This window comes from Papilio polytes, unplaced genomic scaffold (genome assembly GCF_000836215.1).
Source record: "Papilio polytes unplaced genomic scaffold, Ppol_1.0 DF822067.1, whole genome shotgun sequence".
Taxonomy (NCBI): Eukaryota; Metazoa; Arthropoda; class Insecta; order Lepidoptera; family Papilionidae; genus Papilio; species Papilio polytes.
This window is the reverse complement of record NW_013527137.1, coordinates 8,854,212-8,998,390: the sequence shown is the minus strand read 5'-3', so window position 1 is coordinate 8,998,390 and position 144,179 is coordinate 8,854,212. Positions and strand designations below refer to the sequence as shown.

The 144,179-nt window shown below is 32.5% G+C and overlaps 11 protein-coding genes across 16 annotated transcripts in view; 7 read left to right on the top strand and 4 right to left on the bottom strand.

The window, feature by feature from the left end:
• LOC106107289 (lysosome membrane protein 2-like) overlaps positions 1-10,370 on the bottom strand; it is a 23,443-nt gene extending 13,073 nt beyond the window's left edge. Inside the window, exon 1 of the mRNA XM_013288084.1 lies at positions 10,028-10,370. Coding sequence (XP_013143538.1) covers positions 10,028-10,283 — 256 coding nt within the window. The 5' untranslated portion in view covers positions 10,284-10,370. The remainder of the gene's footprint in view (positions 1-10,027) is intronic.
• A 2,307-nt stretch (positions 10,371-12,677) lies between these two features.
• On the top strand, positions 12,678-13,940 carry LOC106106934 (gastric triacylglycerol lipase-like). Its single transcript, XM_013287593.1, has one exon. It carries the CDS (start codon positions 12,678-12,680, stop codon positions 13,938-13,940), a length of 1,263 nt encoding a protein of 420 aa, XP_013143047.1.
• A 2,408-nt stretch (positions 13,941-16,348) lies between these two features.
• Positions 16,349-36,702, bottom strand: LOC106107466 (anoctamin-9-like). 3 transcript variants are annotated; one of them, XM_013288330.1, is made up of 25 exons: positions 36,522-36,702; positions 25,961-26,258; positions 25,482-25,606; positions 24,850-25,002; positions 23,701-23,868; positions 23,521-23,631; positions 23,252-23,386; positions 22,994-23,170; positions 22,603-22,754; positions 22,365-22,467; positions 22,171-22,278; positions 21,724-21,929; positions 21,383-21,549; positions 21,184-21,260; positions 20,725-20,865; positions 20,314-20,478; positions 19,806-19,949; positions 19,553-19,722; positions 19,010-19,149; positions 18,759-18,918; positions 18,576-18,621; positions 18,335-18,440; positions 17,843-18,018; positions 17,257-17,434; positions 16,349-16,540 (listed from the first exon to the last, which is right to left on the bottom strand). In XM_013288330.1, the coding sequence occupies exons 2-25, from the start codon at positions 26,247-26,249 to the stop codon at positions 16,434-16,436; spliced, it is 3,504 nt and encodes a 1,167-aa protein (XP_013143784.1). In that variant the 5' UTR covers positions 26,250-26,258; positions 36,522-36,702; the 3' UTR covers positions 16,349-16,433. The 3 variants fall into 3 exon arrangements, with proteins under 3 accessions (XP_013143784.1, XP_013143785.1, XP_013143786.1); XM_013288331.1 differs by having other exon boundaries at positions 23,006-23,170; XM_013288332.1 differs by having other exon boundaries at positions 16,353-16,540; positions 17,333-17,434.
• A 4,657-nt stretch (positions 36,703-41,359) lies between these two features.
• LOC106106933 (fatty acyl-CoA reductase 1-like) lies at positions 41,360-43,755 on the top strand. The gene is made up of 8 exons (XM_013287592.1): positions 41,360-41,529; positions 41,622-41,712; positions 41,779-42,185; positions 42,311-42,420; positions 42,488-42,555; positions 42,740-42,935; positions 43,139-43,319; positions 43,389-43,755. Exons 1-8 carry the CDS (start codon positions 41,360-41,362, stop codon positions 43,741-43,743), a joined length of 1,578 nt encoding a protein of 525 aa, XP_013143046.1. The 3' UTR covers positions 43,744-43,755.
• Positions 43,756-53,600: 9,845 nt separating this feature from the next.
• Positions 53,601-82,728, top strand: LOC106107149 (fatty acyl-CoA reductase 1-like). The gene is made up of 11 exons (XM_013287863.1): positions 53,601-53,697; positions 64,717-64,906; positions 77,915-78,008; positions 78,580-78,702; positions 79,203-79,357; positions 79,538-79,654; positions 79,742-79,851; positions 79,930-79,991; positions 80,279-80,498; positions 80,796-80,976; positions 81,158-82,728. The coding sequence occupies exons 2-11, from the start codon at positions 64,719-64,721 to the stop codon at positions 81,507-81,509; spliced, it is 1,602 nt and encodes a 533-aa protein (XP_013143317.1). The 5' UTR covers positions 53,601-53,697; positions 64,717-64,718; the 3' UTR covers positions 81,510-82,728.
• Positions 82,729-83,105: 377 nt separating this feature from the next.
• LOC106107148 lies at positions 83,106-85,544 on the top strand. 3 transcript variants are annotated; one of them, XM_013287862.1, is made up of 3 exons: positions 83,106-83,414; positions 83,731-84,326; positions 84,506-84,598. In XM_013287862.1, exons 1-3 carry the CDS (start codon positions 83,141-83,143, stop codon positions 84,506-84,508), a joined length of 873 nt encoding a protein of 290 aa, XP_013143316.1. In that variant the 5' UTR covers positions 83,106-83,140; the 3' UTR covers positions 84,509-84,598. The 3 variants fall into 3 exon arrangements, with proteins under 3 accessions (XP_013143316.1, XP_013143314.1, XP_013143315.1); XM_013287860.1 differs by having other exon boundaries at positions 83,107-83,414; positions 83,731-85,544; XM_013287861.1 differs by lacking the exon at positions 83,106-83,414 and having other exon boundaries at positions 84,241-84,326; positions 84,506-85,544.
• Positions 85,545-93,138: 7,594 nt separating this feature from the next.
• Positions 93,139-94,766, bottom strand: LOC106107156 (ubiquitin-fold modifier-conjugating enzyme 1). Its single transcript, XM_013287870.1, has 4 exons — positions 94,551-94,766; positions 94,270-94,401; positions 93,881-94,048; positions 93,139-93,289 (listed from the first exon to the last, which is right to left on the bottom strand). Exons 1-4 carry the CDS (start codon positions 94,671-94,673, stop codon positions 93,203-93,205), a joined length of 510 nt encoding a protein of 169 aa, XP_013143324.1. The 5' UTR covers positions 94,674-94,766; the 3' UTR covers positions 93,139-93,202.
• A 243-nt stretch (positions 94,767-95,009) lies between these two features.
• LOC106107155 (loss of heterozygosity 12 chromosomal region 1 protein homolog) lies at positions 95,010-98,320 on the top strand. 2 transcript variants are annotated; one of them, XM_013287868.1, is made up of 8 exons: positions 95,010-95,120; positions 95,311-95,414; positions 95,699-95,809; positions 95,947-96,116; positions 96,359-96,434; positions 97,018-97,130; positions 97,658-97,792; positions 98,087-98,320. In XM_013287868.1, the coding sequence occupies exons 2-8, from the start codon at positions 95,321-95,323 to the stop codon at positions 98,174-98,176; spliced, it is 789 nt and encodes a 262-aa protein (XP_013143322.1). In that variant the 5' UTR covers positions 95,010-95,120; positions 95,311-95,320; the 3' UTR covers positions 98,177-98,320. The 2 variants fall into 2 exon arrangements, with proteins under 2 accessions (XP_013143322.1, XP_013143323.1); XM_013287869.1 differs by having other exon boundaries at positions 95,010-95,125.
• Positions 98,321-99,668: 1,348 nt separating this feature from the next.
• Positions 99,669-111,727, top strand: LOC106107150 (fatty acyl-CoA reductase 1). The gene is made up of 14 exons (XM_013287864.1): positions 99,669-99,767; positions 102,538-102,682; positions 103,122-103,215; positions 105,765-105,931; positions 106,218-106,308; positions 106,505-106,650; positions 106,951-107,060; positions 107,137-107,208; positions 108,429-108,549; positions 108,822-108,944; positions 109,246-109,365; positions 109,940-110,091; positions 110,504-110,609; positions 111,137-111,727. The coding sequence occupies exons 2-14, from the start codon at positions 102,546-102,548 to the stop codon at positions 111,273-111,275; spliced, it is 1,578 nt and encodes a 525-aa protein (XP_013143318.1). The 5' UTR covers positions 99,669-99,767; positions 102,538-102,545; the 3' UTR covers positions 111,276-111,727.
• A 150-nt stretch (positions 111,728-111,877) lies between these two features.
• On the bottom strand, positions 111,878-121,141 carry LOC106107151 (fatty acyl-CoA reductase 1-like). The gene is made up of 12 exons (XM_013287865.1): positions 121,027-121,141; positions 119,209-119,290; positions 118,755-119,028; positions 118,093-118,338; positions 117,870-118,022; positions 117,478-117,577; positions 116,586-116,645; positions 115,284-115,416; positions 114,713-114,820; positions 114,339-114,470; positions 113,751-114,011; positions 111,878-113,246 (listed from the first exon to the last, which is right to left on the bottom strand). Exons 2-12 carry the CDS (start codon positions 119,220-119,222, stop codon positions 113,168-113,170), a joined length of 1,560 nt encoding a protein of 519 aa, XP_013143319.1. The 5' UTR covers positions 119,223-119,290; positions 121,027-121,141; the 3' UTR covers positions 111,878-113,167.
• Positions 121,142-137,527: 16,386 nt separating this feature from the next.
• LOC106107154 (fatty acyl-CoA reductase 1) overlaps positions 137,528-144,179 on the top strand; it is a 15,990-nt gene continuing 9,338 nt past the window's right edge. Inside the window, exon 1 of the mRNA XM_013287867.1 lies at positions 137,528-137,642. The gene's annotated coding sequence lies outside the window, so the exon portion shown is untranslated. The remainder of the gene's footprint in view (positions 137,643-144,179) is intronic.

Below are 144,179 nucleotides of genomic sequence, written 5' to 3'. Positions count from 1 at the left end.
TCTTACTGGTATAGATTTTCCGTACTAAAACATTACTGAAGGGTACACTTAGCGACTATTTAACAATGCTGTATTAGTTCGTTTATTAGTACGTAGCTTTTCTTATTCAATAATTATTAATACTGGCAAAAAATGTTTGTAAACAACAGATAAAAATAACTGATAACTTGAACATACGATGTGGCTTTAAAATTGTTTTATAGAATAAAAGTTATCGCTCTACGAATGTTCATGATTTGAATGTGTGATAAAAATATGGTAACATGCAATTTAATTGTTTCGATCTAAAAACAATGTTTACTTGACACTGGCCCAATCCGCTGTGGCAGAGCCATAAACAAGAAATAGAATAGAATAAAACAATGTGTCAACTACGAACTTGACTAACAAATTGTATAGAAAAGGATACGAAAAAGGGCTTTATCATATGAACTGTAAAAAAGCGAGTACGAAAATACATTGCAGTATCACTTTATACTAGCCGTTGCTTGCGTCTTCGTCCACGCGGTAATAAAAATTGTAAAGACTTATGATACTCGGTGACGTAGCCATTTATTGTGAAAGATTTTTTTGACATTGCTCAAGTAATTTTCAATTTCAATACATACAATAATACAAATCTTTCCTCGTTATAATATTAGAATAGAAATATAGATATAGAAGTTCATACATATATGTAGTTGTGTATCATCATCATCATCATCATCATCATAATCATCCTATTTATCCTACTCCCGTAGGGTCGGCGCAACAGGTTTTTGTCCTTCGAATAACTCTATCATACGTCATCTCAGTCATCAGTCTTTTTTTGATGATGTCACCTTTTATGCAATCCATCCATCACTTTCTAGGTCTACCTCTACCGATGTACCCTTCCACACTCATAACTAACGTTATCTTTGTAACATGCGATTCATCTCTCCTAATAACATGCCCATACCATGCTAACCTTTTACTCCTTACTTTCTCTACCACTGGGGCTAAACATATAGTTGTGAATGCAAGTTCCTATAATTTTATTTTCATTAGCAATCATTGGTTTGCTGAGATGTTTGTTTTTTCTTGTATTTCCTCATCTCCTTACGACTAATTAAGGGATGATAAAATAGTTGTAGTCAACGCAAAAGAGTAAAAATCTCAGAGGTTCAATCAATACTTTAGAGCCATGTCCGACATTAAGTGACTAATATAAGTTACAAGGTTTTCGGTACTGATGATGTATTACTCCATGTATCTTAAACTAGTTGTTTCCATGTGGCTTCATTCGCATAGAATTAAAAACATTATTTTATTGTTTACATTGGTTATATGTCAAAATTGCCGTTACCATAATAACATTGCTTCCTAAATGTTGGCAGCTTGTAGTTTATGGTTCCTCTCCCACATGAAGGTTTTTTCCAATTCATTTACCCCCTAAGTTTAATAGGGTGAAAATATATAGCCTAAAGCGTGTCGTAAGTGTAGGGCTTTTTATTAAAGATAGGATTATTCAAATCATGCTGTGTTTGATATCCTACGCCACGAAATAGTGTGTGTTTACACTTTATTACATTACTAGCTGTTCCCGTGCGGCTTTATCCGTATGACTTAACGTTTTATTTTATTGTTTACATTTGTCAAATTAGGAATTGCAAATGTCAAAATATCTTGATGGCAAACCGTGGTAATCTTACTTCTTTTATGTTGGCAGCTTATAGCCTATAATCCCTTTCCACATTAGGGTTTTTATTCAATTTATTTACCCACTAAGTTTAATGGCGTTAAATATATAGCATAAAGCCTGACGTAAGTGTAGGGCTTTTTATTAAAAAAAGAATTATTCAAAAATATGCTGTAATTGCTGAGATCTTGGGCAACAAAGAAGTGTATGTTTATGCTTTATTATAATAGTACAGACAAGAGAAGAAGAAAACATAAGAAAATATAGATTTCTAATATCTTACTAAATATTTAACATACGAGAGTTAAAGATTACTTAGTAACGCAAGCCAAAGAGCTTCGTAGAACCTTCGAAAAAGTTTACCTTATTATTTTACGACCTAATCTTGTACTTCGTTAACTACATTTTTAATCAACCGCCTTGTTAATATACAGTCGTAAACAAAAAAAATTAGTAGCTTATTGAAAGTTCTGATGAGGCTTTTATTTTATCTATGGTCTTAAGTTCTTATAATTGAATGAAGATGAAAAGCAATCAAAATCGAAATAATATATTGTAATATTATCACAAAAAATTATTGATTTTCACTTTTGTTTATTATAATATTATGAATTGTTTACCAGTTGTTATTTATGTCTTTCTTAAAACACAGTTATGTTAAGGTAAATATTTGTCATAAATAAATAACAAAGCTATTTAGTAATAATTCTGAATATGCGCAGGATTAACTTGAAAAATAAAAAAATAACTTAAAGCATACTAATCAAGTGCAGTAAAACACGCAATTAATTGTTTGTTACCTTAAGCGGCGTTGGTGAAGTTATTAAGAACTAGATGTGGTATAAATTAAATTAGTTCAGAATCATTAAAACAATTATAAATTGTAATGCAAGATTTCAAAATCTAATGACAGAATGATTTCACAGATTACTTGATTTTTTCCTTGTAGAATGATCATTATATGTTAATATGCCATTTCCATTTTGTCCGTTTTTATTTGCAAATATTTTGTCTAAAAACCATGTGGGAAAGAGACCATAAGTTGTTGCCAACATCAAGGTTGCCATGGTATGACATCATGTCATGGCATTTTGACATTTGCAATTGATAATTTGACAAATTTAATCAATAAAATGATATATTTATAATTTTAAGCGGATAAAGTCGCATGGGAACAGCTAGTTTGAAATAAATTAACAGCCTTACAAATAAACGCGGTATAAAGTTAAACTTAGTAATTAATTGAGTATAAGCAAATATTAGTAAAAATGTTGCTTATACTCAGTTTCTTCTTAAGTTTAACTTTATGCCGCGTTTATTTGTAAGGCTGTTAGTGTTTTAAATAATTTCTGAGTACAGTACTTACTTTCTTTTCCCATTAAAAATGAACCAAGAATTAAATTTAAACCAATGGTCAAATCAATCTGTGTGACTGCAAATATTATAAAACACTTCATAACGACTACAATGTATTAAAAAAAAACATGCAGGCATTGAGTATCTCCTTCTTTTGGGAAGTCGGTCAAATAATGTAAATCAAATGCATTTTCTTACAGTATTTTTAATTCCATGTCGGTGTTACATATTGAATGTCTATGATAGACACTTAGGGTGAGTTGCATCAAATCGCTGGTTATCGTAAAAGTTATAATAGGGTTACAAGTGCAAAAACATATTCTCACAGAGGTTTTATGTGTTTTTCGTTTTTACAATGGAAACATTTAAACCTGAATGTCACTAAAGTGTCAAGTTGATGTCAAGAATGACATTTACGTAAATTAAAATGTTTGGAAATTCATGTTTCGCCGATTATATTTATGTATCATACGCATGGTATTTTATAGTGAAATAAACTTTTTGCCCACGAAGATGGAGAAAATGGCAAACTCTTGTGAAAATAAACTAGTTTGGGCCATTATTGAAACTGTATTTACTTTACTACTCAAATATGTAGCAAAAATGAAGCAATAAAATTATACAAATATAAATGCATCTTATTTATTTTCCATATTATAAATTGTCCTGTCAATGCATATTATAAATTGACCTTTTATAGAGGACATTTTTTTAAATAAGAGAAAAGGGACAAGCGCTGTTGCTATGGCCTTAGACACTCGAAATTTGTCCAAACTGAATGTTTGGCCAAATTTCGAGTTCCATCTTGGAAATCCATTATTTCCGAGCACGCAAGACTTTATTCTTCTGGATTACGTATAGGATAATAGTAGATATTTTCTTTTTCCATTACTTTTTCCATTATTTGTGCTTTTGAAGATAAGAGCTTGTGACAGTTGACACTACCGATCTGACACTAACCGTAACGCTAACTATAACCGCCCAAAATCGGGCGGTTATGATTAGTGTCAAATATGACGTCATTTTGACCAGCGCAAAACTGGTGTAGCGAATATCATGAACATCCGAAGACGTAACCATCGGGAATGTGCTGGTTAAGGTTTATAGTTAGTTAATGTAACTCATCCTTAGTAAATTTTAAGATTATTCCAAATATTACCATTTCAAATAATTTTAACTTTAACGGTAACCGGCGATATGGTGCAACTCACCCTTAACGGCCTAAATAATTTAATCACTGTTTATTTATTTATTTAACACTTATTGCACGAATGTTACAAAAGGTAACCTAAAATAAAGATTATCAACTACAAAATGTGTGCGGTAGGTTGCATTCGCACAAATTTTGTAATTGTTACTACCCTACTACCCAAATTACAATTTGTTGTCGATATTTCATTGTAAATGAAAAAAATATTAGTTCTTTAACTACCCACGTTTCTATCACACACGAACAAAGTCGTTGACATTGAGTAGTATAACTTTGTTAAGTGGTAATCTAAAGAGGCAATAGTTATCGAAGTTCATTGAACAGAGTCTTAGCCTTGACAAAGTTGGGTTTAATTTTAACAAATACGTGATAATATATGTTTGACGTGTACGGAGATAAGAAATTTAATGATGTTATTAGTTAAATATTAGTCAATTTTAAGTTTAAATAATTTATTTCATTCTATAGGTAAGTTTTTAATCTTACTAATATTATAAATGCGAAAATTTAGATGGATGCATGTTTGTTAGGGTTTGTAGCCTAAACGTCTGAATGGATGTTAATGTATTTTAAATGTACAATACTAACTTAGACTAAGTCAAATTTTACAAACAAAATAATGGATGTATATCTGTAAAATTATAATAAATAAATAAAAAATAAATAATGAAATCTGATATGGACGTAGAGGATAGTCTGGAAGAACATATAGACTACTCACTTTTGTTTTTTTAACTCCACTCGGATGAAATCGCGGGCGAAAGCCAGTATTCTTATAATAGCAAACCGATATGCTAGTAAGTTACCCGTGTGTTAATTATAAACAAATGTTCAGTACAAGAAGAACAATCTTTCAAAATTTCATTCCGACTGTAGGCTATGAGTCGTGTTATTTTGTCCCTATTTGATTTTCGCCATTTTGGCGCTGATTATTGCGGTAAGGATAGGAACTAATAGTAGAAATAGAAATAACTGTTAACATCTAAGGCGATTTTATGTCAGAACGAAACATCTACGTGTTATATCCAATAATTAAGTAACATTTTAAGTTACCTTCAGCTGAAATATTACATCATGTAAACTACGTCACTTCGCTTACGAAGATAACATCTAAGTGTGGGCTTACATTGACACTTTCATGCAACACTATTTATGAAAATAGTGTCTTCCCTCTCAGCCCTCATTGAAAGATCTGAGATAACAATAAATACGTTGAAGGCAATAGAAACCCACGGTTAATGTCAACCTTGACCATGTGATCACCAAGCATGTCGGACAAATGTGTTTCGTTAATAAATAATATATCACCAAGTCCTAGACGAATGAATACTTACAGGAAAATAAAAGACAGATAAATACTAAGGATTAGTAAGTATTTAATAGTATTTCAATAATGTTTTCTTTTAACCGACTTCCCAAAAGAAGGAGGTACTCAATTCGTCTGTATGTTTTTTATGTGTTTTACAGCATAACTCCGCCGCTAGACCGTTTTTGATTATTTCTTTTTTTATCCGAAAGGTTATGCTGGCAGGTGGGTCCCATTTTTTGTTTTATTTTTTTTTAATTAAACCTCCTCTTCAGTTGTTTATACGCATGAGAGGTTATTTTATATTAGAGGGAAATTGCTTTTTCCATTCTGTTCGTGACAAATAATAATTTTAATATCACAAAATTATCTAAATAAAATTACAAGGTGTTCTTTATAAGACATCAATAAATTTTATAGAATGTTTCGCTACAGATGTATTGAAATATTTTCATAAACCTTACAATTACGAGTTAATTAAGCAATGTGTAATTTATTGCTTATATATTTTAGAAATAATCCATTAACTAAAGCTAATTGGTCAATTGACACTGAGTAAACGGTTACCAGAATTTATCGTCGGTTATTTATAAAGCATTTAAATAAAATTTACATGAAGCGTCATGAATCTATAAAACACGTGCGTAGAATTGATGATCTGTAGTTGATTGAATTATCCGAGTTTGCAAACTTTTAGTTATCCAATAGACTTTCAGGTCAAAATTAAATAAATTAAAAGTGAATTTCGAAACAAAACCTCTTCAGGTGTTGAAGTTGCGTCAATTCTTTACATTTTTAGTTCACTTTGGTAATCAAAAAAGTAACCCAGTTGATTTGAAGTAGGCATAGTACAACTTAATATAAGGTCTTAATTATAATCTTTGTTAATACTCATTATTGTAACATATTTTATTTATTTTTATATAAGTGTTTTCTACTTTTAGTGATACTTCATATCAGTTCTTATTTGACTTCTGTACTTACTCTTATGTCTGAATCGTCTACATCTTAAAACACCCTGAGGGATAGTATACCGAAAGCGATCCCTCCCGGTGGAAGAAAGTGAGGAGGAAAAAAAAAAAAAAAAAAAAAAAAAAAAAAAAAAAAAAAAAAAAAAAAAAAAAAAATAGATACTATAAGAAATGTCTCTGCAAAACTTATAACATCTTAAAATTTTTACTTACGTTAAAAAGCGTGTACAATATTGTGAATTTATCACTTACGTAACATTACATAGTGAATACCAAATCGACGCGTGCGCACGAAAACCTGTCTTACGATAAATATTGAGTGAACGATTTTATGTTTGAGCGAAAAATCAATTAAAATGCAAGATGTACACCCGCATAATACGAAGAATAGATCACGAATCTAATGAATTTGTGATGTTTCGAAGGTCAATGAATCTTGTCATATCACTATGCCTAATTTTAGCAGTTTGAACCTAATAAAGACGTTTTTTACAACGTATTGATAGTAAAAGCGAATTAACTGCATGATCACAGCAATATACAGAATTTATTACAAATATAACCACTTGTTTCTAACGCAGGATTCTTATTTATATTTAATACTAACTGTTCCAGTGCTGCTTCATCCGCATGAAATTATGAAAATTTTATTTTTTTGCTTACATTTGTCAAATTATCAATTGCAAATGTCAAAATGACATGACATTGTGACAACCTTGCTTCCTTGATGGTGGCAGCAACTTATCGTCTCTTTCCCACATCAGGCTTTTTGTCCAAAATATTTACCTCCTAAGTTTAATGACATGAAAACATATAGCCTAAATCGTGACGTAAGTGTAGGGCTTTTTATTAAAAAAATAATTATTGTGTTTACGCTTTATTATAATAGTATAGATTTGTTGCGATTCAAGAATTGTTAATCACGTACTTTTAACGTTTTGGTTACACAGATGTCAGTTTAGTTTATAAATTAAAGGAAATGGGAAGATTTTCTAAAACTACGTTATACGAGTAATTATCGTTAATAAGAGATGATTTTAAGGCGTGTTGATCACTCAAGTTCTGTGATATGCAAACGTAATTATTTTCCAGTCAATGGGCGCTGTAAATAGAGAAATATCAGAGCTACTAGACGTGCTATATCATGTTTCTCAAGGTGACCATGAATTATTCTATGTTTTGTGTTAACTCCTTGTCACCTCATTGTTACAACCCTAGAGAATGTATTAAAATAGGACTGGATATTGAAACGTCAATAGCCTAATAATAAACGGACATCCGATCACGTCATTGTAAATTTGAACGTAGCATTTGTCAATCATAAACAATATCCTAGTTTAGAGCGGGCGCATACTTGACTAAACTATCCCACAACTGTCCATCGTCGATTGTTTCGCAGCTAATTCAACTGTTTAGTTGCACAAAATCGAGTAGTGTGCGCACTCCCATATAAGCTCATAGGAATCAAAGCGCAACTACGTTGTAAGATAGTTTAGTCAACGGTGCGCGCGCTCTTAGTATTTAAATGGAGTGGTTACAAGAAACTGCTATTATGAAAATTTCGCGCCTATTCGAATTTTCTAACTATAAAATGTTCTGGTCTACTTGTTGAGTAATTTTGTCTTAAGTAAAGTAATAATTATTTAATCAATTTGAAACTTGTACATTCTATAGTAGACATGATTTGGTCATTAATCCAAAAATGTAAAACAAACATGTTTTTACACGTTAAGGTTTAATAAAGCGAGGTAAGTCATTCGACCTCCATTCGATCGCTTTAGATACCCAAGCATTGCACCTCATACATTTTAAAACAGTTATCGTTACTTGATGTTTTACATAGTTTTGTTTTCGTAACATTTCAAAGAAAAATCACAGCACTATAAAAGAAATTACACGTATGTTCTTTGGCATTTTAAGACCGCTACAGACGCGGAGTTCGACACTTCAGTTAAAACTAAGCGAATGTCGGGCTTTAGATGTTGGAGGTGGTTTAAACTTTGAAACGATACTATTTAGTTTATTCAAGAATTTTAATAAACCATCTGTACACTAATGTCAATCCATTGAAGATGTATTAAATAACACAATAATCCTTAACATGTTTTCAAAGGAATCTTTTTATACTTCTATGTGTGAAAACTTTTTAAGAATACTGTGTGTTAAGAAGGAAGACCGAAGAAAGTATGGATGGATTGTGTGAAAGAGGATATGCTTGAAGGGAGTGGATTCAGAAATGACGGCTGATAGAAATGTACGGAAGACCACATACTGTGCTAACCATCCGTAGGGAAAAGGGCAAGTTGATGACAATGTGTGAAAACTTTTTTGTATACTTATCTGGGATATGTTGCCATGTCATAGATACATCTTCCATAATTGGCAACAAGTAGCTATTAAGAGCAGAGTTTGTGGAATGAACCCCAGTACTAGTAAAATTAAGTAATTAAACTAAATATAGACAGAATTGCCGTTAAGTTGAGTAAAAGGCGTTAAGAGTTTGTTAAAAAAAATAGTTATTTGGTTGCATTAGCGGTTTTATATAATTAATTAAATAAAGAAAAAGATAGTATTTAGAAAGATTAAACTTTAAGATAATGGGTGTAGATGGAAAGACAGGATACTAGACAGTAATGCTATTTCTAGTTTATTTCACCTATTGCAATCAGCTTGTACGCCTTTAACACAAAAACACAAACACTATGTAACATAAAAAGGATAGATTTGTATTTTTGTATGTAATGAATGAAAGAAAAAAACTACTCGAACGCGCGAATGAAGTCGCTGACAAAAGCTAGTTTGTATTCATAATTAAGAAAGAAAATTACACATTGACCAACCACTAGAAACTCTACCTTCTTATAGTCGTTAAGAATTACAAACCCTAAAGCTTTATTAACCTTTAACCTCGTGCATCTCGAGCGACCTTTCATAAATGTTTTTTGCAAGTATTTTTTTGGAAAAAACATCTAATTTTGGATAAAGTTCTTAAATCTAAAACTTGTATATTACATGAAACAGATGTTTTTAATTTTTAATAGAACTCACCTCTGTAGTTAAGTTACCTGATGGTCAGGGGTTCGAAGCCGTATTATAAAGTGTGTTACGATCATTTGAACATAGTATCTCCATATTTACTTATAATATCTCTATATTACGTACTATTAATTTTTTACATTCTATGCTCTACGAGTGTAGGGTTATCTGCCCCATTATGATAAGGGGAAAAACGATCTCTTATAGAAAGTTCGAGGAACAAGAGCATTAGCTTAAATGATATAATCATCAGAGTTACTGCGATGATGGCTTGAATTTTTAAAAAATAACAAGTTAGATCAGAACATGTTTTTATACAAGTGTTTCAACAGTGGAAACTCAGGGGAGTTTAAAAGTTAGATACATTTTAAATTATTTAATAAAAATAGTAACCAAAAATTTGACCCTGTATATAGTTGTAACAGCAACATCCAGGTAGTTTTACAAAATTAAATGTTCTAAATGCGTTGTAGGTAGTAGATACTTACAGAAGTAATATCTTTTGTCTGACTGTTGACCCCAGCATAACACCGACCACTGTTTTTTAACACCGGAGCAGTTGAAATGCGCACGCGACCATCCTGAACATCCCGGCAAGTTGCCTAGAGCTGTGTCCTCTCTGATCAGTATCTTCCCCACGCCATTGTTTGGAGTAATAATAACTATCTTCTCCCCCTTCTCCCCATTCTCTCTCGGCAGCATTAGACTGGTTGACGTCATTTTCTCCAAATTCTGATGTTCCATTTTTTTTAATCTTACACTAGTTTCATGTTACACTAATATCTGAACGTGTCTGGTAACAGACGTCCGCCCGCGTCAATGCCCAGTTGTCAACTGATCTTTCGCTCTGGGTCAACTCGTCTTATCACTGACTTATTTTTTTCCAGAGTATTGGTTTAAATGGGTTATCATTGTTTTACGATTTATGTATTTCGTGATATTAAGTGTTTTTTTTTCTTACGTTTATTCGTAATTACAATCCACAATTAACATCTTTATAACAAACAAACGGCAAAAAATCGTTTAACAAATTATTAGCATTTCCGCACTTTGAGAAATAACCATTCAACAAACTAGTACATAAAAGCCTACTGCCGAAGAAACGTGTATATAATTTTAGTAATAAAAAAGGAAGAAATTTTATTTGACAAATTAACGGTTACTAAAGTTTTTTTAGTAGCTTCATGTATACGAAACTATGGAGGGAATAGAGGAGGGTCTATGTTGAACATGTTGCAGACAAAGGCGTACAAGACTGTCGCAAAGCGATTTACAGCGCTTTTTAATTTATGGTAAAGTATTCTTAGATAGATTACTCACCTATTTATCTCAATTTTGAAGAAAATTATGGTATAAAGACTCTAAATATAAGAAATGGTTATTTTTTTTTCGTAAGCCATGCCATGCCGCCTAAGTCTGCCAAAAAGGCGAAGCGACCGCTGCTAATAGACATCCGAAATTTCAGGTGCATTTCCTACCCTTAATCGATGGTGGAAGAGACGTACATAAAGGGGATATTTCCCCTTGATATGCGTCTCCCCTGCCGTCAATTCCATTTCCTTTTCCCATCGTTTTCTTACAAGAAATGTATGGAAAGAAAAAGCATTGTAAATATTCTTTAGGTTTTACCATTGTGGAAATCACCGGTTATTTTCTACATTGACACAACAAACTGCAATTTGATAAACGAATAGAGTTCATGAACGATTCAATAACGGTGGGATGTTTATTCTGTTACTGACTGATGGCCAATCATCACAAGTGTTCACACTTTGTTGCTGTGACCGTGAGATACAACTGCTATATATGTTTAAGAGGCAGTTGTAATGATAAAAATATTTTTATGTTAGTATAAACGAGAAGAAAAAGAAACAGTAGAATTTATTACAATACAAAAAGAGTATTTAAGTGCATATTGTATTTAAAAATTTCAGTTTTCTCGATATTCCTACAGACATCGAAAATTTATTTATGAAATAGTATTGATAAAAGATTGTGTTTAGACATATACTTACATATGCATGTTTACAAGATTGATTTCATATGACGTATATCTGATTCATACATTTATATGAGCGATATATTTTGTATATAATAGGGGGCTACAAACAATGGAAATTATATTCAAGAGATTGTCGTAGTTCTCGGGTCGTTGTTCTACTTACGAAATTAAATGGAATAATGAATCGGTGGTCGGGACAAATTGCCCCTTCCTGTAACAATTGCGATGCATCTTGACACGCTTACTTGATGATATAACTTTGGGTTTACACTGTCGCAACACCTTCGACAGCCAACGATGATACAAGTATAAACTGTGTAATTTCACGGAAACTATGTAATTGGTCAATTAACTTTTTGCTTATTGAAAATGCTGCTAAATTCTGACAATTCCACTTCAAATGCTGTAGCTTCTACTTAATTTAAAGGCGTATAAAGTGCTATGAAACTTATAGACAATGCTTGTGCTAGATATAAATGTAAAATTGAAGGAAAGCTTCTGCCATTAAAGCGTAAAAGCTCAGTTATTTTGTTGGGATAATTGCGTTCTGTTCTGTACTTCTTATTGCTACACAAGATTAACATTGAGTGACAGTTAGAATATTATTTCTCATAAATACTTTTGTTATCTACTTATTGCGTTTGTTACTTATAACAAAGTATTGCCGCTGCGACAATATTAATCGGAATCAACTTGACCTCATCCAGATAAGGTTGCGAAATGGGGCTTGTTTGGGAAATCTGACACTACCAAATAAATAGGAAATATATATAGTAGTCATCGAAAGATTGTTAACGGAAATCTATATAATTAACCTGAACGGTTGAAGTTCAACAATATGAACAGGGGCTTCGAGGAAACAAACATCTAAAAATGTAATCATAATGGGTTGTAATAAAATGATTACGTGGTGCGCATGTCACCTGTTGTAATTACCGTAGACCGTAAAGTGTTGCGATCAGTCAGTCAAAATCTATTTAAATGAATGTATTGATGTAATTAATAATTCTAGTTTATCAGTAAAACAACTGGATAACGAACGTAAATAGTTATTTAGTATAGACAGTGCAATAAAACAATTAGATAATTGAATTCCTTTAAAATGGCATTCACCGGTATCATTAGAGCTCGGAAAAATGTTTTCGAAGAAGGACGTGTTCCTCTTTTATACGTTCTCACTTTTCTATTTGTTCAATGCAAATCTGATTTCCGCTAAATTGGATATTGTGAGACAATTTAAAGTATTAAATGGATATCCATTGGATTCTCAGTTAAATTTCACCGAATTGGCAACAGAATATGGATATACCGCGGAAGAACACACGGTAACTACTGAAGATGGATATATTCTAACAATATTTAGGATAATCCATGGCAGAAATTGTCAAGGACCATTACGGAAGCCTCCAGTTCTATTGATGCATGGTCTGTTCATGAGTTCAGATCTCTGGATGGATTCAGGGCCTGGCGCAGGATTGGCGTATCTCATTTCGGACGAATGTTACGATTTATGGGTAGGAAATGTTCGAGGAAATTATTATGGTAAAAGACATACATATTTAAATCCTAATTCGATCGAATTTTGGAATTTCACAATTGACGAAATGGGTCGCCATGATGTTCCAGCTATGATTGACTACATAACGAACTATACATCGAGCGATACAATTAACTACGTCGGATACTCTCAAGGTAGTTCTATCTATTTCATAATGTGTTCAGAACAGCAGAGCTACTGTGGAAGAGTACAAGTTGTTATCTTTTTAGCGCCCGGTTCAAGATTAACTTACACAAAGTCCATTCCTTTTAGGTTATTAACTTCAATTTATCAGGTAGGTGCATCTTTCTTAATTGAAGTAGGTATTTATGAAGCTATACCATGGGGTGGTATCATTCAACAACTTGGTTCATTTATATGCAAGGACAATATCACAGCTGATACGACTTGCAGAGACTTTTTGAGCAAATTTGACTCTCCTCATCCTGATTCAATCGAAACGGAGACAATTCGAGTTCTTTTTGGACATTTTCCAGCTGGTACTTCAGTTAAAAATATGCTATGGTACAATCAAGCGCAGAACGTTGATGATTTTCAAAAGTTTGATTATGGCCAGGATATTAACGAAGAAGTATACAATTCGAGTACACCTCCTGCTTACAATCTTAGCGCGACGACGAATCCAACTGTTGTTATAAGTGGAAGAAATGATTTCTTATCTGTACCTCCGGATAATGAATGGTTAGTGAATCAATTGCCGAATGTAATAGAGCATGTTGTGGTGGAAGATCCGCTTTGGAACCATTTCGATGTACCGTGGAGTAAACTCACGAGTAAAGATATTTTTCCAAAGATCACCGATTACTTGTATAGATACAGCAAAGTTGGACGTGGAAATTAAAATTAAACAAAAGTATAATGCTTAACTTAATTAAAATGTTTTACAAGTCTATCTAGATTTTTGTCACATTATCCAAGTCTGCGGTACAATATTAATTTTATTTTAAACTAGCTGTTCCCGTGCGGCTTCATCCGCGTGAAATTATGAAAATTTTATTTTTACATTTGTCAAAATATCAATAGCAAATGTCAAAATCACATTACATGACAAACTTTGGCAATCTTGCTTCCTTGATGTTGCAACAACTTATAGTCTCTTTCCCGCATTAGGGTTTGTATTCAAAACATTTACCCCCTAAGTTTAATGGCCTAAAGCGTGACGTAAGTGTAGGGCTTTTTATTAAAAAAAGAATTATTCAAAAATGTGCTGCAATCGCTGACATCTTAGGCAACAAAGAAATGTGTGTTTACGCTTTTTTTAATAGTATAGATTATCCATGTTTATCAAATTATTTGATAATATACGGTTAAGTAGAGTCTTCTATAAGTACTCTTGTTCTTATCTTAGCTTTATCCAACAATTTGTTCTCCAAAAATGGTTTGTAAATGGATTTCTTAAATCTCATAAACTCATTTGTATAAATCATGATTGAAGCAAAGTATTCGTTTTATTATCAACTCGATGTCTGGTAATTTTTCATGATAAAAACGAGTAAAACATAGGCCGTTTAAACTAACAAATTTGTATGTTTTTATAGCGAGGTCTGTAGGTTATCTATAGTGGTTTTACATACAACTAATAAACTTATTTTATCATTGTGTAAAGGAATGAAATACATAAATTGGTTATTGAATATGATACAAGGAAATTATTTCGTAGTCTTATGATTATTAAAAAAAACTTTACAGTAATGGATAAGAAAAATGTACTATTTATGCCTCTACGTTTAACTAAAAAAGTGAAAAACAATTGAAAACGAATAAAAATATTTTCATTCATTTATTTCAAGAACATCGAGTATGTATGAATAATTAGAACTATAATCAAGAAATACTTATTAATAACCGAGATTCCTCATTCTGACTTTCTTTTTTTTATAAATAATAATACAAGTAACTAGTATCACATTTATATTTGGACAAACACGTTTCTTATTTTAAATTTACGTAATTAAGTGCATAAGTAACTATTGAACAGTAGAGCTAAAAGAGAGATAGATTATATAAATAAAGATAGAGCAAATATTAAAAAAAAAGTCTCTTAACTTATAGTAATAATATATAATTCAAATTCAATTTAGACAAGTAGTTTTATTCAATCAATTTTATGTGACTATTTAATAATTTTTTGAATTATTAAAATTTTGGACCCATCGGATTCAACAATATCACTTACTAAAATACTTTTCTTTATGGAGGTATAGATAGTTCAGTTAATTTTGGTTGTTAATAAAATCACAAAAAATCGCTTAACGTATCATAATTTTTAATAGACGTTACGAAAAATACCAAAATCTTTACTTTAATTTATCTATTAATCAAACTAAAATTTTCACGTCGTGTACGTTCTCATAAATTTTCCTAGTTCATCGTAAAAATTGTTATGGCTTTGGATTTACCATTGCCAAAATAATTTAAACTACCTATATAATACCAATAATAAAATGTCTCTGTGCCTTATCACTGGTTTTGCGTTAATTATTTACATTATAGTGAAATTATTCACCCCATTATATCTACGTGTTGTGGCAATCTACTAAAAACAAAAAGATAACGTGCATGCAAATGCTGTAAAAAATTATAGGTTGGCACCACTGCGTTGAAATTTTAAAATAATTAAACAACTACTGAAGGAAATTAATATTTAAAGAATCAAATAAATTATGAATACAATTAACTTAAATAAATCCTTTACGTAAATATTAAAAGCCTCTTTAAAGAAATGCAATCTTATAGGAAAATATAATTAAACAACACGCTACACATCTAACAAAAAAGCAATCAAACAGAAAGGAACATTTATTCTAAACTTTTGGTATGCATAACTGTTGTTTTCCACTGACGTGACATGTGATTGCATACTGTCTCTGTTTTCATCATGAAGAATGTAAGGGATAGCAATATATGTGTAAATGAAGAATTCCATTTTACTGAAGAGCTAGTATTTTTTTTTACATTATAAGGTAGCAAACGAGCAATCGGCCACCTGAATCTGTCAAAATCGCGAAGCGATCGCTGCCCATAAACATTCGCGATAGCGGATGAGTTGCCTACCCTTAATCGACGAAGGAGGAGACGCACATAAAGAGGATATTTCCTCCTTCTATGCGTCTTCCCTTTCCATCCTATTCTTATGAGAAAAAGGGTGGGAAGAGGGTCTTATGAGAAAACGAATTACAGTTGGGCCTCCGGCACCGCACACATCAGACGAAACGCGGAATTGCACCCACTTCACGGCTGTCTTCTGTGTGGTCACGGTATTACACCGGGCGAGCCGGTACATTCGTGCGAAGATGTTAAAGCGGGCTCTACCACTGTTAAAATTACTGTGACATCAATGCGTTATTGTCGGCGAGGAGGGTCTTTGAACAACTGCCACGTGTGCGTCAAGGCCGTCCGATGCTCTTGATGTTCGACGCAACCAACTCCCACTAGGCCTATCTGAAATGGTAAAGAAAGTTATATTTGTCTATTAATAAGTTCGGGAAACATTTTTTTCTCAGGTTCTAGATGGACATGCATTGCCAAAAGATTATTAAATGACGGTCACTTCATACTGACTACATCACGCCCTCTATTATCATATTTTAAGTTAAACTTTATGCCTTACGAATTGTACATTACAGTAGAAAGAAAAAATGGATTGAAAAAGATGTCTCCCTAGAAGTTATACTAAAGACAGTCAGTTTTTCAGATTGTAAATATGGTATCTAGTTCATATCTGTATGCAATAACGTCTAATCTCCATTGGTGGTTAAGTACATCTATGCTAATATAATAAAGCGTAAACACACACTACTTAGTCATGTAGGATGTTAGCAATCACGGTATATTTTTAATTAATTCATTTTTTAATAATTAGGCCTACTTACGACAGGCTTTGGGCTATATATTTTCACGCTATAAAACTTAGGAAGTAAGTAATTAGGAAAAAAACCGTCAAACGGGAAAGGGATAAAAACTACAAGCTGTCATCTAAAAGCAAGGTCTTCATGGTTACCGTAATTGTTAACCAATGTCAAAGAACTTTGTTGTTATTTGTGCATTTGAATTTTGACATTTGCAATTGAAAATGTCACAAATGTAAGCAATAAAATATAGTTTTTATAATTTCATGCGGATGAAGCCGCACGGGACAGGTCGTTGTTAATCCTCACCACCAATGTCACTCTTCTGGGCGATCAGTTGCCTGTATTCAGTGGAGAGACGTCGTCTGCCATGTTCATATTTAACCTCTTTAGCCAGCAATGCCTCGCGTTGCATCTGCGTGCGCAGCTCCGTCGGCACGTCGGGTATGAATAGTTGCATCAGACCGGTCAGACCGAACACCACGTGCTGTAAACGAAGATTTATTGAAAAGATTTGCATCTCTTAGTGATGTCATAGAAGATACAGCTTTTTTGTCGCAATGTTTGTCTAATGTAACCATACTCTTTGTCTTGTATAACGATAACAATTGAATGTCTCTTTTCCTTTCGCAGTTTCTCTGTTTAGTGTATAATTAACGTTTATCCGGTGACCGGATAACTCAATTTAGAATCTTGGTTAATCTGTTCCTTGGATGTGTTGACTCACAAAATAGATCAGGGAAGGAAAATTAGCATCATCCTGGTTAGTAATTAGGAGTCAGCAAATATTCACACAAAAATGTTATCGTTCTAAAATAAATGAGATCACATGTTTCTGTGCATGCAACAAGTAATTGTTTACCGTGAATAACAATAGGAATTTCTGTTTTCTTACCTCGAAGACGACAACGAAGGCAAGCCTGGCTGCGAACACATGCCAGTAGTGCGGCGAGAGGCCGTAGGGCTCCGCGTGCTGCGGCGGGTTGCGGTAGCCGCGGTAGGCGCACGTCGCAGGGTCCACTTCGTTCTCGTCCGCGCCCCAGTCCTCGCGGTAGTCCGATGTGTTGAATACTGATATACATACAAATATACTTTCAGTTCTTGTAAACTTGTGAAGAGATGTTTAGTTACTGAGATACTAGGGAAAGCGAATGTTTAGCAGAAAACTGAACGAGATTGATGATGATGTAGTGATGATCAGTGTTACGTTTGTTTTATGGAATAACCTACTCAATAAACTATTTAATAGAAGAGTTACAAATATTTGAGAGAAAAAATCTTTTATAAAACTTGTAAATCGATGGTGATAAGGAACCTCCCCATCTCTACTTCCTGCTGGTTAGCGTAAGGTTCAAAAAGTGGGATCTTAGAAAAAAAATATTCTTACATGATAATGAATGATCGATGTAACCAGCCAATGTATAGTCCGGCGAGTAGACGTACTTGTAGACCATGCGAGGGATGAAGTCACTTGTGTATGCTATGACGAATGCCTGCACAAAACACAATTATAAAAAAAATAGAATTTAGAATAAATCAGTTAAATACACATAATATGATTGCCATTTGAAAAAATTAAGATACGGAGCTAGCAAGGAAATGAACTGGGAATGTAGTAAAGTACTTACATTAGAAACAACCGCTGCATACGTTATTCCTCTTAGTATTCCATACCTGAAATGAAAAAGCGCTAAGTTTTAGGAGGTAACAATGCTATTTTGTACTACAAAACCGAGGAAATAACAAATGCTTGCAGAAAAAAGTGTAGATAATTCATTTTGCCATTCATTTCTTTGTTTTACGATACTTACCAAGCTCCGATATCCTCTACTCTTTCAGCGAGAGGTCTTCTTGCTTGTGTGACCATTTTGTACGCGTCCAGACGGATCTCTGCGATGTTGTTGAGCAATGCGAACAGCGGCGCCAGGGGGAATGCCGCCACGAATAATGTTACGAAGCCGTACTGGAGAACTGAAACAATAGACCAGTTTGTGATACTGACAAAAAATATTTTCCTAGAAGCGATTTAAATGTATTTCTTTATAATTTCACTAAAGCGTACTCATTTCAAGGTACTCGTCGAAGAGCGCGAGTCGTCCTGGGTCCTGCAAGTGGTAGTCTTGCTCCCATGCCATGTGTGGCTTGCTGGGGTCTCTTGTTACCGCGCGGTGGGACCTCTGGCGCCACCAGTTGTGGAGCTTGCTGGAATAAACAAGGACTGATATTAAAGTAAGTTTTTTTTATTACTTAAAGTAGATGGTGTCAGTTGGAGTTTGCCTTAAGTTTAATAAGTAAGCATGGATAGTGCAAACCATTATAGGGAACAGTTGTCACATAAAATCATAATAAATAATCTATACTAATATTATAATACAAAGAGGAAAGTTTGTGTTGTTGGACTTTTGTATGTATTGAAATAACCTTAAAACTACTGGACCAATTTCAAAAATTCTTTCTTCATTAGAAAGCTACATTATCATTGAGTAACATAGGCTATATGTTTTTACAATTTTTATTTCCACGAGGGCGGAGTCGCGAGCAACAACTAGTCTTAAATTAAAAAAAAATCCAATATTTAGAATGTCGATAAAAAGTAAATACTCACGGAAAACCAAGTTCTAAGAAATTGTTGAAGCACTGCTTCCCAACCATGATGATAGCCAGTTGTATGCACAACTCCGACAAGCAGCCCGCGGGGTCGCAAATGTCGCCTTTTAACTTCAAAAATTCCGACTTGCGAGCTTGATCGTCGCCGGGGTAGTCGTAAAAACGACCCTTTAATAGTTAGAACATCAATTATTAAGCAATCTTAAACTAAATGCAATTTTTAAACAGATTCAGTAACGTTTGATGATTACCTTGAAGAATGCAATGTAGATAAGCGATGAATAGTAATTCATAAATTCGATAAAGAATATTTTAAAGGTATAAGAGTCTTCATATTCAGTCTGCGTTCGAGGATTCTCCATATTTGTTAAATAAACAGCAACCCTCGAATATAACTAAAAATAGAAAAAATAATTCAAAAACTCAATTATAGCACGTTACTTTACGTTACAGTACAAGGAATTCAAGGATTATTCCCAACCGTCACCCCGCTCTGTCCCCATGTTGAGACAGTTGAGAATAAAAAGTTCCATCCATAGCACCTTTTGGGACGAGGGTGCGGTTGGAACTTATTTTATTTCATAACGGTTCCATCTGTCACTTTATTAGTGTTAGTGGGACTAATAGTTGGGACATTAAACTTTTTATTCTGACTTTGGGACATAGCGGGGTGACAGTTGGGAATAATACGAATTTAAGCATCTTAGTATGGACATAAATACCTATTAAAAGTCTAGCAGTAAGTAGTTTAGTACATACCCTTGTGAGAATCATAATAATTATTAAATTAATAACAGCAGCAGTCATGGTTGTGAATATTTTTGCGTGCTTTTTAATGAAAAATCCACTTCCTCCGTAAATAACGGATACCATTGAGATCCGGTATATGATGGTACCCAATACTGCTCCCATTACTATCGTGATCTGTGAACAAAAACCTTATAAAAAGCATCCATTATTTATATGGCCATAATCTCTCTAACTTATGCTCATCTATTTCTGAAGTTGGTCATTTTACCTACTGGTCCTTACTTATAACAGCTAACTACGATTACATTTTTATAGTGTATTTTCATCACCTTTAATCAACTTATTGTATTAAATTAAAGAATTAAAGGATTAAAAAAGTAGTATAGGCGGTAAATAAATATTTTTCTGTCATTGTCTTACCATAAATAAGACAGCGGAGCTTGTAGCGACGTATCTCATGGTCTTCTGCCAGCCTGGCAAGTACGGCTCCTTCTCGCGCGTCACCGGGTTGGTTCGGAATGTCTTCACTGATGTCTCGAACTCAGGACGTGGCTCTTCATCCTAGAAGTAATCAAATGAGATATTTTATTTCACGTAAAATATCCTGTCTATTGCATTTCCGACAGTAGTATCAGGCAAATCTATTAAAAACTTTTCCTTTCACACTTATATCCACATAATAGTAAAACGGTAAATATAAACCATCTTTCTTAAGTTTTCTCAAAACTAGCTCAAGCTACTCGTAAAATTACACGAAGAGTCTCTACAACTTATCGTTTTGAGAACTTCGGGACCCCTGTGCGATAGTAATTTACGTACACGAGTACCTATATTTTAATTTTTAGTTTTTACTTATGATAATAAAGGTAAGTTCCTTACTTGATCGACACCCCCTAAGTCCCATTCCCAACGCAATACTGATTGCTTTCTCTTCCATAGCTCTAGGAATGTTGTTGCTGAAAAATATAAATAAAACCTTTGAAGAATAAAACAGATTTATGTCCAATAAATGTTAATTTTCAAGTTTACACAATAAGCAAGTTATAAAAAGAAAAGTTATATTAAAATTACAACTTACCCCAAAAAGACATAAATATAGCGAAGAACACTGTAGCTGGGTTATCAAATAAATATGATAATTTGGCAAAAAGACAGGAGTCCGACAGCCTTTGGTACTGGCACGCTTTATCGCAGAGCGGGCATAGTGTTATGTTGCCTGGCCCACTGGCATCGCATATCTCCTTGCTGAAAGTATACTTCTATTTAAATTTTGTTATAATCTTCTTAAAAGAAGATAAGTATGCCTAATATAAGTGTGACGGCTGATTCAAGAATGATCTTAATCGCCGTAAAATTACCATATTACTGTTCGATGAGAACGTCTTAGAAATTAAAAAGAAACAAAATTATAAACAATACCTAGGAATGTTATCGTCCGATTCCATGCTGGCTAACCCGTACAAGAAGCACAAAGTGCCAACGATGGCGGGTGCGTACAACATCTTGGTGTAGAAGCCGAGCCAGCAGAAGTAGAGACCGATCTTGTCGCCGAAGTATCGCCGGACGAGCCACAGCGGCTGCTTCTTGTACCACTTGCAAGGTCGAGCCCATTCCAGATAGAGTAACTGAAGGATACAACATTAACTTTAAACTGTAGTTCTATACGTATAGAATAATAGAATAAAATTGGTTTACGAGTATAAAATACTAGTGTTAAAAATTATTACTTCTTAATTTCAGTTCGATGAGTGTTTTTGAGTAAGTCTTCTATATACTCTTTTCAACGAGAAGTCTTTCAATGCTTGCAAGACTACTCCATTTTTTGTGGAAAGTAGTAGTAATAATTTATACAAATTTAATTATTACCCGTCTATCTGTAGTACTTCCATCTGGACTGTCGAGGTCATAGCGTCCCTCGTGGAGAGGAAAGCAAGCGAGGTAAGTGCCATCGTTAAGTAATCTGCGAATACCCATCTAGAAGCAGTAAAATAAATTGTTAATGCAAAATGTAAGGCTTATCATTTTTAATAGCAAGAAAACAAGAAAGATAATTTGAATACCTTAGTTTCAATACTGTCATATCTTGCTCTAAGTAATATCTGCATAACTAACATACTTCTTTGCGCAGGAGAGAATTGCGTGTGGCGATCTTTGACTAGGAACCTATGAAAGAGTAAACCTACAATTACATCGCTTAGTAACTAGTGCCAGTAACAATCGAACCCACGACTCGCAACAATTACTCACGACTACTTGTAACTACTACAATTATTGCAGGACATGGAAGTAGATACTTACTGTTCTTCTCTTCGGACTCCTTTTTGTTCGGTTGCAGCATAAAATGAGGGTTCCGGCTCTATTCGACTATGTTCATATTCGTAGAGTTGCTTCCATTTTCTTCGCCATTTTGAGTACCATTTTCTTTCCTTTTCTGTTATTTTCTCTTCAGACTAAAATGACAGAGTTTACATAATTTCAATCATAATACATAATTTTCTCTATATCAATTTATTTTACGTAATAAATAAATATTAGTACAGAAAACTATTACGTAGAAATTATTGAAATAAAGAAATATGCCCATTATTAAATCATATAATCAACTCTTTTGTTAAAATAGAATATCTGAGAAATAAAAGTTGTTTTTGGAAAATTAGAAGAAAGATAGAACAGAGATTATTAAATTTACCCAAGCTCTTACGGAAATTGTTATAAATCTTTTGGTTGGTAATTTCATTCCCATAACTTCTGCTAGTCTTATTTCAGTCTTCCAAGGTATGTGTATCTTTAGAAACCACGTTTTCTCATCAAAAGATAGACATTTATTTTCTAATTCTAACTCCAGACCTTCTTTTATCAGATTCTCCTGAAACAAATTATAGTAATTCAAACTTATGTAAGAATTCTCCAGTTGATTTTCTCATTGAAATTGCTATTTTAATCTCACTTGAAATATTTTTCTATGATCTCTCTTTTTGGCTTCAGCTTCCGTCATAACTCCATAATCTTCCTCCTCATAAGCCAGAACCATGTCAATCCTGCGTCTCCCGTCTCTAAACATCAAGGAGTCAGGATCAAGTCCCTGGAATAATTTAACGGGTTTTTTAACACTTATTTTATTTTCTATCTTCAGGTTTTATTTTTATGGTTAAATGTTGTTAAAATAGATTGCATTTACTGTATTATATGATTAAATAAAGTCGTCGAGTATCTTACTTCTGGATTTGTTTCTCCTACGTTATCATCTTTTTCGTTGAAATATTTTGGCACCGAGTCTTTTCTGTCATCTGTATTTGCATAATCCGAACTCTTACTGTCTGACTTGGACTGAAAAAGATGCATTTTAATTTACAACCAAAAAAATCAAGGATTTTTTATTTGAAAGAGATATAATACCTGAAAACTAGGCATTGGAGTGGCAGGTTGTGTGGATAGACCTTGCTTGAATTTAGGCGAGAAGGCTCCGGCGGCTGACGTCACGTTTTTCACGAGCCTCCAGCCTCGGTAGCGACGCTCTTCGGAACTGTCTCGCGAACTTGTTCTTAGGTCATCTCGGAGATATATCTAAACACAGACAAATAGGTACTTCGCACTAATAACGCATCCCGATTTTTTCATCTGAATACGAAATATTACATTATATTCTATGTAGACCAAAGGTTACTCGATTATAGAGATGTCTTTACTACAGCCGAATGTCTTCCCCTTTGCTATCAAAGACAAAAGCTTTTAGAAAACAGTGTAGAATGTTAACATCAAAAATTCGAAGATCAGAAAATCACAACACGTACAAATACAGAAGCCGCACAAAATTTTACTTCACAACAAAACATTGGCGAAACTAAAAAATAATACACGAAACACAAAGACGTTGTTAACCTTAAATTCATTTCGAGACAAACATTTGCATTAATAAACGTAATAATTACATCAAACGAACACTTGTACGTAACGAATACATTTTAATACCTTTTTATCACCTGGCTCCACAAAGGGTATAGTCTGAAATATCAAATCTCCGATGTATATTTCAACTAGCTATCACCCGCGACTCGGTCCGCGCGGATTTAAAAAAAAAACTTAATTAGTAGCCTATGTGTTCTTCTAGATAATGTTCTACATCTATGCCAAATTTCAACGAGATCCGTTCATCCGTTTAGGCTGTAAACTATAAAACATCATCCATTGATACTTCTAACTAAACCTTCATTAATAAATTTAGTAAGAAGAACATTTATAATATTAGTAAGAAATAAGATCACCAATTAATTGTAATGTATGCAGCATTGTATTGAAAATTTTTGTTCACTGTGCTTGCGTTTCTCTCGTTATTCGTATTTTTTGCATAGAAAAAGCTATTTTGAACTTCGTGATGCAATAATTGAAATCATACATCAAGAAAATTGCAAAATGTGTAACGCAAATATTTCAGATTTCCAACTCTTTAAATCTGTTTTAATAATGCTATTTTTAAATGTATTCCAAGTACATTATTTCTTGATATCCAAATCCTTAATATACTTATGAATAAAAAACTTCAAATACCTTGTTTCCAGGACTCTCCATGATGTCGGCTAGTGATGTTCCGAATGCTGATTCCGGGGCGAGATTGTCGGATGACCGCCAAGGAGGTTGGAGGTGTAGTGGAGTGCCTGGCAGTGATGTCTCATGGCTTCGACGGTGAAGTCTATTGTGATGCTAGTGGAAGGTAAGTAAAGTTATTCACATGTGTGGTAGCAAGCGAAAAAACAAACGTTTCCTTAAATCTTATGCATTTCACTGATTTGATAATACAAAAAGTTAGGTTGACATTGGTAAATCCTATCATTAAACATACCGTTAAGATTCTATTTATAAAACTAACTTTTTTTGGACTGTCATCCTTGTTTCTTTAGTGCGATTTTTTCTTTTTTTTAAATAATGCCAAACAATCACATTATTAGTCGTGACCAGTGTTAGGGCCTATTTATTACTACATTTGAGTTACTTCGTCTAATTGTGATGAACGACACGACGTTCCCACGTGTAATTTATGTATGTATCACAAGATCTAAACTTGATGTAAAGCCACTAAGACTTTAACCTTCGTTTTAAAAATGTTCTAATATATAAAGATTTCTTTTTATTCTATTTGTTTCTTTTATTGCAAGTTTAGTTTCACTACAGTGAACTCTAACCTGATCATCGTTCCCATTTTCAGATACACTGAGTTCTGTTCTTGTTGTTGATGTTGAACTATTTAGATTGTCCCAAGCGTTATGATTTCTTGTATTAGCTGTTGGTGGCTCCGAAACTGTCCCATCTATAAAAGTACAAAACGGTAAGAAGAAAGGTATTTTAAAATCTAAAATTATTATAATGGACTTTGTTTTACATTATGAATGATGTAAGAGCAATTTGTAGTAAGATAATTTATAGTTACTAAGTATCGTTTATAAAGATAATCTTCTTTAACCAGAATTATCAAGGTGAGTTACAAATGAGTATGGTTTTTTTTACTGTTCTTGTTCCATTCTTTCACGCAATTCACCTATGGATAAGTCTAGAATTATATTTCTTCTTTATCGTACCCTTACAATGTAGCCCTTCATATTCATATTCACTATCACTAGATAAAATTATAACACCATTTTTCTACATAGTTGAAATGTCATACCATCACGAATAACTTCTTTTTTAGCTCTACCTCCGTCGTCGCTATTCCTTCTAGAAGATGCTTCGCTATGGCTTCCGGTAACTCTTTCACTTTCAAATGTTATCCTATCGAGTACAGCTTGATCGTCCAGTCTCTGCCCTGGGATTTGATTGACTTTTCCTAATCCCCGACCAAATTTGTCCAACTGTTCCAAAGCTCTGCGCGGTGCACGCTGGTTTAGTTTCGTTATAACTTTTCTGACGCTGTTCTCTTCAACTTCGAACGGTTCGTGATCACGACCATTTTCCATTGTAATTTGCTGTTAGAAATAAAAAAAAAATATTGTAAATGCAATACTGTTAGAATCTGGTAAAATTGTAGTTACAATGAAAAATAAATTGATCTAATAACACAAAAGAGATTTAAATAAATCAGTTATTGTTTGGATTACATTGGATCATGGTTTGGTTCGTGTTGTCTTATCGTTTCATACATAATATTAAATGTATTTTAATACTAATCAAGATAAAATTTAATCTCAATTTATAGTGTAAAAACGTGGGAACAACACAGTCTGTGCTATTGATTTACTATCAACAATGCCACTATAACGACACCCATGATTACATCAAGCGTATGATTCGCATCTTCAGCTCTATTACGATAGTTTCACACGAGGACAGCACAATCCAGAACAGTTAGATATAACAGTATTGCTATTGTTAGAACACGTCGCATTGATTGTATACGGACGAACTTTGTTGCACGGCGCTGCTATGGTTGGTAGTTTTGTCAGAAAATATGTAATACTTACTGAGGCATGGGAAAGGACAACAAATTACCTGACAAGATAGTCGACAAGAAACTTGTGACAATTTTATGATATTGTTAGGAGAGTTAATGAATTATTGTGATTTACTTTCACTTATAGCCAGGACAGATGACAGCGACTTTCTGGATACGACGTTAACCTTCCTAGTCGCCAAACCTCGTGCCCAACTTGGCGACTTAACTGACACAAACTTCCTGATACGACACAGAATGCCACGGCCCCCGGTACGCAAATCTTTGAGTGTGCGTTTAAACGTTTGCAGTACTGCATTGCTATGTCTCACTGTCTTCGTGTGAAGCATAATGCTCTGACATTGATGACATGTCATATTGACGACGTGTGGACGTGTCCGTAGAAACATTTACCTAAATATAGCTCTATATGATACTATCGATTTGTGTACCGTAATGTAGGGAAGGCCAATGTGGGTCAATCAGCTGTATGGGGATGGTTTGAGTTAGTGTTGTCAATATTTTATTTGTTTTAGGTAATTGATTTTTATGCCGTGACGTATTCAATTTTATAACTGATGGTTAGTGTCATCACCTTGATTACTGCTATTTAATACCTCGGAGGAAAATGTTTTAGGAATTAATTGTTAACACTATAAGATAGGATATGTTTTTGCTTTATAACGTCAATATTTGTACGTAAATCGGGAATTTTTTAAGTTATTAAATTAGAATTATAATTTTTAGAATTTCAATAGTAGCTTATGTATAACTAGCTTTCGCCCGCGACTCCGTCCGCGTGGTATTAAAAAAAAGTGAGTAGCCTTTGTGTTCTTCAAGACTATTCTCTACATGCCAAAATTCATCAATATCGGTTCAGCCGTTTAGGCTACAAACTCTAACAAACATCCATCAATCTAAACTTTCGCATTAATAATAGAGAAGTGTATAAGTGTATAAGCTAATGTAATAATAGTACATTTAATATCATTATCCACTTGCCCTTATCCCTTACGGAGGGTCGGCACAGTATGTGCTGCTCTTCCATACATCTCTATCAGCCGTCATATCTGAATCCACTCCTTTCTTAAGCATATCCTCTTTCACACAATCCATCCATACCTTCTTCGGTCTTCCTCTTCCTTTGTAGCCATCCACATTTAATCTTAACACTTTCTGGTTTATGTCCCCATCATTTCGTCGCATAACATAGTAATAGTACATTTAACAGAAATATTTAAATAACAAACATTTGCTTATCAATTGTAATTTAGTTAAAAGCGAAAGTCCGGAACTTGTAATACCTATGATTATTTGAAAATAACGGTTTAACTGTTATTCTCCGTATAAGCAATTACTTAATGGTTTATTTCAATTTAATACAGTTGCGTCATTTTTTTTTAATTTCAAGCTATTCTTGTGATCCACCTAGATTTTATATTATTAGCTTTCGCTCGCGACTCTGTAGCGTGGAATTAAAAAAAAAAAATTAAGTCGCTTATGTATTCTTCCAGACTATGCTCTATATATATGCCAAATATCATCGAGATCCGTTCCGCGGTTTAATCTACAAACTCTAACATTCCATCCTCCATTTAAACTTTACTGTTTATAACATGAGTAAGAATCAATATAGTTAGTAAGATTTCAATTTAATACCAAAAGTTACTTCAAAAAGACCCAGCAATAGCACTTTTAATACTTACAAATTGTATCATTTAATTATTCTTCATCCTTCTCTTATACCGCGATTAATAGTTAATTTTCACAAAACTATCGACCGTAGTCAATCGTGTTGAGTAGTGAATTAAATGTGTTAGAGAATCACCTGAACTGAAGTGAACTCGCACATCAATCACCATTACACCCACGCCTGACAAGTCTGCCACTACTCTAGTTAGTTTCATTCGACAGTGGTACTGATACGTTTTTCTGCACGAATTCATGTATGGTGCGATTTATAGCGAGGATATCGCTTATGAATTATATTTACTAATCATACTAATATTATAAATGCGAAAGTTTTGATGGATGACTGTTTGTTAGAATTTGTAGTCTAAACGGTTGAACGGATTTCGATGAAATTTGATATATAGATGTAGTGGGTAGTCTGGAAGAACACATGGATTACTTGGTTTTGTTTTTTTTTCAATACCACGCGTACGGAGTCACAGGCGAAAGCTAATTATAAATAAATGCATTGAACTTTTGCCACTAAAATACATATACATACTGTACAACAACTTTCTTCATTTATTGATCACAAAAGAGCATAGACCACCTATCCATTAACTTCATATTACTTCCCATCTCTCCTTATTAAGTAAATAAGGACTTCGGGTATCCGAACTACTTTCAACGGTTACCTTGAGGTCAGAATTTTCACATATTGTGCTGCTTTAGATCTAATCGTGTAACGTGTTTAGCAAACAGATGATTTTGGGATCTACTTCAATTAAGGGTAGAATCTATTTTAAAAACCTTTAATCGCTTTCACTTGGACCCCACCTTAGTGTTTCGCGTAGGTGTAAAGACGATTGTTGGTAAATTATTCTGTAACGCTGAAGACAACCTCGATGCTATGAATTATAAATTGAAATGGCATTTAGCTTCGTGTGGAATAGTGACCGTATTGAAAAAAATGGATTTTATTAGATCGGTTTAAATAAATTATAACTTAGAATTGTAAAAATTTAATTAAATTTATGAATAACTTATTATTTTGACTACGGAATCGGGAGAGAACAATTTAATTTATATGAATAAACAATTAAAAAATGAATGAATAAATAAACTTGTTATTTAAAATAAAAATTTGTTTAGTGAAAAAACAAACATTACTCTTACATGAGTGTGGTGCCGGAGGCCCAACTTTAGTCCTATTGCCTTCCCATGCTTTTCTTAGAAGGAAAAGGATGGGAAGGGAACGTGAATTTGACGCTAGAGAAGATGTATAGGAACGGGAAATATCCTCTTTATGTGCGTTTCCTCCGTCAATTAAAGGTAAGCAACGCATCCGCTATTGCGAATGTCTATCTAGCGGCCGCTTCGCTATTTTGGCGGATTCAGGTGGCCGCTTGATCCTTTGCCACTTTATGATATAAAAAATATTTACTTACCTAAATAAATAGCATTGCATCAAACAAAACTATCCACTACGGAAGTTCGCGAAAGAAAAGATTTTACTTTTACCGAACAGCTTTATTATAATGTAAGAAATCACGAATAATAAATCAATTTAATTCCTTATCACCAATTTGAAGTTTTATTACTTATAAATAGCAATTGCAGGCATATTATTACGTACTTTAAAGGTATTTTTTATTAGTATAATAATGTAGTCACGTCCCATATACTATTGTCACGATTTTTAAAAACGTTTCGTCTAGTATTTCTACCGTCTACAAAATCTATTGACAATTTTATATATTACATATTTATAATAATAGGTTAATCATGAATATTCGTTACATACAATTGACATTGGAGCAAATACATTTGATTTATATATTTAGAGCCCAATTCAAAACTAATTTTCATCGTTATATCTCATGTATTTGTTGGGTTGAAAACTAAATAAAAGACTGATTCAGGTGATAAATTGACGTTAGTAATACACGCAGTCATTAAATTGCAGTTGGCAAACTCCATCAATCGCTTAAAGCACTTTGTACCATATTTTGAAAGTAAGGTGTTAAAACATTCCAATTTATGTTTTCGTGTATTTTTGTTAAACAATGGCGTACGGTTGCTATAAACAAATGATTTTAATGTCGTTCGTCTGCTTTTCATCGAGATCTCAATAAAATTGCCATTAAATTCTATACTTTTAACAAACAAAAATCGGTCGTTATCCGTGTGTTACAGTTAACTCAGCTCTAGTGAAGATGACAAATCTCCAAACACACAATTCTTTTTTCAAAAACTAGTTATTTAAAAAACAATAATTCCAGATGACTTCATCCATATTACAAGGAAAGAATAAGAGTTGGTTGTCATTTGTTTCTTATTTCTCACTCTTCAAGATTAATTCAATTAAAATAAACAATCGAGTGTTTATATTTAGTAACAGATTCGTGAACATAAAGTCACTACGGTAAATATTGGCCAGTAAAAATCACCACTTCTTTCGTTATTTACGAATAACTGGATCTTTATTTAACCTACTTACTGATTGAAACAAACTAATTTAAGATATATTTGCACAACATTGACATCTTTCATATGGAGATCCACTGAAGAAAACGCGAATAAATCTCTCACGATATCGAGTTAATCTATACAATATTATAAAGAGGAAAGATTTGTATTTTTGTATGTATTGTAACAAAAAACTACTGGCCCGAATTAAAAATTCTTTCGACATTAAAAAAATACGTTAGTAGAGAGTAACATAGGCTACATCTTTTTATTATTTTTAATTTTATGTGCGTAATCGAGAGCAACAGCTAGTTTCAATTATAAATAGGATCTTACGTCTCAGAAACCTGAATCCAAATGAAAATTATATAATATCAGTATCATATATCTTTCACCACAAAGGCGACATCCAACCTTGGCACAATGAGCTATATTGAATGTGGGTTAAAATAATTTCCACCGTTTCAAATTAATTGATTGAATAAGATATGCTTGAAGTTGCAGTAAGCATAACCTCAAAACAATAGTACTCACTCCCTCAACTGACAAACGAAGGCAGAGGTTCCGTACTTACATTTGGGTAGGCCCTTAATAAACCTCTTATCTAATAAAAAATACTTTAGATTATTAAGAAAATTAAAAGATTTTTCAGTATATTTTTTAAAACATTCATTTAACGAAACAATAGAAAGACTAAAGTATTTTTTTTTCATTAAATTGTCTCATGCATTTTTTAATGTGATGTGCACCGTGTAAGTTAATAATAACTCTGAAAGCCTTGCGTGACTAAAGTCAAAATCATGGCCAGTGTAAACGGAACCGTGTATAGACGGACCGCAATAGAGAATTTGTATCAAAACCGATTACAAAACGAACATGAAAGGTTCAGAAAAACATGGCTGCGCGGACTAATTAGTCGAAATGTATCGAACCTTGATCAAGTTGCATTAAAATGTTAATGTATTTTATTGATTAATTTGGATTCTTTTATTTACACATTACTAAGTTTGCTTTTATTAACTCTCGTGAAGAAGCTGTAGTCTAGTGTGTATTTGATATTAGCTTACGCCCGCGATTCCGTCGGCGTGGTATTAAAAAAAACAAAAGCTAGTAGCCTATGATTTTCCAGACTATGCTGATACAGATTTCATCCAGATTCGTTTAGCCGTTTAGGCTACAAACCCTAACAAACACCCATCCATCCATTTAAACATTCGCATTTATAGCATTAGTAAAATAAACGGAATCTAATAAAATTGGTAGTCTATGAGTCTTTATCTAAACTCATCATCACCATATCCCTGTCCTTATGCCACTATGTGTGTCGGCAGACCAAGTTTTCTTGTTTAAAATTGATCTATCAGTCTTCCATCAATTCATCTCTTTTTAGATCTACTTATGCTGGGTTGTTTCTTTCCATTTATTTTTTCTGATAAAATCTGTCACTAGCTGTCTTTCGCGTCTGATTGTTCCGGTGTGTTCCTTGGAGATTCCAGAAGTCACTAAAGGATAGCCACCGAGGGGATTTTAATGGGCCAAATTTTACATAACCCTGCATTCCCCCTGAGCTCAAGGTATGTTTGAAAGATTTCCCCTGGCACCAAAAAAAAAGCTGTCGCTCGCGTTTAATTAAAAGAAATAAATAATAATATAGCCTATGTCACTTAGTGATAATGTAGCTTTTTAACTGTGTAAGATTTGTTGAAATCCGCCAAGTAGTTTTTGATTTATTAAACTACATACAAAAATCCAAAAATATAAATCTTTCCTCTTCATAATATTAGTATAGATATAGGTTACCTAGTGATCCATTAGTGTTAGGTTGACCTAATTTTCAACGGAATAAAACTCTAGTTACGTAGTTAGGAAACGCAATTTATGAAGTTATCAAACCAAAAACAAACGAATGGTTAAATGTAGCTGGCTAGGCAATTAGTCTTTTTAAAAACTTTTTTGTTCTTAGAATATTAAACTAAAAAAAGTCAATTTTACAAATCCACTTATAAAACTAGTTCTGGATATGTCATTTGTATCATGAAGCTATAATTTTCCGCGTCACCTGCTCACTTTCACAGAACAATGCATTTGCCCCACTCCGGTTTATTTCATCGGCTCGTCAATTATTCATTATGCGAAAGATAACAATTGTGGCTCATATACGTGGCCGGAAGAATTTTAATATAAAACATACTTTATTTATTGATTTATTTTTATTATGGACTAGCTGTTTCCGTGCAGCTTCATGCCCATAAATTATAAAAACTTTATTTTATTGTCTACATTTGTCATATTGTCAATTGCAAGTGTCAAAATTACTGTTACAATAATAACCTTCCTTCCTTAATGTTGGCAGCTTGTAGTTTATGGTATTTAACAGCGTAAAATTTATAGCCTAAAGCGTGTCGTAAGTGTAGGGCTTTTTTTTTTAAAAAAAAAAAGAAAATATTCAAAAGTATGCTGTGATTGCTGACATGCATTAGATGGCAAATAGATTAAAGTAAACAATGTTTGAAAATTAAAAACAAATCATTTTACGAAACCTGGTCATTCTCCTGCAATTAAATATATGACATGTTTCAAGTTTTATCTAGATCGCTAATCTGTTTGGAATTACCTGGTTACAAACGTCCAGACGTTACCAACGTTAAGCACGCATAGCTTAAAAAAAACTATCGCACAACTGTTTAGTCGTTCTTTGATTCCTATGAGCTTATATGGTATGCGTACTCTACTCGATTTTTAGTTGTGCAACTAAACAGTTGAATAGGCTGCGAAACAATCGACTATCGCACAACAGTTTTGCGATAGTTGAGCCAAAGGTTCGTCCGCTTTAGTAAGATTGTACGTAACTGTATGAAGTAAAGGAATAAAATATTTTTGTACATTTATAATAACATTACCAGTTATTACTCACAGTTTACTTGGCATATTTTAAGCATAACGTGTTACGTATTGTCTCCATTGTGACGTAACATAAACATATGTTCATTGAATAGAACTGGTTGGTAATTAAAAAAATCAATAACGACTAACTATAGTATACATGGGGAAGAATACGAATCGAATGACAATCAAGTGCAGTCTGAAGCAGATTAAGCTACAGACTGCAATTGAGCGGTTTTTTTTGTAATAAAAGGGGGCAAACGAGCGGCGAGAACACCGAGGTGGTTAATGACGCCCATGGAGGTCCGTAACACCAGAGGAACTACAGATGTGTTGCAAGGCTTTAAGGAAATGATAGGCTCGCTTCTTGAAGGACCCTAAGTCGTATTGGTTTGGAAATACCGCTGAGGACAGACCGTACCACACGCGGCTGTGCGGGGCAGAAAGTTCCGCTGAAAACGAGTGTTGACGAGACAGACTACCTACGTGTAAACGTAAAAAGAAAGTCGGGAAAAATATATTTAAATGAATCTCATGAATGAATTTTAAACACTAATAAACTAGCACTAACATCGGTTTAAACTTTAAGCTACTGGTTCCAATAGTCTTTCGATTAGCAACAACTTAAAAATTCCAATATATTCTGAAAATTTTTCATTTCCTGATCTATTTGCATTGATTTATGACGATTGGAGCGGGTCCATACCTTTGAATAAACTATCGCACAACTTTCGTGCGATTGTCGATTGTTTAGCAGCCAATTCAACTTAGTTGCAAATCTAAAGGTCGAATAATGTGCGCACTTCTATAAATCGAAGCGCTACTAAACAGTCGTGCGATAGTTTAGTCAAAGGTGTGCGTGCGCGATTAGTAAGCCGATGGTTCATATGCATTCTTATTTGAACTGTACAATACGTTTTATGGATCTCATTCCATATTTGAATACAAATAAAAAGTGAAAGTCACATACTTGTGACGACCCATCAATTACATTCGGTTATCCTGAATTATTAACCTCCACTATTGAGTTCGTTCTATTTTCGAATACAAACACATATGAATTTCTTATAACAACCCAAATACCAAACGTTGTTAGTACCATTTTCATTAAAAAAATCCATTCGCATGACTTCCGAGTAAAATAACTTTCGATTATAATTACTCTACATTCTAGAACTTAGGCAAGTACACCTTATACGTTTGTGGCTAGGAAGTTGTGGTTTGAAAAAACATGTGAGAATAACATCCGATGTATGTCAACATAATATTTATAAGCTGTTCCCGTGCGAATTCATCTGCATAAAACTATAAAAAATTAATTTTATTGCTTACATTTGTCAAATTATCAATAGCAAATGTCAAAATGACATGGCATGACAACTTTGGCAATCTTGCTTTCTTGATGTTGGCAGCAATTTATGGTCCCTTTCCCACAATAGGGTTTTCATCCAATATGTTTACCCCCTAAGTTTAATCTTGTTAAAATATATAGCCTAAAGCGTGACGTAAGTGTAAGGCTTTTTATTGAAGTAATAATTATTCAAGAATATGCCGTAATTGCTGACATCTTACGCAACAAAGTGTGTATTTAGGCTTTATTATAATAGTATAGAATTATAGATATAAGCCTTTTTAATGTTTTTGTTACGAGAATGTAAATTTCTACGACGTTCATTTTCTACAATTCGAATCTTAAAAAGTAAAACTTGGCCTAGAAACCAGTGTCATTCTTTTGAAGTACGACGTTTTTTTGTCATTTCCAGGTATTCAATTATTTACAGTTTTTGCTTACGAAGATGTTGTATTGAAACCTTATGATATCAATTAGAACGAAATTAATTACTTAAAGATAAAATTGAAATGGAAATAAACGTCAATAACGTAAATATAAAACAAAAAAAAAGGAAAACAACTCACATATTGTTTCCTCTTAGTGTGCGGCGTACGAAAAGACTATCAAATCGATTTTCATGCGATTTTCGTCCGTTAACACGTGACTCAATCCAAAACAATGCCACGTGTCCTATTAAAAGACTGAGATTGACGAGAATGCGAAGGAAATGTAAAAAGTGTATAACCCAATTCAGTAATTATCATAAACGTTTTTTTAAAATACCAATAACATTAATAAGTAACTTTTCCTTCAAATAGCTCATTTAACTACATGATAGATATACATATTATAAAATTTAAAATTAACAAAGATCATTCGCACCAAAACAGTTTTATTTTAGTTTAAGATATTTAAAGGGGGTGTTTTTAAAAGTTTTATTATTAACACTTTTTAAGGTGTTCCTCCGTAGTTCTTGGAAGTTAAAGGATTATTATGATTTATTAAAGAAAGATATAACAAAAAAGTAAATACGATTTTTTTGTTACCTATTTCTTGAGTATTGTACCCTGACCTTTAGGTTTAACGAGATAGTCTAAACCACTGAGCCACATTACTTATTGGGATCTTATATTATCTTTAATAAATAATTATTCGATTAAGAGAAAATAGATTGATTACTCAATAACTACTGAAACATTTAAATTTAACCATATTACTCTATTTTAACTATTTTAAAAAACGAAGAAAATATATAATTTTGTATATTTTCACAAAAACTCTGATCTACAACACAAAAATAGCAATTTTACCACAAACCAAACACTAACAAGATTATACGAACACAGTCCAAAAACAACTGGCCAAAATTTACGCTCGAAATCAAATGAATGCATAACAAAATAATCTAAACAAAGCGTAAAAGAAATCTTCAAAATTACTCACCTGAATAAATTTGTAGACTAATCAATTATTCTCAAAAACACATTCGATGTGAGAAACTGAACACATTGGAGAGAAAAAAATCAGTTCAAGTTTATTGTGTGATGTACTTTTCTCGCAGATATTTCCCACATCGTAATTACGCGCGCGTTTCCGCCGGCTTCCGATTTTCAAATAAACTAACCAAGATGGCCGACACCGGCTGACATTGTTATAAATAGTGATGGCGCTTGATCGAAACGCGTGTATCGATATCGACATAGTTCGTATATTGCTTACCTTACATTTCGATTCAGTAAAGCTCCGAGTTACTGAGGGCATGTAGAGCAGATTTTAGACGGTTTCTTGAGTTTTGTATTCGACATTAAAATATTGGTATGTTTTTATTATAACTTTAAATCACAGAAGAAAAAGAAATATAATCAGTTGAGTCGTGACTGCATGCGGTTTCGAAATTCAGCTGATCAATGTCAAATACTTTAACGTAAGATATTTTACATAATTGTAAGATCTTTTACGTTATACGACTTTTAATTGAAAATTAGTATTCTTACAAGTTATAAATGATGAAGCAAGTAGCAGATAAGCAGACACCAGTTTACAAAAATACAAGTTAGCGCGATAAAGAAATCACTAGATAATTTTCTCATAATTGAAATAAAGAAAAGAAATACATATTCCAAGTAAAGGTTATTCACGTTAGTTTGTCAACTTATTGTCGATGACAATAATTTATCGACATATGTATCCCATAACTAGTAAGTTGGTAAAACGTAACATTATTGTCATATTGTTTGTTCAGATTACAAAGTTACGAATACATAAAATTTTTCAGCAATTATGTTGACAATTTTAAACATTTTCTCACTGACGAATATTTTGCAAGTGGAAGCCGTCTGCTACATTATTTAAATACTTGATCTTGTAATACCACCTTTAATAATAAATTCCCACCTGTAGTACCCACTGTAGTAGAAATAGCGAAGCGACAGTTTAAAGAAAGTGCACGAAACCATTAATATATGTTCTGTTTACACTATTCCAATCCAGGAATCGAAGTCAGCGCTGGATTACAACCTGAAATATTATAACCCACACTGAAACCCATACCGAGCAATTTTTCCAGTTGTAATCCAGTGCTGATTTGGATAGCTGGACTGGCATAATGTAAACAGGATATAACATCTCGTTCCACTCATGTTGGGTCACTAGTTTATTTAAGCAATTTCCGTGCATTGGTCACACGTACAAGTTCTAAAAATGTTATGATATAATGCCAACAAATGGGCAAAGACAAAACTTTTGGCTTTCAGCCAAATACTACAAATACATCTATTAGGGGGTACTCTGTCAAGTTTAATAATGGCTTGAAGGAATTATGCAACTGTTCACAATTATCTGCTGCAATAACTTCACACATTTGAACTCAAATGTATGGACGATGAAACGAAAGACATATCCTACTATGTGTCGTAAATCGTCATGTCAGAAACTAAATAAATGAAAACGAAAATGAGAATTATACTATCACTGTTGCCATGGATTTCCACAGCCGAAGCAGAAAAACTCAGTATATTCAGAGAAAATGTGTTTTTGTACAATTGTTTCGTCAATGGAAACTTACGGTTACTAATATGTGTCAAGCGCTGGGTTTACTAATATTATAAATGCGAAAGTTTGGATGGATGGAGTTTGTTAGAGTTTGTAGCCTAAACTACTGAACGCATTTGAATGAAATTTGGCCTACGCCAATATCTATATAACTACATTTCAATCATAGTTTGTAAGAACACATAGGCTACTTGCTTTTGGTTTTTGATACCACGCGAACGGATTCGCGGGCGAAAGCTAGCATCTTTAAAATTATAAACTTGTGATATAGTGGAAAAATCCCTAACTAATCTTATCATACATCAAACATCTTGCTGAATTTGTTAGATTGTAAAAAATTTGTTTTAATACAAAGTAACAAAATTGCATGTGAATCGAAAAGCAAGACCAGATGTATTAATATCATGACAACACAGATAAAATTCACTTTTATCACAAGAATTGCGAATGTTTTTTTATTTCACATCCATCATAATAATATTCTGATAAACAAATCTCTGAACTAGGATTTCATTTGATATCTTCAGTATCTACGTTAGTTTTAGGCGCGATGGGCGCCCGAACAGGGCGTTGGACATAAAGTGGCGCCACAGGTCTGGGAATTACAGTCTTACTTAATCCAGTTAACCCCCCTCCTCCACTTTCCAAACATGGTAAAGAGAGCGTTGTAGAAATCTTGACCAAGGCGCTGGTAGCACTAAAATTGACACTGCATCATGTTTCATACAGCATAATTTGTCTGTTAAATAATGCTCTATACAAAACTTCAAGAAGCAAAAACTAGGTTATTCACGTGTTCGATATCAGAACAGATTGTAGTTATTTTTAGCTTATGTTATAAAATATTCAAGAATGTGCCACACACATTCGTAAATCAATATTTGATTTGCGATATTAAATAAATAACATTATGTACTTAAATATCAAGTAGTTTTTTAGTTAAGTTTTTCTTAAATGCATATTTATTATCTGTCAAAGTTTTAAAAACGTACTTTGTAATTTAAATTGCTGAAAGTCTTGATTAGTATAGATTTGTGAAGTTAATAAAAAAAAGATTTAATAAACAACCTGTTGCTCGCGACTTTCTCGGCGTCATATTAAAAAAAAACATACAGATGAATTGAGTACCTCCTTCTTTTGGGAAGTCGGTCAAAAATAAGTAACATACTTACTGATAACGTAGCTTTTTAACGGTGAAAGAAGTTTGGAAATCAGTCTAGTAGTCTTTGAGTTATTTCAATACATACAAAAATACAAATCTAGCCTCTTTATAATATTAGTATAGATGGAGGAAACTGGAAAACTTTTGCCAATATATATACACAAACCTGCGAGGTTCGGCTAGTGCGTATTTAGTTTACGCTATCCAAATGCAACGTCAGCCGTCGGAACAATCATTCATCGAGTTTTTCTTTCAAATCTCATCTGCTATTTTCGGCAAAATTAACGTTATTTTTCTCGCGCAAAAGCAATATTTATGACTTTCTTTATTCAACCACGTTTTGTTTATGTTTCGATATTTTGCTTATATTCTTTGAAAAGAATCGGTAACAATTAAAACTCGAACTCGAATTGTGAATAGAAATGTTTATTCTGAATGAAACGAGGGTAATTTTTTGCGCAGGCGTATGAAAATGTCAGTAGTGTGGGTTTGTAAGCATCCTTAAATCCATTTCTTGAGTCATACATAAAATCATTATACAAAAAACTCGCCAGTATAACATGTATCTCCAACAAAATTAAGGAAACCAGTTTGTTAAAAGGAGTATGTAGATTGGGAATATGAAATTAACTTGAGCAATTTTAATGATTTTAATCCATAAGCATCAAAAATATTATAATGAATCAATTAAAACAGGATTTGCACCCGCTAGTCTCTCAATGATCTTGTCACATGAGTTTATTCTTAATTTGTAATGTCTGTCATCTTAAATATCTGATGTGAATGCTGGCCTTTTTTTCTTGCTGATTTAATATTCCTTGGCGCAGGCGATGACGTCTGCGGTGACCTAATTTTTTCTTTTATTCACGATGTCCGTCACAGGCTTGCTTTAAAATTTATGATTTGATTTATTAATTGAAGAATTTATAGTGATAATACTGTATATCAATATTTTATAATCTTTTTAAAAGCGCCTGTGTGTATTTTATAGTGATGTGAAATGATTCAGGTTTACTATGAAATTCTCACAGGCGTTAAAACCCGTCTCTACGTCGATGATGAATTTTTAATTTTGTAATAACTAGTAAACAGTTACGAAAACAAACTCATGCAACATGGGCGTAGAGTTTGACGAATACATGATATTTATCTTTATTTTGACGGCAAAGCTAAGCAAAAATAATTTCACTTGATATAGTCCTTACATGTATATATTTGGAACAGGCCACATTAGCTGAAATAGGCCGTTGATTACAGCCGGCCTCAATTTACTGCATTGATTCATTGAAATATTGAAAATCTAATAAGAGTTTTGTAACATGTTTCAATGTAAACGTGCTAATTTTAAGTGATGTGTAACAGTTTAGAACATGAATTCCAAAATAACGGTCCGCAAGTTATTGAAATATTTTTCTCAAAAGAGTTAATTTAAATCAGTATTTACATTAAATTGTCCATTTATAAGATTATTTCCTACGTAAAAGTATTTGTTTTGAAGGTTACTTTCAAATTATGGTTGAGTAGGAAATTTAACAATAAATTGGAAATATTTAGATAACTTTTAAAAAGTTTCGCACCCCTGACTTAGACAATTGGATCTATATAATTGAGCAATGGTATAATTTGTAGGGCGTGCTATTAGCACATTTATATTACTTTTAGAGCTCTGTCTTCTTCGACTCTAGTCATTGTCAAGTCGATATCTTTCAGAGACTTACGGCTGGGTTTAGAAACTTACCAGGTAAGATTTTAATTATCGCTATTTGCTGCTTAATACATCTTTACAACGAGATATGGGATATTCATGACAACCAAAATTATTTTTTTATAAAGACTGTTGTTGTTATGAATATCTTTTTCTGTTCCTTTGATAACTTTACAACTGGTTCTGGGTATATTTTAGTTCATTTAATATGTTAAACTATATGGCTGTAGAGAGGCTGTGATCACATAACTAATTCGTTTCATCTGCAGCTTATTAAAATAATTTATGACATTTTCTCGAGATATCAAAATTATCTATTGTAGTAGATGTTTAATTGATAATCTGTTATCTTTATTTTTAGTCATGGATCCAGCATTAGAATTCGAACAATCGTTAATTTCACGAAACCCATCTTTGTTTGAGCCTGCACATCGCGAAAACTCCGCGATACAACGTTTCTATGACGGTCGAGTTGTATTTATTACGGGTGGATCTGGTTTTATGGGGAAATTGCTTATCGAAAAATTATTCAGGTCAGTAACATTTAATAATACATAGGTGATATTGGAGTAAATTATTATTACATGAAACATAATATAATTTAAATCAATTACTTTTTTTTCAGAACATGCGAAATAAAAAAAATGTATGTGATGATTCGACCCAAGAAAGAAACGATGCCAAGTCAAAGGCTTGCGAAGACATTTGGAGATCCTGTAAGATTCTACAATGTGAAATAGTTTGTGTGGTAATTTGAAACTAAGTGCAATATCTGCTTTTAGGTGTTTGATGGCTTGAAAAAAATGCAACCGAACTTCATTGATAAAATAGAAGCAATCGAAGGAGATATTGCTGACATACGATTGGGTATAAGTGAAAGCAACTGGAAGAAATTAACCGAAGAAGTAGATGTTATTTTCCATATGGCAGCCGTAGTTAGATTTGATGCACCGTTGAAGTCGACTGTATTGTCCAACGTTCGCGGTACTCGTGAGGCACTTCGTTTGGGAAAATCTTGTAGATCCCTACGTAGTTTTGTGTACGTCTCGACTGCTTACAGTCATGCAACTCGAAGCCGCATCGGAACTGAGATATCTGATGATTTTCATGAAAGTCCAGCATCCCCTGATGCGCTTATACAACTTGTTGAAAATCTTGACGAAGACAATCTTAAAGAAGTAACACCAGCGTAAGTTTTTTTTTTACAAAATATTGTTTTATTCTGTGATTGTTAAGGCCTGTACAAGACCATTAAAGATGTAAATAAAATTGAGAATTGGATAATTTACAACATCGAATTCTTTGTTTTCACAGTTTGTTAAAGGATTGGCCTAATACATATTCATTTTCAAAAGCTGTCGCTGAAGAAATGATACGTATAACTGATGGAGACTTACCGATTTGCGTCGTCAAACCAGCTATAGGTAATGGAATCTGTTCTATCTATACTTAATCTATATTTTTCATAAATAACTAAAATGAAATTTACAGTCATTCCAACCAACCGTGAGCCGGTTCCAGGGTGGATTGATATGAATTGTGTCTTTGGCCCAAGTGGAGTAAGTTATTTTTCACATAAAAGTAGAAACTAGTCTTTGCATTGCTTCTTTAAATTCTTATAATCTTGATTATGTTATTCGAGTCAATAAACGCTAGTGATATAGATTTATAATTGTCTTGTCTACCAATTATATAGTTTCTTTTTTAATGATTATTAGCTAAACTTTTTCGTTTTCTCACCAGCTACTCATTGGAATGGGTTTGGGATTCTTGCACGTATTCTTTGCGGATGTCAATATTAGAGTTAATATTGTACCTGGTGACATCGCCACCAATGCGGTGATAGCGACGGGTTGGGAAACAGCGAGGCGGCATGCTGCCGGCGACAAGGAGACCAAAGTGTACGCGGTTAGCAACGTAAGGAATCCAGTTAAATGGGGTAAGATATAGAATTTTACTTTACATGATTCGATGTTAATGAAATGTACTAGCATCTAAATTTACAATTTTTATCAGGATTTCTAGTTAAAGAATGTATCTTCGACTAACATGAAGACGGTGACAAAAATGTTTGAAGGGTTGGTTAACTTATATGGTTTTTACCATTTTTGTCACTATTTGAATTGAAATTTATAATTTCAGGTACGATTGGGGACTTTTTCCGTGGCGATTCTAAGAAATTTATGTCTCCTTTAGTCACTTACTACCCGTGGGGCGTCGAGACTAAATCGAAACTGATGTTCTTTATTTACTCATGGCTCTTCCATTTCATACCTGCTTACATTATCGACGGAGTTTGTATGTTGGCTGGAAAACCTAAAAGGTAGTTATTCAAAATTTTAGGTCTACATTTGTTTGATTTAGACTTGGACTTTGTTCTCATTGTTTACAGATTCGTAAAACTCTACGAAAAAGTATACAAAATGACTACAGTATTCAGTTACTTCAATTGCAATGAATGGACATTCAATGACGATAATCTACGTGATTTACATTTAGAAATGACTGATGATGATAAGGAAATCTTTAACGTTGACTTAACTGATATCAATTGGTTGGATCAAATGAATATATGGATAATTGGCTTGCGTAAATATATCGTTAAGGACGGTCTTACTGGAACAAACTACGCCTTGAAGAAATATTTCTGGTTAAGATTGGGTCATTATATTTTAACTGCTCTTTGTCTATATTCCTTATGGGAAGCTTCTACTTGGTTATATTCTTTATTTAGCTCATTTTTCTAGATTAAATTTATGTTACCTTATCTTAATATTGTTGCTGTACTTTTGTTACTTTTTGTAATAAATATTTTTCAATTTTTAAATCTATGTTTATTGTATCAAAGAATAAAGATTGTCTAATTTGTTAGTTAATTGCAGGGCTATTCATTTGAAATAGACAAATTTCATACTTTAGTTCTTCACGAGCTGTTGCCCGCGACATCGTCCACGTGGTATTAGAAAACATACGAACTATATAAATTACAAAAAGCTACGTATCCCTCGGGAATTGGACATTTCTCGGGGTTGAAGCTTATCCCATGTGTACTCCAGACTTTGTTTTATATCTGGGCCAAATTTCAATAAGATATGTTGATCCGTTGCAGAATGATCGAGTAAACATTAAAAAACTAAATTAGTGAATCCCACGGGAACCGTAACTATTCCCGGGATAAAAAGTAGCCTATGTGTTCTTCCAGACTATGCTCTAAACCTGTGCCAAATTTTGTGGAGATCCGTTCAGCAGTTTAGACTACAAACGCTAACAAACATCCATCTATCCATCCATCCATCCATCCATCTAACTTTCGCATTTATAACATTAGTAAGATTAAAATTAAACAAAAAGTTGCTGCAAAGGTGTCGTTGTGAACAATTGCTTTTATTTTTTTAAAGGTCTTTTTTTACCAATTAATTTATTACTATCATCAACACTGTCAATATTTTTTAATGTTAGTTTTTGTTTTTTTTCCAATTTTAAATCATGTCTTTAATATGGAGTGTATATATGAGTGTAAAATTGATTATTCCGTTCTTAAAATTACTCAAATAAAATGTGACAATAATTCCCATCCATCAAATAACAATATAAATGCACAATAGATCGTAAAGCTTCTGGTGTTGGCTATATGTTTTCATAGCAAACCGGTAACAACTACAATACTGCATTTTAATTCCGACTACCTACATTTTGCCTATAAAACTTACAACCTATCGTTACAACACAACGAGGGAATTATCGGAGTTACTTTACATAAATTAAATTTGTAATTGTATAATAGTACTTAAATGTTTGAACTTGTAATTAAAAAAGTGCTTTGTAATGTTGTGGATGGTATACTAAATATGTAAAGCGAAGGTAACTTTCAATTGTTCTTTTTACAACGTATTTATACTGTTTTAATAAATTACCATGAGGTTGGATTTTTGGTACCTTATGTAAATCTATACATATTCTCCTATTCTGTATATCTATACTAATATTATAAACAGGGAGTATTTGTATTTTTGTATGTAATGAAACATCTCAAAAAGTACGGTTTTCAAAAATTCTTTCGCCACTAAAAAGTTATCTGTGAGTAACATGCATTATATTTATTAATTTTACGCGGACAAAGTCGCGAGGAACAGCTAGTCTTTTATATTGTGTTTTTGAAATTCCTCGGAGTAAGGAATTATTTCGGAATTATTATTTTTGTTTTTTGAAAAGTAAAAATTTTCGTATTTCAGTTTTTAGTGTATGAGCCACAAAAGTAGAATCTGGGCAGAACAAAATTTTATCAACAAAGTCATGATATCTATAATGTATCTTTTTGGAAATAAACATATAAAAACATCGATATTAGCATTGAGCTGGTCTTATTTTTTAACTTCGCGCGGACGGAGTCACGGTCAAAATTTAGTTTTACTATATTTAAATAAACTTGCAATAAAGTGCAACAGCGCACGAACTTTCACTTTGTACTTTCATGTCTTAATTTCAATAACATTAATCGGTTAATATTTAAAAAAAACATTACTAGCTAGCTGTAAAAAAATTATTACTTAATTAAATACAATGTCCTCACAAGATGAAGGTTATTTTCGTGAATGTCAAGATCACTTTCCGGTTGGTTTCGGAAGTTAATGATTGCAGTGGAAAATTTACGCGCGAATTTAAATCTCTTGTTTTTTATTAAATGTGTGCTTGTGTAAAGCGTAAAGTTAAACCGTTTTGTAGAATTTTAATCTGCAGTTAATTCTGTAAAGTTTAATCTGACAACTTTTATTTAATTAAGAAGAGATATAAAACTTATTTTTTACGAATGTCGAATACGCAACATTGGTTGTTCACTAATACATTTCTCCGGAACAGCTCAACGGATCTCATTGAAATTGGCATAAATATAGACTAGATATATTGTATTCTATTGGTCACTAACTACTAATACTAATACTGTGTGAAACGTGACACGTGAAATTAAACTAAACTCGTGTATGATTGTCATCGACCTTACAAAAAACCCAAATCATAGAAACTCAAGTCATCTTGTTTGAATATTGTCAAATAATGACTCGAATAATCACAGCCAAAATTACACTTTAATTTACATTTTGCTAATACATCATGTATTGTATATATCTAAACAACTGTCGTTCAGCGTAGATTGGTCAATAAGAGATATTCTTAGTGTTACCAAATGTCCGCTTTAACATCTTTGCACCAATTGTCGCCCAGTAAAATACCACGACCACGCAGAAGACAGCTGTGAAGCAATTCTGCGTTTCTTCTGATTAGAGTGGTGCCGGAGGCCCAACTTTAGTCCCTTTGCTTACCCACCCTTTTTGTTATACGCAAAAGGATGGGAAAGGAACGTGGATTTGACGGTGTAGGAGATGCACAGGAGGGGTAATGTTCTCTTTACGTGCGTCTTCTTCTTCGTCGGTCTAGGGTAGGCAACGCATCCGCTATTCCTAGTGTCTACGGGCAGCGGTCGCTTTGCCATTTTGGCGGATTCAGGTGGCCGCTTGCTCGTTTACCACCTTATGGTATAGTTATAAAAAAAACAAGTATAGACCACTCACTAAGGAACTCTGAAATGGATATTAAACGATTTTGAGTGCGGGATTTATAATTATAAGTTTTTCTGAATCGTGATATTTGTTTTAATTATATTTTTACAATGCAATTAAATATGTTGTAATGTTATGTATTACATGAGCCGTTATTCGCGTTTATGTACGGAAAGTTTATTGACCCTGTTAAATTGTAAATTGCAGTTGTAAAAATATATACAGCTAGTATTGATCACTTTACTATCATCGACTAAAGTTTCTTACATGTAAAGTATCGTGGTATTTAATGTTTTAAATGTCAACAAGCTTTAAGCTCACTTTTAGCCAAATCTATACTCTATACTTATTATAATAAAGCGTGAACACACACTTCTTTGTTGCCTAAGATTTCAGAAATTACAGCATATTTTTGCATAATACTTGTTTTAATAAAAAGCACTACACTTACGTCACGCTTTAGGCTTTATATTTTCACACTAAACTTAGAGGTAAATATTTTGGATAAAAACCCAAATGTGGGAAAGAGACCATAAGTTGCTGCCAACATCAAGAAAGCAAGATTGCTAAAGTTTGTCATGTCATGTCATTTTGACATTCGCCATTAAAAATATGACAAATGTAAACAATAAAATAAAATTTTCATAATTTCGTGCGGATGAAGCCGCACGGGAATAGCTAGTTTGGAAGAAAAGTGAAATAAAACACTTGGAATAAAATTGAAATAAAACACTTAACATTAGAGAGTAACATTAGTTATTCTTTCAACCTTAATTGTGTTATTTTTATTTGTTTGGCAAATTTATAAAATAAAATTTCATATTAATAGGGTTGTTTATTTGAATTTAAAAATGTTAGTTTAGTTTTAATAAAATGAGTCATTGTATATTTAACCTACGCAACATTAAAACAAAGTTTAAAAGAGTAAAAAAAATGTAATTCAATTTAATTCTGTTATTAACCGTCGGAACATATGGGGTATTCAACTAGTGTTCATTGACATAAAGTTTTGCACATTACTTGCTAAGTAAATATCAAGTAAGACGTTCTCGAGACTAAAGATGTTTGAACCAGTGGCCGTGCAAATTATTTACATGATTTATATGGTTTTAGGACATCCTTTTGTTATGATTTTTTAAATTTATCAAAGCTGACAGTACTTTTCATCTGATCTCTAGGTTACATAGAGAAGTAAGTACTTCGTGTCCATGAGCTTCTAATTAGAGCGCACGCACCTATGACTAAACTATCGCACAACTGTTTAGTCGCTCTTTGATTCCTATGAGCTTATATAGAAGTGCGTACACTACTTGCTTTTTAGTTGGGCAACTAAACAGTTGAATTTGCTGCGAAACAATTGAAGTCGACAGTCGCAGAATAGTTGCGCGGTATGTTAGTCAAAGATTAGTTGCTAAACCACAGCTGAACGACGTAATCTTTAATCTTTTGAACCGAACAGTGATTTACGTCTAATCTTTTTTTTTTATATAATACAAGGTGGCAAACGAGCAAGCGGATATCGTCCAATAAGTCTTCTCAAAACGTTTGGGAAGATTTATGAACGCCTAATACTAGCCCGCTTACGTACTTTTATGACCACGAAAGGTATGCCTATCGCCGAACAGTTTGGATTTCGCGCCAAACATTCTTGCACTCATCAAGTGCACCGCATCACGGAACATATACTAGCTAAAGGTCAATTAATAAAAAGAGCAAAATGTCCCTTCGGAATAAGGTGACACTCTATAAATCTGTAGTGCGTCCCGTCATGACGTATGCTAGCCCGGTATTCGCGCACATCTCGCCGAAACAAATACACCGACTTCAGGTGATTCAAAATAGATTCATGCGCAGAGCCACGGGGGCCCCGTGGTACATGCGCAATAGTGATCTTCACATCGACTTGGACTTACCCACCATAGCCCAACACCTGAAGCAGGCGTCGCGTCGTTATTTTGACTCTGCCGTCGGTCATCCTAATTCGTTAGTTGTAGGTGCCGCCACCTACAACCCAATCGCGCTCGGTAAATTTCGACGTGATCATCGCAGATCTAGGCACGTTCTTGACTTTCAAGACGATGCAACAACAATCGCTCAGGCTAGGATTAAACAACTACGACAGAGAAAACGCCGTAGTCGCTGTCGACTACGGCAATCATTCCCGCGATACGGCCTCATAGCAGGCAGGTTCTCTCCTATCAATGATAGAAGCGTTGCTGGAGTTTCTTCCGCCACTTCTTCTCCCAGCGCTAACGCTTTCCGGAGTGGTAGTAATGTTAGATGTATTAATAATTATAATAATGATCAGATAGCAGCAACCGATCAAGTCGAGGTTCGGCCCTCTCGGGCGCCCATGAATCGGAATGCTAAACGCGTATTGAGTGACAGCCCAAGCCGAGGTCCCCTCTCGGGGACCCTTGTGCTAAGTCACTCCATGGAGCGACCACAAAAGCGATCTAAGAGCTCGGTGGCCTCCCAATCCGGTAATAATAACGAAGTAACGGCCCGAGCCGAGGCTTCTAAGGGAGCCCTCGAGCCTAGTTACTCATAAAAGAGGTTTAGGCTAAGCGCCATCTGCGCTGGGCCACCTCAAGCCCGGTGAATCTGTAAATGCCCCTTCAAGGCAAACAGTGACAAATCAAAAAAAAAAAACGAGCAAGCGGCAACCCGAATCCACCGAAATGGAAAGCGACCGCTGCCCATAAACATCCGCAATTGCAGACGCGTTGCCTACCCTTTATTGACGGAGGAGGAGACGCACGTAAAGAGGACATTTCCCCTTCCTATGCCTCTCCTCCACCGTAAAATGAGACGAAACGTGGAATTGCATCCACTTCACTCCTGTCTTCTGTGTGGCCATGGTATTACATCGGGCGAGCCGATCTATTTGTGCGAAGATGTTAAAGCGGGCTCTACCACTGTTAAGTGCAAGTTTGACTTAATTCGCACTTAGCTTACCATGTATGCATTTTCTTCACATTCAAAATGCATTTAATCCTCCGTTTACCTTTGCCATGCCTTTTTGATAGACAAAAAAGCCATTACTTCAAGTTAAGTGTCATATAAACCTTGTCGTTGACAATGTTAATTTGTATTGTAATGTCAAAGGAAACGTTTTGTTCGAGTAATAAAGCTAATATATTTTTTTTACCGATGATGTCAATTTATTAAAGGTATTTGAACTCGCAATTACACTTTAAAGGACAGAACTGTATGAACAAACAGAACTCGGAAATTACATTAATTTTGTAGTAGAATAGAAAGAAAAATATAAAGTAAATGCAAAAGCAAAATTAAAGGGTTCGTTTAAAAGTTGTTTCCAGAACTGTTCAACGCTTTATTTGGCTCAAATGTTGAAATTATTTTAAAAGAGTAATTAGGCTACTTACCAAGTTTTTTTTTATTCTTGCAGACTTGCGTAACACAATTAAGAGAACTAAAAAAAATATTTTATACAAAACAAAAGATAAATTCGAGTTTAATGAAACTTTTTGCTTGCTTATTTTATGTTTTTAGTTTTTTTTTTGTTTTAATTTAACTTACTATAACAAGTAATGTTATGTGTTACGCTTGTTTGGATGTGACAAAAAAATAGGGAAGCATGTAGTAAACCTGTTTTTTGTATACTCTACCGTGGGTTTTCACTGAAATAGACATATTCAAAAACATACGGTTTTCTGTATTTTTTATAAATAAGGAGAGGGATGAAAATGTGTGTTTTTAGAATGAAACAAGGCCTTAAACCCTAATTTTCTAGTTCGTCGCTTTTCAACATATACATTCCGAAAATAAAGTAATTTCCCTTAAATAGATTGAAAACTTATATCAAATAGTGTAACCGTTATTAATATTTTTTCCTATTTAATTTGAAAATAGTGAGACTTGGTTTCCTTTAGATCTAGCTTTTATCGTAGTATCAAAATTAACGGCAACAGCAATATTCTTTAAAGATTTTCTATTTTATTGTAATTAAGTTGCGAAAATGACTTTTAATTAATTTGAATAAAAAAAATTAACGAGGTTTGTCATCTGAATTTTCCTGCAGCTATAAAAATATAATTCTAGAATCTAATTCAGATAAAGATTCGCGAAAGTTTTTGTCAATTTTATATAAAAATATGAAATAAAAATATATTTATACTAAGGCGCACAACAGAAATTACACTACCGCTCAAATGTTGTGCGCCGCCGATTGTTCCGCTGCCAATTTTTTTTTTATCATTTATAAACCAGCGCTTGACCACGATCCCACATAAACCAAAGTGAACTATTTAGTTGTACAATAAAAGTCGAGTATGTGTGCACTGCCATTTAAGCTCATAGGAATCAAAGCACGACTAAACAGTTATGCGATAGTTCAGTTTCTTTTCTGTTGTGTTCACACGCTTTTGTAATAACTAGAAAAAAGTGTTTTATAAAAATACTACTAATAGTAACAGACTAATTGTAATTTTATTTCGGACCGTGAACGTAATATGTCGAGGCGATTTAGTTAAAATGATCAAAATATGCTCAATGCCAGCCACAATGTCATTTAGTTAATGCGAATTCAATTGGCTATAAAATATTCTAAACATCAAGTAGCTCTAACTTAAAGAATGTTTTTCTACAATTTTGCTGCAAGAAATAATATTAACAATACGCAACCTTACTAAAAATACATAAGTTGGATCTTAGACTATCTATACTATTATAATAAAGTAAACACACACTTCTTTGTTGCCTAAGATGTCAGCAATTACAGCATATTTTTGAATAATTCTCTTTTTAATAAAAAGCCCTACACTTACGTCATGATTTAGGCTATATATTTACGCCATTAAACTTAGGGGGTAAATATTTTGGATAAAAACACTCATGTGGGAAAGAGACTATAAGTTGCTGCCAACATCAAGAAAGAAAGATTGCTAAGGTTTGTCATGTCATGTCATTTTGACATTTGCTATTGATAATTTGACAAATGTAAACAATAAAATAAAGTTTTTATAATTTCATGCGGATGAATGCGCACGGAAACAGCTAGTAATATAGTAAACCAGCTTATGCACACGCCTTACCGGCCGAATTAAAAAATAATTGAAGACGTTAGTAACAAAGATTCATTCAATGTTATTAATAAGTCTCAGGCTTGCTGGGAATATATCGGTCTGGTGACTGCAAGCTTAGTCTACATTGCTATAGTTTCACGCAGTAAAGTTCTACGGTAACTGAACTGTAAACTATTTCTGTTGACCAAATTATTTAAACTATATTGACCTTTCGTGACCTTTGTAATGTAGCCGGTTAATAGTTCAGTTGAATTTAATTTTTATTCAATTGTTCTTTTCTTTTTTCGATTGTATTTAAATTGTTTGAATAATTCGGCCAGTTATTGTGATAAAAAGTACATTGACGATAAATACTTTATTCGATTGTATTTTTACTTCGATAGTTGTTTAACAAAATTAAAATATGTGTGTGTTGAGTCCACATTAAATGTTGTTATTTCTTTCTTTTCAAAGGGAATTAAAAAGATAACCATATGTACTTATCAATACACACACCAATAATACTTATAAATATTTATATCATTGATAAAGAAATCTCAAACTTTCTGGAATTACGTAAATAGAAACAACTATTCATGATTGTTCTCGATTAAATTAAAAATATGAAAATCGAACTAAATTTTTACCGAAAAAAAAACGGGTCTTTCGCTTAATAAATTAGGCTACATTTATTTAATATTTAGCTTAAGTTAGTCTTGGATTTTTGCATCAAACGAGTCCGCCATATTAATGTTTGTTAAATTTTTAATAAAAACTTTTGTTAAAAATTTAATAACGTTAGAAAAAAATTGCGTTTCTGTTACTTGAGGATAAGGAAAATAGTTAAATTTGATGTTTGTAATTAAAATATAATAGGTACTGAAAACGTAATACGTTAATATTGTTTTTATTCATTTTAGATTTAAAATGATTGTTTAAAGTAGTAAATTGTTGAAAATACATTAAATGTTAGATTTTTTCAAACAAGTTTCCCAGTATATAATCAAATAAATAATCAAAAAATTAATAACGAAATTGATGAGGCATACAAAAAAAGCCTACGCAATAATTTACTGGATATTTTAAGAACTTTAAATTGCGCATATTTTTGCAATTCAAAAATGATCGTCGTATTCCTGGTTATTTTTATCAAAATATGAAGACTTGTACATTGTTATTGTGGGTTTATTTTACTACACGAACAAAATTATGTTTTTAGAATTTTGTCAGTAAAACCCTATGTTTTTTATAAACAAAGAGAGACTTAGCGCGCGCGGCACACCTTTGATCGCACACCTATCGCAGAACTTTTCAGTCGCGCTATGATTCCTATGCGTTTATATGGAGGTGCCCACACTACTTGATTTTTAGTTGTGCTTTTAAACAGTTGAACTTGCTGCGAAACGATCGATCATCGCACAACAGTTGTGTGATGCGTTCTAAGGCATGAAAGAAAGTGTAATTGTTGATTATATCAGTATAGTAAAAATTTTGTGTTTGTAGTTAAAATCGAAGGTCATGGAGCTGACCTGCTCTGATCAGACCAGGTCCAAGAAATACGGGGACTTGTGCTATGATAAAAGACGAAGGTTAAAGCGATTTGGAGACTGGTCATCGTTGGAGGCACTTGTGGATGACCACGACGTTTAGTACTGAAGTGTACGAAGAGTGTCGGAATATCTTAAGAATGGATTGAATTTGGAATTAAATATAACAATACGGACACAAAAATAAGAATTACAGTCATTCCTTTCTTGTTCTTTGCAAAAAACGAGATAACAAACGTTTTCGTTCAGGTTACGGCAGTGGAAATTTAACATTGTTAACAGGGAATGTCTGATGATGGGGCAAATTACGCCGACGTCAATAACATGCGTCAGTAATTGACCGGTGGTAAATAAGCATTTTGTTTAAATTATTATTATTCGAGGTCAAAGCGTAAAAGAGTGGTGTAAGCAGAACACAAGAAACGTAATATCGGACCACGTTAGCTTGCAGGCGTAACATCAGTCGACGTTCGGAACCCAAACTGATTGGACGTGGTGACAGTTACGACAAGTGAATCATAAAAAGTTGATCTGGACATTAATGAAGTTTTAAATTGCTGAAAAAAAAACAAGTAAGTTTTTAGTTTTTTTAAATAAATAAATAATTTTTATTCAATTGGAATTTATTGTAAAAAAAATTGTATACAAAAATTAACATTATTTTTAAAATTAATGAAAACGTAACATTAATGAAATTTGAAAAAAAAAAACATTATCTTAGAAAGACGCGTAAAATCTGCAGACAAAACTTGAAATTAAAAAAATATATTCGTTACCACTAAATAACTCTAAAGCAATAAAAAAATTATAAAAAAGGCATAATATAAAAAGAAATGTTTAAATAGGACATTATATATTTTTACGTTACCACACGCCGTTATACCTCTATAATAAACATATAGTTAGTCCTATTTAAAAAAAGCCATAAAATCCATGGACCCAAGCTTTAATACGTGAATGATAAAATTTTTATATCGGTCGTGTTACTAAATTTACAAAAAATGGAACTTGTCATTTCTTCTAAATAAATTCAACTTTAATTTAACCTTAAAAATTATAAAAGACCATTTTCAAAGGTGACTTGTATATTCAAACTAGCTGTTCCCTTGCGGCTTCATCCGCATGAAATTATAAAACCTTTTTTAATTGTTTACTTTTGTCAAATTCTCTTGTAATTTATGGTCTTTCTTAGATGTAGGTTTTCCGAATTTATTTACCCCATAGGTTCAATTGCTTGAAAGTATATAGCCTATAGCGTGTCGTAAGTGTAGGGCTTTTTGTTAGTGAGTGAATTATTTAAAAATGTGCCGTGATTGCTGACATCCTACGCCACAAATTAGTGTAGAAGTTCAATTAGTTAGATTGTAAACTGGCCAAGTCAACAATCGTACGGTGACAGGTATAATTAATATTATAGACGCAGTGCAAGCATACTGAGGCGCTGACGCGTCCTCGACGTCCATAATCCGTGTACGTAATTGTATCGCTTGTGCAATGCGAGAGGAAAGTTCGCTTGCACTGTACAAAGGACAAGGAATTCGTTACATGTGCAACTAAAATCGGTGCTACTAAAACATATCACGTCATCCGCGTCATTAATTCAAGAAAATCACAAACTACCTGACTCGTTAAATCTTGTAGATTACTGTCAGTTTACACTACTCTTAGGGACTATCCTACCACTGGCTGATAGAGGTTTAGAAAGTTTGAAAATGACGCCTGATAAGGTAAAAAAATGAGATATTTTCATCACATAATTTATACGTTGGATTGTAATCAAACTATTTACAATTTGGCAGGACTGACATATATACTTACAATAAGTGTTAACTATTACTATATTTTGGTGAAGAATACAAATCTTGCATTATTAAAACGGTCAATCCGTTTGAATCGAGTTAAACTAAGAGCGCAGACGACTGTCAGTAGGGCAAAAACTAAAGCATCCATTATTAGACGATGTAATTATGTTTATGATTTAAAATATGTTGAACGTAACACTGATTGGTGAAATTCCATGACATCACAGAAGACGGTAAAAAAGTACGTTGTAATCTATGTTTCGACTAACCGTAATTTCTAGAACACTTTTCCATATCAGAATTTAATTATTCCAATTAGAAAAGGATGTGGTGGGAAAAAGGATTTCCCCTTAGTGGTTTTTCCCTCCTTTATTAATGGTAGTTAATTTTTAATTTATTAACTTGTAACACTTAAGACTCATATGACCAATACGTTAACTGAAAACAATAAATGTCTATTCATGCGAAAGATTTCCATACGTTTTATAAAAAATATTTTTGATGGTTGCAAATATAAGATTAATTTTAATCTTATCAATTAGTTCGAAGGTTAACTAAACGAGTTTAGTGTAACTTAAGTGGAATTTATGTAACACTAAAACGATACTGATACTCGGTTTTAATAGTTCATCGTGTTAAATAAATAAACTAATATGGAAATTATGTTTATTTCAATTCAAACGAATAGCAAGGTAATCAACGTTACTAAAAGATTCAGTTTCCTTGACAATTCTTTTTACGAAGTCATTTTTGGAATATTTTATTAGAAGAATCTCGAAAGCGCCTAGCCTTAAAATAGCCTTATAGTATGTTCGTTATAAGAGAACCAAGCATAAAGATGTTCGTTTCATTAAAATATTGCACAGACTTTTTTGTAATTACTTACGAACTTAGGTAAGTAATCGTACTAGTAAAAAGTTTTCAAATCACTCCTTGAATATATACGAGTAATTGTAATACATTTTTGTATGGACATTTTTTTATGTTTATTCTTGTTTTGTTATTAAAATAAGCTTATGAAGATACATGCGCTGGTTTTATATTCATCTACTTTAGCAGTTGTCCATAAATGTTTACAAATTTGCGGTATAAAAAAGGGTTTAATGTTTGTAACGCATATATGGTTTGAAAGCGTTATACGCACTACGTAGCAATGCGAAGGTTAACTTAGGTAGGAAGTTCGCAACACAACTTGTTTTAACTAAGTTATAACTTAATTACATATAATTGTTGACATAAGTTAATATTAGCTAAAGCGTTGGAAAACATGATAATTTATTATTCGTTCAAGTTCTTTTCCTTATTCTTAATAATTCTACTTGTTACTAATATTACAAATGCGAAAGTTTATATGAATGGATGTATGGATGTATGGTTGGATGGATGTTTGTTAGAGTTTGTAGCTTAAATGGCTGCACGGATTTCGATTAAATTTAGCATAGATGTAGAGGATAGTCTGGAAGAACGCATAGGCTACTTGCATTTCTTTTTTAAATTCCGCGCAGACGGAGTCGCGGGCGAAAACTAGTCAAGCCATAAGACACTGATGCTGTACTAATAAAATTTAAGTTACATTTACTAATAGCCAGTTTCTCAGCTGCTTTTAATCATTTGTTAGCGTTTTCGGTTTGATTATGTCAAAAAATGCGTTTCCGAAGTAAGTAACTTGAGTTTTACTTCAATGAAACTTGGTCAACCTAACAGTAATGAATCACTCGGTAACGATCAAATAGAAACTTTAGAAACCCAGCATAAGTCATTGCTTTTTACCGGAGAAATATATTTTAATCGGTTCACTATTTTTTGACTTAATACAAAATCAACATTTTTTTTCATTTGTCAATATCAGTTCGCATGAACTAACAAACCTTAGAACTTGGGAACCGTCATAAAGCTGATAAAATTATTTTATAGCTATTTGTGTTTTATGTAACGTAATAACAACACAAACTGACGATAAACGCACGAAGTTAGAATAGAATTAAATTTTGTAGGTAAATGGAAAATTTTGTACTGTGACTTTGTGACTAGCGGATGATGTATATTCAACCATATTTATTAAAACAATATAATGCGTACGCTTGCTAATTGCGAAATCAGTGTGGTTACATATTTATAGTGTAAAATATAACGTTTGATGTCCATAACAGAGATTGACGACGGAAAAGCAGAGTTATAACAGGTATTTAACCCACCACCACCCTTTTCTTAAGGGAAGGTGAAGTGGATTTGACGGTGAAGGAGATGCATAGGAAGGGGGAGTGTCCTCTTTTTGTGCGTCTCCTCCTCCGTCGATTAAGGGTAGGCAACGCATCGGCAATTGCGGATGTTTATGAGCAGCGGTCGCTTTCCATTTAGGTGGATTCAGGTGGCCATTTGCCACCTTATATTATAAAAAAGGTATTTAACTAAATAGTTTTTATCTATAGTTTATGGGGCTATACCGATAATGTTAATTCCGATCAATCATCGAAACCCTTAGTGTAGTTTTACTATAAGAAAAGTACGCTAAGGGACTGGTTAAATGACTGAGTATGTATGTTAAAGTTCTTTCCGTATTTGTGCCATTGACCTTTTACGTTTAACGATTTCCTTTAAAACGCTTGCTTGAAAACAGATATAGCCTTGGTGAAATTTGGGCTTGCAAAAAGTCGGTCAAGAATATATACCGACACACAAACAACCTTCGTTAAGCAGGAAGTAAAGGAAATCATTTTTATTAATAAAATAACCAAACAGTTGTTATTTAATCCACAAGACTGAAAAAATGTTCCGTTAGTCACTAAAGTTTAATAAATGAACTTGTCCACACATTAAATATAAGAAGGGAATCGATCCAATGGGAAAAATGATTCCCATTCAATCGACCGTTGGTTGGTTCTTTTAGTTTTGTTACAAGCGAATATTCGCTCACTAAAGTTTTAAATGCTTGTTTTATTACTTCAAAAATCACACATTTGTGTACCGTTATGTAATTTACCATGTGATCGTTCGCGAGGTCAATGTACTACGGACTGGAATTCAGGTATTAAATCACTTATACATAGTGCATACATACATATTTATATACAGATATGTGCGATATTAGTCTGACGAAATCTATGAGGTCAAATTCTGAGACGACTTAAAATTTGCTTCGTAAGCCCTTTTAATCTATCATACGTCAAGATTATATTGGTACATGGAATTTTACTAAGTCAAATAACGATTAGTTATGTTTTAGAATCACTAATGTTAACAGACCAAGTTCCGCAACTTTATTGTGTGTGAAAAAAACTTTAAGAGCGCGTACACTTTTGATTAAACTATTAAAGACGCGCTTTGAGTCTTATGAGCTTATATGGTGTGCGCACACTACTCGATTTTAGTTGTGCAACTAAACAGTTGAATGGGCTGCAAAACAATCGACTATCGCACAAATGTGCGATAGTTTAATAAAGTATTCTGCAAGCAGCTGTTAAGGACTCCCATAGCAATACAAGATTCATGATTGCTTCGTTCCGTTTCCGTTATGTTTTCGCTTTCGCGACTATGTGATAGATGCGAAACCAATTGGCTCATCCAAATTACGTATAAATCATAATTTGCTACAGTTATACGGCATAGATAGGAACTGGTTTAAAATCACGGCAATTTATTTTACGTCCGGGTACGTTGTACCAAGTTGTAAAGGTTTACAAATTTAACTTGTCTTAAAAAATATTCAGACCTAAAAATATCCTAAATATAGTAGATATCACGTAGAAAAAACTTTACTTATTATATTTTAGCTGTTAGCATTTTTTTTATTTATACAGTTACCATAGTTACGAAAAAAGATTATTACAAAACAAAAGGAGTTATTTGTTTCTTTTTAGTTCAAAATCTTATATTGAAACTGATGCTGGGCAGATTTCGACGGGACTTTTTACTCGAGGGTAACTGACATAGACGGGCATATTATAGGCATATATAGGCTACTTTTTTTTACATTCCGCGCTGTCAAAATGGCGACCGCACCGCTATCTCTGGAACGGGTGGAACGATTTGGACGGGACTTTGACTGGAAGGTAGCTGGTAGAAGTTAGATGCACGGGGGAATGTAATAGATTTCTTTTTTTTAAATCCCCGCTGAAGGGTTTACGGACAACAGCTCGTTTCTAATAAAAATCAAAAGGTGCAAACCAACTCACATACAAATACATTAGCATAAAAAAATTATCTTTTGTCAATGAAAAAAACAAATTAATTAATCAAAGTATATATCCGAGATTATTTGAAATATCGGAAGTAGAATAAACTTCAATTGGGTCAAGTTAAAACATAAAATAAATTAACTTAAGCGTGAACAAACAAAACATAAATAGGTACAAACGACATCGTTGATGTGTTTTGTATTATTATATTTATCGTCGTCTCTCGACAAAGTACAAGGTAGTGGTCTTAGTAAACAAAAGGTATTTTACATAGTCTATGACAAAACACATAGAAATAAACAAATTTATTTTGTCTTGTCTATTTTATGAGCAATGTTCAATGTCGTATTATCTATATAAATAAGAATACTTTTTTAAGTTTGTAATTGTACAAATTTTAGTTAAAAAAAATCTTACAATTAACTAGAATCGCGTGTAAAAAGAAGGATGTTATTAATGAGTGTGGAGGTACGCTGGTAGAGGTAGACGTAAAGCCGGTGGGCAGACACTACTTGAGTAGGATAAAGTGAAATGGTGAAGTCTTAGAATTCTAGAAAAAGTTTATTAAAATATCGATTTTTTTCTGTCTATCTGTGCGCAAATCTGCGCTTGTATGCTTGAAGGAACGTTTACTGGAAGTTAGCTGATCTATGCCGGAGTATGTTAGTCTTTTCCTTTTGCGCCGACAAAGTCGCGGGCGACAGCTGGTATAGCTTAAATAGCATGAACTTCGTCGTTCATCAAACTATATGATGAAGAAAACTTATTATGTCGAATTTCATGTTGGAAGTAAAAAAACAGAAAGGTGCATGAAAAAACAATCAACCATCGTACTATTTTATGACGCAATAAGGTTTATATTTGGGTATAATTGAGTTACTTTTGCGATGAATTCAATGTCATTTAGACACTCTATCAACTAAGCAATTAGCTGTACTCGTCGCGTGAGAAAATATACATTGCTTATAGAACTAGTCGATCTGAACCTGCTACTAGTGGTTTAGTGAAAAAAGGTCTTAATATTTAATGCGCCTCTAATAAGAGCTTCTTAGAGCATAAAACTTACGTCACTGGCTTTTTTACCGAAGTAATGCAGTTTAACATTCTCTTATAAATTATTTCAATCAAGGTAGCGATGGAATATTTTTTGGGGAATCCCGTATGGCGAAGCGTCGGTCGTTTCTTGTTTCAAATTACATTTTTGTAATCTCAAAACATTCCATAATTTATTGTTAGGAATAGTCATGATCGAGTTTTAGTTCATTTTTTTACGACAATGTGAAAACTAACCGTGGGTTTCCACAACCGACATACCATTACAAAAACTTATCGTTGTCCTCATTTGTTACAAGAAAATGAGAGAGATAACAACATGTTTTTGTTTTGCGTGCTTCGGTAATAGGTAGTAAATAGACAGATAGGTGCTTAGGTAGTAAAAACAGATATCTATAATGTGGATTTTTACGATGACAGTAAGTTTGAATTCAGCCACGTTTTCACACAAATCATGAATTTATTTAAATGCATTAATTAACGCTTGACATTTTTGACCTTTTTTGTATATAGTATTGAAGAAAAAAATCGTATATTTCGAACGAAAATACGACTTTTGTAATTTTATATGTATTTATTCTATGTAAAAACTACTGGGCCGAATGAAAAAAAGTTCATCACCATAAGAAAGATAATTTATCTGTAACAAATGTTAACTTATATATTATTTTTAATTTGCGGACGAATGTTAAATAAAATCCCCGACTTTTCCAGAACATATTTGGCACTTCGTGAATAATGGTAACTACGTTCTGTCCGAATATCCCCTAAAAGGCATAAAAAATGTTCGTTTACAAACGTCTACTATATCATTACAATTGTTACACATAACTTGGTTATAACAAAGTAAATCACTGTTAAACCTGGCTTAATCAGATTGAATAAGATTTTGCGATATGCTAATTCCGTTTGTCGGTATGACCACACCTTTATGTCTTGTATCATGTATCTTGTTCTTAGTCATATTAAAGGTACATTTTTAGTATTTACAATAAGGAAACAGCTCCACAAATGTGGTAGTTTAAATGCACAAAATGTACATGTGCTTTCTGAGACTCCTTAATAACGTAGACAGAAACTTATAGAGATTGTGTTAACTAGCTATTAACTAGCAAAATTACTGTTACGATAATAACCTTGCTTCCTTGATGTTGGCAACAACTTATGGTTTCTTTCCCACATTAGGGTTTTTATCCAAAAAGTTTAATGGCGTGAAAATATATAGCCTAAAGCGTGACGTAAATGTAGGACTTTTTGTTAAAGAAAGAATTATTCAAAAATATGCTGTAAATGCTGACATCTTAGGCAACAAAGAAGTGTATGTTTTCTCTTTATTATAATAGTATAGATAGATATAGATATATACATATAGAATAATTTCTTGCATAAGGAAAAATAATATTTAATCTTTAATTATATGGAACTGTTTAATTTTAATTAGTGGTTTACGCATAAAGAACATACAAACATTAATCATTTATACCGTGAATTAGTATTCAAAATGGCGGAAACACGCGTAAATGAAATACGTCAAACGAAATATATAAAAGTACATGTTTAATATTATAATTTACTTTGAACTTAACCTTCGCATTAAAACAACGCGCACTAAAAACAATCAATAATTAAATGCCCTTCGAAATAAATACCCATTAATTTCAACTATATTAGAACATCGTCGTAAGCTAAACTTTACAAAGAAAATAAGTAATAGCTAGAATGTAGAATTGCTTTATCCTGTCTTCATTTTACTCTATATAAGGTGAACACAACAAGTTTTCGTTATCCTAATCGATCTATCACTTACCAATCCATTTTTTTGTGACTGAATAGCCACTGTTTGCCTTGAAGAGGCATTTACCGATTAACCAATTCACCTTTAACGAAATCCATACCAACAACAAGCATATTCATCATATATTCATCATATCATAATCATCATATAGTTCTAACCCTTCTTATCGATATGTCTTCAAAGTCGATCCACACTTGGAACGTGTATGTGACATTATTGCTATCATTGTTATGTTCGAAGGTATAAAAAGGGATGGATATACTGTAATTATTTGTAACCTCTTTAACAAAAGGATAGGATAGGTCGTGGTATTTTGTGCCTATTTGATTATAGCCATTTTTGCGCCGTTTGGTAGCGGTGGCGAGGTTTGGAACTAAAAATTAAGATAGATTAGGTACTATCAGTAACATCAATACTGATTTTAGTTGCAAAGAGGCAAAAACCGTTTATTTGCAAGCAGCCGCATATCCAGTTTGTATAAAGATCAGTACTCGACATTAGCAAGATTATATCAAATTATTATTTCTAATAATGTAACACAGTCCGGGTGGACATTTGCGTTGACCAACGTATCCGTTGCTTCACTCAAATGACTTGCCCTATATTGGTCACAATTATCACTATCGAATTTGTATGCGATTTTGAATCTTAAGACGATAGGAATAAGGATCTTAGCTCGTGGTTTGGTTTAGATCTAATTGTGCATATTATGAAAGTTGTTGGTTACCGATGTTGCATTTAAATATTTGTAATGTTACTTTAATTTCTATACGTTGTAATGAAACTAAACTATCGCAGAACTGTTTAGTCACGCTTTGATTCCTATGAGCTTATATGGAGGTGCGTTTTTTACACTACTGTTTTGTTAGTTGTGCAACTAAACAGTTGAATTAGCTGCGAAACAATCGAAAATCGCACAACTATTTTGCGATAATATAGTCAAAGGTGTGCAATAAAACGAGACTTCTCGTATCATTCTCGTTCAAATTTTTACAGTAATAGAATAGACGAAATTTTTCAACATTGACTTAAAACACTCAGATAAATTTTAAATTACATCGAACGCGGAATTTCATGTTATTGACACTGGCAACATGTCTTGTGTTGTCAGAAAACCCCCGATTGAATTATATTAGAAACTAGATTGAGAAACTTGATGATAATTAAGCTTGTAATTGAATACATAAAACTGTACACACATCAGTAATTCACGTAAATTACTCCCAATTAGAATTTTGAATAACATAATTATCCTAACCATATAATTTTGCTAAAAAAAATAATGTATTCTAAGTTAAGAGAATATAAAAATGTCTTCAAGAATATCGTCGTCAGAAACATTTAAAACTACATTACAGAGTAATTTATTTCACATTGTTTTTCTCAGACCATACGAATATAAAAACTAATCGTTACAACGTCTACATAAAATACATACAAATATCTAGATTTTAGTTAAGCTCTAAAATAAAATATATATGTATAGACGGACAAAGTTATATGACACAGTGAGCATATATCAAAGTAATTCTTACTGCACTTGAATCATTTAAACCAGGAAGTCACAGTGTATCTATACAAGTATTTATGGTCACCCATTAGTCGTATCTATGTACTAGCTTTTCTCATGGGGCTTCATCCGCAGGTATTTATAAATACTTCATTTTATCGTTTACATTTATAAAATTATAAATTGCAAATGTGAAAATGACATGACATGATGACAATCTTGATTCCTTGATGTTGGCAGCAACTCTTTCTCTCTCTCTTTCCCACATTTTTATTCAATTTATTTACCAATTTAGTTTATTTTCATTTCATCTTATTTATTTTATTTTTTATTATGCAGGAAAACTAGACATGTTAATTTTCGCAAATGAACAATGAAAATAATGATATAATCGCTAACAGAACATGAATAATGAGATAAATGTAAAAATATTAAAAATAGTAAAAATCTTAGAAGTTAGATGTAATGTAAGTGGCTAGGGAGTCGGACAATCAAAGAATTTATCACTTAAATTACTTACAATGTTAGGAAGCTTAGTGTTAAACAAATCTATATCAGGATTTTGCCTTGATAGTGAATTAAATTGTCTTGTCTAATTGTCTTTTTTATTAAAAAAAGTATTATTTAAAAATATGCTGTGATTGCTGACATCCTGCGCCACAATGTAGTGTGTGTTTACGCTTTATTATATAAGTATAGATAAATGTATCTTTAAATATCAATATTGTCAGATGTACATGCATTTGTATATTTAGCAGCCGATCGTTAACAATTAATTAGCAAATACTCGATTACACATAAAATGTTTTGCAATAACAGTATTTACCATTGACACAACTCGATCCGTTATTTTAACGAGTTAATGCAAATATTTTCAAATATCGCCAATTGAATTCTTCTTCACGTATGTTTTATAATTATTAAAAATAAAATTATACATTAGATTGCAAAATGTATATTTAAATGATAAGAAGAAACCAAATTTGTTAACCAATTTAATGCAAAAGACCTAAACAAACAAGTTTTTTTTTTATAATTTAACAACTAATTTCCTGCTAGTGTTTTCTTAAATAGAATCTTCTAGAGAACTAGAGAAACAGCTACGCAAAAACAGATTTTAAAATTAAATTATATTGGGATAAAAATTGAATTATCTGACTCAAAGGACCATGTATCGAGTAGATCATAAAAAATACTTATAGTATTATGCACCTTGTTCATTAGGCATAAAGTTTAAAGTTAATTATTTGTTCTAGATATGGCTGTCTCAGAAGAATCGGAACATGTACAATTGAAGCAAGGAGGCGATATCACATATCTAGATATGGTAGATGAAAATGATGCACTCGGAGAGTCTCAGATACGAAAACTGTTTGACGGAGCTACAATATTTCTCACCGGTGGTACTGGTTTCCTCGGTAAATTGTTGGTTGAAAAACTTTTAAGGTGAGTACTTAAATTCAAAGATTTAAAATATAAAATAAAATTGTTTTGTGGATATTGAAACAAAACTACATTTTTTTTAATTACTATAAATCTGGTATGGAATAGTTTGTAGAAAATTTTATTTTTTTGTTCTAAAGCCAGTTAAAGCTTCAATTAAACCCGAGATATGTCGGTACTAATAGCATATTATTATATCATATTAAATATGTAAAAAACTTCTAAAACCTCGGTAAGTACTTCGAAAAAAATATTAACAACACACTACCAACTAAAAAAATTAAATCCAAGATGTGGAACTAATTGTATAATTACATTTAATTATTAGGTATGTATGCGCAGAATTATAATGAGTCCGCGAAGAATTTAAAGACCAGAATATCTCGTTTTATTATCTTTCTATTTTACTTAGTGTAGGTTTCCACTGAAGTAACAATTGTAGATGGAAAACAAATCGATTGTTGCAGTATGTTTTCTACCGGTAAATGGTTGCATACAACTATGTTGACGTTATCACGGATTTCCCCAAGTTATAAATTAGCATTTTAATTATTTCTTCGTAAAAATGATTGACTGTCATCTGTTTTACCTATAAACTGATATTTATCAAGTTTTACAACAAACCAACGTACACTAGTAGCAAGTCATTAAAGCACTATGAAATGATTTCTTCAATCACATAAATCTCGGATTTGACATCATACTTCATACTGATACTTACTATCTATACTTTACTATACTATATATCTATCTATCTATATCTATATTCTATATATTATAATAAAGCGTAAACACACACTTCTTTGTTGCCTAAGATGTCAGCAATCACAGCATATTTTCGAATAACCCTTTGTTTAATAAAAAGCCCTACACTTACGTCACGCTTTAGGCTATATATTTTAACGCCATTAAACTTATAATGGATGAATATTTTGGATAAAATCCCTAATGTGGGAAAGAGACCATAAGTTGCTGCCAACATCAAGAAAGCAAGGTTGTCATCATGTTATGTCATTTTGACATTTGTAATTGACAATTTGACAAATGTAAACAATAAAATAAAATTTCCATAATTACATGCAGATGAAGTCGCACGGGAACAGCTAGTAATATTATAAATGCGAATTTTTAGATGGATGGATGGATGTTTTTTAGAGTTTGTAGCCAAAACGGCTGAACGGATCTTGATGAAATTTGGCATATACGTAGAGGATAGTCTGGAAGAACATATAGACTACTCAGTTTTGTTTTTTTAATCCCACGCGGACGGAGTCGCGGGCGACAGCTAGTTGTACTATAAATTGTAATAAGTAGATAAATGTGAAACTTGTGTTTTTCCATAACGCAACAAAGAATATTTCTTGTTTTCTTAGTACATGATTAGAGGTCACAATACTTACTTGTGATATCCTTACACGGTTATGTTTGTTTTGTAAATTGCATTGCGTGAATTTTATGTCTTTTGTAGGATAATACTGCGATCATTATTCGCATTTAACACGGGCTTAAGATTACCGACCTTTGTGATATTGTTATATTTATGGTGAAAACAAAGATATTCAAATATACTTAAGATAGTATAGTATAGTATAGCATATATAGTTACATATTTTAAATCTCTCTTAAAAATATCGCTCGTTATTTCATTACCGTAGATTGTTACTGAGGTTACAAATCATACTAATCTTAACAATATTATAAATGCGAAATTTTAGATGGATGGATGGATGTTAGAGTTTGTAGCCTAAACGGCTGAACGAATCTCGATGTAATTTGGTAAAGTTATAGAGCACATAGGCTACTTAAATTCCACGGGGACGGAGTCGCGGGCGTCAGCTAATAATAAAGCCAAAAAACAAATTAAAAATGCCACATATCCAGCGATAACAGTCTAATGATGAAAGAATTTTTAAAATCGGACCTTACAGTTTTTGAGTTATTTCAATACATACAAATAGAATAGTATAGAAAAAAGCGAAGCTAACAATGCGACGTTTTATTTATTTTGCCAAATTAAATTGATAATTACCATAAGTTCTCACGGAAATGTACTTGAAAATTAGGTGAATGGTTAAATAAAATATTTTAGATTTAAAATTTATATTAGACATTTAAAGATTAATAACAAAAAACGACTTAAATTGCATAAATCTGATTTCAGGAAGATCTTAGATCACAAATGACTCAAAAAAATCGATACACGTTAATTATTTGGAATAATTTTATGACAACTGACTAACGCTCCACCACTATCCTAATGTGAATTGGTGATATGCCTATTAACCCTATTGAAGTCACCCAGTCCTTAACATGTACCAATAATTACTAAGAGCGCGTACACTTTTGACTGAACTATCGCACAACTGTTTAGTTTTGCTTTAATTCCTATAAGCCTATATAGAGGTGCGCATACTTGATTTTTTGTAGTGCAATTAAACAGTTGAATTGGCTGCAAAACAATCGCCGATCGATGTTTTATCAAATAAAACTATTTTAGTCTCGATTTGATTTAAAAAAGGGACCCACAATTAATACATAATAATAATTACACACGTAACCAGAAATGGTAGGCAGAGAATACGATGAAAATTATAGTTAACATAATTTATGAGATTCCAGCAAGAAAATATCGGTATGAAATGTGTTTTCTTTACTAAAGGAAGCGGTACCAAACCGGACATGTGGTCCTACACGTTTGTGACTCATACACAAACGTGTAGGACAACACGATTATGTCCAAAGTAAATAACCGCCATCTGTCCACCTAACACGAAAACCTTGAACTTTAATACCAATATCGATTATATCATGGTGTTAAAAACTAAATACTGGCTGACTTGTCGCGCGTTGCCATGTGAAAAAAAAAGTAGTTAATTAATCCTTCCAGCTATTTAAAAGCGTATCGAGTACATTTTATGCAAAAAAAGATAATCAGGTAGAGATCAGTCAAAATTAAGTTAAAACCATTGTTCAGTATATCTGTTTAAGTGTGTAATATACGATCTGAAATGTTGGGCCACCAAAGTTGCGGATGAAAGGAGATTGCATGTGGCTCAGATGCGTATGTTAAGATGGATGTGTGGTGTGACAAGATTGGATAGAGTTAAGATTGTGTACATTAGAGGAAGTTTGAAAGTAGCGCCAGTGTTGGAGAAATTGAGAAGCAAAAGGTTAGCGTGGTATGGACATGTTATGCGACAAAATGATGGGGACATAAATCAGAAAGTGTTAAGATTGAATGTGGATGGCTACAAAGGAAGAGGAAGACCGAAGAAAGTATGGATGGATTGTGTGAAAGAGGATATGCTTAAGAAAGGAGTGGATTCAGATATGACGGCTGATAGAGATGTATGGAAGAGCAGCACATACTGTGCCAACCCTCCGTAAGGGATAAGGGCAAGTGGATACGATCTGAAATGTCTTTCTAAGATAACTAAATCTTATATATTAACCATATCAATAGACAACTCAAAATAAATTGACTATAACACGTGTAAAACTGATTATCTACTGACTTTAATGTTTAGCATAAACGCAAATTAAAATTTTAGATTTTATCAAAATATCTGTCATCTGTTACACATATAAGTGTAATTATTATGCAAAATCTTCTACTATTATGAAACGAAGGTCAGTTTTGGTCAACTACCTTGAGAACTTAGACGGAAGATCGCAATTATGTTTATAAAAATGCTTACAAAAATATAAAGCCATATTGCATTGCGGTGGTTCAAAAACATAGTTCTTATTTTAAATTTTCGATTGGAAAGATTATATCTATTTCAAAAGTTGACAGTTGATTGACTTGATTTTTTTGAAAAGGTAACTACATCAATAATTTGTGGCATAACCAATTTAATTTTAAACAAATAACCTTTTCGACGACAGTTCTATTTTTTGTTTTTAATTTAAATTTTTATCTATTTTAATTGTCACTTTAATTTAATTTGCGTCATAGCTGAATTAATCTAAAACTGCAATTCGCTTTATTGTAATCCAGTAAGGCTTTATCCGCATGAAATTATAAAAACTTTGTTTTACAATTTACATTTGTCGAATGGAAATGTAAAAATTACTGTTACCATAATAATCTTGCTTACGTAATGTTGGTAGCTTGTAGTTTATGGTTCCTTTTCCTCATGAAGGTTTTTTTTTAAATGTATTTATCCCTAAGTTTAATAGCAAAAAAATATATAGCCTAAAGCATGTTGTAAGTGTAGGGCTTTTTATTAAAGAAATAATTATTTAAAAATATGCTGTGATTGCTGACATCTTACGCCACGAAGTAGTGTGTTTACGCTTTATGACATTAGTATAGAAGTATAGATTACAATAAATGTCAAGTTTTATTGTTTATATATCGCTTATTAAAAATAGACATCAAGGTCATCTTATGAATTAAAAACTTTTATGATGGTCGCACAATTCTTTAAATAATTTACACGCTAACCTACATTTTATTTTAAGACCTACAATAGTGGTAAATACCGTTTTAAAGTTAACGGATCCTTGGTACGATTCCCAGCGTATTCAAGTCGCTATAATGTAAATCAGACAATATAAATAGCTACTAAATTCTTATGGTACGGATGGGAAGCATGATTATAAGTTACGATCTATTTTACTTAAAATTATTAAGAACTATCTTCCGTCTGCGACTACGCCCGCGTGGAATTAAAAAAAAAAACAAAACTGAGTAGTCTATATGTTCTTTCAGACTATCCTCTACATATATGCCAAATTTCATCAAGATCCGTTTAGCCGTTTATTAGTTAGGGTTAGCCGTTAGGGTAACTCTAACAAACATCTATCCATCCATCCAAACTTTCGCATTTTGAATATTTGTAAGATTAGTAAGATTGAGGATGACCGAAGAATGTATAGATTGTGTAAAAAGGATATACTTAAGCCTTGCCACCCAATTCATCCATACTTTCTTCGGTTTTCCTCTACGTTTTTAGCCATCCGCAATATTAATATGTGTGAGTTTTTCTTGATTTTTTTCATTTGCAATGCTTTATTTTATTTTTAACTAAAACTTCTTGGCCTATTGTTATGTTCTAACATCAGTTTATGTATTAATAGTAAATCTTTATCGTTAATAATTTCAATTTTATTAGTTGACGTCAATTTAAACACTTCAATACAAAATGCGAAATATAATCGTACTCAATGCCATTTTAAACATTCTAAGTACTAATCATAAAAACACATTTACAGAATTTGAACAATTGTATTAATAAAATTTATTTTTAAGATATCCTTGATGATTATAATATAAAAAAATAAGCTTTCAATGTCGAGTTTAGCTACCGTTCGTAATGCAAAAGTTCAACTCGGATTTTTTTCTAAAGCTTTTTGTTGAAACGGAGATAACATTGAAACAATATATCTGAATCGAATGTTGTAAATTTCCTTAATAACATTTGTATATTTTACGGATGGTTGTATATTAATCATTTGTCATTCACCTTGTACCTAAAATGTATTTGAATAAGATTGCTTTAAAATTCTAAGTTATATCAATAACAAATTACATATCGTTTTTATAAGTAAGTTTATTTAAAGGAAATAAACATATTGTGTACCGCGTTTTAAAAAAAGAAAACATTCCATATTTTTACGTGAGTTCGATTAACCTTCAATTGTCAAGTACATAATTGGCCATCTATTGTTTGAAAATCGAACATCAATAACGTATCAACGTATTTATAAACATAGCTGTTGCCCGTGACTCCGTCTGCGCAGCAAACATCTTGATCACTAGCCTACGTGTTCTTCCAGACTATAAACTACATCTATGTCAAATTTCACCGTGATCAAAGATCAAAAGTTATGTCAGAGAAATTCGCAGTTCTGCTACGCCACTTCTGTCAGGCGCCCTGGCCTGTTAAACCTCGCCAAACCCTAACAGCGGTACTGTGTAACGTCACTAGATTTAAATACCTCAGCTGTAGACTTTTTTTATTATCTATTAATTGCCACGGAAACTAAACTAAACACTAAACTAAACTCTACACAATACTAACACGGATATGAAGAAATTTTAAGTAGAAGATAAGGTCAAGAAAATTTTAAATTGCCCAAACATCATGAGCAACAATAATTCACTCTAAATTATATAAAAAAAAACATAGCTTTACTGTAAATATTACATTAATTAACTCCTTATTTATTACGATATCATAAACTCAGGAAATGTTTTAGTATCGTGATTGAATCGGCATTTACTTGCGAAATTTGACAAATCGTAAAATCCTATAGTAGGCAACTTACAAAGTATGTTCATAACAAAGTAACTGAAAATATTCATTTGTTAAATAATGAAATAATGCCAAGTATGATATGAAAATCTATCTAATACTACTATAACATTTTTTTTATTACAATCAGATTTAGGAGATTTCTTTTTTTTTTAAATTAAGATATAAAATAAAAAATAAAATTATGAAAACGAAAAAAAAATATATGTCTAGCAGATTTATTTGTTATCAATATACAAGAAAAACAAAATACTTTATCCGCTGATATTGGATCTTTTAATCCATACTAATATTATAAAGAGGAAGAAAGATTTGTATTTTTGTATGTATTGAAATAACTCAAAAACTACTTGGCCGATTTCAAAAATTCTTTCATCATTAGAAAGGTCATTTTCTGTGAGTAACTATTAATATATAACTATTAATATATAAAATACTAATTATATATATTATTTTAATTTCACGCGGGCGAAGCCGCGGGCAACAGCTAGTTAAATCATAAAAAGGTTTATTATATCGTATGAATTCAATTTTGCAAACCAAAGATGCTTTTACGAGGCAATAAAAAATCACAAATGTAAGATTAATACCACCGGTTATCGGTTTATTACTGTTAGGTGAAACATTTCCTCATTAATCATTTTATACGAAACCAGTTTGAACAGGGTGTGTAAAGGTCCTTCCACACTGGTGTTGCGATTTCGCTCGATTTCCCCGCAATGTGTCGCAACGGCGGAGTCAAGGTCCGCGCGGCGACGTGCGATAGAGGCCGGACGCAGGGAAATTATTAATTAAAGAAATCACCTGAGACAACACAAATGACCCACAAGGCCTAGTTGCCATTGTACTGATCTTATAATGCGACTGATTTCCGTCAAAGATAAAGACATAGCAAATTAGTTACTAATACAATTATATGTATCATGCCTATAATTAAAAGCAATATGTATGTGATAGTGTTTCCGATAGTGTTTTTTTTTTATAACATACGGTGGCAAACGAGCAAACCACCGAAATGGAAAACAACCGCTGCCCATAAACATCCGCAATTGCAGATGCGTTTCCTACCCTTAATTGACGGAGGAGACGCACATAAAGAGGACATTTCCCCTTCCTATGCGCCTCCACCGCCGTCATATCGACTTTGCCCAGTGTGCAAACTAAGTCCATTTAAAATATTACAATCTGTCGGATAGCTGTAAAATAATCACTTTGTGGGCGCATCTCGTGCCGCGCCCATAAGAATCAAAGCGAGACTAAACAATTGTGTGACAGTTTAGTTTCAGTGATGCGCTGGCTCTAAAACCTTATGGTTTGTCAGTATAATTAAAAAAATCGAAACCAGTTCTTAGTTTTCGTTGTCCTTTGCTCTTGACACTGAATTTGAACGTCATTTTTATCTGTAAACACATTACATTGATATTGACAAACATCGTGATACATGAGAAAATATTTTGTTATACAAATCTGATGTCATTCTTATGTTACGGGCATGAAAGTAAAACTCAAAGAAAAACTACCAAAAATATTTTAAACTTGACAATCATCTATACTATTATAATAAAGCGTAAACACACACTTCTTTGTTGCCTAAGATGTCAGCAATTACAGCATATTTTTGAATATATTTTTTTTAAAAAGCCCTTAATTTATGTCACGCTTTAGGCTATATTGTTTCATGCTATTAAACTTAGGAGGTAAGTAAATTGAAAAAAAAACCTTCATGAGTGAAACGGACCATAAACTTCATGCTACCAACATTAAGGAAGCAAGATTATTACGGTAACGGTAATTTTGACATTTTCAATTGAGAATTTAACAAATGTTAATAAAATAAAGTTTTCATAATTTCATGCGGATGAAGCCGCACGGGAACAGCTAGTCATTTATGCACCAGTACTTGACCACGCTCCCATTTTAGGTTATGAAATGTTATGAATATTATTGCTATAAAAGCTTTATTTGATGCAGAGATTAAAAAGAATTATCAAAATCGGTCGACTAGCGGCGGAGTTATGCCGTAACACACACAAAAAAAAACATACAAACGAATTCAGTACCTCCTTCTTTTGGGAAGTTGGTCAAAAATATAATATTAGTATAATGGACAGTAACAGCAACTACCTTAAAACATCCAGATAGTATAGTTGTTTGTTATACATACGTTGTATGTCTATGATTTAGAGATTTCCCTGTCAATTACGTACAACTGTCAGACAGGTAACAGTCGAGAATTTTAAACTCTTGCGCAGTGAATCATACATGCATCAAATAGCTTAGTGTATTGTATACAGTTACACCACTAGTATTCTCTACTAGTTGTTTTGTAAATATACGTTCCAGAGAACTACGTGACTTGTGTATAAAAAACCGCAACGTCTGTTTGTCTGGCGTACCATTAAATTACTATAAAGTGATTTAATTGCGGTAATAAATAATGTGCTTTTAAAAGTTATTCATTTTTGGCAGTCAAGGCAAGAAACTTCTAGACTAGGATATATATCTTTATTAATAGGAATTGAATGTTTATTTTAATAATAGACTTAATTTTTTCTTACACTCAAAGGCGACATATATTTTAGAATCATTATTTAAAAATTTCGTTCGTTTAACGACTTTCATATCTTGATATTTTAATTAAAACGGTCGTCTTAAGTGTGGGTTTCACAGACTATACATTTGTATAGAAACATATTGGTATCTCATTATTTTTAGTGAGTATGACAGAGATAGATGTGTGTTCTTGTGTGAATTTCGACAGAATAAACCCGATGTAACACGAATCATAAAAACAATTGCACATCGTTCTTCGCTTAATGATTCTCTCTAAAAGAAATTCAACGAACGGAAACATACCGTTTTATGGGAACAAACAGATATAAAGCCAAGCAAACAAATTATAATTAGCTAAAACAAACTAAACTCTTCTCAATAACTATCAAAATAAAACTTATGGTGACTTTATTAAATGTTTGTTTTGTACTTTAAAGTACTTTAGGCATTATTGTTATATGAAATAAAGGTTATATTAGCGTACAAAAAAACTGAATGATAAATTAAAATGCTGAATGCATCGTTGGTAAGTATAGGGACAATACGCTCTTACGATGTCAGATAAAGGCGCAGCATGTCCTATAAATTACATAACAAATAAACGTCACCCTTGTTAAGTCAGTCATCATTACAAACAGTGACGTAAGTAAGCACCCATCTCTCTGGGTGATTTCATTTTGTCCACAAGAGATCAGTCAACCACGAAATGTTAGTCAAGACGCTAGCAACGACAACATTTGTTGCAAGAATGAACCGTCTCACCCTCTAAATACCATGACCACAAAGAAGATAAGCCTTAAGTAGAAGTAATACCGTATTTCCCTTCTCATCCTTTCCTCATAAGGAACAGTGGAAAGGGAAACTGAATAGAATAGTGTTACGTGTAAATATACTGTAAATATTCTTTGATAATTAGCTTTTTAATTTGTGACATGTTTTATAATTTTGATACTCTTTGGATATAAAAACTGTAAGCGGTTACTATGGGAACGGGTTGTTGTTAAGTCAGAGGGATGAATAAAAAAGATATCGACATAGACATGGAATAAATCGTTTCAGTCTCAACAATTACACTGAATGTAATTTTTCTGAAACTTTTAAATGTTACATAAGGATTGCATTTTGTTTTCTAAGAGCGGGCGTACACCTTTGACTCAACAATTATACAACTGTTGTGCGATTGTCGATTGTCGATTGTTTCGCAGCCCATTCCACTGTTTAATGTCACAACTAAATATAAAATCATACCAAACAGTTGTGCGATAGTTCAGTCAAAGGTGTGCGCCGGCTCTAAGTTGACATGTTATTCATGATTTATAAAAGTTTTCAATTACGTCACATATTATTTATTTTAGACTGACGCCATTTATTATACGCTATACTCAATAACATTGTTTTCGCTACCACTGGATGCTGTTAAAACCTACGTCAACATAAGATTTTAGTTGAAAAAATCTCCATCATTCTTGATTTAGCAGACTAAAGTTCAATGTCTATTGGATTCATAAAAACCGGCTGTAAAATAGACAGTTCTATTAATTCGATAATTTTAAATTCATATAAAAACTAAATAGACTCGGCATAGAACTTGTAAAGTAAATGAGAAAATTATACAATATTAGGTGTTGAATTATTCGCTGATAACAAACATTAAAAAAAATTGAAAATGAATACATAAAGGAAATGAACGATTCATTCTTGATAATACATTTGAACTTTACTTTATCCGGTTTTTAAACTTGTATTCTTTGTTTTTTAATGGATTAATTTCTGTTGCGTTACAATGTAATACTTAATTTAATTTAGTAATCTGATTTCAATGATCCAAAATTGTGTATAATATTTCGTTTAATTATTATATACACTAGGTTTCGCCCACGAATTCGGTGGTGTGGAATTAAAAAAATAAGTAAGTAGCCTTTGTGTTTTTCCAGACTATCCTGTACATCTATAAAAAATTTCATCGAAATCCGTTAAACCGTTTAGGCTATAAACTCTAATAAACATCCATCCATCCATCGATACATCTTTACTTTGCATTTATAATATTAGTAGTAAGTATTGCAACTAAACTAACTTTCTCCTGCGACTCCATCGCGGGGAATTAGAATAAAATGTAGCCTATGTGTTCTTTCTATCCTACATATCTATGCCAAATTTCAACAAGATCCGCTCAGTCGTTTAGGCGACAAACTAACATTCATCCTTTTAAACTTTCGAATTCATAATATTAGAACCAAATATCTCATTCTAAATTATATACGATCCCGTTTAATTCTTTTGTTCGGAGCTATGGAATACCTTACGCATGGTTGTGCATACATTTGTATGTATTTCAATGCATTCCATCTCTATTCTATCTTGATATACTTTTTCCTTTTAATCTCTGTAACTTCGATTGATTGAATGGATATTTGAACATATTTCATATTGACTATTGTATGCAAGCCTTCACTAACAATAGACATCCATACAAGTCAATGCAAGAATACCTATTAGATAACATTTATAAAAAAAGAAATGCCAATGGTAATCATTTCGTTTGAAAGAGAATTTTTTTTATACAAAAATTTTCTATTATTAAAGATTTTATGAAACTACTAGCTTTCGACCGCGACTCCGTCCGTGGAATTAAAAAAAACTAAGTAGCTTATGTGTTCTTCCAGACTATACTCTACATCTATGGCAAATTTCTTCGAGATCCGTTCCGCAGCTTAGGCTACAAACTCTAACAAACATCCATCCGTCTAAACTTTCGCATTTATAATATTAGTAAGAAATAAGATTAGTAAGATTTTAAGTATAATGTGAAGGTGTTTTTTGTTTACGAAATTTATCCCTAAAGTTGAAATAAATTGAAATTTTGTTATTACATGCGATTAATTTTATCAACAGATATTAGAACTTATAAAGTTTAAAATAAATAACAAGGTTTTATAGACTTCTACAAGGTGAAGGTTTTCCTTATCACTTATGTAAATAATGGCTTACATAATGTAAATATTTTAAATAATTCTTTAACGCAAAGTGGTAATATTAAATGTTTTTGGCCTTTGTATGTTGTTCACCTTTCGTAACATATTTACTTGGAAATAAAGTTATTCACTTAAACGTAAATAAGTACACGATCGAGGGCGATAACAATTAAGTTACGTAAACTAAGTAAAGGCTGTCACAATAAAAGAAAACATTGCAATAAATCAGTAAAGTGGTTGGTTATCTGTACATGTTATAAAATTGGAGTGTCTGTTTGTAATATCAGAAGAAAAGTTCCAGATTTCGGGGAGATGATATTTGCGTAGCTGATAACGAAAATTGCATTTAATTTTTTTTGTTTGTCTGTCTGACTGCAAATCGCGTTTAATCCGTGTAATCTCCAAAACAGTTGGGTCGATTTTGACAGGACTTTCACTGAAGGGTAGCTGACATAGTCTGGCATATTGTAGGATACTTTTTTATCTTTGCATTGCTTGGACGAAGTCGCGGGCAACAGCTAGTACTTTAATAAAACAAATAAACCGGAGGCTATGAATTCATCAATAATATACTAAATCATTTGTAATATATCCCAGTAACTATTAGTTATTTAATAACATGACAAACATATACCAACTAACTATATGTTACTTTTGCATAGTAATAACGACTTGAACTTGACCTGGTTGTTTATAACATAATAATTAGCGACTTGCTTTGTTCTATATGCAAATGAAATAACGATGCATTTGAAACATGTACAGTCAGGGAAATTGGCGGTGTTTAACTATAAATTAATATAATAAATATTGACATCCGCACAATAGTCAATTTTTAGTTGTACAACTAAACAGTTGAGTTGGATGGGTATAATCGACAAACGCACATATGTTGTCCGATAGTTTAGCCAAAGGTGTGCGCCCGCTCTTATGCCGCAAAGAGGCATACAATCTGCATTCAAAGCACTCCATACCACGAAACCGATGTCAATCATTGTGTTGTCCGAAGACTTACATAGAATATAAACTCCTAATGTACGTAATACTATCTTTACAAGAAATAACCATTGTTAAGTGTACATTTCTAACTGTAATGTCTTTAAGAAACTGAAGTTAAAGGTTAATTTGACGTACTATTATAGTGGTAAAGACAGACAAGTAGTAACAGGGAAACTATTTTAAAAAGTAAATAAAAAAACAGATTACCTAATTTTTTACAGATCATGCTCGGATCTCAAGAGATTGTATTTGTTGGCAAGGCCGAAGAAAAACAAAGAGATAATTAAAAGACTTCAGGAACAATTCGACGATGTGGTAAGTGATATTTTTCTGATTTATCAAACAGACGATTAACTGTGCAATCATAAACGGTGAATATGACAAATTAGGATACCTACATTAGCCTGTTATAAAATAAATAAACAAGCTACCAATAATGCAATGTTAATTTGAATAGCAAATGTTATTTATCGAGGAACATAAATGATTTTTCACGTCTTCGAGAACATGCTAACAAATACACAGCTCTAAACTTTATTTGTATTGATTTTTTTATAAATGATACAAAAATGTTTGCCCAAATTTTATATGAATTGACCATAAGGTGAAGAGAGTAATCGTAACTACAATAAAAAATCTACATTAATATTATAAAGAGATTTGTATTTTTGTATGTATTGAAATAACTCAAAAACTACTGGGCCGATTTTAAAAATTCTTTCACCGTTAGAAAGGTAATTTATCTGTGAGTAACATAGGCTATATTTTTTAATTTCACGCGGGCGAATTCGCGTGCAGTAGCTAATATTGAACATAATAGTGATCGAAAGTAGGTAATGTCTTTATGAATTTCATAGAAAATCTTATGCAATATTGCTTTTTACAGCTCTATGACAAACTAAGAAAGGAACAACCAAATTTCATCGAGAAAATCAGCATCGTGGAAGGAGATGTCGGTCAAATTAATCTTGGCATCAGTAATGAAGATAGACAGAAGTTACTTAATGAGGTACCACATACTTGAGTTTATAATCACCTACTAACAATAAGCTTAATGAAAGCGAAGAGCTTCTACCAACATCTCGAGAAGCTCTCGTTAGACAGCTGGATTAAGGGCCCGATTCAAAAGGCGGTTATTTTAGAAACCGCACGCATAATGAGGAGGTTCCTGTCTGCACCCCTGACCACTGGTTGCTTGAGTCATCGGATTCCGCAGCCGGTGGTGCTCTATTTTTCACAAATCTTGTAAAATATATTATATAGAAAATAAGAAATAAAGATGTATGTGAAGCTAAATGAATAACATTGTACATAGATCTAGAATCTTGCATCTGACCTTAAAGAAAACTAAAACTTCGTTATTGGATGTTTGGCAAATAACTGATAATGAAATAAGTTATAGATAGCAGGAATGGAACTAGTCACTTGAAAGAAAACACAAGTCATGATTTCAATCAGTATTATGTATATGAGAATATTGTTATTTTTAAATGTAAATCGCTTTTGCAGGTTGAATTCATTTTCCATGGCGCAGCGACAGTACGATTTGACGAAGCGCTGAAGACTGCTGTAGAAATCAATGTTCGAGGAACAAGGGAAATATTATCATTGGCTCGTGGCTGTTCCAAATTGCGAGCTATGGTACATATTTCCACAGCATACAGGTACTTGAATTTTATCATAATTATGGTTACATTTTAGACGTCTCTTGTCGGACCGAGGTTACCGCAAGGGTCGACAAAAAGACCAGTCATTTATTGCATAGTACACTTCCACTGCCTTAAGCAAATGGTATTTAAAAATTCATTGAATTTTGTAATATTAAATTATACTGCTTGTTACAGCAATTGCCCATTGAAAGAAATAGAAGAGAAGTTCTACGAAAGTCCATTAAGTGGCGAAAAACTAATCGATCTAGTTGAAAGTATGGATGAAAAAACCATCAATAACATAACTCCTGGGTAAGTACTAACTGATACCATAGAGTAAAATATCACAAGCCCCAAAAAATTTCATCATCTCATAATATTGAATGTTTTAATTCCCAGTTTACTTGGTGAGTTCCCAAACACATACGCATACACGAAGTCAGCCGCAGAAGATATCGTGCAGAGATATTCAAAGGGATTACCTGTTGCTTTATTCAGACCAGCTATCGGTAAGCTTCAATACTTAAAATATGTTATAGAAACTGTTTAATGAATTATATCTCTAAAAAAATCTTATTTTTTTCCAGTCGTTGGAACAGCTAAAGAGCCCATCGCTGGATGGATAGATAATGTCTATGGACCAACTGGGGTAAGAATATTATCTTACTAATATTTTACATAAATGTAAAAGTTTAAATAGATCTGGATGGTTTCCAGCCTGAACGGCTGAATGGATCTCAATGAAATTTGGCACGAATGTAGAACATAGTCTGGAAGAATATGTTACTATTTTTTTTTTATTTAACGCGGCCGCATTGCTGGATAAAGCTAATTAATAATTTTACTGATGTGAACGTTTTAACCTCCCCATTATTCTTTACCTAGTTAAATGGTCTCCTAGATTCACTTAATAGTTTTTTTTTTTCATTTTTTTAGGTCGTCGTTGGTGCAGCAGTAGGACTTTTACATGCATTAAACTGCAATCCAATGGCAGTAGCCGACCTCGTTCCTGGTGATATGGTGGTGAATGCGTGCATAGCAACAGCGTGGAAGACAGCGCGCGATTACCCGGGTAACCACGAAGACGCGCCGCCAGTCGACGAGCCCCCACCGATTTATAACTACGTATCTTCTGTGGAACAACCACTGACTTGGAGTAAGTATTTAACATGATAGGAAAATCAAACTAGCTATTACTCATGACTTCGCCCACGTTCAACTAATATAGTATATGTATGTTACTCAGCGATAACGTAGCTTTCTAATGGTGTTAAAATTCGGACCTTTTTGAGTTATTTCAAAACATATAAAAATGCAAATCTTTTCTCTTAATGTTAGTATAGATTACGTCGTGTTTGACAACGTTCAAAAGGATAGTTGGTAATCCAGAGTTGGACTGATTACGTTCTGCCAGATTTCTGATGTAACTAAAGCAATTGTTTTTTTTTTATAGAAAACTTCATGAGATACAACGAGGTGTACGGTCTAGAAGTGCCAACAATGCAAGCCGTGTGGTACTACATCTTCTACATAACTCCATCCAAGTTCTTGTACAGCTTTATCTGTTTATTCCTGCACTGGATACCTGCCTATATTATTGACGCGTTGGCGGTGGTTATTGGCAAGAAACCTATGTAAGTATTTCATTTAAACATAATTGATGGATTGATTGTATTAAAAAAAGAGCAATTAGAAGAAACAGTACAACGAAGAAGGAATATTTTTAGACGATTTCAATTGACCAGACAAGCTTATAATGATAATAAAAATGTCCCTCGAAAATAAAGACTTAAAGTGCCCCTTCTTTCATTTCAGGTTAAGAAAAGCTTACACGAAAATCGACAAATTCTCCGCCGTCATCGGATATTTCGCATTAAGGGAATGGAAATTTCACAATGAAAATACGCAGTCACTTTTCAAAGAGCTCTGCGAAGCTGACAAACAAATGTTCGATTTTAATTTGAAAGATTTAATTTGGAAAGAATACATCAGTAGTTATGTTAAGGGTATTCGAGTGTACCTATTAAAAGACCCAATGGATACGATCCCAGCTGGACTCAAAAAGCATTATAAACTAAAAGTTATGCATTATCTGTTTTCTTCAATTTTGTTAGCTGTAGTTTTAAGGTTACTTTGGGGAGGACTACGATACAGTATAGGCGTGTAATATAGTTTTAAATTGTGTAGTTAGAACGTTATTTAAATTTCTAATACTATAATTAGTACAACTGATTGCTAAGCTCTTTCGATGCTAATGCTATTTGTGATTTAGGTTATAATTCAATGAAAATCGGTTTTTACTATTGAACTCTGATTAAAAAGTGCAGAATACATTTTAATATAAGTGTTTCAGTAGAATTTAACGGTTAGATTTGAAGTTTACTGGCTAAAGCGAAATATGTGATCGCCTAACCTAAAAGTGATATAATTATTTTCAAATATCTTGGCGGCTCAAGGTTGTATGCTGTGCTGAGCCCTCCGCATCTCTTTCCGCAGCTATCTAACATTTACTATTTCTGTGTAGCGACATTATGCTCCAAGCGGCCAAGACATTTGACAACCTCAATATAAACAATACTTCTGTATCTGGAACTGTACATGAAAAGTTATTTTTGATTGAAAATTGCTGTTGTGAATTTCGACTTCCATGAAACATTGTCGTCTCTTTTGTTGTCAAAGAGTATGAACGGGACGGTGATGTATCATGCGTGTTGCGGTAGACTCTTGTACGGTTAGAATTGAATCAATATGATTTGGCTTAACTTGATAAATATTTTATATTAATACGCTTATCTGTATTGTGTGATTTTGGGAGAATGGTAGATATAGACGTATATTTTGTAACCTTAATACTTAGATCAATTAATTCTACAGAATGTACAAATATAATGTTTTCTTAATCGTTCTACGTAAGTTTGATACTCCTTTTGTAATGTAAGTTTACACTGCTGAAAATCTATTGCTGTCTCTGTTTTTTTTTAATAGAATAAGGGAGATGACAGTATGTTTTTATATTAAAGATTCTGCGATTAAAAATACTGTTATAAAGAATCGAATGGACTTTAAGGAGTTACCATTTAATAATGTATAATTAGTTTTTCGTAAGAATTGTTAAAGTATGTGGTTTTATGTAAATTTGCAATACATAACTTTATTCAATATGGGTATTGAAACTACGTTCTTAGAAATGTATCTTTTAATTCATAATAGTGCAGTGCCTGATATAAATTGGCACGTCGGCAAGAAGAGATCTTTTGTTCTTAACGAACCAACGTGCCGGGTGATGTACGCAAATTGCTCAGTTATTTTATAAGGACAAATGATAAAGGAATATTTAAGTAAGATGTTGAAAAATTTGCCATCGACAAATAAATCTTTTTATAATATGTTGTGAGCTTTTTATTTACATAATTGAAAATAGTAGACCCTGTAAGAATAAGTAGGTACGTACTCACGAAACTACGTAGTAAAATGAAATATTTTACAAACATGAAATCTATAGAAATTAGATAATAGTAACCAGCCTAATACGCCATTCTAGGGACACGTAGTAATAGACATGCATCAGACATCCATATAAGTAAACGCATTTAGTTATAATCTTAGTAAGAAATAAGTTAGTTCATGTAAAAAACTTGGAATATTTGACAAAAATGGGTGTAGTAACAACTTGTAAAATCAACAGAAACCCCTAAACAAAAAGTTCACGCCAAAAAGTATCCATGAATACTCATATTAAAATATCTGTGCATGATAATTGTCTATTGACATTTCAATATGGTTTTGAAATGACAACAGATGAATTTTTACAAATGTATTTTATTTATAATTTATATTTATTTATCTAAATTCATTATCGCTTTAGAGAGTGGTCTTAAATTGTTGGGTACAGGTCTTGAGTCAGTCTCCCCGTGCGCTATTGGATTGCAGTTTTATGTTGTTATAAACAACACGTCGGAACGGGATTACGAGGTGCAGTTGTCACCTGAACAGTGCTGTTTGAAATCTGATTATAATTTGGACTGTGATACAATTAATATTGTGGGCAACTGCCTAGAGAACATACCAAAAGGTAATTTTAAAAATGGTAACATAAAAAGCTTTACAGTTAAATGTTTAACTTCGATTGGTTGCGGTTCCCTCGAAGATCTCAGATAATTTTACTTTTGAATTATTTTACCATTCACGGGAATTTCTCCAAGCTTGTTACTAGTAAATTCTGTGTTGCCCTATTTTATATTTGTCTCAGCTAAAGGTCATTCAATGTCGATATGAAATTCTTCCTGATCTTACTTCAAACTTAAAATAATTATTCCTATTTTTTTAGTTTGAAGAAGATTTAAATCAAATAAAACTGTTGTCAAACTAAGATTATTAATTCATTACAGGTTCAAAAAAAGTACTAAAGCTCGTCGCTCCAATCTTAGGACCTTATCAACGACGTGGATTTTGCATTGTAAATTTTGATTCAAAATTGAAGAACGAGCACAAACGTTTAGAAAGGCAAATAATTAAAATTGATTTTGATACTTATGTAGAGAATAAGAAGCAGTCAATGGATCTACCTTATAATATTAAGAAATGTAACAATATCGATGAAGATCCTTTAAACAATTGTAATCCAGTAGAATGCGATAATTTTTATAATGGAAGGAAACCATATTGGTCTAAAAGAGCAAAGCAATGTGTACAAACTCCTGTTTGTGTTTCCAATTTCATATCTGAGTTACCAGAAGTAGTTTTAGATCCAATATCGAATACATGTGTCCGAGGACGATCTATTGTAGATGAAGATATTGAATTCATAAAGAGTTTAGAAAAACCGAGCAATTGTTCCGCGGGAACAGTTTCGCTGGCAATATCGGGTAATGATAAGAATAATTTAACAGAACAAAACCTTAATAATGTATCTGAAAATCTTACGTCAAATGAAACTAGTTATATATCTAAATTCAGCATCTGTGAAAAGATACATAGTTACATGGTAAATAATAAATTAACAATTATAGTTTTAATTACCGTGGTCTTTATGCAATGTTGTTTAATATGCGCTCTTATATTTTACGTTTCAAGTAAATGCGAATGCTTTTCAAAGAGAAAACTTGTCAGTAAATTGTATAATTTTACGACAGATGTATCTATGACTACTCCTTTGATTTTTAGTAATACCGATACTGAGACTACGGGATATAAATATGTAAGCGATTCATCTAATAATATTGACAAAAAAATTAAGAGTTACAAATCCTGTCAGAAGGATCGAAACGGTTTAAAAGTAAGTATGTCTGATGACATACTATCGAAATGTTTGACTAGACGGGACTGGATAGATAACAAGTATACTAAATCTGAAGCAATACCAGAAATGTCTTTGAGATTAAACGCACAGACTTATAATACAGGACCAACCGCAGACTATGAAGCTAAGAAAGACGAGAAAAATGAACACGATGAAATAGTACCTCGACCATCACGAAAATTAAGCGAAGCTAAAGTAGTCTTTGAAGATGAACGTTCCGATAAAAATCAAAACATTTTAAAAAGCGACAGAATTACTAAGAACATTGTTCAAAAAGTTGATTACCAATGCGATAAAGCGAGCAAAAGATTCGATAAAAAAGGTAGCGATTCATCGGAAAAAGAAATCAAATGTCATAGTTACGATTGTTTGAATACAAGCGACCCTAAAATCTCTAAAAGGCATGATTTACATTCAGCTGGAAATAAAAGGAAAGGAGCAATATCATTGTCTACCGATAAAGGAGCACAAGCTTGCTTTTCAAATGACTCTATTGATGATTTTCTTTCAGAAAGAGGTATGATGTTTCTTGGGGGAGATGATATCTCAAAGTATACATTCTCTTACACTTCTAATCAACCTAAACCAACATCGTCATCAGAAGTATCGAGCAAGACATCGAAAAATAATTTAGTTAAGAATATGTTGACAATGTTACACAGACGTTCTAAACACGGTATATCGTCAGATCCAGGTGTATCGATGACTGACAACATAGATGTTGAACTATTACACATGTCTCATGCATCTGTATTCACTTCCAGTAATGAATCTGAATGTATCAAAGAATTGACGAAACAGCACGACTCAAGAACTTCATTGTAATTTAAGTTTTAGGATATATTTAGCAATTTAGACTACATTTTTATTGTTGTAGGTGAAATAAAGCATTTTTTGGATCAACTTATCGTTTTCTATTAAACATTTTAGCAGCAGTAGATTCAGCAAAAATTGAATACTGTGACAAAAGCTTTTTTGTTTTTTAATTGAACAATTTTTACAAATATACTAATTAAGATCTTGATTCTTAATCAAATATAAATAAATCCTTATTTCAGTAATTAGGATATCCCCCCATATCGGAACTCTTGAGACAAGACGGGCAAACACACGGCGGGCATAGTGTGGACATTGGTTCAGTCGGTAGAGACACGTAGGTGCCGGGTGTAACCTGTAAAATTATACAAGTTTTTAATTCAGACTTTTAAATGCATCCTCTTAAAATTATTTGTAGATTTAGTAAACAGCTTTAGAAGGGTTATTTTTTTACTAACAACTAGTATTAAAAAAATATTGAATAAACCTTTATTTTGGGAAAGTGAATGTTTCCAATTAACTTGAATCTGGGCAAAGGTCCTCGTGTGATGCACATGCACTGTAATAGTGAAGACAAAATAATCAAAAATTAACCTATAATATAATTATACGAATGTGAATTTAAATGAAACAAGATATTAGATATGAAATATGTCAAACATAATTCACATTTTGGTAAGTTAAAAATAAGATTAATTAAAAAACTGGGTAAGTTCAGTTTTACTTAAATTTTAGTTGCATTATACTTACGCCAACCTGCAAACACATTTCACAAATTAATTAGGTTTTGATTTTATGCCGAAATCAATAAAGAATAAAATAAAACAAAACACTTACTTTCTGTAAAAAAAAAACAGAAAATTTTTAATAAATATTTTGTAAGGCAGACTAACAAATGGAAAAACTAAAGGAAATTCTACTTACCGTTGCAGGCTGGAGACAATATAGAGAAAAAATATGTTATTCTATTAAGTACATATTTGATTTCAGATATTTTTTTATAATATAAGGTGGCAAACGAGCAAGCGGCCACCTGAATCCACCGAAATGGAAAGCGTCCGCTGCCCATAAACATCTGCAATTGCAGATGCGTTGCCTACCCTTGATTGACGGAGGAGGAGACGAACATAAAGATGACATTTTCCCTTTCTATGTGTCTTATCCACCATCAAAACCATTTTTCATTCCCATCCTTTCCTGTTAAGAACAGGGTGGAAAGGGAAAGGGACTAAAATTAGGTCTCCGGCACCACACTCATCAGACGAAACGCGGAATTGCTTCCACTTCACGCCTGTTTTCTGTGTTGTCGTGGTATTACACCGAGCGAGCCGACCTATTCGTGCGAAGATGTTAAAGCCGGCTCTACCACTGTTATTCACCATTCCCACGATTTCCTTAAGAGATTCTACGGTTTTTCACTTAAATAACATACATTTAAATATATGATCGAAGTTAAAATAGTGTTTTGTTTACTCACATTATATTTCGACTCAAAACTATGTAAAAGATGACGACTAGTAATCTTCATTAGATTAACTAATACTTACTCGTGTCTGAAAAGGTAGTTAATTTTATTATACGATTCTAATTTCCAATAATTACAATTTTCAATAATTTTATTGTAAGAATAGTATAAATAATGTGTATTCAATACTTACAAAATACTGAAAAAAATAATAATATTTAAATTAAATTAAATTGGAATTTATAAATTAAAAATAATATTAAACTACATAGTCACTGAAAAGTTTAATAATTATGATTAATCATTATTCTTTGTGAGCGTCGGTGGCTCAGTGGTTTGAACACTTGACTTGTAATCTACAGGTCTTGGGTTCGAATCCCGTCGTGTACCAATGTGATTTTCGATTTTTCGAATTTTCATATGTACATAATTTACCCGACGTTCTTACGGTGAAGGAAAACATCGTGATGCAACCTGCACATATCGGCGAAGAAATTCAAAGATATGTGTGAAGTCAACCAACCCGCAGTGGGCCAGCGTGGTTGACTAAGGCCTAGTCACCCCATATTAGGGTAGGCTCCGAGCCCCTCGGTGGGGACGTATAGTGAGCTGGTGATGATGATGATTATTCTTTGTTATCGTTTATATACATAAAATTTCTTATTATAAATATGCGAAAATTAAAATAGATGGATGTATGTAAGCAGGTGTCTCTCAAACTGATAAACGGATCTAGCTAAAACAACAATTTGAAACAATCTATCTCCGTTTCCTGTCTGGAATAACGCAAAGGATACAAAGTTTTTAATTCCGCACGAAAAGTCGTAGACTAAAGCTAGTAAAACGTGAAATAATAAATGAAAATGTTATATGTTCATACTTACTGTCATCTGTAACATGTAAATTGTAACATGTTTTTAAAACTTTAAATATAACAAAAGACGATATTGTAAAACTTATGAAAGTGATTATTTACCCATCTCTGAAAATTAATAAAAAAGGTTAGAAGCTTTTAAAAAAGTTGAACAATCAATTGAAATTGTTTTATAGATAATTATGATGTATTTACCTCAGTCTGAAAATATTTATATACGTTAATGTCTAGAATGTAAACTCTTGTATTTACATTTCGTTCAAGATGATCCAACAGTAGAGAGAAAGTATAAATTCTGTAATACGTACGTAAATTTGCTAAAAAGGAAAATACACTTTTATTTCACATAAAATTAAATTATTGCAATACATATAAATCATAGTTATTTAAAATTATTGTTAGGTTAGTAAATAATATAATTGCAACACTCACCAGAAGCTAAAAAAAAATAACAATGAATTGTAACTTTGACTACAAGTATACCAAAATATACACAATAAATAATACTCACTCCTCCACCCTGGAAATGAAAAAAAAAAAAAACAAAACCGCTATTAGTAATAAAAAGTTAAAAATATATCAAATAAATATAAAATTATCTTTTAAACATACCTTAAGCTTGAATAGGAAAAAATTACAATCAGGAATTTTCATTTTGATTTCAAATTTATTTCATGAAATTAAACGGCTTACTTACTGTTACCTAAAATAATGAACACGTTTTTTTACTCTCACGTAAAGCATTGCAATTAGGTTATATTGAAAAGTAAGGTATGTCGTTAATTTACAATTTTTTGTGACTTACGTTCATCTATAACAAAAAAAAGTACATTTTTCAGTTTTTTTTTGTATAACATTGTTATTTAATTGGTTACTAGGGAAGTACTTACAATGAGCTGTAAAATAACATATAAATTTAACATTTAATAAAGTTTCAAGCAACACCGTATATTTTAACTTTCAGTTCAATTTTAAGGTATAAATTTAAGTTTTTTAGTAAAGATCACTTAGGAAAATACTCAGTTAAATTCTTTCTTCCTTTGATACTGATCAAATTAAAATTTAGACAATGTTTAACGATTGTACTTACATCTTCCTGAAATGCATATATTCTTATTTAAGTGTGATGACTTTTACATATTTTTAGGTTATGTTTGTTGTAATTAAAAAAACACTAGAAGTGGTTCACAATTCCATATGATACTGGGTATAGGGAAAAATGGTTTTTATTCTTTTCGGACATTTGGTCGTATTTTAATGACAAAGTTTTTTTAGTCTACTAATATTTTTTACAGTATTCCAACTTGTAGGAAACTCACCTTTACCTAAAAAAATAAAGTTTTTTATATCATTTAAGTTTAATACAGAATGATTACAAAAAAATATATATAATTTTACAATGTGGACGTAACTACAAGGATTTTTACTTACTGGTTGCTGTAATTTTGTAAAATAGGTTAGAATATTACGATATTATATGCGATAAATTATTAATTGCGATAAATTTACTTACGCCCTATAGCTGAAACAGAGTAATTTTGTTTTAATTTCCGTAAAACATATATAAAGGACATTATTAGTGGATAAAGTCAACGAGAAAAATTATACTAACCAGTGAACAAGGAAACAGAATCAGCAGTAACCATGAAAAAAAAAAAAAAAACGGTATAAATACGTATTAAACTAATTTAATACTAAAGGTACACTGAGTTTTCATTATGGTCGAATCGCAAGAGAGGTAAAATATTTTATTATTTAAGTAGGTTTTCCAATAGACATTTTTTTAAGTAATGAAGCTCGTATAATAATTATTAGTATTATATATTGAAAACATGTCTTACATAGCGATCCTGAAATTAAATAAATAATAAAAACAATGATCAAACTTTAGTCACAAAAAAAAACAATTAATCATCAATCAATAACAAACTATCTTTTATTAATCAAATTCATTTTAAAAATATGAAAAATGTTACAGTTTGAATAAACCTTACCGTAAACTGAAATTAGAAAAAAAAAACAAATCATTAAATAAAAAAAAATCCTCAACGAAAGAAAAAGTGGATCGCAAAAGTATTACTTTGTGATGTTATTTAACTTCGTTTCGTTTATACTTACCACATTCTGAAAAAAATGTAGACAGTTTTATAAAAATAACGTTCAATATAAGAAAGGTTTTCTTTCAATGTTATTAATCTCCAACAAACCTTTGGCTGAAACAAATGAATTTTAGTGTGAGTATTTTTTTTAAATTGGCATAATTTATGCAATATCTCTAACCACTTTTTAACATAATGCTATTGATACAATATTAATAATTGAATAGAACAAAACTTACTGTTGTCTAAAAAAAAAAACAAAAAATCAATAACTTTCAGTCGCAAGATGACAAAATGTCCGCGTCAAAAAAATAACGGCAAGAATATTTAAACTAAATATAAAATAAAAAAGGAACTTACGAATTCCAGCTATAACATAAATAATGAAATATTTAGTAAGTTGATTTTTTTGGACTAGATCATAGTAGGAAATTGATATCCAAATATTAAAAAATCTAAAGTCAAACACTAACCGGTAACTGTAAATGGCAAATTTATATTTATATTAATAGTACTTTTTACCCATTTATAGCATGTTTGATAGACTTAAAATTAGAGTTCTCTGAATATAATTAAACAGTACTTACTGTTAGCTAAACAGAAAGGTTAAAATAACTTATTAAAACTTTCGTGAGACATTATAGTATATAAATTATAACACGGCTAAACTCACTTGATAACATTCGGTGTAGGCACCGACAGTTTCGAACCCGTTGGGGGTCCTTCTTCAGGGTGAGTGATTAATCACTTAATTTATCTTGATTAAAAATGAGTTCGAAACTGTTGGTGCCTACACCGAATGTTATCACGTGAGTTTAGCCGTGTTATAATTTATATAGGTTAAAATAAATAAAATTAACCATAAGAGTACAACGTATAGAATTAAATTTTTAAAAATACTTACCACAACGGTACTGGCCTGAAGAAAAAAACTAGTTACAATCAACACTTAAGCGGTATTAAGGCAAGCGTAAAAGTAACAAAACTTTACAATAATCAAATTAAAAATATACCTCTTGCTCTGCGTCTCCCTGTGTTGAAATTAAAAAATCAAATTCTCAGCTAAATATCACATAAAAATAAAATAATATGTTTTGTTTTGCTTACCGACACAGTCGAACTTTCAGCCTACAAATTTGAAAGATGTTGTTATTGTTTTAATATACGGACTATCTAAATTGATACGCCAATAAATAAAAATGACTTTCTAAATTTGTAAAAAACTCACAGCTGGACCAGATTGGCCCTAAAACATAAATATACTTCATACTTATATTATAAATGCGAAAGTTTAGATAGATGGATGTTTGTTAGAATTTGTAGTCTAGACGGCTGAACGGATTTCGATGAATTTTTGTATAGATGTAGAGGATAGTCTGGAAGAATATATAAGCTATTCACTTTTGTTTTTTTTTTAATTTCATGCGGAGGCATAGGCGAAAACTAGTATCTTATAAACAATAGTTATGTAAAATAATTACCGCGTCATTAGGATCACCCTAAAAAATAATTAAACGTAAATCATAAGAGAAAATAAATTTAAAATCACACTAACATAAATGCGAAAGCTTGAATGGATAAATGTTTGTTATTATATCTCTAAAACGGCTTTACTGATCTCGATGAATTTTAGCACAGATGTAGGTCAGTCTGGAAGAACTCATATTTTACTTGCTATTTTTTTTTAAAATAATACAAAAGTAAAGCCGCGGCAAAAGCTCGTACTTATACAAATAAAGTAAAATACTTACGGGGGGAACAGAGCTCGCCTAAAAATATAGTACATTAAATGAAAACGAAACGTCAAACACGTCTGTTACAATGCTTGGTAAGGTAGCTTACTTTTATAACTAGTAGGTATATTCTTGTAAATGTAAAAAAGAATAATAAATGTTTATCAATACTCACTGGATCAATAGTGCTTGAAGGATCCGGCTAAAAATATTACAACATAGATGAAAAGCGCGCGAAAACAGTAGGTACTTAATCCTATATTCATCTATGAATATAATAAAATTACAGACAGACACTACGTCTGTCTGTAATATCAAAAGAAAAATTCCAGTTTTCGGGAAGATGATGTATTTGCGTTGCTGATAACAAAAGTAGCATTTAATTTTTTTTGTCTGTCTGTCTGTCCGCAAACCGCGTTTGTTTCGCGTAATCTTCAAAACGGCTGGGCCGATTTCGACCGGACTTTCACTGAAGGGTAGCTGTCATAGACGGGTATATTATAGGCTACTTTTTTTATCTTAATTGCGTGGACGAAGTCTCGAGCAACAGCTAGTTGATAATATACTTACATCCTCAGCTAAAGTAACGATGGTACATATCCAAATTACATAGATATAGCGCGGGGGCCACATTCTGTAAGTACAAATTACACACATGTATAAAATGCGATATATACAAAAATGTATTAACATAATCAAACTTTAAAAATTGTGATTAGCTGATAGGTGGCGGAAATTTTTCTCAGGTGTAAATTTTTTAAATTTCATAATTGTAGAAGAATTTTTTTTATCTTATTTGGTAACTTTAAGAGACATTTTAAATATTATTAAAACGTCATTATTTAACTTTAAGTAAATATTTCGGTACAAGTTGAACTTACTTCGTTATATTTTTGTTACTGACAAGTTTACGATGTTGTAAAAATTTGTAATACAATAAATTGCGATACATTTTATAGTTTTCAATTTAAAACAGCAATAGGTGTATAGCTTCTGATAACTAATGTTCCAAGGAATAGAAAAGACATTCGTCATTTGACACGAGCCTCGTCACTCGTAGCGCGACTGTACATCTGGCTCGAAGGACCAAAATGTACATTCCGTATCCCCCCGTGTGAGGTTGAGCCTCAACAGGCAGTACTTAAGGCATGGCGGGTGCATCAGTATCAACGGTACACCACCAAATAAAACCACCTATTGATGGTTTCCAAAAAAATGCTTTATTGGTAGAAATATATCACATAACGTTTCTTCTTAACTGCTGACTAAGCCTAGGTCTCTGTACGGAATACATCTGTGGCCCCAATCTCACTGTTTTTTTTTTTTTTATTACAAAGTGGCAAATGAGCAAGCTGCCACCTGAATCAACCAAAATATCAAAGCGACTGCTGCCCATAGACATCAACAATTGCAGATATGTAGCCTACCCTTAATTGAATAGCAAAAGATTTTTTAAAATATAAATCTTTCCTATTTATAATATTAAGTAAAAGGTATTCAAAACATAAAAGAGTATCAAAAACATGTTACATATTTTTATTACGTAATTTCTGTACAAAACATCATAACATCTGTCATTTAGCTTCCTCAGATTTTTCTTGATAAGTAACTATTCCCTTTTCTATCAAGTCTGGAATTTCAACTGCCAGCCAAGGACCCAACTGAAAATTAAATCAATCAACATTAGGTTTAAAAAATTTAAAAACTTTTTTAGTAACCTATGTATTCTTCTAGACTACATATCTGCCAAATTTCAGCAAAATCAATTAATCTATTTTATAAACATAGTAACAAATATCCATCCATTTAAAGTTTCGCATTTATAACATTGATCACATAAGATAAACTAGTTCCAAAGTAAAAAATGAACTCTTTGCCCGCAACTTTGATGGCAAGGAATTACTAGATAAAGCTTTGTATATACTATTCCAAACATCCATCCATCTAAACTCATCATTAATGATGTTAGTAAGAACATTCATAGAAATTCTTTAGTAGGTATAGAAGTCTGGTACTGCATACAGTAGTTTTACAACAACCTTTTTACAATTTTCTAGCTAGTTCAACTGTTATTTCAGCAATTTCAACCATCATAGACAAAATAACATTCTCAATCAAACTAAAACTCAATAATATGTAGAACTGACAATCACTTCCATTATTCATCATTTTGACTTTACTTTACAATCAATATTGAGTGTTATTAATATACTGGGTCTTCATTTGCCATTAAAAAAACTAAACAAACTTACTCCTAAAGCCATAGCATGTGCAATACCAAATTTAGGTACATTCCTGGCCCATAGAGGTTTGAAATGATCTGTAAGACAAATTTTGCCACCTCTATACATTTTAGCTGTCTTCCCATCCAAGCCTGGAAGTGCCAATTCCGGTGCTGTTGTTGGGTATGTCACAGGAATCTAGGAATATACAAAAAAATAATGAAAGTATTTTCTAAAAGAACACAAATTATAACACTTGTACTAATCAAAGTACAGTTTTATTTAATTACTTTATTTCTTTAAACCAAAGTGAATAAACTGCAAAAAATTCTCATTGAATGTCTATTTAAGTTGTAATTTAAAACATAGATATTTATAAATGTTTTGGAGAATTAAGTGATCATATTCGATTAACTTACATCAAATTCCAAATCAAACTCATATTTGAGTAGGTTATGGACATACCAACACTTGCCAAACCATCTTGTGCCAGTTTTGTCAGACTCTAACCTAAACCAGTCATTGTCTGCAGCTTTGTTGTTCTCTACATACTGGAACACAGAAAAGTTTCACACTTCAGTGATACAAACAAATTTATAAAATGAATGCATGTTACTTTGTACAATCAATCATTATGCAGTTTTGACATATTTCATTGTAATGAAATAGTTTCCCATATTTTTAAATATGTGTCAATTACCTTAATTAGAGCCTGATACTCTTCCTTTAATCTAGTCACCCATAGCTCTTTGTCTCTCGGTCCTGCCTTTGTTTTCAATAAAGGTATACTGCTGAGAGTTTTTCTGGTACTTTCATCTACCATTATTGTTATTAGGTTTAAAAGAAATTAACATAACTTTCACTCAATAAACGTAGAGTTGGATCGGAATGTTGTTTACGTAGACAGTATACGTCAATGTCAAAATGACACATGATTGATGATTTTGGTATTACCAGTACCACAATTGTATTCAAAACTTGTAATTCTGAGAAAACTCCGATTGAACTATGATTTTTAGAGCCATGTTAAGTGTCGTAACGACACTTTTAATTTTCCTGTTCCAATGTTTTGCAAATTAATTATTGCGATTTTTAACAACTTTACATCTGTTAAAAGCAAATAGACCTACTGTCACTCAATTGTCAACGTATTAAGAATTGTCAGTGTCAATAAATACAAATATTTCTTTAAATATTAAGCTTGCCTTTATCCTCATTATTTCAGAATTAATTTTATGAAGTTCCCATTACGGACGGCGATTTTAATTTGGTATTGTACGATTTTCAACTACACATGTGTTTTTTATAAAACTTTATAAACGTACATTTACTACTTGCTATTACTTTGACTTTTGTTTAACGTAGTAACAGGACCTATAATATAATTTATAGTGTGTTTAATTACTTATGTTTTCAAATTATTAAGTTTTTTAGGTCTTAACCACATTTTGAATTCACAGATAGCTAAAAATGGGCTCTGAGCAGTCCATGCCACCCAAGAATCAGCCACAAAGGGCACCTCCTGTTAGACGAGGGCACACTATAGCTGGTACAAATGTACCAGGTAATATATTTTTTTTTACAAAATATGTGAAGTACAAGTGCTTTAATTTTGTAGAGAGTGATAAGCAAGAGACCTTCTGTTAAGTATAGTAGTTACTACTGCCCATAGTCAGCTCTAAAATCCATTGCAATAAGGCATTTGTATCTGTACTCAGTTCTGCCATATTAAAAAAAAACTAACTCAACTGTAATCTTAAATGATGTTAAGTGGGGATGAGTTAATTTTTTTTGAACAATTAATATTTAACTATGATTTATGCCCTTTATAATATTATTTTCTTCCAGATTCCCACAGAGGTGATGCAACTACCAGTGGTAATAACTCTCCCGGGGCCAGCATATGTTCAGACTCTGAGTTACCATATATATCTTACACTGTTGATCGTCCTATTGGAGGTATTTATTTAATATCTATTATGGAAAAATCAGTGACATCTTTTTATTATTCTCATAAGAAATTTAACTTTTTTAATTTAATACCAATATTCTTTAAAACAATGATTTCATTTTTTTTAGTCTGTTATATTTTACAGATTCTCCCAAACATTCGTCAAAGAATCAAAGAATGGCAGAGAATAAAAAGTCTCTACTACAGAGGCGTCAGATGAGTCTGCAGGCACGGAAGACCAAACGTGCCAGGGATATTGTTGTTGTTAAACCTGCGTCAGATACACAGTTGGATGAAGATATACAAAGATTGCAGGTATTTTGCTAACAAATTGTTAGGTGTATGAAACCAAACAAATTGGACCAGTATAGTTGATTATGGTTTACTCATATCAAATTTCTTGTAGGTTCCGAGATCTTGGTTATATGAGTTAATGACTTTTTTACTTTATTTGTATAATTAATTTTGAATAACCCAAATACTGTTATTTTTAATATTTAGATGTCATATGGTTAGACGGTACCTTGTTGCTTAATATTTTTTATTTAAATCTCCAGGAAATTCCTACATTTCTCCCCATCATGAGGGGTACCCTTGGTTTGCCCGGTGCTCGTGATCCTGAAGTGATAGCTGGTGAGTGGTTATATAAATTTATTCAATAATTTCAAGCTAAGTTCCTAAAAGATTTAATTTTTTTTAACACATTAATTAAATGGAATTATAAGTGTTTGTAAACATTGCGGTTTGTCCAAACAGCTTTATTACTTTTGTGTATGCTTATTTATCATATTCCAATGTAATTGTGTGATTCAATTAGCTGTTATGTATACTATACTATTGTAATAAAGTGTAAAAACACACTTCTTTGTTGCCTACGATGTCAGCAATTATAGTATGTTATTGAATAATTCTTTTTTTAATAAAAAGCCCTACACTTACGTCACACTTTAGGCTATACATTTTTACGCAATTGAACTTAGGGGTAAATATCTTGAATAAAAACCCTAATGTGGGAAAGAGACCATAAGTTGTTGAAAACATCAAGAAAGCAAGATTGCCAACGTTTGTCATGTCGTCATTTTGACATTTGCTATTGATAATTTGACAAATGTAAACAATAAAATCATTTTTTATAATTTCATGCGGATGAAGCCGCACGGGAACAGCTAGTAAATATTTGTATATTGTATCTGTTAAATACATTTGTGTACTGTAGGACTAGATTATCGACCGTGGATTCGTATGACGACGCGGCTGCAGGCGCACCTCTCCGCCTGCGCACAGCCCATTGCCGCTGACGAACTCACGCTAGCTTCTAAAGTTAAAGAGGTGTGTAGATTGTTCAAAACAAAGCCTGAAACAACATCACGACCACATGGAAGACAAGCATCAATTGGGAGCAATTCAGAATTTCCTCTAATGAGTATGCATACCCTAGTTCTAAGTTTAATCTATCCTTTTTCTTACAAGAATGCGAACGGCAGTTGATTTCACGGAGGATGGGACGCATAGCCAGGGGATGTGCATACCACAGTTTTTTAAGGATAGGCAAATCCTCTGAAAATGCTTGCATGTGTAGGTGACTTCGCTGTTTTTTTCATAATGCGGTGGTCACTTGTTCATCTGTCAATAAATAAAGTAAAATTTTAGCGAAATATTTATAGTCGAATTTAACTTGGTCTATATCTCTCTCACACTTAATGAGAAGTTGGTGACAAAAGAAGTGTTCTATTAAGCCGAAACTTGCTTAAATTATTATTTATTTAAAATGAAACTTCAGTATATTATTTCTTTAAATTTTGCCTATCCTTACATTTAATCTAAAAATGTGTTATGTAATTGTGATATTTCAATAGATAGATGCGGAGATCTCCCGTCTCTATTCGTTGTTGGTGGATAGACAGAGAGCGAACGCGCGGCACGCGGAGCGGCTGTCGCGCGTGCGAGAGGTCGCACACCACTTATCCAGATGCAGGTCTCTCGTCAACCAGGTTAGTTACCATTTCTAGTCTTTTAAGAAGTTATCTTACTTCTTACTAATGGAAATGCGTTATACTATAGTTTAGATAGATGTTTGTTATTACATATCTCCAGAATGTGACAGATTTCACTATAATTTCGTGTGGAAATAAAAAATTAGGTACCCTATGTGTTCTTCCAGATTATCCTCTACAACTATACCAAATTTCATGGAAATACGTTTGACCGTTTATGCTACAAACTCTAACAAACATCCATCCATCTAAACGTCGGAGTAATATTCTGATATACATTTTTCTTTACAGTCATTACAAGACATCGAAGAACTGAATCTTTTACTACCTGAGAACAAAAGATTGGAGCCTTTCGTATGGAACGAAGAAAATACCTCATAATCAATAATATATATAGAAATGTTATTTACAATATAAGCAACATGATCACATGTGAATTCTATGCCGAGTTTTATGTCGCTTAGATCCCGTTTGGGAAGATCTCACCTTGTTTTAAAATCTGAATTAAATATATTTAATTTTTAATTCCTCGTTTTATTTATGACTGTGGATGAGGCGAGAGAATACTAAAATTATGCTAAATGGAAATATAATTCGCTAGTCTATTTACTTGTTTTAAACATGTCACTCAGTGATAAATTGAGATTAATACGAAAAATACTCGTAACATCTTCGATAAAAATTTGTTTTAAGTTTGTTGGTGTACTATACCATGTATAGGGGGCGCTGCATATAACCAATACAAATTCGATAACGTTATTGAATATTTCGCAAATTTTCGTGCTAAGTCCTCAAAAGATACTTTTTTAAAACCATTTATTTCTCTCGTAAGTTGTACAATACGTAGTTTGCGAACATTGTCGACCTAACATAATCGATTGTTCCGTTTTTATGTCGTATTCTTAGAAGTGACATTGAAATGCGCTATTGATGATAATGTTAATTTTTTTGCTGTTTTATAGTTACTTGAGTGGAGTATAATTATATTAAACAGATACACAAACACATAATTTATGTACTCGTAAAAGGTGATTTACAAAACCGTATTAATTAATTTAAATTTACTTCAAAGAGTTTAAAATAATTTATTCTACTTGTATTTATTGACTAGTTATTCCTCGCAACTTCGTCCTCGTGAAATTAAAAAATAATACAAGAACATATTCTATGTTACTCACTGGTAACGTAGTTTTTGATGGTGATAGAATTTTTTAAATCTGCTGAGTAGTTTTTGATTTATTTTTAATACATACGAAAATATAAATATTTCCATCTTACAATATAAGTAAAGAATTATAAATTGATTAAAGTGGAACGGTGAGGGTATATATGTCTCTATATCTTAAAACAATGTGAAAAGATGTCAGAAAGAGTTAGAACCAAGTAGACAAAGACGAAGACCTAAGTAGAAGAGAATAATTAAGAACGCTGACCCCTTTATGGGATACGAGCTAGGCGGAGAAGGGGCGGGTATGTATGTATTTTGGTTAATTTGTATTGTAACCTGAATTGTCAATATTCCGTAGTGTCACAGGATATTGGTACAATCAATAAGGCTTATTGATTTTAAAATTAATAACTACGTCTCTATTTTACTTTTATTAACTGTAATTATTTGGATATAAATGCTTATCAAAATGCGTAATAACATACATTTTGAAAGTTGTAGTTTCTAATTACCCAGTGTCGGTAACAGGAAAAAATTTAATAGTTGTTACAAATGTTTGAACACGTTTTTGTCCCACTTACCTGTTGCCTTAACCTTAGAATGTTATATTTCGACAGTAAGATGATAAAATCTGCAAAACGCGAACACCTCCGGTTAACAGCAAGGCGCGTGAGTAAATACGTAGATTGAAGTCGTTACCAAACCTTGCAAAAGCGATTTTGCAACACGCGCGGTATGGGCCGCTCAGTTAAGATTTTCCTTGCAGTCCAGTTAAACGTGTCTATAGATTAATCGAAATAACCGGTGAGTAGAGCTTTATTTTTAATATTTTTGAATATAGAATACGTTATTTTTCAATATTGTTAAGGTTGCTGTTTAATTTCTTGTGTGCCAGTATCAAAGGCTCTAAAAAGAGTTGATATTAATAATTGTAATTATAATTGTTTTGTTTACAATAAAAAAAAACTTTATTATAAGTAAGATGATAGGCAAATTGCAAATGTTTTGTTTCTATTAAAATCAAATTTGTTATATGATAGGTGAATCTAACTACACTACCTATTGACTTATTGTGTAATTTGATCAAGAATGCATTAATCTATAAATGGCAGTTATAATGTCATTTGAATAATAAAAACATATAAACACCTATGGGTACAATCTCATATAAATAGAAATTCCAGCAATAATTGAATTGCATAATAAAGATTAGGTCCAAAACGAGCTTGACTTTGTTGAAGACAGGAGTGGCACGAAATTAAAACTTTTAATTATGAAAGTTACATTACATTGTTACTGTTAACATTATTTTTTTTTAATTTAAAATAGCTCTGGTTTAGCGACTAAAGTGCCAGTGTTTTGGGTCAACGCTAGCCAAGGTTGCGGAAGTCTCGGTATGGATGTAAATTATCAATTCAAAGAATACGTGATGAGCGTACTAAAAACTAACTAATTCGTTTGTTTTTCTTTTGTTTTGTTTCTCTTCTCTCTCCCTCACTCTTTTCCCTTTTCTACGTAGATTTTTGATTGGGTTCATAAAATATTAAGATAAAGTTATTGTGGTATTCCAGGGATTTAAATAAAAATAAACATTTTCTAAAGTGCAATGCAGTTCGTAACAAATTATGGAAGTTTCAGGCACTGACATGTTAGGGGGTTCGAACCTTATTTAGAGAGTTTAAGATTGCTTTATGGTCTTGGCTATTCCCACCACTGGCTGATGGATTGTTTTATATCTGTGCCAAATTTCAATACGATATGTTGAACCGTTCCATAATGTTCGAGTTAACATTAAAAAACTAAATTAATGAATTACAAGGGAACCGTAACTATTCCCAGATTAAAAGGTAATCTATGTGTTCTTCCAGACTATGCTCTAAACCTGTGCCTAATTTCATGGAGATCCGTTCAGCCTTTTAGGCTACAAACGCTAACAAACATCCATCCATCGTAACTTTCGCAACTATAATATTTATATGATATGATTGACTAATCGATTAAGCCTCCAAAACTAAGTTTAGCTTAGTTAGTTAGTTGTTCGACTCGATGACATTTAAACCTGCCATTTAAAAAACAATGCACAGATTTTGAAAAGATAACACAAGGCATATCTTTGTCAGATAATTTCTTGTCCAAAAGAATTTTTGCGTAATCTTCAAATCTTGACGTAGTGACATGTTATGAAGAAAGAAATGTCGTAATCAGTTTCAACAAACATAATGTCAAGGTCTGGGCAGTTCTATGTCATATGCGTGCGCTAGAGAACGCACTTTTATAACTCCATAAAAGCAACTGGGAAGGGAATATATAAACATACTCAGGCTGTGAATAGGTACATCGGTGGGAGTAGAACAGACAGTGTTATAGGTGAGTAGTATGAATGTGAGAGAGACCAGAGTGTTCTACTAGGACCACAACAACTATAAGTCCGTGGTCTATACCTACCCCTGTTAGTTACGGTCGTTTACTACACAGCCACAATCACATCAAAACCAATGACGTCAGAGTTCCAAGTCTATTTTCCGATGTGTAATAAATCTCACATGCGAGCAGACAATTTTTTTTTTAATAATCACTTTAAACCAAGAGTTACCTAAAAGATTACATAATTTCGGTACAGTTTGTATGGTCCGTGGTCTATAAGTGTACATCAGTGTAAGATTCGCTCTATTTGTTATGTAGACTAAGTACTGTCGAAACTTGCTAAGTTACATTTCAACAACGTTTAAGCAACGAGGAATTATCATCCTTTATAGACTATAAGAGTGCACAGCTTTGACTAAACTGTCGCACAACTGTAGTTCGATCATCAATTGTTTCACAGCCCAATCAACTGTTTAGTAGAACATTTAAAAATTGAGTTGGGTGGACACCTATATAAGCTCATAGGAATTAAAGCGGGACTAAAGAGACGTGCGATAGCTTAATAGTTTCTTTTTTTGTGTTTATCTCCTAAATAAACTATGTTCAATTTCGAAGAAATAATTTAATTGCTAAAGCATACTGCTTTAGTGAGAAATGGGTAGGTGAATACGTCAATGGTATGCCGTCTTGACTAATCATTTGCCCTTAATATTTTCAAACGGTTGTTACGTCACTAAGATTGCGATGGATTCTATTAACACTTTCAATTCCGTCACCAGCTGTTTAATAAGTAAAGCTAATACTTGATCACTTATACTCGAATAGTACTTATTTGATGATGACTGTTATTTGTACATTATTTAGATAAAAGACAAAAATAACTATCTGTTTTTCTGCCGAATTTAATGGACCTAGTCTTGTCAATATGATTTATTACATTTCGCCTGTGACTCCGTTGGCGCAAATTAAAAAAAAAACTTAGTAAGTAGCCTATGTGTACTTCCAGACTATGTTCTATATTTGTGCCAAATTTCAACGACATCTGTTCATCCGTTTAGGCTACAAACTCTAACAAACATCCATCCAAACTATTGCATTTACAATATAAGATTAGTAAAGTTGTTTTCGAGCAGATGACTGGTGGCCAAATTAGTGTAGTACTTTGTGTGATGAAATTACTCATTGGCTTGTTTACTTGTTATTTTTACAGCCTTCAAGATGTCTGCAGAAGGCTTCACGGAGACCGAGGTTGACGCGATGCCGGACCGCCTCGCTGAAACTTTCAGCGGGATGAATGTGTTCATTACTGGAGGCACTGGTTTCATGGGGAAGGTTCTTGTTGAGAAGTTGCTCAGGTAGTCAAAGAATTATATTCGAAAAAATAGTAATAAGTGATAAACACTAGTTTTATTTATCGTTTAATGCAATTAAAATAAATCAAGTGAGATTTTCTGACATTGATATAATTGTCGTGAACAACATTATGCAAATAGTATCCTTGCGTGCAATCACAAGTTAAATGGGACGTAGAGAACAATGGAAAACTGACTCTATAGTTATCATAATAATCATAAAGTTTAGATTAATTATAGTCTATAATTTATATCAATGCAGAATTAAAAACGAGATGCTATGTAATGGTAATGATATTACTTGGAAATAAATGTCTACAATTTCTTATGAAATTGAAGAAACCGCTTGAATCCTTTTCCGCTTGAATACTTTGTACCATTTTGATGTTTGTTATTGTTGTCAACAGCATACATTTATTTTAAAGAATTAATTCCTTTTCAGAAAATGTCCAGATATTGGAAAGATAATCCTGTTTGTACGCGAGAAAAAGGGCAAATTACCTAAACAACGACTTGAAGAAATACTAAATGATGATGTGAGTAATATTTGTAAATGTCTTTTTTGTAGCTTTAGAATTTATTCAAAGTATAATTTGTAATAGTGTGTATTTTATACAACAAACTTTATCACTTTATCACTTGCTCATGCAAAATATTTTGTCGTCTCAGTTTATTCAGAGACTAGCGTTACTCGCGACTTTGCTTGCGTGAAATTAAAAATATAATAAAACAGTGTAGCCTATGATATTGGTTGATAACGTAGCTTTTTAATGGTAAAAGAGTTTTTCAAATCAGACCTGTAGTTATCGATTTATTAAAATACATACAAAAATACAAATCTTTTCCCTTTATAATATTAATATAGATAATGAGAGAGAAAAGAGTGTTTTTGTACTGATTTTCATTAGTGGAAACGTATGATAATGATAGTTCAGTTAGTGTACATCTATTAGATGCATAATGACTTAAATTAAAAAAACATAATGTCCATAATTTGTTATGCCACATTACTGAGGGGATTCCCAATTGCGTAATACTATTGCATTTGTTTCATATTCCAAGGTTAAAACTTAGAGATTATATTCCAATTGACTAAACTAAATATAAGTATTAAAATATACATCACTAGCTTACTATATGTCGCCTCTGAGTGGCTCGGAGTCTACCCTAAGTCAGGGTGACTAGGCTTTTGTCAACCACGCTGGCCCACTGCGGGTTGACTTCACACATATCTTTGAATTTCTTCGCCGATATGCAGGTCGCATCACGATGTTTTCCTTTACCTTAAAAACGTCGGGTAAATTATGTACATATAAAATTGAAAATGACATTGGTACATGTCAAGATTCGAACAAAGGACCCGTGGATTACAAATCAAGTGCTCAAACATAAATAAACCCCTGATCTACCGATGCTCAAAATATACGTCTATGCTTTATTGTTTAGCGATATCGCGTTTGATACTTTAATGTGTCTGGTCTTCCAATTTAACCTTATTGAAAGATTTTAATGCAACCATAGAAGCAAAAAGTTGCTTTTTATATTATAGACTGCCGCTGTATCATTACTTTATACTTGTTGACGATTGCGACAAATGAAGACACGCATTAAGCGGTTGCGAGTCGAATTGTGGAAGGAAATGCGTTACCTCGCGAATTAGACCGTGTATTGTAGTAAAACGCATTTGCGTGATGCTTTTGAAATTAGGATTAGGTTATATTAAATTGTTTTTCTTCAAATCTATACAAAAAACTTCATTCAAACAATTGCAATAAAGATGAACAAAGACCGTGCCGAATATAAATCTACAGTCACCCTTCATCCACTCAGAGTTATTAGCAAAAACGCATATTTTTTATACATTAAATTCTGACAATGTTTTTGTGCAATTTAAAAAAGTTTATGTAATAATGTAACAGGTACACATAACTTTCAAAAACCGGTAGATAAAAATGAACTCTGTCAGAATAAAGCATTAAAATTTATCTAATTCATTCCAGCTTGTAATAAATTGTGCACTTATGTTGCGTATATTTCTAGTTGTTGAGAACATTCGTATCAATATTTATTAAAACTTTCATGCATTACTTGAGTATTGCAGAGTTGAATGCACTTGCAGTTTAGCAATATACAATTGTCGAAACCATTGTTAGTTTCCACTGCTGTACAAAAACATTGTTCTCTCATTTTCAAAGGTAATAGACGTATATTTACTAAGTTTTTTTTCATATTTCTACTAAGTATTCATAATTATATTATATTTATGTTTTTTAAGCTCAAACAAAAACCTATCATTGGCTTTAACGTCACGTAATACTAGATGTTTACGTTTTTATATTTGTACGCTATTGTTTTTTTTTTAAATAAATATATGCTATGAATAAATGTATTAATTTCTGGATTATATTTCGCCAGTTTTGGTTTTGATATTCAATCTACAGCTGTAAAATATGTGGACTTAAACCAGCTTCGACGTCAGTAGTATAATTTCTTCACAGCGGCAAACTGCCTAAACGTTTCGTAATGCGCCGCTGTTGGCCAATGTTTTATTTCTTCCACTACTCACTTATGACGAAAGCGTGACATATAGGCTCAAATACATATGTACATTTTTGACTAGATACATATACTACTAGTTTATAATATACTGGATACTGCAGTGTTTGGAAGATGATTTCTATTTGTTAGTAAAGATTTATTTGAGTCAAGGACATTAGATGCGTAATTCGCTAGGCTCTACGAGGACTTTCTAGCAACATTTAATGGAGGCAGTTTTCGACATAGATTTTAGTTGCTATGACTTACGATTGTTAAACTTTGGTATGGAATGTTATGAAAAATATAGTACACATATTTATCTCCTACTCTTCTACTATTTTACATTTGAAATTATTTGGCTTATTAGTGTTTTGTTAATTGTAAATTAACTAACATCGAGTTTTGTACACTTCAATTCTTTTAAAACACTCGATTCTTTCATACATATTTACAGCATTAAGTATCAGTGGCAAACAAATGCCATATAAGTTATTAGGTCACAATATTAAATTAAAACTAAAGTTAATTTTAATTATCTGTATTACAGTTGTTCGAAAAGGTACGTAACCTTCGTGGAGGCGTGGCTCCTCTCTTGGAGAAGATGCATATCGTGACAGGTGACGTCATCGAGCCTGACCTTGGACTAAGCGATGCTGACAGACAGTTCATTATCCAAGAAGTTAACTTCATCATTCACGCTGCGGCCACTATCAGGTACAAGAGTACTTAATAACTATCTAGTGCTCGGTTTCTGAAGTTTCCATTGATTTAATATTAATCTTGTAGATTCATTAGTGTTAGTGCCCTGAGTTTCAAAAGAGTAAAATTCAAGTCGCTAATGAATACTTAAAAGTAGCTATGAAACCGGCCATAGGTGCGTAAATTTTAAAATTGTCATGAATCTAAATGATGATGGTGTAAAAAGTTTAAGATATGATGCAAGTAATAACTTAATAGTTAAAGATAATTAAGATGATATAAATAATAATAATTGTTACAGGTTCGATGAAGAATTACGTAAAGCAGTTTTACTTAATGTTCGAGGAACTAAATTAATATTAGAACTTGCTAAGGAATGTAAGAATTTAAAGGTAAGTTGAAACTAGAATGATTAGATAACAGAGTTCTTGTCTCTTTCCTTACCACACTTTCTTTTCCCTTTATGCATCTCTATTCTCTACTCTCTCTTTTTTAACTTTGATGGTATCTATGGTCATAAATTTCTCGAACGTCTTAAATATTCCTTTCAGATTGAACTAGTAATAACATCTGAACTCTAATTTCCAGCTCTTCTTCCATGTATCAACAGCCTACTGTCATCTGCATGAGAAACTTTTAGAAGAGAAACCTTACCCTCCGCCAGCTGACCCTCACAAGGTCATACAAATCGCGGAATGGATAGACGAAGAGTCCATGGGTTTGTTGACACCAAAGTAAGGAATTTATAACATTATATAGAAGTTAAGAAAAACAATGTAATAAAACCTTTTTGAAGCTATGTATATACATAATGTCAAAATTAAGTAGTACACTTTTAACATTAATACTTCATCAATTTTATGTATATTAGCAACGTTTCCATATCGTAACTCTTTAACATTTTGGATGAAATCGGATTTAAAAAATTGTACCGCCTCTTTTTGCAGTTAAGTGTATACCTTTCCTTTCTTTATTATTCGTAAATAGGTCAAATAAAATATAAAGCAAAATGTACTATATGACATATTTTACAGGTTACTGAGCAAATTGCCGAATTCTTACGCCTTCACGAAGGCGCTGGGCGAAGCTCTAGCTGTGGAAGCTATGGAGCACATTCCTCTTATCATTTTACGTCCTTCTATCGGTAAATCTCATAATTTTGTGACTTGATTTTCTTTATAGTGTTAGTAGATATTGTAAAGTTTTTAATTTTATTACAGTAATACCAATTTGGCAGGAGCCTGTACCAGGCTGGACTGACAATATCAATGGCCCTACTGGTCTTCTTATTGGTAAACTTATTTTCTATCCTAATATAATAAAAAAAAAAATGATTTGTATCTTTGTATGTATTTTAAAAAAATAATAACTAATGGGCCGAATCCAAAAATTCTTTCACCAATAAAACGCCCCATTTTTACTGAGTGTAATTAGGCTAATTTTTTTTTACTTTTAATTTCACACAGATGAAGTTGTTAGTTTTTAATAGATATTCTGAGAAGGACTTGTGTGATCGACATGAAATTTGTAAGACCGTCTCTTAACATTACTACTAGAAATAGTTTTTTAATCAATAAGATGCTTGCTTTATTTAAATTACTGTCGCAACTACAAAAACTGTTCAAAGTTATTAATTATTCAGTTGATAAAATGCTGAACAGTTACGAGAATATTTATTACAAACATACTTATAATCTATGTAAATAAACTAAACAGTTCTGTCTCTGAAAATTCGTTGAAATATTCGAAGCTCTAAAATGCCTACGACCGGTTGGTGGTGGCGAAACATTTGGTAACCTTGGTTTGTACGAGTTACCATCGCCCCATACCTGCTAATTAAAGAGATTGCTCTTTCATAAGAGACTAAAGCAGGTCTTGTAAGAGCACACCTGATATTAAACTATCGTTCAACTAATAAAAAAATTATAGCGGCAATAGCCTTATGGTTTAGGATACAGACTATCGATCTGCGATCGATAGTTCGAATCTCGCCTTTCGAGTGTGCTAGTGCAACACACTTTAAAGCAATTTATTGGATATCCGGCCAGATACTCAGAACAAATGAGTTCACATGAAAAGTAAAAAAGAACAATTATTTAAATCAAATAAAGACGTTTTAATATGTATTTAAGTCAACAAAAATATATGTTAAAGTATTAGGCATGTTTCTATCATATAATTTACATTTAAAATATTGCTTTCATATTTTTCAACGAAAAGATCGTTTTATAGACTTCGACATTTGAAACGAAAATAAATGTACATTTTTTCTAAAGCATGCAATATCTGTATTACTTTCTAAGAAAATTAATGAAATCAAAAAACATTATGTACAGTCAGCTTCATAATTATATCCACATTTATAAAACTTTAAAAACTTGTAGGTAACTTGTGGGTAAACCCCGTAGGGACATACAGACGTGTTTACGCAAGGTCCTTATAGTACAGTACAGATAAAGTACAAAAGAACAGGTGTTTTAAGCACACTGTATAATGTCTCTTGATTTTTAAGGTGCTGGTAAAGGAGTCATAAGATCTATGTACTGCAAGAGCAACAGTTACGCTGACTATCTGCCTGTCGATGTTTTTATAAACGGTATCATGATAATGGCATGGAACTACCTCCACTGCGGGTAAATATAAACTCTATTTCTATAGACATATAGCTTAATTTCTGTTTCTGCATTTTGATATAGTATAAGTTTTGTTCATTTATTTCATTGATAAACAACACTAAAAAAAATAGCCTATCTCAGATTTTTTAAGATGAAAGAACAGCATGGAAATATTTTTTGTTAAATTTTTCGGAGAATTTAAACATACTGTATACAGATTATAAATGTAATTACAGTTTTTGTACACTCTGTTTTCATGTATTTGTTTTTAAATTGTCTGATTTTTCCAGTGATAAAAAGTCAAATGTAATCAACTTCACATCTTCCGCTGAGATTAAGGTGACATGGCTTGAAATGATCGATGCAGGCAGAGATATTATTATGAACCGAGTGCCTTTAAATGGTGTTGTATGGTGAGTTAATATTTACAGCGCACGCCTTTTCCTATCGCACAACTGTTTAGTCGCGCTTTGATTCCTATGAGGTTATATGCACATGTGCAACTAAACAGTTGAATTGGTTGCAAGACAATCGACAATCGCACAATTGTTTTGAGATAATTTAGTCATAGTTGAGCGCCCGTTCTAGTAACAGAAATACCACTAAATAGATCCAATAGTCAATCAAAGTCAACCAGAAAAATAGTAAAAGAATTCTTTTCGAGTTTTCTTGGCTTATTCTCTGTGATAACGTATTTTTTTGCATATCTTTCAGGTACCCTGGAGGTTCGATGAAACATTCTAGGCTATATCATAATATATGCGTTCTTTTCTTCCACTGGATTCCAGCGATCATTCTAGATACCCTACTATTTTGTCTTGGCTACAAACCAGTGTAAGTTTATTTTGCACAATGTCAAATTATGTATTCACTTCCATTTCATTTTATTTTTACATTAAATAGGTATTTTCTTACAATTTAAATAAATGAATGTTAAGTATTGTTTGCATTTTAAACGCGACTTTCAAATGTCCTTTATTATAAAAATGGAAATTTGGCAATTATGTAAAAAATTTACTAACAGTAGATATAATAATTTATACTTATTTCTTACATACTTTTTTGAGCACTTGAATTTTGACATTTTCCATTGAAAATTTCACAAATATAAACTTTTAAATAAAGTTTTTATCAGGCTAGCGAAACTTCGAACAAAAATTATTTTGTATGCCATGAACGGACTTTTTGATGGCCATGACATTAAATTTTGTTAAGTTATTATGAGCAAGCTTTCTCACTCTATCGTCAAGAGTTCTCTTTCTACCACAAGAGTCATTAGAGTTGAAGGTCTTTGTCAAAGTCCTACTTATATGCTCTTTGGTTTTTATAATTTTATACGGATGAAGCCGCACGGGAACAGCTCGTATTTAATAGTTTTACTTAAGGCATTATTACTTGTTTTTTACAGATTAATGCGAGTACACCGTCGTATAAGTAAAGGTTTTGATGTGTTCGAGTACTACACTAACAACCAGTGGGACTTCAAGTCTGATATCGCACAAACTGTACGCAGGAAACTCAACACTAGGGAGAGACGGGATTATAAAGTAGATGCTATTGGTAAGAAATCATGTTCTTTATTCCCTTTTAAGCAAAGTAGCTCTTTCAGACATATTTCTTATGACCTCTTTCAAAAAGGTTTTCCATTTTCACCCTTTTCTCGTAAGCTAATCATGGCAAAGGAAAGTGGATTTGACGATGCAGGAGATACATAGGAAGGGGATATATCCTCTTTACATGCGTCTCCTCCACCAAGTAAGGGTAGGCAACGCATCTGCAATTGCGGATGTCTATGGGCAGTGGTCGCTTCGTCATTTTGGCAGTCAGGTGATCGCTTGCTCGTTTAGAATTTTGTGGTATAAAAAAATCAATTCATTTATACTTTCTTCGGTCTCCCTCAACCTTTGTAGCCATTCAATCTCATTACTTTCTTGTACATACTCGTACGTTATACAAACGTTACAATTTTCAGGTCTCGACATATCGAAATATTTCGAAGACTGCATCAGAGCTGCTCGTAAATATATCCTGAAAGAGCCAGAAGATACCATTCCCGCCGCCAGGAGGCACATGATGGTGTAAGTCAATTTTACTCTAAACATACAAATATCTAAAGTTAATAAGGTTCTTTAGCTTATAGACTATGGTTTTTAAATTAAGAAAATATCCAATAATATACTTAAAACGGGCGCACATCTTAGACTAAACTATCGCACAGCGATTGTCAATTGTTTCGCAGCAAATTCAACTGTTTGGTTCCACAACTAAAAATCATGGAGGGAGGTCACCTCCAAATAAGCTCATAAGAATCAAAGCAAGACTAAACAGATCTTATGCAAAGTCCAACTGAACTCTTTTCTTCGAAGCTAATAATTTTAATAGTTTTAATAAGTGAAAATATATTAAATTCGTATTCGTTCATGGATATGTGAGTACAGTAAGCTGTAACCAGAATGTAGTAGCTTTGTAAACATATGCTCCTTTGTCCGTATAAAATTGATACATGTTTTTGCAACCGGATGTTTTACAAGTTTTGTAAATATATCCAACTGTACATTTGGGTCTATTGGATTCTTATTTAATTACTACATTGTATTTATTTCAGCATGTGGATCGTCGATCTGGTCGTCCGATGTCTATTTTGGGGATTGATTTTCTATTGGTTGAGTGGTTGGTGTTCATCTTTGTACACTGCTACTGTCGGCTATAAGGACACTCCTGCTATAGTTGGCACCAGCATCTGATATTTGGCACCAATAGATGGCAGCAGCTAGAGGCCGCTTTTCGTTGTGATTGTCATTTTTTATGAATATGATTGTATATAAAATGTAAGTTAGATAACAAAGTAAAAAATAAGCTGTTTTTAGATGTCCTTCTTTGCATTAACGTGTTATGATTTATGCTACAAATTGTATCCCATTGAAATAAAAATTAAGACTGATAGATGAAATTGTATAATATACATAAATAATACGAGAAACGAATCAAAATTTAAGCTGAATTTTCTGCAGATAAAATAATTTTTAATGACAATGAATATTTTGATATAATTACTATATCAATGTTTATAAGTGTTGAATTACTTATACATAAGGGTTTGAGTGTAAAATTAGTCTTAATTTTAGAATGCATTATAAAAATTTTAGAAACAAGGTTTTTATATTTTTTTTAATAAAATGAAAATATTCATATTTGATATCCTTTTTTATTTAAATAATTTTCCTAAATAAATACCCCACCTTAAATATAAACAAAACGCGGAATTTACTACAAAAACGAAACCAAAAAGTAATCAGAAGCCTCGGAAGTATCGGGAAGTTGACGAAAATAAATCAAAAAAAAATGTTATATATACAGTTTATTTAACACTTACATCATTATATTTAATTAAACACGTGTGGGTTTTCAAATATTCAATAACCAAATAAACACTTTAATTAAAGGACACTTTTTATCGACATACGGTTAAAATGATACTGGAATTTGCTTTAAACAAAACAGATAACTTATAAAGATATTAAAATTATTAAATTAAAGGTATTTGATATTTATAAATAGAATTGGATACTAATGTCGTTAGGTTTAAGGTGCAATTTCGCGTGATACGGCATACGGCAAACGGTACAGCAGCGGCGGACAGAATTATATGCAGTATTGATTTGCATTATACTCGTACTGTTTCTATTTCCGATTGCCATCTCCCGCGTCCTTCCTTCCTAATCAAAGTGACTTCCGACTATCGATATCGCAACTAATCGATGAAATGTCTCAAAATTCGTGACTTATCCAAAGTTGTGATCCATATTTTTGTTATTTATCCAGCTCCAATATCATTCTCCACACGATAGCCGGCAGGACTGACTGTCGATACCTTAACAGCTGACTAAAGTTGAACTCTGTTCTCTGAATTTTGAAGTGTAAAAAAAAATGAATATATTCTGTTTTGTCACTAACATAATATATATACAGCTTGAAATAAAAGTTATTATTATTATTTTTATATATTTTTATTTCGATCTGCGATAGCGATAATCGAGTGTCACATTGTTAAAGATGAAATCACACAAGTGAGGTAACCAATGTAATAGTGTTAAATAAGTTAGAAAAAATAATCTATGCACTTTACTTGGATCTGACATATGTAGGCAATCACTTCGGTTTATGTTCACATAGACGAAAACAGAAAATTGATCAGATTTGTTTAAAAACTTTCGAATTTAACTAAATAAAATTATTTTATGTCGTATAATTGAATTTTTGAATCCTAACACCATTTTCAAATATTATTTGTTTTTGTAAGACCCAAATTATATTCATAATTTTTAATGACAAAAAAAAAACTGGTACACTTTGTAACTAATTTTATTTTTCATGTTACTATACTCATGCTTTTTTATCTTTGGATATTTGCTATTATAGAATCCCTTTTATTACGCTGAAAAGTTTCTCAATATTTAAATTCATATTAGGCAAAATAACTACACAGTTTTACTAAAATCTGTCCTGTTTGTTTGATTTCTAAGTTATTAAAACATTGATTTATAAGACTTAGATGGTCTCGCTTAAAACTATCAATAATAATTCTTACAATGTCACATCTAAGTTATACGTTGATACTACCTATTTCTACCACATTCTACCGTAAACGCCCAGCTAAGAATCTGAATAGATAATATCCGGTAGCAGCTTGGAACATTCGATGCACCCAGTATAATCTGTTAAAAAATACAACAATAATAAAAAAAATTAAAACTAAGTAAAAGCACTTCAACGTGGAATTAAGTAAATTCAAAATTAAAACACGTACAAATGGTTTGAATCTAATGAAATTATTCTCTCATTATCATAGTAAAAGGCAAACGTATTGTGGTAGTGGAACCCTACGGTAACTTTGATAGATACTACAACCAAAAATAACGAATAAAAGTAGCAATCTGTTACCTACGTAATTTCAACCAATTATTTGGCCATTTACTCCCTTGTCACCTTATATTTAAAAAAAAAACTTAATTTTATAGATTCTTGTTACCTAAGAGCGTGCGCACACTATTGACTAAACTTTCGCATAACTGTTTAATCTCGCTTTGATTTTGAGCTTATTTGGAGCAACTAAACAGTTGAATTAGCTGCGAAACAAACGACAGTCGCACAACAGTTGTGCGATAGAGTCAATGGTGTGCGCCCGCTCTAAATAGTAGTATTACAGTTACATTACAAACCTTTTTAATTTTGACCTCGCATTCGGCAGTGATTCAACGCTGTCTTTCAATATGAATCGCCGTATGCCCAACATGTACGCTCCGATGTAAGCATCCCAGTTGAATTGAGCAGGCCAGTGGGGGAACGCGCTGGAGTCGCTCGCACAGTTCGCTTCAGCGTGAAGAGCTGTGAGTTCCGATATGCCGAATTGCCATTCGTGGTTCGCGAAGTACTCTCCTGTAGCCGCCGCCATTTTGAATCGGCGAGCTAACTTCATCATTCTGCGAGTTGAAAAGATTAAAAATACAATTAATCGGATAAGAGATATTAAAAAAAAACTTTCATGATCATCATTCTTATCTTCTAAATGCGAAAGTTATGATGGATGGATGTTTGTTAGAGTTTGTAGCCTAAACTGCTGAACGGATCTCTATGAAATTTGGCATAGATGTAGGGGATAGTCTGGAATACATAAGCTATTTACTTTTGTTTTTTAATTCAACGAGGGTGGAGTCGTGAGCAAAAGCTAGTAATTAATATTTAAAAGGTTAAGGTGCTAGCAAGTGTAATTCTTTTATTTTTGCCTTATTTTGATTTTAATAACTTACATAGCTTTCCTGCCCTGTGCTCTCAGCAACATATCGAAGAGGAAGGCTGGCAAGAAGTGACAAGATATCTCCCAAAATGTATTCATAAAACGGGACTCGGTAAAGGAGAAATTCGGATACCACATGACGTATCTGTAAAAATAACATTGTGTAAAAACACAAACAAAATGTCCAAATTATCACCAAACATTTACAGTTTACTCACGAAAATAAAAAAAAAATAACTAGGTACAAATTGCGCCAGATTTTATGAAACGTCGCTAAAATTAGTGTTTTTGTATAATTCCGTACTGATATACTAACACTGCAATTTAATTACAAGCAGCATTGGTATAAAAGTTGACATTTCTTTCATATTACTAAAAAGGACTTACTTGGTGGGATTTTCCCTCGCCCATTTAATGCAGAGCCGTGTGAACTGACCCCACTGCAGAGGGTTGATGGATCCAGATGTTACGTTGTAAACTGGACAGCGGCCCGGTCTGAAATAGATCATAAATTTACCTAATTAACACTATGTAAATTGTACCATTATTTGAATAGTATTTCACTGGGTTGCCTGTAAGAGATTGCTCATAGCAATAAGGTCGCCCTTGCGCAAGTCTTTTAGATAATAGTTTTATTATTGTACATCGGGAAATCATTATCAATCATAATCATTACATCGAGAAAAGGTACGGCCACTTAAGTTTATTCATTCTAAACATTTTTTATGTTTAATAAACCAGCGCTTGACCTCGATCCCACCTATACCACCCCGATACCATAAAGTAAAGATGTGGTCGATCGATGGTACACGTTAGTTCAGTAAGTACTTATCCACATTGCTCTTGAAGGCAGCCACGCTATAACTGAACGGAACACTGACGTCGGAAACTTATTCGATCTCTAGATAGTTTTTCTATTAAAAAGTAAATTAACAGAAAAAATATACGAGCTACTCACTGTTTGCAACCTTGTCGCCATGCAGCAAGAATGCAGCTATTGACAACTAAGTCGACTGGGACCAGGTCGACTACGTACCGCTCTCGACAGTACCCGGAACGGTAAGTACCCCGAGATATCTCCATAATTATACCTGAAATGTTACATGTTTTCTAAAGTGTTATTACGTTAAAATTAAAAATATCTTAGATGAGATTACACTAGTTAAGAATTTTAACATCTGTACTAGTATTGTAAAGAAGAAAGATTTGTATTAATTGAAATAACTCAATAACTATTGCGCGGATTTTAAATGCTAACACCATTAAAAAGCTACGTTATTAGTAACATGGGCTGTATTTTTTAACTTCACGCAGACGAATACGCGAGCAGCAGCTAGTAAATAATAAATTAACATTTTTATATATTCCCTAATTTAGATATACAAGGAAAAACACTATATTTAATGTGTATTCTTACTAATATGATAAATGCGAAAGTTTAGATGAATGAATAAATGGATGGACGTTTGTTAACAGCTAAATGGATCTCGTTAAAATTTGGCACAGACATAGTACTCTAAAAAAATACATTTGCTACTTAATATTTTTTTTAATTCTCACGGGCAAAGTCGCGCTCACCAACGAGTAAAGTACAGTGCAATTATAATAATCTTTCAATAAACTAAACGCAATCCTATAAAGTTAGGAATTTACGTGGTAATTCCACTTTCTATAAGGCTGACAAGTAAGTTTTGAAGCAGGAAAATCGTGAGATTTCCAAGCAGTTTACTTTCCAAACTGGATGACTATTTCTGTACATTTGTATCGGTTTAATAAATACCGTTGTACATCAATAAAATACGATATTCTTTTAAAAATACTGTAGAAAATCTAATCTTGATCACTAACTTCAATAAATAGAAACATTTTTTTAACATTACGAAGCAGACGATCGGCGTGATACCGAGGTTATCAACAGCGCCCATGGAAATTCATAATACCAGAAGAACTACAGATAGGATTGCCGGTATGCTCACTTCTTGAAGGATATTACTTTGGCTTTAATGTATGAATAACAAATTAATACACACGTATATTATCAGGCTTCAGAAACATAGATTGTTAATTATATTCTCTCCTATTTCTCAAGAAATATTTAAATAGAGAAGCGAGACTACAATTTCCTCAAAGGCCGGCAACGCATCTGTAGTTCCTCTTGTGTTGCGGATGTCCATAGGCGACGTTTACCACCTCTGTGTTCCCGCCGCTAGTGTGCCCCATTCTCTTATAAAAAAGGTGTAAAATTTAAACTAAATCACACCTGTTACACCGTAGACATTATCTATCCAACCCGGGAATGGTTCTTGATACGCTGCAGTAACTGAAAAATTAAAAATATAAAAATGTTAGCGTAATTAATAGATTTGGGTACCTGCTTCTTTTGGAAGTAGGTCATAAAAATAAATAATGCACAATCCAATTTTATTTCGGTAACTTCAACATAAGTATGTCATGTCTAAAATATGTATTTGTAACTCTAACAAATACGTTTCTTTGACGATATGATTGCGTGAGACTTGGCATGTGTTGGACGATCGATGGTGACTTGATGACTATTTTATGAATGCCATGAGAAAAAGTGTAGCTACAATATCTGTCTTGAAAATAGTAATTGCTATCGATTTTATTGAAGGCCCTACAACATTGAAGACTTTTCTTTATTTGTTACAAACGTAAGTTTAAGAGCGGTGTGCGACGAAACAATTGACTATCGCACAACTGTCGATTGTTTCGTCGCGAATCAATTGTTTAGAAGCACAATTAAATTCGAGTAATGTGCGCATCTCAATATAAAGTCATAGGAATCCGACGCGACTAAACAGTTGTGCGATATTATATTTGTGCGCGATCTATGTACGTAATATTTCGGTGGGCGTGTTAAAGAAAATTAGAATCAAATTATATACATACATCATGCAAACAACGCAATACAATACGCATTATCATTGTTTACAAACTACAAAATAATTTTTGCAACCTCAATTCAACGATATTAAATTACGTTGTGTAACTGATATAAGTATGGATTTGAAATAATTTCGTAAAATAGTTAATGCCATCTCTAAGTTGTTTAATGAAGAAATACATTAGTTTGTAATATCAATTTACACAGCAACATATCTAAAATGCAATCAAATCTATCATAAACTTACCTATAGATGGTCTGACTATACAAACTGGTAGGTGTGTATGACTGAACACGATCGATTCAGCTAACGCTTTGGTAAGAGTGTATGGATTAGGATGTTCTCCCTGAAACAAATGAATGCTTGAATGATTTCCACGTGGATTGAAACCACATAGATACAAAAGAATGATTGAATGTTTTACCCAACTCAAAACATTTTCACATTACAAGATTGTAAAGTTACATTATTCACGAACTTAATTTATTCTGATTATATTGACGTGGGTTTTAACTGAAGTGACACATGTTATAATTCTTCGCATTCTCTTTGAACAAACAATAAAATGCCACAATATCTTAATTTAACTGGAAGCAGAATCGCAGTACAATGTGGAAGAATGTCGTATACGATATTACCTGTAAAGTTTCAGCAATAGTATCGACGGTGTCTGCCGGCAGCATTTTAGTGCACCGCACTATACTATCAGGGTCGTAGGGCGGCGGGTAAACACGCTCCTCGATGTGACTACGCGGCGCGTTGCTGTACGCTGTAGATACGTGGACTAGAGCCTAGAAGTACACTTGATTGCATTAATAACATACTCAAAAAATCAAATATTAAATAAAAGCCAATTGTTACCTTTAACAGAGGCATATCAGAAGCCAGTTTTAGTAGATACGCAGTGCCTTGCACGTTAAGCGCTGTAGCTGCTTGCAATGGTTCAGTGAATTTGACAGTAGCCGCTGAATGGAACACAGTGGTGACCGTGCTTAGCAGCTCTCGTTGTTCAGCACTGACGCCCAGGTTCGGTGCCGATACATCACCGGTTATTGGGAACAGCTTTCCTAGACGCTCCGGCCAACGCGCGCGGATACGGTCGAATACCTGATTGTTATTCGTTTTTGCTTAGAACAATATGCTAAACATAGAAATCTGATATGAGATCTAAGGCAAAAAGACCAATATTTTTTTACTGGGAGCAATGGAATTGAAATTCTAGTATAAAACTAAGATCTAGAATCTTGGATTCGTACTCATGCCATGAATTTTGATATCCTAGGCATTCAAACAACAAGCTTATATTATTGTTTTAGGCTTTTATTTATGTCGAGCTTTGTATTTATAACTGTTGGAGACATCTTCTAACAAATACATATTTACTGTAATGTGATAACAATAGAAGAAAAACATTTGCGGAGAAGGTAAAGGTTTGCGGAATGAATAATATTTTGAAATGGTTCATAATTGTATAAATAAATAAAAAAGCATACAAACCTTCAATAAATAATAAAACATCATACCTGGTTTTTAAGGAGTTCCTTATACCTTTGTTCGACAGATAAGCCTCGCTTCGGTCTCATCAGGACGTAGATAATTTCAATGCCAGCACAACTTCTCAACAGCTTTTCTAATAACGCTTTTCCTACGAAACCCGTACCTCCAGTAACCAGTATAACTGCGCCCTCGTAGTAATCAGATATCGCCTCATTGCTTTGGTTATAAGTTCCGAAGTTACATTCCTTATTTAAATTCGGTGTAAACGGATCGTTTCCGTTTAGGCAATCCATGTTTTTTCTGTATAAATAATAGAAATTTAGAATCGTAGTAAGTTACAGAGACTTTAAAATAGTTTATTACTATTGCTATGTTAAGTGATTAAAATCTTAACGTCATCACTTATTTTCAATTGAATAAATATTCAATATTATGACACAATGTTTAATCTAAGTTTGTAAAGTTATTAAGGTTACTTACTGGTAAATATCCATTTTACAATTTTTTTTATTTTAAAAATCTGTAATTTCCAATGTTCGTCACTGCTTCCGCAATATTATTTCTGAAACAAAATTCATTCAAAACAATTTACATGAACGACTATTCTAAAAGTATATCGTATGGTGTTGTTAGAATCAGCGTTCAGTCACTTGAAGGATTTTTTAAAATCATGTCCTCATAATTAATAACTTTGAAATCTTACATGTAACATAAGCACGTTACAAAATAGACAGGAATTATTTTAAAATGTTGTTCACACAACATATCATCATACAAGATTCACCGTAGATTAGACATCAACGCGTTACGGGACAAATTAAATTTACGCGTAAATTGATTATTTATGCGTACTAAACTGTTACTGAGTCAAGGTAAATCAACGAATCGGTCAATATGTTAAACGGGGAGATTGTAAAAGTGAAGTTTTGAATTTCGCCACAGAAATGTTGTAATGTTTGCACTTTGTGTTGTGATTTTGTCGTATATTCTATAGGTGATTTCGTGATATCATTTATGACAACTGTGATGATGTTGCAGATTTTATACTCGCATATCAAAGGTCACGTTTGGATAAGATAGTATGAAATGTGCTCTACAAAATGGGCTTCTTTGTCATCTTTGTTAAACTATCTGAAGGCGCGGCAGTGCTTCCGTCTCCGTAACGGCATCTTGCAAATCGTAATTGAATTTAAAATTCAGAAATTATTTTATAGTAATAGAAATCTTAGTTTTAAGTTAACAATCACTTAATAACGTTCGAATATTCCAGCTTTTCATTTAATTTACATTGATATCAAAAGCAGTTACCAAGGTAATGTTTATCACATACATGCACACACAGTTACAATTTTTCATTTAAGTTTTATTATGGTTTTGAGACATAAGTATTGTAACTGATGGTTTTAAATTTCAAGATCAGTCAATATCAAGATGGTGACAGATTCTATTTATAATACCAATAAACGATCAAATCTGATTAAACTAAGGCAAACATGACAAAACGATATATCGCTGCAATTTGAACGCTCATTGCCCTGCAGTGTGAGCTAGTATTATAACAACCAAACCAAGATTGGTTGATTGCTCACTAAGAAGACCCAGAGTTTAGATTTTTTATACATCTACACCAAGGTAGTGAGGAAAATCTGATATTAAGTTAGGATGCGTTGTCACTTAAGGATAGTATTAGGTAAGTAACAGATATAAATTTATAATGCAAGCTGCGACGTCTAATGGTCTATTTACTTCATCTTGAAAACATACGATATAAGAGATTTTAGTAGTCAAAACTGCGCGATTTAAATGGCCGGTTTAAATGGTTTAATTAAAAAAATGGTATAAAGTATCAAGTAAATTTTTATTAAATATATTTGTAAATTGATAACACTTGCAGTTATTTAACGACAGAGCTTATAAGTTCTGATATTTTTATCAAAGAGAAATCATGAATCTTTCGGTCGAACAATTATTTAAAACTTGGCGGATTCAGGTGGCCGCTTGCTCGTTTGACACCTTATGATAAAAAAATTCATGAAACCTGGGGAAACCCATGTAGAATGTCTTTGGGGTAAATTAAGATTTTTTTAGTAAAAGCTTCGGCGTCAAAATATTACGTAAAAATTAATGCATTTAACATTTTTCTCTCTTGGATATTAATTTGTTATTTAAATAAACTTAATTATAGAAGAAATGACAATTTTAGATTCTTAAAAACTAGTTGTAATTATTTCTAATTCAAAATAAAATACCGAAATTGATTACTCAAATTAAAAAAAAAACAATACAAATAACACTCACCATTAATATTGGGAAACACTCGACGATAAACGGTATGCAAAAAAAAATTATATCATTTTTTTTAATCCTCGCCGCACTACGTTTGCGAGTTAACCGGCTCGCGTCGCGGCCTGGCTTTCACTGCTGTCGACTGGTCACGTAATAGCCCCTGTAATATCAACAGAACATACGACTCTATTTTGCCCACAACCGTTTATAAACGTACAAAAAATTTTGTTTGCATTGTTTTAACGTTTTATTACATATATTTGCTAGCCATGTTGTTTATATTTATTTTCGAAAATTAAGTAAAAGATTATATGATATAATAAAAAAATTTGTTTAATTTCTATAAAGTCTGATCAAATACACGACTTAGTAACATTTTTACTCATATTATTTTATTGCCATAATTTTATATTATTTATGAGAGTTCTTTGGTTTACTTAATAACAGTTATCGATAAAATAAACACTTTGGCAAACAAAATTGATATGTTTGTATTGTAATTTATTATTTCTTTTTTGCTAAAGTAGGTATACTATCTTTTTTGCTCTCACTCTCTTTCTCTTTGCATTGTTTCCTTATTCCGGAGGGTCGCGATCTCTCTTCTCTTGTAGTGTTTCTCCATTTGCAGTTCTTATATGCACTACCGCAGACAAAAATCATCAAAGCAAAATAAATTCATCTATTATCTATATATTTTCATTATCTTTATTGTATATGTTTGTCAAATTAAGACATAATAACTAGAAAAAGAAAACTATATCAAAGTTTATGCGTAATATCGTGACGTATGTTCGTTCACGTAAGTATAATGAAATGTTTAGCCATCCGTTACCACGCATGAACACATTTAAAAGGGCTTTTGATTTGTACATTATTATGAAAATATCAACTAAGAAAATCACAGATCATGAATCATTTTTGATAAAATATATAATGTTGCAATTGTCGGTCAACGTCAATCGAGATCCGGGCATCGTAAGATTTCCTGTCCTGGTTTCGTTTGTTTACAAGATTGTTTATTCATAAAAAATCCATGTTCAGTTTCTTTCATTAATTATACTCGATTTATAAGAGAGTAACATTCTCGTACGATATCGTACTAATCTGAGTAATATCTTAAATTCGAAAGTTTAGATGGATGGATGGATGCTACAGTTTGTAGCCTAAACTGCTGAAGGGATCTCGATGAAATTTAGTATAGATGCAGAGGACAGTCTGGAAGAAATCAGGCTAATGACTATTAAGTTTTATTTTTAATCCAAGCTCACCAAAGCTTGTGCAAATATATTTTTATTGATGTGGGGTTTTTATTTCATTTTGTAGTTTACACTGTTTAAACCCGCAACGTAATCTAAAAATGGCCTGAGCAGTCGAACAGTTTAGTTAAAACTGTTGTGTGTAGGAAAATTTTAACTGTTTGTTGAACTGTCTAGTTAACAATCCAACTGTTTAAAACTGGACATCTGTAGCGGGCTTTATGGTTATTCCTACAAACGTAAAAAAAAATACATGTCTCGTGAAACTATTACGAATGTGTTAGGAAATAATCAGAATTGTAACAATTATAGTTTTAATGGATTCCATTTGTGACGTAGGAATTCTCGTAATATAAAACACGCACTATCCTATTACGCGATGTCTAAATATTACATGGTCTGTTGATAGATCGTCATAAAATAAAGTTAACTTGAATAAGGCACTATTTTTTATTAGCCAATAGATGTCTACTTTTTTATAAGAAAAAGGTACAAACGATTGGCTGAAAAACCGAGGTGTTTATTGCCCATGGCATCCTTAGCGCCATAGGCACTACAGATGTGTACCTTAAGAAATAGATACGATTGCTTCTTGCAGGACATTAAGCCATACAAGTTTATTAAACCCAGTTTCCCACCAAACATCGTGTCTTAATCCGCTCTGTAGACTAACAAAAAAGAATTACAGCCTATTTGAAAATTGTAAAAACCTATTATATTCCATTATCCTTGTAAGTAGTTATTTACACTTTCTACATAAATGTCGACTTTAACACGAAGTTGGAACTGTGATGGTCAAAAAACTTTCGACAGTAACACAGAAGAATTGTTTTTTATACGTGTTTCGTCAATGGAAGCTCACACTAACAGCTCACTGTCAACTCTGTATCAATGAATGTTAAAAGTAGCGCTTACGGATACCGCGTAGGGCGGATGTGACTTGACGCAACTTATGTCATAACTTAACGAAATAATGCAAACAGAAATAGGAAAGTTGTAATGTCGGTCACCGCTTAGACATAATCTAAATAAGAATTATGTAATACATGCCGACGTGATAATACATAAATATATAATATGCAATTATTACAAAAAAAACGGCGTATAATTTTGTAAAAATTTTGTAAAAAAATTTACATACGATAGCCGCCCAACTTTGTATTTGCCAATGAAATATTGAAAGTTATATTAAAAAAAAAACATACAGACGAATTGAGTACCTCGTTCTTTTGGGAAGTCGGTCAAAAAGAATTGCTATGATGCTATGATCGTGACAGTGAATAAAGTATATCGTAAATGTAATTAATTTAATATCTAGTTGTCATAACATCAGTCGGAGTCATTAATTTTCATCAATGCATCAGTAGTTGAAACTGCTTTTAAATTAAATCGCTTAACATATTTTTTTATACTGTATTGTCTCGGTTCGCCTTGAAAAGGCATTTAGACATTTTCAAGGAAAGCTTCACAGGGTATGAGGTGGCCGAGCGCAAAAGAGAAGGCAAAACATCATTACCGAAGAGATCATAGACGCTCATAGATATCCCCAATACTAGATACAGTAGCGATGTCGGCCTTTTAGAAGGTTAGCGTCTTGAAGAACCCTAACTTGTAGCGGTTTGAAAATACCGCCGACAACATATCTTTCCACACCGCACACACCCTTTATTCAAATGTATGTACATTTTCACGAGTACCATGGCAATAATAGAAAATACTATAGATCAATTCAAATAATTATGAAATACAGAAATTAATTTATACCACTGATACTACAAAAAGATATTTCGTTGTAAAATACAGTCGTCATTTCGTTATGATAATAGACCGTTTACGTTCCGTTACACAAAATCATTGGTTTGTAACGTGCCGAATTTGCCAAGAACGTGGACTAGGTCAAGCACAAAAATAACTTTTTTTTAGATTACATTAGTTGAATTAAAATTTATTTAATTTGTCATTACGTAATGGAGACAATTTAATGGGTAATAAATGAAACTAGTTAATAATAATTAACTAAATAATTTATGTTTATTTAAAGTAAGTTAGAACTCCTCGGTGAGGACGTTCACATGTATCTGAGCAGAGACAATTAAAAAGTCAAAAACTCGTAGACACTTCATTAAGAATACGAATCGATTTTAACCTCACATATGACATTCGGTCAAATCGTTTTGGTTAGAATATCTTTAATAGCCCATATATCATTTTAAATATTAAATTAAGATTAAACGTAGTTGTTATAGCGTCCTAATGTATAGACAACAGATATACTCGTATTATGATATCGATCGACACATCGAGGACAGACGAAAACTTTGTCCGACTCACGAATATTATAAAGAGGATTTGTATCTTACTATGTAATGTATAAACTCAAAAACTACTGCACCAATTTTAACAATTATCTCACCTTTAAAAGCTACATTATCACTGAACAACATAGACTATACTTAATACTAGCTGTCTCTCGCGACTTCGCCAGCGTGAAATTAAAAAATATACCCTATGTTACTTACAGATAAATTACCTTTCCAACTGTGGAAGAATTTTTAAAATCGGCCCAGTAGTTTTTGGGTTATTTCAATTCATACAAAAGTACAAATCTTTTCCCTTTATAATATTAGCATAAACATAAAAGTAGTCTAGTATGAGAACAGGTAAGGTTTATTCTGGTGTCATTTTCTCCTGGTTGTACATTCTCCCTTAACTCTTTATCACAAGTGTCATTTATTTGATAAATATTATTTACAGCCTCATAACATGCGATATTGGTACTGTATTCAAACCATAAATACTAGAATCATATAACAGAATATCGTATAGCATTTCACCTGATTGTAGTTGGTTTTGCGGTTAACAGACAATGCCACGTGATATATGATACTTGTAGCTTAGCGATTGACATATTTACTTATTGCAGATAGCGATCCAATATGGGTCTTGTCTACAAGAGATCATTAACGTATATGTGGTAAATCCCGCTTTAACATCTTCGCACGAATGGGTCGGCGCGTCCGGTGTCTAATACCACGACCACACAGAAGACAGGTGTGAAGTGGGAGCCACTCCACGTTTCATCTGATGATTGTGGTGCCGGAGGCCCAACTTTAGTCCCTTTTTCTTCCCACCGTTTTTCTCATAAGGGTAGGATGGAAAGGGAACGTGTATTTGACGGTGGAGGAGACGAATAGTAATGTTCTCTTTGTGTGCGTCTCCTCCTCCGTCGATTAAAAGTAGGCAACACATCTTTTATTGCGAATGTCCACGGGAAGCGGTCGCTTCGCCATTTTGGCGGATTTAAGTGGTTGCTTGCTTTGCGACCTTATGATATAATAAAAAAAAATAACCCTGCCTGTCCTGTGCCGTCTTCAGCGATTCAATCGCTTATAGCTTACGTTCTACAACGTCGCAGCTGATCTGCGGATTGGCGGTCAATCTGGTGTCGAGATATGCGAATTGACATATTTAGTTACATAAAAATTAATCATCATACTAATATAGAAAATTTTTAACAATTTCATTATTATCCTTCGACTTCATTATCAGTTAACTTTAGGTTGGATCGTGGTCAAGTACAAATTTAAAGATTATAAAAAATGTTTGAAGAATATAGGTGGCGCATTCGTCAACTCCTTACCAACAAGGGTACTATGTAGCCTCGCGATCACCGTGATGTATATTAAATATGTATATATTAAATATGATTACATAACTAGCTTTCGCCCTCGACTTCATCGGCGTAGAATTAAAAAAAAAAGTGAGTAACCAATGTGTTCTTCCAGACTGTCCTCTATATCTGTACTAAATTTCAACGAAATCTGTTCAGCCGTTTAGTCTGCAAACTCCAACAAACATCATTCCATCCATCTAAACTGTCGCATTTATAATACTAGTATGAAGTAAGAAGTAACTATGATTATTCAGGGTTATAATATTTAAGACTGTTTTCAAATTAATGATTACGACTTTATTATTTCTGCATTAGTATAATCAACTATGATACAATTATCGTCATATATCAGTATAACGTCTGGAATAAAAACATGTTTCGCACAATTTTTTTACAACAAAATGTATATGATTGCTACAATGCTACAACTAGATTTGTGTAAACAATTACCTACTTTACTAATATTATAGCAAAGTAGGAAACACGCTAGCGCAGGGCGGTGAAAGTGGTTTTGCTTCATTACGCTGCACTAGTGATGTGTAGTCGGAGAAATGTGTCGATATCGATGTTTTGAAACATTAAAAATTAGTATGTAATGTAAATTGTAAGGGAAGTTATTTTGTAATTGTAACACAATGTTAACAAGAACATATTAAAATAATTCTAAAAATTGCATATACTTCTAAATAAATACTACTATCTACATTTTCCTACAGTTCTTACATCCAGGAGAGAAGTAGGACTTCGTCAATTGTTTTAAAAAACTATTAAACAATAAAACTAATCGTTAATATTTATTTTGAACAGCTCTAAAATAAATTGAAGTAGGATTTATTCGATATTAAACTTGATTTTTTAATCGATATATTAAAATCTTTACTCGATAGTTTCACTGCCCAACACTAAGAAAATACCGGTCTGCAGTTATGAACGAATATGTAGGTAATGTTACGTCACACAGAATCCGTGCCATCGCGACGTTTGACCATTCAAGCGTTTCTGCACAACATCATCGCTAATTGGGTAACTATTAGGAATATGTCCTATTTCATACGCACTCAATACAGTGGACTAACCTGTTGCTATGACGACCAGGACGGTTCTTGTCCGAAGGCCAAGTACCAAGAGCTGATAATAATTTTTGCCTGATAAAAACCACTTCAGTGTTTTTTCGCGCTTAATGTCACGAATTTTGTTTATTCCATCCTCATATAAATGTATACAAAATATGTAACTGCAATAAATACAAACTTCTCAAATTCGTAGGAATTATATTGTTTAAATGTAACTTGGACCCTGATAAAAATTTTTATTTCTTACGCCAAGAAAAACAATTGCTATTAGTATTTTGAAAGGCGCATACTTGCTAAGGAGCGTCGGTGGCTCAGTGGTTTGAACACTTGACTTGTAATCTACAGGTCTTGGGTTCGAATCCCGCCATGTAACAATGTGATTTTCGATTTTTCGAATTTTCATATGTACATAATTTACCCGACGTTCTTACGGTGAAGGAAAACATCGTGATGCAACCTGCACATATCGGCGAAGAAATTCAAAGATATGTGTGAAGTCAACCAACCCGCACTTGGCCAGCGTGGTTGACTATGGCCTAGTCACCCTAACTTTAGGGTAGGCTCCGAGCCCCTCGGTGGGGACATATAGTGAGCTGGTGATGATACTTGCTAAAAATTCATACCTTATGTAGAAATCTAGAAATTTATATCGATTTTTTTTTAATTTCCTTTCTCTCGTCTATATTTTGTGTACTATTTGTTAACTTTTCCATATCTTATTCAAGAAACATCGCAATCTTAAATATTAATGTAAAAAAGCTATCTAAGTGATCATCGTATACTTGAATATTTTTAACTTGGAGTAAAAATTATAAGTACAGTGCCATCTAGCGGCAGAAATATAGAACTGTAAAAAATGGATGTATCCATTGGCCAACAAAATATCAAGCAATTGTTTGCGAAACACTAATTACTACTTAGCGGTTTTTGCAATCGGATACGTATCGTATGAGCGTAAAACCGTGTCAAATGAGTTGAATAACGTAAAAACCCCGCCTTATACAGAAAATAGTTATCAGAAGATTTCTTATGCGTTCACGTGACAATGGATACGGTTGATAAAACAGACAATATGAACAAGAATACACCGTATTATAACTACCCAATCTATATCATATTATTTTTATATCATACTAATATTATAAATGCGAAAGTTTAGATGGATGGATAGATGGATGTTTGTTAGAGTTTGTAGCCTAAACGGTTGAACGGATTTCGATGAAATTTGGCATAGATGTAATCTGAAAAAACACATCGGCTACTTGCATTTGTTTTTTTAATTCTGCGCGGACGGTGTACCGGGCGAAAGCTAGTCTCATATACATATAATTAAATTGAAGCGCCTGTAATATCGAAAGAAAGGGCTATATAAATATTTTTTATCCGTCTATCCGCAAGCTGCAATTGTTCGGAGTAATTACATTAATAAAAATTAATCACACGTTTGTATTATTGATTGTAAATACAGTATTGTGATGTCACATAGGGAAGTTAATGTTTTTATCCAAGTTTCAACTTACTAACCTTGGGAAATCCGGTGAAGTAGCTTATACAAATAGCTTTTAAAAGGGGTAATTTGTTCAAAATACGAACAACATAACAATTCGATATTTAATTGTAGAACTTCAATAGATTTCTGAAATCGGATAGTTTTGATCTATGCAGTATAGATACTAATATAATAAAGCGTAAACACACACTACTTTGTGACGTAAGATGTCAGCAATCACTTACGACACGCTTTAGGCTATATATTTTCACGCTATTAAACTTAGGGGAAAAATAAATAAGAAAACAATTTCATGTTCGAAATTGACCATAAACTACAAGCTGCCAACATCAAGGAAGCAATTGTCATTTGTGTATTTGTATTTTGACATTTCATGCGGATGAAGCCGCACTGGAACAGCTAGTATTTTATAAACCTGTATACTATTTTATAAGATGAAATTTATCCTCATTCTTAATTTAATAAATTAGAAAGGTTAGCGTGGAATGGAAACATTATGCAGTGATGATGAACATGAACATACAAACAATAAAGTAATGAGATTAAAGGCCCGTCCCACAATTCTTAAATTGTCAGATAACAATCAAAAGCATGTAATGGAAATATCGGATATTGGTACTCTATCTGACAGTGGCGTCATATTTAAGCTATCTGAGCCTTAAATGTCAATCGCTAAAATTCAACCGGTATAGACAGACCAAAGAAAATGTGGATAGATTGTCTAACAAAGGAAATTAAGCATATGAAGGGAGTGGATATGACAGCTGAAAGAGATTTAGAGCGCGCGCACACGTAAAACTAAATTATCGCACAACTGTTCAGTCTCGTTATGATTTTTTTTGAGCTTATATGGAGGTGCGCACATTACTCGATTTTTATTTGTGGGACTAAACAGTTGAATTGGCTGAGAAACAATCGACAATCGCACAAGAGTTGTGCGCCCGCTATTACGGAAGAGTAGAACAGTCGGCTGAATGATTATTTGTTTACAAATTTTAATAATTTTTATTCGCTTTCGATCTCAAAAATATATGCGTTAAATGCTTCCTACCATGTATACTTGAATACATATTGACGAATAAACTGAAAGGTATAATTGCTAAAGTTTTGTAAATGAATTCACATTTATGTAGCTGACTGTACATACTGTACCGACATTTTCTGAGGATTATAGGATGTCTTAATTTTTCTGTACACTCAGCATCTTTACAAATGATACATGATATAAAAAGTAACGTTATTTTGTACGTTACACAACTAGATGTCATTAATGTGATTCCCGCCAAAAAATTGTGAAATCTACAAATTATATTGACTTTTACATTACGACACCAATAAATTAATGGATAACGTTCTGTCTTAATCAAATAGTTACTTGACACACGTTAAGCAATTTCTTAATAGGTTATACCTAACTTGTAAACCTATAATGTTTCATACAAGATTGACGACTGATCGCGATTATCTAATTGACATTTTTAATTGTAAATGACAATAGGAACGAGGAATTTACCATAAAAAGGCATCCGAAGGTCTTTTTTGCTCTCAATATATAGATATATAGGTCTATAGATTATCTATGACAAAACACAAAGAAACAAATGAGAACAGATATTTATTTTAACTGCTTTAACACTGTTTGAGGTAGCCGAGCGCAGATGGCGTTTGCCTGAGAGCGAGAGATTATCGTAACCTTTGTCGAAACATCTGCAAAAGCATATTGTCCCTCTCATTTTATTTGATTTAAAATGAGATAACGATATTTTATTTCAGTCCCATGACAATAGAACCTCACGGTTAACATATGTAGATGTTATACAACATCATACTAATATTATAAATGCAAAAGTTTAGATTGATGGGTGGATGGATGTTTGTTAGAGTTTGTAGCCTAAACGACTGAACAGATCTGGTTGAAATTTGGCATAGATGTAGATCATAATCTGGAAGAATACATAGGCTACTTACTTTTGTTGTTTTTTTTCATTTCGTATCACGTGGATGGAGTCGCGGGCTAGTGATAAATAAATATATAAACGTTAGTATCCGTCTCTGACAGAAATCTGTTTGTCCAGTCTTTTAATCGAAAGTTAATTTTCATTAAAGAACTAAAATGCTAAGGTCGTATTGGCGTTGTTTACTTACATGATATCCAAGTATGTAGGAAATGCACAAAATGCCTCATTCATTCCATTAATACAAAATGTAATGTCATAAAAATTAAAATTAAATTAAAAACAACAGATTTTATTCGAGGAAACGGAATGAACTTTGCCATTCCTTTCATCAATAAAATAAAGTAATTTTTCTAAGTGCCTTCATGTTTTTTATTCATGTACTAGCTTTTACCCGCGACTTCGTCCGCATGGAATTGAAAAAAAAAAACGAAAGCGAGTAGCCTATGTGTTCTTCCAGACTATCCTCTACATCTATACCAAATTTCATCGAAATTTGTTCAGCCGTTTAGGCTTTAAACTTTACCAAACACCCATCCATCCATCAAAACTTTCACATTTATAATATTCAAATTGTAAAATTAAGTATGATTTCAAAATAAACATTTGTACGTTTGGCTTCTTTGCGTCCTTAAACGACTCGACAGATCGACCGCTAGTTATTATAGAATCTTCTTAAACAAACAAGAGATTTCTCCCCTACAAAATAGTAAAGTAAAATGTATACATCATTTAATGAAACTTTTAAGTTAATTCGAACCCATAAACGATCGTTAAAACCTTTCCCTAAAATTGCTCTCTGTTGTGCAAACAATGATTGCTTGTTATAGATTCGAGTGAGTATTATATTAAGTTGGGTTATAATTGGACAGTAATTTTAAAGAAGCTGTAATTGTAAATTATTACCTAATATCGCTGTGTTATATTTCATAAGCCGTAATATTTTTTACACAAAGTAAACAACCAAGGGAGTTGAAAGCATTTTCATGTTGACCGAACAACCAAAACTATTACGGTAACGTTACATTACATTTAAAAATTTTAACATTAAACTATTATGGTTGTGATAGTAATTACAATTTTTTGTTGTGCCATGTTTTGCGACATGAGGAATACGGCCTTCTTCAACTAATTATGATGGGCAAAATTGCAGGCAAAAGACGCGCTGGAAGAAGAAAGAAATCTTGGTTGCGAAATATCAGGGAGTGGACGAATATTGCCAGCGTAGAACACCTATTTCCCTTACCCCAAGACCGGAAAAAGTTCGCTGAGCTGACGGCCAACCTCCATTAATGGAGAGGCATTTAGAGAGAGTACTACAATTGCTGGTTCTCATTTGTTTGGTTTTCTGGTGCAAATTAGCGTCTACAATATTCCAGTTGTATGCCAGCGCTGATTTTTAGCACTAATAAAAAATTACTGACTTAATATGAACTATTTTTATTGTCTAAAAGGTGGCAAGCGACTATCGTGATTCGGTTCGGTGCCCATAGACATCCGCATTTAGATATGCGATGCCTGCCCTTAATCAACAAAGTAACGCACAGAAAGAGGCCATTATCCCCATTTGTTTTCCATCCCCCAGTAAATCCCCGTCTGATTTCATATACAAAAAGGCGAAGGGGAGTACAATTAGTCCGACACGTCAGACGAAACACGGATGTTCATCCACCTTATTACAAACATCTTTTATCACTTGATTACACAGAATACAGTGAAATTCCATAGGAAATGAAAATGTCACGGCAATGACATTAACTATACTTTTATTCAGAGGTACTTAATTTTCCTTTACATGGATGTCCTTATTAGTATGACACTTTTACTTTCCAACTTCAAGAGACGATTAACAGAACAAAGAGCTTATCAATTCAAAAGATAATAATCCAATGTTAACAACAATGAATGAACAACAGTGGACATTAAAATTTGGGCATTAGTAACCACTAAAAATTTTCATATTTATTATAAAAAAAGCGTAAACACACACTTCTTTGTTGCCTAAGATGTCAGCAATTACAGCATATTTTTGAATGATTCTTTTTTTATAAAAAGCTCTACACTTACGTCACGCTTTAGGCTATATATTTTCACGCCATTACACTTAGGGGGTAAATATTTTGGATAAAATTCCTAGTGTGGGAAAGAGACCATAAGTTGCTGCCAAAATCAAGGAAACGAGATTGCCAAGGTTTGTTTGAAATTTGACATTTGATATTGATAATTTGACAAATGTAAATTTTCATAATTTCATGCGGATGAAGCCGCACGGGAACAGCTAGTTTGATAATATACGACTTTATATGACGGTTTTGTCTGTAGGTATTAAAATTCTTTTGAATAATCACTTTGGTCCGATCCGTGCGAAACTACACACCCCTTGATCCGTTGCATCAAACTTTGTCAAACATCTTTGATCATCTATCTTGTACATCTGTCGTATACTTATAAAAGACAAACGTTAATATCTAGGGTTCTTTTTCTTCTTTGAGTGCCATCTCCTATCGTTGGATAGAAACCATTATGGCAACATGAACTGTCGACACTGCTCTTAATATGGACTGTACAAGGGTTAGTAGAATTCCATCTATAACAAATACTAATTTATTGTGGTTAAACTATAGTTTAATCTTTAACCAGTGTAAGGACAAGCGATTAAGCGAGCTGCGTATATATTTATCCATTAGTTTTAGATTGAGATACATTGACACTCGTGTATTCAGTGCAGGTGTGACCCAGTTCGCAAAGGACTCTAGTTGCTTTCATAGTTTTGATTTCGATAAGATCTATTACAAATTCAGTTTACAATTTGTTATAATCCTAGACGAATTCATGGCACTACGACACGTAGCAATTTGACACTAACCAAATTGTTTCTCGTGTAACACTTTTTCCCACATAAATATATTACATTAATAATATGACTTCACTTTATCTAACAATTTTCGTAAAATAACTAAAAATTTCGTAATCCCATGTATTTAATGTACCTAAAATTACATAATTAACCATTAAGAAACGAAGGATAATAGTCATGTAATAAGAAGAACGTTAGTTACGAGTAGAGGTTGACGTAGAAAGTGATGGGTGGAGTGCGTGAAAGGTGACATGATCACAACGCGAGTGATAACTGAGATGACGTATATAGAGGTATGTGGAGGACAAAAACCTGTAGCGCCGAAATTACGGGAGTACAATAAGGAGAAAGACGATGATGATGATGTAACAATCGTTTGAATATATGGATGTTTGTTGCTACGTATCTCCAAAATGACAAACGACGATCATTCTTAAATATTCGCAGAATAAGTTAACCTCCTTGTTGTTTGATTATTACGATCAGTATGAACATAGTGCAAAGGCTACTCATTTAAACCAGTTGCTGATAGACGCGTCTGCTAATATTTATTATAAATACGCACTGTCAGGGTCATTAACTGGGTCACGCTTAATGTATTCTGGGTCAAAGTCACCAAATGTTATACGATATTGGCCCCATAACAGTTACGAAACACAAACCTGTTGTGTAGCCCTAACCGGTCTTTAACTTATGCAGGTTTGTTTGCAAAAATGTATAAAAAACACTGTTAATTTTTAAAGCCGGCTACGCACTTTCAGTTTTAACTGTAGAATTAAATCGTAAGTGTGTAAGCAAAACTCAAAAGCAGTTTGAAAGGTAAAATTTCCCTAAATACATATTAACAGTCAAACTGTAGAGTAAACACGTTTTTACTGTACAGTTTGACTGTTAATTAAAACTAAATGTGTAGAAGCTTCAGAATTTGTAACAACATATCTTATACATATAATACAATTGGAGTGTATGTAGATACATCTACATACACTGCATATTTTTTTAATATTACAATATTAAAAAAATTGTTATGTTAATAACGAAAAAATAATTTTTAACTTTTTTCGTCTGTCAGACCACAAGACATTTGTTTCGTGTTATTCCCGAAATGTGTCGACCAACATTACAGGAGTTTGACGGGTAGGTAGCTGATGTAAAAGGAAATATTATAGGCTCCTTTTTTTCTGCGCTGACGAAGTCTCAAGCGATCGTTAGTCATCGGTAAAATGATATAAAAAACAATATGGGAAGTAACAGTTTTGAATAACATTGTAAATGTCAGTACCTACATGTTATGTTATTACACGTTTGTTTATTACGTTATTTTAAGGTCGTTAATCCTTATAACCTATAATATGTAGATGTTTAAAAAAAGTTGAATATAAAAAGTTATTTTTTAAATATCAAAATATTTCGATGATTTTAAAATAAATAGTTACCATTACTAGACTATATTTGCGTAGAAGAATAATTTAATAGGAACAGCATCAAATGAAAACTCGTATCCTCTGCTTACGGCTATTGGTTCATCGTTGAAAAAAATATCTAAGTACAGTAGAATCTCGATAAGTTAAAGTCCAAGGGAAACATAAAACATTTTAAGTTATAGATGTTTTAAGTTATCAAGAGTATGTTGTAGAGATTTTGGATTCTGATTGGAAGGGAACATATTATTTTTTGAAGTTATAGAGGTTTTTAAGTTACCAAGGTTTGAGTTATCGATGTTCTACTGTAATAAACAAGGAACACAATTTTGAAGAAAAGAATGCATGTGAATATTGCTAAGTCATGACGACCAATCGTTTCCTATATGTTCAATTTTTAAACATTGTAAGCGACGGATGAGTACATTGTTACATACCGACCACGGACAATTATAGTGTTTTGAAATTATCGAAACCATTATGTACCTTAACCTTGGGTTGGTATAATGTAACTTGACCGACCAAGCAATATAACTAAACTAGCTATTCCCGTGCGGCTTCATCTGCATTAAAATATAAACACTTCATAAGGTATATTTTTTACATTTGTCATATTGTCAATTGCAAATGTTAAAATTACCGTTACGATAACTTTGCTTCCTTAATGTTGGTAGTTTTTATGATCCCTTTCCCACATGATGGTTTTTCCCAAATTATTTACCCCCCTAATTTTAATAGCGTGAAAAAAAAAGCCTAAAGCGTGTCGTAAGTGTAGGGATTTTTAGAAAGAGTTATTGAAAAATATGTGATTGCTGACGTGCTGCGCCACGAAGTAGTGTGTGTTTACGATTTATTATATTAGTATGGAGTATGGATAAAATGTGGTACACTCAACTATCTGTAACTCTTTTTATTTCCACTGTTTACTTATACGAAAGCATTTATCATTACAAACTTTTCTACCCACCACTGGACATAAGCCTTCCCCAATGCCTTTCACAAAATACGGTCACAAAAGCATTATATCCCTGTTATTTTCCTTGAACAAATTGAGATGACTATATTCTGTATTGCCCTAAAATATAATTAGACACTGTTTATTTAAACACGTGTTATAACATAAAACTGTAATTTTAGTTGGATAATGTAGCGAGAGCCCTGCGTGAATAAAATTCACCACTGTAGACACGAATATTTTTACGTTAATTTTGGTAGAATATTTTGCAATAATAAAAAGATAACAGATATCTCTAACCGTGTCGTACAAATACCAAAGAGATAATTTGATATTTTCACATTTTGCACAACGTATAAAACATTATAAAGATTGATTATTCCTTGCGTCACTTTTCAATCGCATAGTTTGCAAAATTCCGCCAAACATTCACGAGATATTCATCTGATGATGAAAGAGAAATGTATAAGACATTGACCTATAAATAAATAATTTTGTGACATTTTTCCTCAACGAAATTTTATAATATTCGATATTTTACACTAAGTAAATTAGATTGAATTACCCAAGCTTCTCATTATATTGAAATTCATAGGTCAAAAACACAAATTTCTTCTGTTCCTACTGCATTTTTTTATAAGTAACGCGATGACGTTGCGTTATAAGCGTTTGAAAAAAGAACATTTAAGTAAAGTTTTTACTTTTTTAATCATACTAATATTATAAATGCGAAAATTTAGATGGATGGATGGATGGATGTTTGTTAGAGTTTGTAACTTCAACGGCTGAACGGATTTCGATGAAATTTGGTATAGATGTAAAGGATGGTCTGAAAGACCACATAGGCTATTCACTTTTGTTTTTATTTATTCCACGCGGACGGAGTCTCGGACGAAAGCTAGTGGTTCATATTTGTAGTTACGTAAGTACCATATTGTTATTCGATACAGAATATTTTTCTGTCCATGTTCATCCCATTGTCGTACTCGTTCAAAGTTGTTTAACAAGCTTGCAATCATTCCCAGTATGGTAATGGTCGTGACAATGATGAATCCGTCTTGCACAACCCTCGCAAGAGACGCCGAAAAAAAAATCAATAAATTTCACTCATCCGATGTGTACACGCAACTAAATTACGTAACACGTAATTAGTAACTGTAAACTACAAACTTCAAACATATAAGATATTTTACGAGTAGGTTAAGGTAAAATATGGGAAAGATATGGTATGGTATCCTTGTTTAATATCATAAACCAAAAATTAATGTAATACTTAAGCATAATTCCAAATTAATTTTAGTTAAAATACTTGTATCACAATTATGCGACACTTGCTTTTACCGAGACTCTACTGCGTGGAATTAAAAAAAATAGAAGTAAGCAGCCTAACAGACAAATAACGCGGTGTAAAGCTAAATTTAGGAATAAACCGAGTATAAGCAAAATTTGTACAATTTTTCTACAAATGATTTATATTTATTCATAAGTTTATCTTTATACCGCGTTTATTTGTAAGGATGTATGTGTTCTTCCATCCAGACTATCCTCTACGTCTATGTGAAATATCGTCGAGATCTGTTCAGCAGTTTAGGCTTCAAACTCTCATAAACTTTCGCATTTATAATATTAATAAGCTACCATTATTTTATAGTAACTTTAAATGATAATTGTATATGTTTAGTTAATTTCGATGATGGATGGAAACAAGGTATTAATTAGGGTCTCTTTGAGTCATGCCGATTAGACGGCGAGGCGAAGTTTCAGATTGTTCTCTCAGTCTCGAAACCAAGATCGTGCGCCATTCTCTGTCGGGATGTCATAGTTACCGGTTGGAAGAACCGATTGTCATGTGATTTTTTTTTCGAACTTTGTGTCGTGTTTATTTCGAATAGTTTTGTGTGTGAATTATTGTGTGATAGCTTTTAACGGTGAGTTTGTTTGATTATTTTTTTATATTTTTTAATTCTTAAATATTATATGTTATTACTATACAAGTTCATTAAAAAAAATGTTTTAATGAAAAAAAAAAACAATTTATAAGAAACTATTTAATTAAAATTAATTAAAATTTTAATTATTATGCTATTTTTTTTATAACACCCTCATAAAAATTAAACATAATTTTGACCTTTTTGATACTAAATAATCGATGTTTTGTGTACAGATAACATTGTTCTAATTATCACCAAAAACCATACGCAGATTGTTTGTAAAGATTTAATTAATTCCCATTGCACAACCGCTCATATAATTATAGCTCTTATTTCAAGGTGACACGGTCTTGAATGGCAAGTGTTGCACAACCAAACAAGAATCGTACGACGTTGTTGCAATATGCGAATTTTTTGATAAACCGTCATATTTATTTTATGCAACTAATAACGGGCTACTTCTTTCTTTTGTAATTCATGCAAATTACTAACATAAAAATAATAAACCTAATAAAATGATCATTAAAGTAACATCACTTGGTATCGTGAAATCGTGATTACAGATAAAGACCTTATATAATATTAGAGATATATTTTTCAAAAAAAAATCAGTAATTCTGTGTGTTCTTATCTTTAAGTGTTCTGGCAATACCTTCTAACAAATATCCATCCTTATTATCCACTAGCTGCTCCCGTGCGGCTTCATCCGCATGTTATAATAAAAACTTTATTTCATTGTTTACATTTGTCAAACTCAATTGCAAATGTCAAAACCCCAATTACCTTACTATGGCAATTTTGCTTCCTTGATGTTGGTAGCAACTTATGGTCTCTTTCCCACATTAGGATTTTATCCTAAATATTTACCCCCTAAGTTTAATGGCGTGAAAATGTATAGCCTAAAGCGTTACGTAAGTGTAGGGCTTTTTATTAAACAAAGAATTATTCAAAAACATGCTATAATTGCTGACATCTTAGGAAACAAAAAAGTGTGTGTTTACGCTTTATTATAATAGTATTTATAGTATAGATGATTATCGATCACATGTGAATATTTTGTTGCACGTATGCAACACTGATAGACTTTAGTTATTTGACTAAAACCTAAACTACGCAAAAATAGACGTTAGGTACAAATATTTTAATAACCAGTTTATGTAAACGATAATGCTTAAGGAAACCAAAAAAAAGTAATAAAAAACAAAACCGACTTACAAAAAAATACACTAAAAACAAAATATTCTCAAAAAGAAAATACACTAAAAAGTAACGAAATAATTCCTTGAATAACTTAAACCTCCCTTATAGTCTTATAGTTTAGTACGTAAGCAAAATAGGACTCAATTTTCGTCACACGATTTTAAGCTAAACTATTTAACTACGCCGTAGTCTTTGACTCCAAAAATTAATCAAAAAACGGGACCCACCTGCAAGCACTACCTTTCGGTTAAAAAAAGAATTACCAAAATCGGTCCACTAGGGGTAGTTATGTCGTAACAAAAATAAAAATATAAAAATCATACAGACAAATCCTTTTGAGTGTCTTTTGGGGAGTCAGTTAAAAACTGATTTGTTAGAAATTTGCAATTTCTGTCACTTAATTTTTTCCTGTATTTAAAAAGGTCAATTTTAAAAAGTATAATTAATAGCAACTACTAATTGAAATAAATTAATAATTTAAATTATTTTTCCTGCGGCTAAATTCGTTCCATTTAACGCCTTGTAAATTTTGCTAACAAGATTTCGCGCATAATCCTTGGAATTACAAAAACATTAGCAATCGCACGTGGCTACGTCCACGTGTGGGATAAATTTATTATGTACGTATTTAAATACTTATACTTAAAAGTATATTAATTTTCGATACGAATAATATTATTCCAATCGAAATTGAAATTTTGAATAAATTTCATTATTTTTTTTGCGTTCAAATATGAATAAAATCATTCTTAAGACTCCGGTAAAAGATTTTAGATTAATCAACTAGCTTCCGCCCCGCAATATATCCGCGTGGTATAAAAAAAAATGCTAAATACCATCGAGATCCGTAACAATTGCTACAAACTCTAACAAACATCCATGCATCTAAACTTTCGCATTTATAATATTAGTAAGATTTACGTATATGTATAAAATATTTCATTTTTGGTGAATATTAAATCATTAGAAAAATATAACACCATTTTTTACTAACTAATCACAAACCGGTCACAATAGAGATTGTTGTAATATTTTAAGTAATTTAGCAACGACTTAAGTAAATTCAGTTTTGCAAGTTTCGTATGTGAATTTGTATAATTTATTTTAATGTGTTAATTACACAACCTTCTTACATTAGTTTGATGGAAGTAAAGAAAAAATTTACTTGTAACGAATTGTACAATTGTGACGTTTTTTTTCTTACAAAAACCCTTAAACTCCAAACATAAAATAAAATATCTTCATTACCTAATACGCTATTAAACGCCTTCTAAATTCTGCCATCTAAAACCTCGAGATATTGGAAATTCCTCAGCCTACAAATGGTAGCTTGATTATTACAGGAAGTAAAAACCGTAAAACAAATTTGAAATTTGAATTGTATAACAAAATTACTAAAAAGTAACCTTTGAAAATTTGCATTAAGAATGATATAATTGACAGGTCTTCAATGTAAACTACGCTTAAGGTCAAAGACCTTTACCTCACGCTAGTGTAGAAAACTTTGCACCAACAGGCTAATGGTTTAGATGACATTACAAAATATAAGGTCGTGAGTTAAAACTATTATTATCAAATCTACGTTAAATTTTTTTGTAAGCTGTAAGTTACCTTTAAATAAATTAAAAAAAAACTAAAATAAAACGTACATACCGTCATGCTTACCTTAATTTGCTTAATTGAATTTTAAATCAGTGAATAATTCTACAGCTCTTATTCTAATTTTCAATCTAATTAAATAAAATAGTTATCTAAAACAACCGATGAAGACAAAATATTTAACTCAGTAAACACTTTTGGACCGACTTCCCAAAAGAAGAAGAATTCGTCTGTATATTTTTTTAATAATAATGATATGGTAAAAAGCGAGCTCCTAACAACACATTGTGTAAAATTCACACCATGATACAAATTAGACGTACAAATTACAATATCATTTTGATGACATTGACACACAAACTGGACAGTGAAGCACGAAGACGCTATTGGACTTTGCTATTTCTTAACATAGAAAGTGTCATTAAATATGTTTTGTTGCATTACAACAGACAAGCGCAACCTACAGTTGACTATGTTTGGATAAGGGAACAACAATTAGCAATTCTAAAAGGTATGGATGCTTAAATTGTATACGCATTGGAATCTACAACCGTCTGCTTCAATACCGAAACATATATTCTTCGTCTCTATTATTACAAAGAGAATATGAGGAATGAAAGATGTTTTAAAAGTGAGTTTTGGTTATTCCAGTTTATTGGATTCTGTACGTAATCATCATGTTTGTTATCTCTCCAAAACGGATTAATAGATCTTGATGGAATTGTACACAGTTGTAGAACATAGTCTGTAAGGGCACAAATGCTACTTGTTAAGCTTTTTTTGTTGCGTGCTAACGAAATCGCTGGAAAAATGTAGTGTGCATTTATATTTCACATTACTATGTTTGCGTCTTTTCCGTCTGTCTTTTCGCGAGTCCTCGTTTATTTAAGGTTATCTCCGAAAAGGCTAGACCAATTTTGGCCGGACTTTTAATGAAATGTAGCTTATGTGTGCAGGATTAACTTATTTTTTATAATTCTAAGCTAACGAATCAATCTGTATCATCCAGTAAAAATAAACATTCCATGATTCATTGTGACAAGCCCACTTTAATTTGCACACGGAAAAAACTGCGAAGCGAAGATAAAGAATGATGAAGGCTATATTTGCTTTAAATATTTTTTTAGACTACCGTCATGACTTCTGTGAGGTCTAACACGGCGTTGTTAAATATTAAAATGTATATACGACCTTTATAATAAATTAAGTTTTGACTAATTAAATTAACAGATAATGGGTACATAAAAACATGTTTTTTTATTCTGTAAATAACATTTTAAATTCCATGTAAATCAAATTTATTCTCTTTTGTTTTTATAGAAACTTAATTCAATTGTTTTCATTCAATGCTTGAAAATATTATAGATATCTATTTTCATACTTAAGTATGGATAATCAATTATGTTAATTTTGCGTGGAACGTATTTTCTCACTAATGTGTCTAAAAATCTAGAAAAACAGCGATTAGATACGTAACATGTCATTTACTGCGGGAATTTCCGTCACGATAACATCGGAAAAACACATTATACATTCACTAATACAACTAGAATACAATTAGTAAATGAGTAGAACAATTTGTAACAACTAGTTCTCGCCCGTTCCGCTTTTAAAAAAAATAGTAAGTAGCATATGCGTTCTTCCAGACTATGTTCTACATCTGTACCAAGTCGAGATTCAGCGGTTTAGTCTAAGAACTTCAATTATTTAATTAATAATAGGACGTAAGATTAACTAACTTCATTGAGTGTGGCAGTAAGAAGATTAATTGAAGAGTAGTAAGAGGGCAGACCTTTGACTGAACTATCGCACAACTGGTTAGTCGCGCTTAGTTTCCTATGAGTTTAATTGCAGGCACACTAGTCGATTTTTGGTTCTGCAACAGTTTAATAGACCGCGAAACAATCGACAATCGCACAACATTTGTGCGATAATTTAGTCAAAGGTGTGCGTCTTCTCTAAAGAGTTTTAAGATAATGCAAATGCACTCCATGACCATGTAAATAAGCCAATATCCGTGTATCGTGTCAAGTGTTTGCTGTTTCAATGTTAGCCTTCGTCATGTTTCGTCAGCATTTCGTCACATACGTCCATGGTAATTGCTTAAGGATTTATGCCAATCATCAATAATTTGCATAAGTATAAAATTAGTTCAGTTTTTATACATCAATATTTCAAAAATGAAATTTTATAATTTCCAACTTAATCGACTACTGTTTCGATTTTATTTCGTATAATTTACAAACTGCTCTGCTGCTAAATAATATTTTGTAATTCTATTACAGAAATTATTTGCATATATTAAAATAATTATAATTTTGTCTACATAACCTTTCTACAAAACGTTACAATACGTTTCCCGCATAATACTGACCAATTATAACTCATCTTTTTTGTTCATTAAAATTGCAACATTCTTAATGGCTACTACGGTGTGGCAGTATGCAAACCTACGACTTCTAGAAATGGACAGGCGATACAATACTCTACTTTGTGTCTATTATATTTTCACTATATTGGCACTGATAGTTGTGTTTGATCGCGGTGAAGAGTTTTAAAAATAATAATAGTGGTACACTTAACTGTCATTAACGCTAAAAGACGCGTTGAAGTCAGAACAAAGTAAAATCTGTCTTTTACTAAACTCGCCTGTCTATTTATACAGATCAGTGATACAGACTCTTTAATCCAAAAAAGTCAAAGACATTAAACGTTAACAAATATTTTCAGCAATAGATAACTATAACTAGGCTTGTAAGAGTTTATTAGAGTTATGCAAAATTATAATAAATTTTCGCTATTATGAAATCGACATTTAAATCTAGAAAAAAATCATTCCCATGTTCTATCGTGATCTAGATTATTCCCGTACGTAACCTAACTCAAGGCATTGTTAAAATCATGCATAACAATGGTCGTGGGAACTGAGAAGTTACTACTCAACATTACATACTTTGCAACTTAATTGTGGTAATAAAAAGAATGATCTACTTCCCTGGTAGAGGTAGACTTAGGAAGAGATGAATGGATTGTTGGATTGAGACGTGATCAAGAAGGGAGTGATGAGATAACGGAGGATAGAGTTACATATGTGGAGGACGAAAACCTCTTGGGGATTAAGCTTTAGTAAAAAATTCGGACACACTGCAGATTGGTTGATTTAAAAAATTAAATCGCGGGATACGGTCATTTACGTAAGAACATATTTATCAAAATATTAAATCTACACCAGAAACAATTAAATTGCTTTGTTACGAGTATTTTATCTATTTCATTTGTTTTGTATTATTGCTAACTAAAAAAAACATTTGTATAGCGGTCAGTTATAACAATAAACCAGTTTCGTCCATGTACATATGTACTTCAAGGTCTAGGGCTATGTATCATCAGGCGTGTCTAAAATACGTAATAGTTCGTGGAACTATGTATGTACGGCGACAGTACATAGTATTTAGCATAATTAAATGATATATATGGAAACAGTAATCTCAATCTTCGAATATAAAATTTAATTCCTTATTAAAAAAACGTTATTGTGTTTTTCGCGATTCTTTAACTACCGAAACGGTATAAGGGTCGGTTTCTATTGTCAATGGTATATGTTGACATCTCGGTTTATTTAGATGTGCTTTTGTTTGAATGTTTCGGCAGTGGTAATGAAGATATACTACAAAGTCCGACTAACATGAAGGTAATATATTTTCGTACTTACCAAACAGGCGTGGTATAAGAAGT

Excerpts from the sequence above, each read along its gene's own strand:
- LOC106107148 (XM_013287860.1), top strand. The coding sequence starts at position 83,141 with ATGAATTTTTACAAATGTATTTTATTTATAATTTATATTTATTTATCT. Across the intron at positions 83,415-83,730 it reads CCTAGAGAACATACCAAAAG|GTTCAAAAAAAGTACTAAAG; the intron begins GTAATTTTAAAA and ends AATTCATTACAG.
- LOC106107155 (XM_013287868.1), top strand. The coding sequence starts at position 95,321 with ATGGGCTCTGAGCAGTCCATGCCACCCAAGAATCAGCCACAAAGGGCA. Across the intron at positions 95,810-95,946 it reads TGTTGATCGTCCTATTGGAG|ATTCTCCCAAACATTCGTCA; the intron begins GTATTTATTTAA and ends TATATTTTACAG. Across the intron at positions 97,131-97,657 it reads TAGCTTCTAAAGTTAAAGAG|ATAGATGCGGAGATCTCCCG; the intron begins GTGTGTAGATTG and ends ATATTTCAATAG.
- LOC106106934 (XM_013287593.1), top strand. The coding sequence starts at position 12,678 with ATGTTTTCGAAGAAGGACGTGTTCCTCTTTTATACGTTCTCACTTTTC.
- LOC106107156 (XM_013287870.1), bottom strand. The coding sequence starts at position 94,673 with ATGGTAGATGAAAGTACCAGAAAAACTCTCAGCAGTATACCTTTATTG. Across the intron at positions 94,049-94,269 it reads AGTTTGATTTGGAATTTGAT|ATTCCTGTGACATACCCAAC; the intron begins GTAAGTTAATCG and ends GTATATTCCTAG. Across the intron at positions 93,290-93,880 it reads CACATGCTATGGCTTTAGGA|TTGGGTCCTTGGCTGGCAGT; the intron begins GTAAGTTTGTTT and ends TTTAATTTTCAG.
- LOC106107149 (XM_013287863.1), top strand. The coding sequence starts at position 64,719 with ATGGCTGTCTCAGAAGAATCGGAACATGTACAATTGAAGCAAGGAGGC. Across the intron at positions 78,703-79,202 it reads GACAGAAGTTACTTAATGAG|GTTGAATTCATTTTCCATGG; the intron begins GTACCACATACT and ends TCGCTTTTGCAG. Across the intron at positions 79,358-79,537 it reads CATATTTCCACAGCATACAG|CAATTGCCCATTGAAAGAAA; the intron begins GTACTTGAATTT and ends TGCTTGTTACAG.
- LOC106107150 (XM_013287864.1), top strand. The coding sequence starts at position 102,546 with ATGTCTGCAGAAGGCTTCACGGAGACCGAGGTTGACGCGATGCCGGAC. Across the intron at positions 103,216-105,764 it reads AAGAAATACTAAATGATGAT|TTGTTCGAAAAGGTACGTAA; the intron begins GTGAGTAATATT and ends TCTGTATTACAG. Across the intron at positions 110,092-110,503 it reads TTATAAAGTAGATGCTATTG|GTCTCGACATATCGAAATAT; the intron begins GTAAGAAATCAT and ends TACAATTTTCAG.
- LOC106107151 (XM_013287865.1), bottom strand. Across the intron at positions 115,417-116,585 it reads TAATGTCTACGGTGTAACAG|GTATAATTATGGAGATATCT; the intron begins GTGTGATTTAGT and ends GTAACATTTCAG. Across the intron at positions 113,247-113,750 it reads GCGAGGTCAAAATTAAAAAG|ATTATACTGGGTGCATCGAA; the intron begins GTTTGTAATGTA and ends ATTTTTTAACAG.
- LOC106106933 (XM_013287592.1), top strand. The coding sequence starts at position 41,360 with ATGGATCCAGCATTAGAATTCGAACAATCGTTAATTTCACGAAACCCA. Across the intron at positions 41,530-41,621 it reads CTTATCGAAAAATTATTCAG|AACATGCGAAATAAAAAAAA; the intron begins GTCAGTAACATT and ends CTTTTTTTTCAG. Across the intron at positions 41,713-41,778 it reads CGAAGACATTTGGAGATCCT|GTGTTTGATGGCTTGAAAAA; the intron begins GTAAGATTCTAC and ends ATCTGCTTTTAG.
- LOC106107466 (XM_013288330.1), bottom strand. The coding sequence starts at position 26,249 with ATGGAAAATGGTCGTGATCACGAACCGTTCGAAGTTGAAGAGAACAGC. Across the intron at positions 21,261-21,382 it reads TATATTTATGTCTTTTTGGG|CAACAACATTCCTAGAGCTA; the intron begins GTAAGTTGTAAT and ends TATATTTTTCAG. Across the intron at positions 18,919-19,009 it reads CGACGAGTACCTTGAAATGA|TTCTCCAGTACGGCTTCGTA; the intron begins GTACGCTTTAGT and ends CTATTGTTTCAG.